Raw genomic sequence first — 144,179 nt, forward strand, 5'->3', positions numbered from 1 at the left:
TCTTCCTTCTCACTTGAAGTGCGTTGAGTTTTCGCTTTGCTATTTCGATCTTTCTTTTCAAAGTATCTTCGAGGTGATCGGAACTATTGTAGAGTGTTCTTGCTTGATCTATCAGTTGAAAGTTTCCTCTGATTATTTGTAGGTCTATCTCATGTACCAATCTATCGTAGCCTGTTTTTATCCTAACTTTTCCTAATGTGAATGCTATTAGGCCATTGCTACTATTAGCGTCTTTGTATGTGTTCGCATTAACTAATGCTATGATAAGCAATCTGTAAGTGATTCGAGGGGAAAAAAAACCGTTATTAGTTTGTTAGTTATTAAGTGTTGGTAAATTATTTGGTTAATTATTAGTTCCTCGTGGTATTATGTTGGTTAATTTCAAAGTTAGTAAGTGTGATATTTCTTAATAACTATCCGCTAATCGTCTTTTTGATGCGGTTTTTGTGTATTTTGACGTTGTTTTCGTCTTTGAAGGTTAATATGTTATCTGTTTTAACCGTCGCGATTTTGAATGGATTTTTATCCTTTGTTAGTCTTTGTGAGTTTTTGATGATAACGTTCTCTCCTATTTGCAGTTGAACGGGATCGTTTCTACTTTGGTTAGATTTCTCAAGTTTAGCTTGCCTCTTGCTGAGTTCAACTTTAATAGCTGATTGCAACTTTCTGCTTTTCTCCTGTATTTCTTCTGTATTAGTGCTGTTAGTGGTGTTAAATACAATTTCTCTTGGTTTTGCTCTTGTTGCCTCATGGAACGTATTGTTATAGATGTCAATAGCGACATTGACATGTTCCTCTAGGGTTAGTTCGCTGTACTTGGGTTTAGTTGTTCTAAAAATCTCGATTAGGGTCGAGTGAAAGCGTTCAATGATTCCATTAGAGCTGGAGCTGCTTGCAAAATGTATTGCTATTCCAAGATCGTCGAGGAATCCGATGAAATCTATCGATCTGAATGAAGGTTCCTGGTCGCATATTATTGTTTCTGGTCGTCCAAATTGACGTATATGCTCGGAAAATGCTTGTTTAATGTCGATTATTGTTCTAGTTTCCAATGGGATTGCATTGGCAAATTTAGAAAAAGAATCGATTACGGTTAGCCATTTTTTTCCTTGGAGAAAGAAAATGTCGATATGGACTCTATTGAATGGTTTATCTCCCGTTGTGCTTTTCTGAATTAACCTTGGGGGTTTTCTGTTGTATTTTGCCTTTTTGCAGATTTCGCATGAATTAACGAAAATTTTAACTTTCCGGTCTATCTGTGGGAAGAAATAACTTTGTAAAATTTGCAATTTATTCTCCTTCGTTCCTCGGTGTCCATGGTTGTGCGTTTCTCTGACCACATCATCTTGCTCGTTGTCCATTCTCAGGTCTGTTAAAAGGATCTCTGAAATAAATACTTTGAACAATCTATTGGATGAGAAGTGTTTCCGGAACGTTTCTTGAACCAGTTGCGTTAAAGAAATAGGTAGTAGAAGGCAGTTAGTTCCTTTTGGGTTAAGAAATCGTTTAAACAGGTCTACTATTGCTTCTTCAGTGTATGTTGCTTTGATTATTGTATGTCTGTGGTATTTAGGGAAGATTTGCTCGTAGGCTTCCATTTCAATATGACTGATTTTGAGAATGATTTGATTTCTGAAAACATTTAAGGGTTTTTCGGTACATGGAATGAAATAATCATCGCTAGTGTCTGCGGAATGTACAGTCATATCGTCTGACTCTGATTCCGAAGGTTCAGCGTGTACTGAAAGAGGGTTGAGATTTATCTCCTCTGTTCTTATACGTGAGAGTGCGTCGGCAATTACGTTTTGTTTGCCTGGTTTGTAGATGATTTCATAATCAAACTCTTCTAACATTAGCCGCCATCTGATGATTTTGTTGTTTGCGTTCGTAAGACTGAACGTTAAAGGTTGGTGGTCGGTGTACAATTTAAATTTTCTTCCGTAAAGGTAGGGTCTAAAGTGTTTCACTGCCCAAATGATTGCCAATAGTTCTTTCTCGGTTGTTGAGTATCGTTCTTCTGTTTTATTGAGTGTACGTGATGCGTATGCTACGGGTCTGTCTTGGCCTATTGATCCTTGGGATAAGACTGCTCCAATAGCGAAATCGCTTGCATCTGTGGTGAGGATAAATTCCTTTGAAAAATCTGGGTATATTAGAATTGGGTCGAGGGTAAGAATCTTCTTACATTTCTCGAAACATTTGACTATTTCGGGGGTCATTTCGATTTCTACTTCTTTTCTGAGAAGGTTTGTTAGCGGTTTGACGAGTTTTGCAAAATCTTTTATGAATCTTCTATAGTATCCGAGGATGCCCAAAAATTGTCGGATATCCTTTTCTGTTTTTGGTATTGGCCATGACCTGATTACCTCAATTTTGTCGTTGTTCGGTTTCACGCCATGTTCCGTGACGGTGTGACCTAGAAATTGGACTTCTTTTCTAAAAAATTCGCATTTTTCGTGTTGTATTTTTAAGTTGGCTTCTTTGAGTTTACGGAAAATTTGTGAAATATGGACTTTGTGTTCTTGGAATGAGGGTGAGAAAATTATTATATCGTCCATATAGACGAGGCAGAATTTCCCTAAGTGTTCTCTAAGAATGCAGTCCATTACCCGTTGAAACGTGGCTGGAGCGTTCTTGAGACCGAAAGGCATCCGAGTGAACTCGTATTTTCCGGAATTCACAGAAAATGCGGTTTTCTCCATGTCTTCGTTCGCGAGTTGAATTTGGTGGAATCCTGAAACCAAATCTACTGTTGAGAAATAGCATGCTCTTCCTAGTTTGTCCAAGATGTCTGTAATATCTGGAATCGGATATTTGTCATTTATTGTTTTTTCGTTTAGTTTCCTATAATCTATTACTAAGCGAAACTTCTTTTTCCCTGATGAGTCGGTCTTTTTTGGTACGACCCATACTGGAGAGGTGTAAGGTGAGATTGATTCTCTGATGATTCCGTCATTTAGCATTTTTTTCACTTGTTGTTTGACTTCCTCTTCAAAAATTTGGGGGTACTTGTACGACTTCGTGTGGATTGGAATGTTATCTACCGTCCTGATGTTGTGTTTAATTTTGTGTGTGAAAGATAGTTTAGAATTTTCATCGTATAGTATCTCTTTGTACTCTCTCATGAGTTGCTTTAGTGCCTGTTCCTCTTCTTTATTCATGTGATCTTTCCTGAAATTTGCATCAAAGGGTAGGTTTTCTGGAGTATTTGCGTTCTTCATTACGCTACATTCGGTGGTTTCGATATTGATTTCGTTCAGGTTGATTTCGAGTGAATTTTCTGAGGTTTTATTTCTAATGGCTACAACTGCTTCTCCCGATTGAGCTCTGTAAAGTCCCGGTAGAATTGAGAAATTTTGAAAGTTTTGTTCGTTCTCCACTAAAAAGTCTTTGTTTGTCCTGACCTTGATTTTGATAAATTGTGATTCATGCTCGTTGAAATTTATTTTTTGAATTTCTGGATATCTTTTGTTAAGGTTAAATGTTTTCCTTCCAACCTTTAGATTGTTCTTGGCGATGTCCAGTTTTGCATTTAATTCCCTAAGTGTTTCGTATCCTATTAAGCCATCGAAAAAATTGTGGAATTTGAAAACAAAAAATTTTACTTTCTTTCGCACGCCGAAAACGTCGAATGAAGCTGATTTATTTATGCTGTGTGTACCTTTGATATTTGTAACTTTTATCCCTTCTTCGTCTTTGCAGTTTTCTATATTTACGTGGTCTGGAGAGATATAGTTTTTGTTTGCGCCAGTGTCGACGAGAAATTTTAAAGCTCCTTTTGTTGTATTGATTTGAAGGTATGGAATGAAATTATTATTTTTTAGGTTTTTTGTGGTTTTTCCTCGGCCTGCCGAAAATTTAGCTCGTCCGATATAAAATAATCATCGTCTTCAGAGTCGATTTCCGGTGGAGGTTCCTGATCTTCTTCTATTCCTTCGTGGTTGTTCACGACAACTTTTGACCTATGAGTTCTCATGGAGACATCCTCGTCTGGGATGTTTTTGTATACCTCGGTGGGTTTGGCTTTAAATCTGTCTGACCTGTTTGCCGGTGGGTACATATTTGTTTTTATTGGTTGATTCGGATATTGTTTCTTTTGTTCTGGTTGCCTGATGCTATTTTTCTCTAACTTTTGGCGGTACGCTGCGTTTGAATATTGCATAGCGTAGGTATGTGCTTCCTCTAATGATTCGGGCTTGTGGCTCCTGACAATCATCGAAAGGTTGTCCCCTAAGCCGTCCACGTAGCGTGTGGTGCTTATCAATCCAATAAAAGCGTTGATCTGCTTCGTGGCACCTTTGAATTCGTCAGTCGAATTCGCTGTGCTCTTGATTGCTGTGTCTATCTGTTTAAGTTTGTTGAAGTATTCGGTAATTGTTTTCTTACCGAGTGTTATATAAAAAAGGGATTGGATGTGAGATGCTAGATCCCTCTTATCCCCGTAGGAGTGCAGTAACACATCCTTAATGTCGATCCAGTCGCTGGGATTTCCCGCTGCGATCAAGATTTCTCTAGCCTCTCCCGTGATTTTGCTTTTAACAGCCCTGATCAACTGAGGGTAGATCGGTTCTTCTTTGCATTCTTTAAAGAGATCGAGAGTGTCTTCCACTTCTTCAATCCATGCGAGTGTTTCTCTTCTGTTCCCTGAGAAAAGGGAAATATTTTTGATGGGGTCCGGAGTCTTGTAGTAAGTAAACGGATCCACCACCGGTCTGCTTTTAATGAAGTTCAGTTGTTCCAAGAGGGAACGCTGGTTTTCGGAAAGTTGGGCAATATGTGCCATCAACTCCTCGTTGGTTGCCATTATACCTCTGTTTTTGAGAAAAATGGTCTCTCTACTGCTGTTTCCGGTTTTACCTATGGTCAGCGTTTTCTTTGTTGTTAACACTGCGAATCACCCACTAAGGCGAATTATTTTATGCACAAATAATTCCCACTTATTTTTATGCGCAAAATAAGGTGCTTGTTCCGCAGGGGTTAGCGTTTGAAAATTTATTCACAATTTTCGTTACACTTGGTAGAATTTTTAAACAATTATTTTATTCGCAAATAGTCGTCTCTACCGGTTTTGGGGTTTGTATCAGTGTTGGAGGAATTTATGCACAATTCTCACTTCACTAAATACTTACAGGATGATTATCATCGTCCCGGAGTCTGCTGGATTGTCCGACGGGTTCGGTTCAGGGTTCCTTAGCTGCTTCTTCCTGGTGTGCTTAGATGGCGGGGGGTCCTCTACTCGGGGTGTTTTACTCCGATGCTTTCGCGGGGCCACTGACGATAAGAGTTTTTTTTCAATTATCTTCCACTGTTCACTTTCACTTCACAGGATTTTTCACGCTAAGCCGTACGACTGCGCCAGTTATGATCGTTGCCTCAAGATTATTATAAAAAAATATAATTTTTATTTAAGTATAATTACTGATTCACGACTATTACAATTTTTATTTGGGATTGAACCTGTTCTGTCTGTTCCTAGCTAGAGACTGAGGTTTAACTTGTTATGAAGCCCTTTTATAGCGCTGCCGTGGCTGCTCCGGGTGGTCTTCTGTTTCGACGTGTTGCTCTGCGATTGGTGACGAAGTCTTTCTCACAGTCGTTGTTCTGCACAATTCATGTCTCAACTCGTTCGCGATCGTCGTCAGGTTTCTGCGTCGAGTGGTCATGTCCTGTCGCGAGGGTTCGCGCTAGTGTCTGCGTTGAGTGGTTGCATCCGTAGCGAGGGTTCTCATAGAATGCGGTGACATCCTGTCGCGAGGGTGGAATATGATACGTTGGCTGGTTTCCTGTCGTAACGTATATATTGGGCCTTTAGCACACCGTTCTCAACAAAGAGCGACGGTCTTGCGGTAGGTGAGCAGAGACCGGAGTGGAAATAACGCGATTCAATTCCGCGTAACAGCTCGAGACATGAAAATGTGTAGAAGGAAGAGAAGAAAAAAAGAGGGAGGGCCCCGAAAGGGGCCTCCATTTTTCGTTTTTGTCGTGGCAACTTCGGTTTTTATCTTCGGCTTTCGCTGCATATTCTTCGGCTTTCGCTGCATATTCTCCGGCATATGCATACGAGTATGCGGGTTAACATGCAGCGGCAGCCCCGAAGAGCTGCGTTCCAGGGGCAGAACACACTACCGTTTCTCTGGAAAAAAAACGCCCGATAGCTCCAAGTATCGCGATCGGTAAACAAATCAGTATGTTTGAACCAAATTTACGCGTTCCACAACTTTTCAAAACGTTCCACCTGCAACACTCCCGTTTTCTTGGCAAGTACGAGCGTCCACCTGCACTTCCAGATCGAACACACTACCGTTTCTCTGGAAAAACGCATGATAGCTCCAAGTATCGCGATCGGTAAACAAATCAGTATGTTTGAACCAAATTTACGCGTTCCACAACTTTTCAAAACGTTCCACCTGCAATACTCCCGTTTTCTTGGCAAGTACGAGCGTCCACCTGCACTTCCGGACCGAACACACCACTGTTTTTCTGGAAAACGCATGATAGCTCCAAGTATCGCGATCTTTAAAAATCAGTATGCTTGAACCAGCTTTACGCGTTCCGTACCTTCTCAAACGTTCCCCTTGCAATACTTCGCAAGTACGAGCAACCACCTGCACTTCCAGACAGAACTCACTACCGTTTCTCTGTACAAAAAACGCCTGATTGCTCCAAGTATCGCGATCGGTAAACAAATCAGTATGTTTGAACCAAATTTACGCGTTCCACAACTTTTCAAAACGTTCCACCTGCAATACTCCCATTTTTTTGGAAAGTACGAGCGTCCACCTGCTTTTCCAGACCGAACACACTACCGTTTCTCTGGAAAAACGCCTGATAGCGCCAAGTATCGCGATCGGTAAACAAATCAGTATGTTTGAACCAAATTTACGCGTTCCACAACTTTCCAAAACGTTCCACCTGCAATACTCCCGTTTTCTTGGCAAGTACGAGCGTCCACCTGCTTTTCCAGACCGAACACACTACCGTTTCTCTGGAAAAACGCCTGATAGCGCCAAGTATCGCGATCGGTAAACAAATCAGTATGTTTGAACCAAATTTACGCGTTCCACAACTTTTCAAAACGTTCCACCTGCAATACTCCCGTTTTCTTGGCAAGTACGAGCGTCCACCTGCACTTCCAGACCGAACACACTACCGTTTCTCTGGAAAAACGCATGATAGCTCCAAGTATCGCGATCGGTAAACAAATCAGTATGTTTGAACCAAATTTACGCGTTCCACAACTTTTCAAAACGTTCCACCTGCAATACTCCCGTTTTCTTGGCAAGTACGAGCGTCCATCTGCGCTTCCAGACCGAACACACCGCCGTTTCTCTGGAAAAACGCATGATAGCTCCAAGTATCGCGATCGGTAAAAATCAGTATGCTTGAACCAGTTTTACGCGTTCCGTAACTTCTCAAACGTTCCCTTTGCAATACTTCGCAAGTACGAGCAACCACCTGCACTTCCAGACAGAACTCACTACCGTTTCTCTGTACAAAAAACGCCTGATTGCTCCAAGTATCGCGATCGGTAAACAAATCAGTATGTTTGAACCAAATTTACGCGTTCCACAACTTTTCAAAACGTTCCACCTGCAATACTCCCATTTTTTTGGAAAGTACGAGCGTCCACCTGCTTTTCCAGATCGAACACACTACCGTTTCTCTGGAAAAACGCATGATAGCTCCAAGTATCGCGATCGGTAAACAAATCAGTATGTTTGAACCAAATTTACGCGTTCCACAACTTTCCAAAACGTTCCACCTGCAATACTCCCATTTTCTTGGAAAGTACGAGCGTCCACCTGCATTTCCAGACAAAACACACCCCCGTTTCTGCGTTCCACCACTTTTCAAAACGTTTCACCTGCAATACTCTCAACAGAAATCACATTCACTTGCTACCTCTTCCATTGTCCTACCTCTTCCATATTTCTCAACTTCTGGTACCCTCACGGGGGACTTATTTTACCCTCACAGGGGGCTTCTTTTACCCTCACAGGGGACTTCTTTTACCCTCACAGGGGACTTATTTTACCCTCACAGGGGGCTTCTTTTGCCCTCACAGGGGACTTCTTTTCTTTTACCCTCACAGGGGACTTATTTGACCCTCACAGGGGACTTCTTTTACCCTCACAGGGGAATTATGACTTTTAATTGTGCACTTACCGACATGCGCCATTGTCGTGATCGCTTGCCATTATTTCTTTTATTTTAACTCTTTATCTGTTCCTTTTATTGCTTTTGCACAACTGTACTCTTCAAAGCTAACCACAAGACTGACGAGCCCAAGTGGGGCTCGCGTGTTCCTAATCTCTCTCTTTCTTTCTCACTTCTCTCGCTAATTCGCCTGATTCGCATTTTCTGTCACCCTGCTTTTCGCCTGATTTCGTTTGCGATCTTGCCTGATATGCATGCCGTTGGGTATACTATAATTCCATTACGCTCTTCTTTCTTTTTACTTTAACTATTCCTTATGTTTCTGTTACCCTATACTCGATCCCTACAATGGGTAGATGTTCTTCCTTGTTTTAGGTTTTTCGAATCCCAGTTTATTTGATTTTTCCTCACTCATGTTTTCTATTGGTGTCCTAACGTTTATTTCTTTCGTTTTATTATGCGATGCTTCCAATGTGAGTGCTGTGTCATACGCCTCTTTGAACGTTTTTGGGCTATGATATTATCACAGAAATGCTGTGCCTCCAATCCAGGTAAGAATTGCTCAACGCGCATGCGACCTAAGAATTCTCCGTATTCTCAGTACGCGGCACTCTACTTTAGACGCAGTTCGTATTGCGCAATAGACTCATTGCACTTCTGGATGGTTGCCGGAATTTTATGCTTTCCACGAATTTATTTCTGGTGCGGTCGAAGTGATTGCTCAGAGTTGCGCGTAGGTCGGCGAATGAAACTTCAGTCGGGTTCACGGTGCTGGAAAGAATTCCGTTAACAAGCACTATAACACACCCCTAACAGGAGTATTTTTGTTAAGGGAATTTGTTTGGTTGTGTGCGTTGTTGAGTGACTTTTTCCCCTTTTTCAAGCTTTCCCTCTCCGCTTCCATACCCTCTCAACCATACACCCTTCCTCTGGCCACCCAATGCCCGTAGTTGAAATGTCATCAAACAAACAAAACGCCGACACAATATATTTTGTTAATTTTCACACAATTCATTTATTCACACCATTCACTTTGTTTATGTCTATCACCCCTGCGGGACAGACATGACTGAATAAATGACTGAACAAATGACTGAATACGAGTAGTTTTATTGCGTCAAAACGAGAGCGATTTTGAGCGACCCTCCCCTGAATTGAGTGATTCCGCTCTTCACACCACTCTCTCCTCTCCCCTTCCCCAACCATTCGTCTGTACCCACCCAGTCATCATGCCGTATATCAATACAACACGCAAAGTTTCCTTACATTTTAATAACTTTATTTTCCTTGTTTGTTACATACCTTCTGGAAAGAAAAGAACAGACAAGCAATCACCTTCCATTAGAACATTTGAATGGACAATTACAATTCTACTCCACTTACCCTGAATGCTGTGTTGAAAGTAAGTCTTTTGGTTTCTGTGGAAATACTCCACCCTTGGATCAAACACCGAAACTATAGGGGAAAGCAGCAAGAAAACGCGTGTTGTTCCTTTGGAAGTCCAGCAACAAGAGAATGAGTTTATTCCATACAGTTCGTGTCTCGTTGACAGCCAAAACCAGTGCTGCCAACTTTAGTTCTTTTCTGGCCAAGGTTATTATATATGCAGAGGTATTCACCCATTTCCTACACTCCTCCTGGGTGAGTACCAACCTTACTGCTTTACAAGTCCTACTTTCGTTATGAATATATACATTAGGAGTGCCCCATATACAAAACACAGGCATCAAAGATTGCTAAGCATTCCCAATAGCAGAGATTGCTGGGGATAGGACAGCGATATGACATCAGGTATTGCAATGTCGCTGGCCTATCGTCAAGCTATGTTCTGTTACGCGACTCTGTAGAAAGGATGCAACCCGCGTTGGTCCTTCTATCTGAGACGCATATAACGGAGTGTGAAGCATTTGATCAGTTTAGTATACCGGGGTACAGGGCCGTGTCCTGTATGTCCCACTCACGACACACAGAGGGGGGTTGCAGTTTATGCTGGAAACTCGGTTGTCTTGGTTTCTTTTCAACCAATAGACATGAGCAAGCTTAGGCAGATATGTTTTGACCTGACCAAAACGGCAGGAATAGGAAATGTAAATGCAAAAACATTGCAGGATTGCTTTCATGTGGCTGAGGAGACGCTCCTGGACTTGATTAACCAATCTATGGAGAGGGGTGTTTTTCCGGATACATGGAAGGAGTCATTGGTTGTACCTATTCCAAAGTTGACTGGAGCTATCAAGGCGGAGGAGTTCCGCCCCATCAACATGCTTCATACTGTCGAGAAGGTCCTGGAGGTTGTGATCAAGGACCATTTGGTGCAATATCTGGACCAGAACGGCCTGCTCGCCCGGGAGCAGTCGGGATATCGGGAAGGACATTCCCGTGAAACCGCACTGAACCTGGTGCTTGCGAAGTGGAAGGGGTTGATGGATAGTGGGCAACCGATACTTGCCGTCTTCTTGGATCTAAAACGGGCATTTGAAACAATATTGAGACCCTTGTTGCTCACAACATTTAGACGATTCGGTATTGAGGAGAGGGAACTCAGTTGGTTCAGCGATTATCTGACAGGTAGAATCCAGAGAACAATTTCCAAAAAATCTGTTTCAAATCCCATTGAGAACACCCTTGGGGTTCCACAAGGAAGTGTGCTTGAACCAATTTTGTTTATCATGTATATAAATGACATGAAGCAGGTCTTACGTTCCTGCGAGATAAATCTTTTTGCTGATGACACAGTAATATTTAATATCGCGAAAGGACGTCAAACATGTAGTTCTTTTTGAATGAAGACTTGGTGGCTCTGGATGGCTGGTTGAAATACAAGAAACTCGCATTAAACGTTGGTAAAACACACTATATGGTAATGTCAAGGAGGGAGTGGATCGGCCAGCTTTCTATTGCCATCAACACGGAACCAATTTCCCGAGTCTCCCAGGTTAAATATCTGGGAGTCACTCTGGGCGACAGGCTTACATTTAGTGCACACATTGATGGGGTCATCGCTAAGGTGGCAAAGAAGTGTGGGATGATGAGTAGACTGGGGAACAACCTAAATTTTTTTTGGAAAGTTCACCTCTACAAATCAATTATCTCACCGCATTTTGATTTTTGGCCATCAATATTGTTCCTCGGCAATCGGACACAGCTCAAGAGGTTGCAAAAAGTGCAAAATAGGGTAATGAGGTTAGTGCTGTGTTGTAGTCGGTACACGCTGTCTGCTGTTATGCTGGATGACCTGCAATGGATGTCGGTAGAACAGCGGATCGTGTACCAGACTATGATACTAATATTCAAACTCTTGAGGGGCTTTTTACCGGGGTACTTTGGAGAAAGAGTAGTTAGAGGTTCTGACGTTCACCGGTACAACACTCGAAGGGCTCATGATCCTAGAACGTCGAACTTTTCGACAGTATTTGCTAAAAATTCTTTGTTTTGTAAAGGTATACAATGGTATAACAGCATGCCTAGAGAGATTGCCGAGGCTGCAAACGTTCGCGAGTTCAAGCGCTTGTGTGCCGTGTACGTTACGCAGGTTGTTAAGTAGAACCCAGTAGAATGTGTAATGTCTCGTAGATGTGTATTGTGAAAATTTGATGTTTTTAAGCATTGCACTTGTCATCACGATCTCACAGATGATGATGATGAGATTTTTGTTTTGCAAATTTAAATGTAAATAAAAAAAATGGAACGACATATCTTTGAGACACGCGCGCGTAAAAGTGTTATCAAATATCTTATGATAACTCCGCCATTCTCAAACCTGTGTTGGGGTAAGAGGTGGGACTCATCATCATCATCATCATCATCATGTAGACGTAGACCTCATAATTGTAGACGAAACATTAATATTAAATTCATTGATTTTAACAACTTTCATCGTTGCTCCCAGTGTTTTCCATGTAATCCAACTTTGTGGTCTCGTTATCGCTTACTTCATCGTAGTCCATTTAAAATTCAGATGTACTATCCTCGTTCTCTTCTGTGATTTCTGTTTCATTTAAGGTCGCTATTTTCTTGATTCCACTTGATCTATTTGGTCGACACGTCGACTTCCGTAATTGATAGCTTAAGGCTCGCTGTTTGCTATATCGTAAATTTTTTTTTTTTACAATTTTAAAGTTTTTTGTTCGTATATTATGGGTCGCCATTACGAACAACTTCTAACATTCTTCTATACTCGTTTTGACCGAAGTAAGCAGATCTATTTTAAATGTTGCGAAAGCTGCCTCAAACTTATTTGAATTTTCTACTTGTACGGCATCGAGTATATCTTTTTTCATATTAATAATTGAAGAGTTTAGATTGGAAATCTCGTTCTTTACATCCACTACATCCGTATTGTTCCATTGCATTGTTCGTTTTTTTAAAAGTAAGAAATAGGAATGATATGGCATAAAAGTTGATTGAAATTTAGTTATCCCATTTTGCGTCTTACGGGTGTTGGCTTTCTCGTGACTTGGCATAGTTGATGAAATATTTTTAGATAATGTTGAAGAAGTGCCAGTGATTTCTAGAAAATTCAGAATAATAATAAAATTTTGGTTACCGAAACTTTTACATTTATATTACCTTCGAACCGGTAATTGTAATCCTCTGAGTTATTCGTTGGAGGATTCCGGCGCTTCAATAACTGGCGTTTTGCTTCTACATCTGAGATGTCCCGATGCTGCATCTGTCAGAGTCGTGTTGACAAGTGCAGTTTAGTTTTAAGTGGGCTGCACAAAATTGTGTAATTATCGCATGAAAAGAAAGGATATTGCCCGATCTGGTCATTGATAATTGTGTCTTTATTTATTTAGTGTTTGTAAAAGTCTTTATTTTTTTGTGAATGTCGACGACCACGCCAGATAACGGGTTTTCTTAGAACCGTGGTTTGGCGGGCAGTCAACGGCGTCACCTGTCTTTCGTGTAACACAGGTAAGTACGGTGTCGGTGACTGTTTTATGTGTATGTGCGCGGGCGGCTCTTGACTTTGAGGCTTTGGCCCGGAAATTTAGTGACGGTCATGGAACAGCAAAATTGTGTGAAATGTTCCAAGACCGTAGATGGAAATGAGGACCCTGATTTTTTGTAAGGGAGTGTGTGATGGTGCGTTTCATCGTCGCTGCACCTCCTTAAAAAAAAGTGTATTAAGATTGTTGAAAGACAATCAAAATTTGTGTTTTCGTTGTGACGCTTGCGTTGCAAAAGAAATGCCGGGAAAGAATGTGGACGAGACCTCGGGTGTATTTGTACCATCGAGCGTTTGAACGAAATGTTCGAGCAAAAACTTGGTCAGAGATTGGAAAAGTATTTGCAACCCTTTAGAGAGGAGTTAGAGCGAGACAATAGGTTGCACGTATCATCGCTCGGTAACGGTGTTGACAAGCGTCGGCCCAGTGAGCCGGATTTGCAGGTGGCAATTGTTGACAAGCCGGGCGGGGTCGTGCAACCAAAGCTTGTAAATAATAACGTCCCAGTCTCGACTTTGCAACCCGAAAAACCTTTAGCAAATGAAACCAGTAATTCTGGGACTTGGTCTAATTTGGTCAAAAAAACATTGCCGAATGGTGGTAACAGTTCTGTTTCGACCATAGTAAAACATTTTGACGCAGGTAATTTTGTTAAAGTACTACCAGCACCAGCACCCGTTAGTAGTCAGTTGGACAAAAAGCAGCAGAGAAGATTGGTGATCATTCCGAAAACTAGTCAGTCTTGCGCTGTGACTAGGACCGACATACGGACTAAGATTGATCCGAAGCGCCATCAGCTTTCGGACTTCCACAACGGTGGAGAGGGCCAAATTTCGGTTAAAGTTCCTCTTGGAGAGAACTTGAATGCCGTGAAAGTTAGATTAGGCTTAGCTCTTGGTGAGGCATACACGATTTCACTACCTCTGGCAAGGATGAAATTAGTTGGTATGACCGAAGACTATTCTGAAACGGAATTGGTTGACTACCTCAAAACTCAAAATTCCGTGGTCTCATGTCAAGGTATTAAAGAAATACGAAAATAATATGCTTAAATTTGAAAAGTTCAAAGCTATTATGGACATTGATGAGGATTCAGCTCGGTGTCTTGAGGGACGGAACCTGGTTAAGATTGGATTCGATTCGTGTCGTATACATCGAGCGGTCAGGGTTTTGCATTGCTTCAAGTGTGCAAAGTTTGGACATATAACCAATGACTGCAAAATTGAGTTGGTCCGTTCAAAATGCGGTGACAAACATAAAACAGCAACCTGTAAGTAGTCGTGTAAGACACGAACCATGCTGCAAATAGTAGTGTGTGTCCAATGTTGCAGAAGGAGTTGAACAAAAAAAAGAAGTCTACGCAATAGTCGGTTGGGATATTGTTCGGCAGTATGAAATATTGTATATTAATATTGCTGGGCTGCCAACCAACTATTCAATGTTGCGTACGACAGTAGAAAAAGTTAAACCATTGATGGTTCTAGTTGCCGAAACGCATGTCACGGAATTGAAGCTTTTGATCAGTTTCACATACCAGGATACCGAGTCGAATCTTGTTTGTCTAACTCGCGACATACTGGAGGAGTTGCAATATATGCCAGAGACTCGGTTGTATTAAAAGTTTTGTTAAATGAAATGAAAGAAGGCAACTGGTTTTTGGGTATTGCGGTTGCTCGCGGTGTGACAGCGGCGAACAATGGAGTTGTTTATCATTCACCTAGTTCTAGTGACTCTGGGTTCGTGGGTGTTTTGGAGGGGTGGCTGGACAGATTCATCGATTTCAATAAACGTAATATTGTGGTTGGTGACTTTAATATCGATTGGTTGAACACTGAAAAGTCGGTTCCCTTAAAAAGAGCAATGGAAGCAGTCAACTTGAAACAACTGGTTAACCAGCCGACTCGCATCACGAGGCTGAGTAGAACCCCGATTGATCATGTATACTGCAATTTCTGCAGTCAACAGCTCACTGTCAAGACGGTTGGACGCTCCTAACTGCGCGGTTCGCTTAAGCCACTTCTATCCCGGCTCAGTCCTTCACTATTCTCGGTGCGATTTCGCGTTATTAACGTTACACTCCGCGAGTCGACGTGCCGTTTTTCGCCCAAACCCGTTTGCTGTCCTGTGTTTTTGGCTGCTGTTTTGTACGTGCCGTCTAGAATGTCTTGCCGTTGGTGCGCTTTGGAGATTGGTGACAGCCCAGTGGTGTGTGCCGGGGGCTGTGAGGGGAGCTTTCACCGTAAATGTACGGGGCTTTCGAACGCTGTGTTAAAGGAGTTAGCGAAAAACGATGGATTGTTTTGGCTTTGCCAGTCTTGTTTGCCATCATTGAAGGATCGGTTGGCCCAGGAAAAGTGTCCCACATCCAGCCGGCTCGAAATGGTTGAGGACGCCATAAACAAACTGGCGCTCTCGGTTGCCGATATGCGTAAGGACGTAAGCTCTCTCACTTTGGGTCGCGTCCTCACTGATGCGCCCTCACAACTCAGGTCTCGCGCTCTCACAAATACTGACGCGAGCAATGATGCCTCAAATCGCAGCTCACTGGCACATGTACATAAAACTTCCGAACGCCCCGTGCACGTAGACATCACCAAACCTTCCGGCGTTCAGCTGTCATCACCGCCTCCCCTCCGTCGCGGCACTGGAGCCCCGGATGCACATGATCCTAAAAGCGTTCCACTGAACGTGCAAATGTTCTGGCTGTTTATCACCCGGCTAGGGCCGTTCGTCACGGAAGATGACATTTCAGCCATGGTTTGTAGCCGATTATCACTAAAGGCAGATAACATTATAGGGCGCAAACTGATTAAGCGTGACACCAACTGCAGCACTCTCAACTTTGTATCCTTCAAAGTTGGGCTGCCTGCATCAATGCAGCGTACCGCCCTATCACCAAGCACTTGGCCGCCTACGCTGATCTTTCGTGAATTCATCGACGTCTCGAACAGCGTGAATTTACCCCGGTATCCACTCCAGTGGAAGATATAACGCTCACCACGCCGCCTGCGGATTTGATGGCTGTTCTTCCTGCCACACCGGCCTCACCGAGAAAGCGGACACGAAACGACTGCCGATTGGCAAATAGTCCGGTATCACCTTCGGCCAAAAGCGCGTAGCTTAATTTCCGCACTCCAACCGTTGCCGCCCTCTCGCCGGATGGTATCCTATCATCCGCTATTATCAGCTCGTCATTTGATGCTCCGGTTTACACCCGCCCCCTCGCCGCTTCCTGGTCTACTGCTATCACCCAATCGCCATCCGTCGCCTGCTCACCTGCAGCTTCCCGCTCTCCTGCATCCACCCGCTCACCATCCGTCGCCCGGTCAATCGTTGGATCACGTTCGCTTGATGCCTTGCGCTTGCCCGATGCTGCTGTCCTGCTCACCTCCTCTGCTCCGGCCGATTTATCAAAACATGAGAGGGCTACGAACCAAATCCTGCGACTTTCGTCTGGCAGTCTCCGGCTCGCTGTATGACGTCATCATCGCTACGGAGACTTGGCTGGACGACTCGTTGCCTTCTGCGTTGTTTTACGAGGACAACTTCGTGGTCTATCGCTGCGATCAAAGTGCACTCAACAGCACCCACTGCCGTGGTGGTGGCGTCCTCGTCGCTTGCGCTAGCCAACTGGTGTCGTCCCGTATGCCGCACACATTCCTGTCGTTGCAGCTCCTGTGGATTCGTGTACAATGTGTACGGTCCTCGATCTACATCGGTGTGTGCTACGTGCCCCCGGATCGTAGCTCATCGTTGCCATTTCTGGAAGAGGTGATTGAGAGCGTCTCTTGTATATCTGAGCGGATGGGACCCGGCGACGATCTAATGCTCTTCGGGGACTTCAATCTTCCCGGATTGTCGTGGCGCCCAGAACCCCCAGCGTCGCCTTATTACTTCGTCCCAGCTCACACTACGGGAGTTCCTCTGGCTGCCATCTCCTTCGCCGATGGTATGGCGCTTAATGATATGCGTCAGATATCAGGGGTCGTCCACTCGCTAAATCGGCAGCTGGATCTAGTCTTCATTAATTCTGCCGCACTGGATTCGTGCTCACAGGTATCCAGTGCGCCGTTACCGCTTGTGCCTGCTGATCCTTACCATCCTCCACTCGAGCTCACCCTAACGATTACGGTTTCGAGGGTTCAGCCCCCGGAGGGTGTTAGAGACACGTCGCGGCAGCAGAAGTTAAACTTCAAAAAAATGGACTATGTGAAGCTAGATACAGTCGACTCTCGATAATTCGAAGTTGGAGGGACCCAGAAAAAAGTTCGATTTATCGAGAGTTCGAATTATCAAGAGTGGTAGGAAATAAGCAGCAACGGTTGCTGAGTTATGAACTGGAAATAAGTATGCGTGTATTGATTTACGCTATGCCTTTACCCACCTTTTTTTTCTTTGTGCACCTTCCTACAAAGCAGATATCCTCTTATATCTTCCTTTCCTTTCCTTAACATCGCGCGTACAAGTTCGCAACGTCTCCGGCTTGCTTTACAGGGCACTCGCAATGTGACGCATTCTATTACGTTTCAACATGCTCAGAACTTCGAATTATTGCGAGTTGAGTGGGTACAGCTTCGAATTATCGCGTGAAGAGAGCAACCTAGCTTCGAATTTTACTTCGCTTTATCGAGTGTACCAAATCGTATTGTTTTTATTCGAATTAGTGAGAGTTTTCCAAGGGACTACTGATATACTTCGAATTATCGAGAGTTTCGAATTATCGAACGTTTGAATTATCGAGAGTCGACTGTAGATTAATTGCCGAGTACGACTGGTCGGTGCTAGATATGGAGGATTCATGTAACGCGGCTAGTCTTAAGTTCACTAATGTATTATGTTCAATGTTCCCCTCATGTTGTCCTCCTGCTCGCCCTCCTCCTAACCCCGTTTGGTCAGACAGGCATCTCCGTGTGTTGAAGGCAGACATGAAACGCGCAATTCGTATGGTCGGTATCGCTCTCCTTTCTGGAGGCATATCTATAAGCTCGCAGCCTCTGCCTACAGAGGCTACCATCGGGCTCGTTACCAGGCACACGTACTACGTATTCAGTCTCGACTGTCTACTAATCCAAGATCTTTTTGGCGATTGATGAACGCCCGGCGCGGTTCCTCACGCATTCCCCATTCCATGTCTCTCAATGCAGAGACCGCTTCCACTCCTCATGGCGTCTGCAAACTTTTCGCAAAGCACTTCTCGAGCGTTTTCGTTGACCCGGCTCAGTCGGCTGCTCCTGGCACCGCGGGCCTTGCTCATACCCCCCTTGACGTCCTCACTTGCGACCTGGTGGAGATCAGCGAGGGTGATGTTTGTGGTGCACTAGCTAGGTTAAAGCCTTCCTTCTCTCCTGGCCCTGACGGCATTCCTGCGTCTGTTTTACGCGGTTGCGGGGCTTCCCTAGCTCCTATCCTGGCGCGTCTTTTTTCGCTCAGGCTCCACGAAGGAGAGGTTCCTGGGCTGTGGAAATCGGCCTGGGTTGTACCGATCCACAAGAAAGGATGCTGCTCATCCCCCGACAACTATCGAGGTGTCTCCCTCCTCTGTGCCTCTTCCAAAGTCCTCGAATCCATCCTACACTCTTCCATCCTCCCCTGCGTGCGCCCGTATATTTCTCCGAATCAACACGGTTTCATGCCTCGCCGTTCGACTGTGACCAATTTGATGACCTTACTGTCCGTGGTTTACCCCAATCTGGACTCTGGGCGTCAGGTTGACGTCATTTACACTGATCTGAAGGCCGCATTTGACAGCCTGCCTCATGGCTTACTGCTGGCAAAAATCGAGCGGCTGGGGATTGGGGAGCCTCTTTACTCGTGGATCAGATCGTTCCTTAGCGGACGGTCTTACTCTGTGCGAGTGGAGGGTACCTTCTCTGACCCGTACATCGGGGTGTCTGGTGTGCCGCAGGGTAGCATCCTCAGCCCTCTCCTGTTCTCTCTATTCCTTAATGACTGTGTCAGTGTATTGCCCCCTAACGGGCACTTACTGTATGCTGACGATGTCAAATTATTTCGCCCCATATCCTCTCCTTCCGACTTCTTACTCCTTCAAGAATCCCTCCAAGGCTTCTCCGACTGGTGCTCCGCGAATGGATTGACTCTCTGTACATCCAAGTGTTGTGTCATATCCTTCAGTCGCTCCGCTGGGATGACCCACTACGACTACTGTATTAGTAGTGTTGCTTTGTCGCGGGTGTCGGTTGTCGAGGGCCTAGGGGTGTGGCTTGACGCCGCCTTGTCCTTCAGTGTGCAGATTGACAAGGTGGTATCCAAGGCCAACAGTATGTTGGGGCTTATGTCTCGCCTGGCATCGGAGGTGCGGAACCCGCGCAGCCTAACAGCGCTGTACTGTTGCTGGGTCAGACCGATCCTCGAGTATGCTTCCGTGGTATGGACCCCAACAGGTGTCACCGCCTTGGGAAGGTTGGAGGGGGTTCAGAGACGCTTCACGCGCCTGGCGGTGAGGCGTCTTCTCGGCTACAATGCCTCCTCCCTCCCGCCTTACGAGTCGCGGTGTCAATTGTTGGGGCTATCCACGATTCAGACTCGCCACCGGAACGCTCAGGCTATTTTCATCGCCCAACTTCTCCTACACTCCATTGACGCTCCGGATCTCCTCTCTCATATCCCTCTATATGTCCCTTCTCATAACCTTCGAGAAAGGCCTCCTCTCCTTATTCCCACGCGCCGTACGCGTTTCTCCCAGAATGATCCATTTATCCGCGCCATGTCTTCTTTCAATAGTGTTAGCCACCTATTTGACTACAACGTCTCCATCCCTGCCTTTCGTTCGCGTCTTAACAACTCTCTTTTGTAATCTATCCCTCTCCTCCTCTCGTGTTCTGTCTTGTTGTTTTAAGTTTAACTATAGATTTAAGATACTTTGTATAGCCCGCGTGGCAAACATTGTGTAAAATAAATGTAATGTAATGTAATGTAATGTTATGTAATTTCTTTGTCTTTGTCAGTTGCTACGGTGTCGGCTCTCAAGATAACTTACCACGAGACTCTAGGGTTGAGCCTTCGTAATGAGCATTCCAACATTGTCCAAAAACGTATTTCTTGTTTGACCGGATACTCCAAACCATCTCTTTGTAATTTCGTTAGAGAGGGTTTGCAGAGTACAATTTCTGGTTTTAACGAAACGGCTAAAGTATTGTGGGATACTCTGGAGAACGCCATGAAAACCTTTACAGTGAACCGAACTATTGCCGCAGATCTAGCAAGACTTAAGAGCAGGAGGGATTGTGCCTATGCAAAGTTCTTTAGGACAAACATTTCTCAGCGGTGGTGGGAATACACCGCTTTGAGGAATGAATATACACAACGTCTGAAAGAAACAAGGCAACAGTTTTTTAGCAACCAGATCAGGGACCACCAAGGTAATAGCAGGGAACTGTGGAAAGTCCTCAAGTCTATGCTAAAGCCAGAGGATAAGCCTGGTTTGAGTGTAACATTTGAAGGATGCGCCATTTTTGAGGAAAGCACAATTGCTGAAAGATTTAACACTTTTTTTGTTGATAGTGTCAACTCTATTCATCAAAGTATTCCTTCCGTGGCTGAACCTTTGGCATTGAGACCAAATAGTAACCCAAGACAACAATTCAGGTTCGAACCAATATCGATTGAAAAGCTCAAATCGATTTGTTTTAGCTTAGAGAACAAGGCTGGAATTAGCAAAGTAAATGCTCAGGTACTGCGTGACTGTTTCCATGTAGTTGGGGGGGTCCTTATTTCACTGATCAACCAATCATTGGAGGAGGGTATTTTTCCTGACTCGTGGAGGGAGTCTCTAGTAGTGCCAATTCCTAAAGTGTCAGGAGCCACCAATGCGGAGGAGTTTCGTCAAATTAACATGCTTCATATACTTGAAAAGGTGTTGGAACTTGTTGTCAAACAACAACTTGTCCAGTATCTTGACAGGAATAACTTGCTGGTGGAGGAACAGTCGGGCTATAGAGAAGGACATTCTTGTGAATCTGCGCTGAACCTTTTATTAGCTAAGGGGAAGGAGTTGATTGAGCGAAAACAACCGATTGTTGCAGTGTTCTTGGATTTGAAACGGGCGTTTGAAACGATATCGCGGCCTTTGTTATTGGAAACAATCAAAAGGTGCGGTATCGATGGAGTTGAGTTCGAATGGTTCGCATCTTATCTCAGTGGAAGAACGCAACGAACAATTTTCATGAACTGTTGTTCAAACCCTATCGAAAACACCCTTGGGGTTCCACAAGGAAGTGTTCTTGGTCCAGTGTTGTTTATTATGTATATAAACGACATGAAAAAGGTTTTACAGTCATGTGAAATCAATCTTTTTGCGGACGATACAGTCTTGTTTGTCTCGCGGAAATATTTAAAACAGACCAAGGAGCTTTTGAATGTCGATTTAGATGCCTTAGATGGTTGGTTAAAATACAAGAAATTGGCCTTAAACATCAAGAAGACCAAATTCATGGTATTGTCTTCCAGACAAATTACTGACCAATCAGCTATTGTCATCAATCAGGAACCAATCGACAGAGTCTCCCAGATAAAATATCTGGGAGTTATATTAGACGAAAAACTGTCTTTTGGGCCTCATATTGACAATGTCACCTCAAAAGTGGAAAAAAAGTGTGGTGTGATTAGTAGATTGGGCAACAATCAGAATTTTTTCGGAAAAGTTCAGCTCTACAAATCGTTAATAGCACCGCACTTTGATTTCTGTGCATCAATTTTATTTCTCGGCAATCAAACACAGTTACAGAGACTGCAGAGGTTGCAAAACAGAGTCATGCGAAAGATTTTGTGTTGCGGCTGGTATACTCCTTCGGTTGTTATGCTCGACGTCTTACAGTGGATGTCGGTCAAGCAGCGGATAGTGTTTCAAACTGCAGTCATTGTGTACAAAATTTTGAAAGGCCTGGTACCAACGTATTTGGGGGAAAGGATAGTGGTTGGGTCTGACGTGCATCGGTATAACACTCGTAGTGCCGGTGAGCCGAGACTTCCCAGCTATCTGTCCGGAAACGCCCGAAATTCGTTGTTTTTTAAAGGAGTACAATGGTACAACAGGATGCCGAGAGAGATTAAACAAGCGCGAAATCTAAGGGAGTTCAAACGCCTATGCGCCGTATACGTGAAGCAGGTGGTCTGACGCTGTGCTTGTAATGTATTTGGTAAATGTTGTAGTTTTTGAGCCCCGTAGTATTGCATTTGTCAACACGGTCTTTGACTATGGTGATGATGAGTAAAAAAATGAACAGGGACTTTTTATTTTTATTATTTAATTTAACTTAATAGAATGAATGAGTCTACATAGTTTTGAGACACGCGCGCGTAAATGAGGACAATTGGTGGACATGGCTGTACGAAAAGAACTAGTAGTATCTACACATCTCGCTGTAGTTGGGTCCCTTTCTGTTCTTGATAGTGGCACCACATTATCAACCAATGGTAATTGGCGGTGTGAACTACAAACAGAGCAGAAATACCCTTTTACACTCCGGAAGGTGGTGCCTCGTTACCTTGGGGGACTCGGCGATTTGCCTTTCGAGGTGATTGCTCGGGACCGTTGTATGCAAGGAACAAGATCAGGTCCCAACTGGTGGGTTTCACCACACTATCAACCATTGATAGCTGGCGGTGTTAACCAAATCTGTGCGAAAATACCTGCCCTACTCCGGAAAGTGGTCCCCTTTTGCTAGTTGGGAAATCTAAGATGTACCTCTTTGTGCAATTGATGGCGACCGTTGTATGAATGGAGAAGAGATGGATGCGATTGTTCTGGAGAGTAATGCCCCAATGCCCCCTCTCGTTTGATGATTAATATTCAATATCGCAAGATACTTTCGTCCCTCTCAAACCTATGTAGGGGTAAGCGGTGGGACTCATCATCATCATCATTTCAGAAAAATGAAATATGTTTTCTTAAACTACAAGATGAAACTAAGAAATGACCCAAAACCTAGAGCCTCTGTTCTTCCAGGTTCTGAGAAACAGTCCGTCAAAGTCAAGATTTGTGAAAATATCGCGTAAAAAATTGAAAAAAAATCATCAACTTTGAAGGTCTGTAACTCCTATAATAATGGCCGGAATCGAATTTCAAGCACAGTTTTGGAAAGGTATATTATCATTCTTTAAAATTGTTGACAGTTTAAGTAAATTGAAATTGAATATTACAAAATATTAAGCATTGTTTCGCAAAACTCTTGGAAAATTTTTCAATTTTCTGTTTTTAACCTTACGCCATCGCTAAGGATCGTAAAAGATTGTAATATGTTTCATACCCACTTATAGTCTAGAATGTTTTGTAACAATAAATGATGGTTTTTTTTGCATATACGCGCGAACTTTACCTGTTTTTTTGAACTTCGTATGTGAAGCTTATAGTTTATCACCTACTAGGCGTCTCCATCATGCCATATGCTGCATCATGTGTGGTAAGAAATATTTGAAATTCTCATTCAATGAAAAATGTGAAGCAAGGTAGTGGTTGAACATCACGTTAAAGGAGAAAGACAAGCCAAGTCAATGGCAAAGAATGAAATTTGGTTTGGTTTGCTTTGAATGTATCAGGTCGCTTTTTCTTATTCTACAGCTCACAAACCCATCTTTTTATACCCAAAATTGCTCGGAATAATGTACCCTACACTACCACTTTGTTCTGTTTGTACCCTTACCTGTAAAAGCTGTGAATTTTGGGTAGATATACCTGTCACTCTTTTTCTACCCCAATTTTAAGCACCGTCAATGGTGGGTGGACACAAATATTTGATAATATTTGCTTTTGAAAACAATATACCCTAACAATACGGTAACAGCTAAGGTAGACGTTAAAATTTTGACCTTCGAACGGTATACCATAGCGGTATGCATTTGAAAAGATACATATATAACCATCGTTTGTTTATAAAAACATCATTCAAGCTTTACCTTTAACTGCATAAACAGCAATTGTCAGTGAGCTTCTTGGAGAACAAACAACTTTTTACAGTTTTGAAGTTAATAATCTGCTTGAGATTGATTTAATAATCTCACGATGGTTTCCTTTAAAATCAACGATATCATAAACGTTTTGAAAAACAATGCTTCTTGCAAGGAAAACATTGGGTATGCGTAACAGTTCATTGAAAGTAAAGTAAGCATCAAACCGTGTGATAAATTGAAAGTGACTAATAAGTTAATGATACTGGAAAAAAGTTTCAAGGCTAGATTGAAGAAATGTTCTAGAAACTCGAAAATATTACAAAATGATTCGAAAATCTGGTTGAACAAACCATTTGACATTAGTGCCTATACGGAAAACAAAAGTCGTGGACGGCCAAAAAAAGAGTTCAATGATCTCTGCGTGCGGAATAAACGTCGAAGTGTGGCCAAAGAGACAGATATCAACGGCAATCTCGAAAAGGAATTATACTCAGTGAGGTTGTTAGCTTTTAAAGAAAAGCAGTTAAGGCTGATGAGTATGATAGACATGTTTTTGAAAAATCCTTCAAGTGTTATGCCAATGACAACCAAAAGTGATGTTTTAGTATCTGCCTAAGAAGCGTTGGCATGTTTTATAGACAATAGTTTCTCAAAATCCCAGTATAATGATTTGCATAAACAAAAGCTGAAGTTAATCTACAAGAGTTGGTTAATCACACTGCGTGTAGAATAATTGAAATGCAAAAAGTAGAAATCTTGCGACACCTTTCATCTTCTTTGTGTGATTCACTAAGCGTCGTATTATTGTGCTCGTGGGGCATTGACGGATCTAGTGGACACAGCATTTACAATCAACCGCTTCATGGTTCCGGAGAAAATACTGCATCAGACAGTGATTTATTAGTATCGGCATTAACGCCTATCCGTCTTTCGTTCATCAGTGACGATTCAGATATCATCTGGATAAACTTGATGCCTCAAAGTGTTAGGTTTTGCAGGCCAATTGTGATCGAGTTTGCGAAAGAGTCAAAAGAAAAAGTTTTACAAACAGTAGACGAAATCAAAAGCCAAATAACCAGGTTAGTTCCTTATACAATTCAGCTAAATGAAACAAGTAATGTGACGGTAAACTATTCATTTTACATGAGTTTAATTGATGGAAAAATTTTGGCATATTTAACCGACACTCTATCTATGCAAACATGTTGTATATGTGGTGCAAAACCAACCGAAATGAACAGTGTAGAGCACTTAGAAAATGGATTTGTTCCAACTCCTGAGAATTTATCTTATGGAATATCTCCACTGCACTGTTGGATCAGATTTTTCGAATGCTTGCTTCACATTTCGTACAGAATTGAATTTAAAAAATGGAAGGTTACTAAAAATTTTAAAAGCATGTACAATGATCGAAAAAAAATTGTATTGGAAAAGATGTACAAGGAATTTGGTGTAAAAGTAGATGAACCAAGGCAAATGGGTGGAAATAGTACGACGGGAAATGTTTGTCGTAGGGCTTTTTCAAACATTGAAAAATTGAGCGATATTTTGCAAATAGAAACAGAACTTATAGAAAGGTTTCGAAATATTTTAATAGCCATCACCTGTTCACAGCCTTTAAATCCAAAAACTATTACTCTATATTGCATAGACACATACATGTTTTACATACATCATTACAATTGGTATAAAATGCCTTCCACTGTCCATAAAGTTCTTGCGCATGTAGGTGAAATCATTGTAAATGCCCCAGCTCCATTGGGATCCTTAGGAGAGGAAGCAGCAGAAGGTAGAAATAAAATATACAGAAGGGATAGAAGAGAACACGCCCGTAAAATGTCACGAGAATTCAATATTAAAGACATTTTTATGAGAGCATTACAATCATCCGATCCATACATTTCAACAATATCTCTGGCTAAATCGTTGAAAAATAAAAAACAAATTCCATACCCAGACGCAGTAAAAACATTCTTCGTAGATTACAGCTCCTCAAATAGTAACAGTCCCTTGCCAATTCAAACCCAAGAAGATGATGGTACAAGTTCAGAATATTCAGATAGTAGCTCTTCGTTAGGAGACGTTATGTCCGCGTTAGATGCTTTGAATATCAATTATATTCCAGATGACAATATTTTGAATGGAAGTTTGTAGTAAATTTAGTTTGTTTTATATCAAACTTTAAAAAATCTTTAAGTTAGTATAAAAAAAAAAATTAAAAAATAATGCACCCATAGAAAATTCCAAAAATATGAGGTTTTTGCAGCGCCACCTGGCGGGATTGTCCCAAAACATCGTAATTTCGTGTAATATAATAGTATTACACGATATTACAATGAAAAAATTGCAAAACATTTGATTCTGAATTTTATCCCGGCAATTTGCTCTTTTCGCTCCATAGTGCGGCGGTGAGATGGGCGATGGCGTCGGCGGTGAGATGGGCGATGGCGTCGGCGGTGAGATGGGCGATGGCGTCGGGGCTGGCGTTGGTGATGATGTCGGGATTGGCGATGGCAACGGGGCTGGCGTTGGCGGTGGTGTCGGGGCTGGCGTTGGCACTTCGAAAGTTCTGCGATAACGGCGTAGGCACTTCGAAAGTTCTGCGATAACGGCGTATCTGCCGGAAACGAGTTGAACTACACAATCCTGAGATCACGTCGGGGTCACCAGTTTTAGCTTTAGCCGACCGGGGTCGGTGCTATTTTATATTTCGGGATCACAGGATTATCGTACAGTTAGTCGGTGCGGCGCGGTTCAGCGTGTATTTCGACGTCCGATCACTGGGGATGCTGCAGATGGAAGAAGCTGTACGATCCTTGCGACAATGGGGTCTGACCGGTGTCCTCGGGAGCGCTCGGGTGGACTCGCTCTTACGCGCTAGAGCGAGTCGGCTAGTTGGTTTGTTTTAGTACAGTTAGTAGCTCAGTTGCCCGAGGCTACTAACTTTACTAAGGTGCTCGCGCACCAAGGTCGCCACAAGCAACTATCAAATTAAAATAAAACTTTCGTGTGCAGGGTAAAAACTATAATTATTAACTCAAATCCTTCTTCGCCGAGCAACGCCGGGGCAACAAGCTAGTTTAATATATTTATACACCACGTTACAAACCGCTTATTCGCCAGGAGCCACCTGTACTGCAAAAATCAGCCATATCTCCGCACCTAACTTGCATTCCACCACGTGATGACACCGCGGTTGGGCTTCTGGTGCCTCTGCTGCTTGCGTTGAACTTTGGAAGAGAAAATGCACAAAAATTAGCACAGTTTTGGATTCTTTCTGATTCTTATTTATCTCAATAACGTTTACTTACCGAACATTAACGAAAACTGCTGCTTTTCACCTTTTACCACTGCTTAGCGCGATGGCCAAGGCGTTTAGTGACACCGTCCAAAACATTAATACGATCGCCGGAGCTATTAAGATAACGCAAGCGTCGTTTAGCGACTCCGTCCAAAGCATGACGAAGATGGCAGACCATTCTAAGATAATGGGAGCACCCTTTGCGCGTTGATCGCACCTTTTAGACCGTTCGCCGCACCTTTTAGCGGCAGTCATTTTTCCGAGCCTTTTGTGAGCGCTTTTGTTCAAAGAGTCGATTGTAGAGGTGGATGCTTCATTTCGTGGTTTGAATTACGTATCAAACCGTTACGTATCAATATTTACGAAAATTTTTTGTTTAGCTGGAAAGTTCTTTAAAATATCTCGGGGAATTCTTTCTGAAAATTGTAAATCAAAATATTAATTTCCATAAAGAGCTTTAATATTTATTTTCATAAAGGTCGCCTTTTCAAAAACATTCTCATTTACATATGTATGTTCCCCAATATGCTTAATGTGTCGTTATTCGCGTATACGCACGTACTTACGTACGAAACCTATTTAAGATATGTGAGTGTGTTTCTTGTTGGAGCAACCACAGCATCATGTATTTTCGCATTCTGGTCATAGCAATCTCCGAGTGCAGGCGCAAGTGCATTGAGCAGCAAGTGTTATGATCGTGCCATTAATACTGTTGAGGTAAGAAAAAACTAATAAACTTATGAAAATTATGGAAAACTAGGTAATTTAAATCAGTAACATTCTAACTTTTTTTACTTTTAGGTATTAAAAGCCAGCACCAGCTATAGAATGCGTCGAATGATGCATGAGCTGGATCACATATTCTAATGAAAATTGGATCTTTCTGAGAAAGCAAGTCTACTGCAGAGGCTGAATTTCTACACTGGTAAGTCAGAAAACAGTGTGATCGCAAATATCCGAATAATAAACATCCGATGACTTAATTCTCAAAAAGCAAATGTTTTAATTTCACCGCAGCATTCTGCGGGTAGAAGAAAATATCTCATTCATAGAATATACCATACACACACACCTACACGCGAGCTAGTCTCACCCACACCACCAAGCAAACCATTGCAAATGTGTGCGGCAAAACATGGGCGATCCGTCAAATTTTGACGTGCTGGGAGGTTGCTGGGACTCTTGCTGGAAGTAGATGACAGCAGCAAAAAAATTGAATTTCTGTCAACCGGGATTGATTCTATTTTGCGCAATATTTGGATCTGGTTCACTTACCCTGGTGGCAGCGGTAACTCAAAATTCCGTGTCACGTCTACGTCTCTCCCGTCTCCACCCGTTTCCACCCCTCATTGGCCCACACTTTTCAAACGATGTGCAACACCGTTGATAAACTCAGCAGGCCATCCTGCTCCAACCTTCGACCCCGGATCGAACCTTACTCGCTCTTTTGGGACTTCAATTTTTCAAACAGTTTTCATTTTTGCAAAACCTAAAGAAATAACGTCGATGTGATCAATGACCATCAAATTGGTTCAATTTCAAACATATTATAAAACTAATCAAATTAACTGTAGTTAAAAATTATGTCCATAATGCGCTTGAAATGATTTCAGCACATTTTACAACGGAAATAAACATAGAAAAGAGATTATGCTTTCGATTTCATCGTTTTCAATATGATTTCCATCCATGTATTTGAAAATAAACATTATAATCAAATTCACACTTCGACCAGATTTTCATTCACTCCATGCCAAGCCAAACAGTCTTCATTATTATGGGATTTGGTTGTTCCATGGACAAAATTATTGCGGGTGGACAAATTATTTTTGTCACCGATTTTTCATGCAATTGTTGAATAGGCGAAACCTCAACCACGTACAAAAAAACATTATCAAATTTAAAAAAAATTAGGGCAGATAAATTTTCGTCACACGCGTTTTTTGTTCAACGATCACACTTATTTTTGGCCACCATAGTCAAGCTGTCAGAGGAGCATTTAGTGAACCTGTGGTCACAGCTTTGCGTAACCGCATGCGGTTGCGTTTTTGATCTGTCAAACGAGCACAGCTTTTGGTCAAAAATAATACTTTAATGTTTGAATATACCATATAGTGGAGCATACAATCTCATTAAAGTCTACTAGGAACAATGTGTACTGTTGACATATAAAAACGCAAGAGTCTGTGGCAAGAATCAAACTCGTTTGATTTTTTAGTACAGAAACCTACCGATAACGTAACGCTATGATGTTCTTTGTGTGTGTTGTGTTCTGGTCAAAATTATTGACTATTGATTACAGCGAATGCGAAAAACCAAAACAATGGCTATACATCTCTCATATCATGATGACTTTCAGTCGAAGAAGTGGAGAATTAAAAAACACTTTTAAGTGACTGAAAGCGAAATACCCCGGTGGCAGAAAATGAGTTGCGTGACATAAAAATGTCGTATACCCCGCTGCCCGAGTAACAAAAATACGCATGTTGCACTATCAAAAGAGTGCTTTTTAAGGTATCATCAGAGTTCTGATGGAACTCGTGAAATATGTAGGTTGCGTGACAAAAACGACGTGACGCGATGTTTTTTATACAATGCGCGGTGTTTTTGTGTGGTATGCGATGTTTCATTCAAGTTGTGTACAATTCTCATTCAAGACAATTGAGGGTATTATGATCCAGTTCCGCGTTATTGCTCGAAAGTTTCCGCATATTTGCTCGAATAGCAACCTGGGTATTTATACAAGTATTTCAAGGTATATAAATATATAGTTTTTAACAAGTTTCGAGCACTTTGATTTTTAATCAATTTTCAAAACGATCGAGTTATTGGTGTGTTTTATACTATGGCATAATGGCTAAATAAATCAAAGTGACTTGTCTAAACACAACGTTGATATGAAAAGTGCATCCTGAATTATCATGTTCTTGGTAAATACCAAGATCCATAGAACCCACATATGCTTCGGACAGATACGGTCTATAGAGATCCATCGACCAGGAGGTGCTTGAAACTGCTCGACGATAACGACGCGCGTCGTTTCGTATCCGCGCATCGTCTCGACACGCAGGTGGCGTCGTTTTGGATCGTCGAGACGCCCAGCCATTTTTTCGCTTTTTTCAAAGTGTTGTTTACCTTTTGTATGGGCCAGCGTCGAGAAGTTTATCGTTTCCGCGCTCCCAATCATAATACCCTCAAATGTTTGGTTGTGTTAGTGGAAACGTCTCGTTTATTTCAGCCATAAACATACACAGTCAGACCGAGCAAGTAAGCGCCCAGCTGACGGTGACATGCAACATTGCCCCGTTTCCCCACATTCCAACCCCCTTAAGTCCAGTACTGTCAGCTTTCTCTTGCACACTTTATCTTCCCACTCGTTCTAATGATGAACCGGTGTGCTAGGGGGAAAGTCACATCTGCCCTTTCACATCTTCCCTTTCAGTCTGACACATTGCAATAGCCGAACCGATCGTGTAGCATTCCAATACTGCACAGTAACCCGTGTGTGTGTTGGGGCACTTCATGTCGGTCAATCATGTACAGAATAAAAAAGGGCGTTTGTATGAATGCCATCACGCACCGACTGTCAATCGCGACGCGGTAAAGCTTTCAGTCTTCAAAACATCTAGCGCCAGAACAGTCGTGTTGAAAAGTGTAAAGTGTTTTTCCAAAGTTCATGGTGCCCAATGGGAATCTTATAGGAGAAAAAGCGCATCCATCAACAAGTCCGCGACGGCGTCAGCTTATGGACGATCTACCGTAAAACGGATTAGAAGTTTGATCGTTTGGAAGGATCTTGGAATCGGTAAGTAAACAGTGTGATAGAGCAACATCATGACCGTTAAAACAGCGATTCGTTAATTCATTTCCTTTGTTGGTTTCGTTCAACAGAAATAACACCGGAGGACGAAGCCGCCCTTAGTGTTCCGGGAGAGGAGAGTGTAGAAGAAGAGTCCGACTTTAATGAAGAATAGAAATTTCCGCGTCGACGGATTGCGCAGAACACAACACTCTTTTCTCATTTGATATCCGAAACGCATTATATAAATGTGTGCATGCCAATATGGTGAAATAGCACGCTCACCTTCATAACCCCCTGTTTGACACTAACACCACCACAAAATAACCGATTGAATGTTGCACCCCACCCCCTTTTTTGGTGCAACACTTTGTCTTGTTATCCATAAAAAAAAATTAACTAACAACATGGTAACAATATGTTAACAAGATAAAATCCGCCAGTTGGGCGTACGCGTACAGCACCGGCATGAAGCGGGTAGAAAAACCAACGAGCCGGGTTAAATCATTCGGACTAAAATTCTTACTCAAGTGGTTGTATTTTAAACAAGTGAATAATAAAAACGATGAATTCTCGGGTGTTGAAAGAAAAGGGACAGATCCTGCCGTCGAAGTCCTCGAAAAGTGGTGCACCTCGTCCAGGTAGCTAAAATATGACGGATAAATCAGAAAAGAAAGTGTTATTGTGGTTTCATTCATAACCAACCGTAAATGACCCTTACTTTTATGACTTACCCAGGTAATCAGTGGGAAAAGGTACATTAATCTCTTTTGGTTATTCCAGCATCCGTTTCTTCGTCGGCTCACGTTTCATCTACTTCTCCGTATGTTAATTCTGCAGCAAAACAGACTAATGCGGATAATGCTACATCAACCAGCGGTAAGCTGAAACGTATATGGTCAATTGATTTAAGTTTGCTAATGAATTTAATTTTTTATCTAGTTGGCAAGCAAGGGCCTCACTTGGAGTTTCTGGTTAGAGCAGATGGTAGCACACCAGCTTCATTTATTGGTGAGTATTGTTAATATGCATTGGCATATGTCGGAGGATTCACGACTCTTTTGACACCTTCTAGCAGCCGTTCCTTCATTTTCGAGTCATACGAAGCCTTCCGCTGCCACCAAGATAACAACTCATCCGTCGGCATCCATCCATACCGTACCTGCAAAGAAACAACGTAAGTATAACGAGTCATGATTCAATTGATGTATCCGTAACGATGGATTCTTGGCTTTTTGTTTCACCTTCTAGTCGTTCCTTCAGTTTCTAGTCATACGATTCCTTCCGCTGCCACCAAAATATCAACTCATTTGTCGGCGTCCCAAAGTATTTATACCGCAACTTGCAAAGAAGCAACGTAATAAAACGATTACTTTTAGAATGAACAACGTGATATGTGAACAATTGTTTTTGTAGATACAGATGCAGCTAATTCAAACGGATGTACGAACCAACCATGCTGTTGTTCAACGTTAAGCAAAAAGATCGACACCATGCAAACCACATTGAACTATATATTGGACATCTTACGACCGGTTGAAAGGGCAAATCCTACAGCAGAAAGGCTTTTTGTGTTCCAAAAAATTACAGAAGTGGAGGAACTTGACAAATTAGAAAGAGATTTGGGAGATGAAAGTAATGCATACAGAAGAGAAACAGCAGGCGGAATTAAATCATTAATTGAGTGTGGCGAAATGTACTACCAAATTCACCAGGCCTTGGACGTCGTTTTCGACAAGCAATTTTTAGCTAAGTGCAGCTGAACAGGAAGGGCCAAGTATGGCAGAAAAAAAAATGCTTTGCACAATATAAAAATGTTATAGATTTGTTTGTAGAATTAGGGAAAACGGAATTTGTCATCCCAACCCTTCGAGAAGTCAGTGATTATTTAAAAAAAAAATACATCATGCGCCTGGCAAAAATAACTGGGAGGATCAAATCTACAGCACACAAGTTTACAAAAGATGGTTTTTGATGATCTCATTTCATTTTCTACTATCTACTTTTCTTATTTCCTTTTTTAAGTTAAGAGGTTATATGCAATATAATCAAATTCCAAATCTTGTGTTTAAAGTGCAATAAAAATAAACAATGTTTAATTATATTACAAGTGTTTATTTACACTTACGTTTTAAAAGTATGGACTAAAGGAATAAATACTAAATTTTCCAATAGATCTAAACGGATTGCGCAAAGCTTACATTTAATGCTAGATACAGTCTTCAATGTCTTCATTCAAATCATTACTATTCCCTATGGATATGTTCATAGCGAACGAACTAATTGGCTTATAAAATAATTCCCAACAAACTAAATCCTTCCTTCCTCCTATAACTATATCTTCGTTATTTATTACTCCCGTAGTCATTTGGACAACCCAGTTGTCGGTGGTCAGAAACCACCCGTCCCTGGTATTGTTTTTAAGATCAAATCCGGCAGTGTGATATTTCCCCCGCTTTTTTGCAAAACATGGGAATTTTGTCTTCGAGCTTGCTTTTCAGGTGTACAAATAGTCTAATTCAGATAGTCTATTTATGGCCTGTTCAAGTTGTGTTTTACACATCTGGCACATTTCTTCATAGCACTTCAACTATCAAGAATTCGTAGTCGCAGGTACGTTTTACACATCAGGCACATTTCTTCATAGCACTTCAACGGTAGAGTTTTGACAGAAAATATGCCATCTTTTTTAAAAATAATTTATCTATCATGGACAGGATTATTTTACATAAAGTAATCCTTTCATATAATAACGGCTCGCACGAGAAAACAAGCGAAGCCATCTCTCTCTTAAAAACATATTTGACAATGGGTCAAGCCAATGGCATATTTATCGAACAATTTAACAATCTCTATTAAGCTAGGTTTCTATTCAAATGAGAATCACTTGCAATTTAACCTAAACTACTTTAACAGTGAGATTTTTAGAAGTAAAGATGAACGAAAACAGTTTTGAACATTTTCCATTCATACGTATAAGAAATTTCGGCTAACCCAATTGGTAAATGAAGTCCACATGCATTCGCTTTTGGAGCAAATAGCCATTATTGTTGTAATGTAAACAATCGTTATCGGCTGTAACGTTATTAGCAAAACAAACGATATTGTGCCAGGCCATCTTACAACCTTACGTCTATGAACATGTAATTTAATATAGGCATATATGGTTTGTGTACAATCGTTAAAATCAACAAACTGCACTGCATATCAATCGTCCCTACAAGATAGCTGTAGAGTAATGAGGGAAAATTTGAATAGCATTTGTATGTATAGCGAAATCACACAATAGCACTCAATACAGCAAATAGAACGACAACATGATAGAAAAAATGCCATATTGCATTGGCATAGATAAACGTGCGCGGAGAACATCGTAGTGGGGATTAAAAACGATTAACTGATGTACACTCTCGCATATATAGGCTTAGATAGAACATACAATAGCATATAGTCCGGGGGTCCGCGACAGCCGAGCGGTAGCGCCGGTTAGAAAAACGGCCCATGAGCGCCGGGGCTCACCACCTCGACGGCGTGGGTTCGAATCCCAACAGAGACCGGACCCTCCCCTGTACGAGAGGACTGACAATCCACGTGCAACAGGGAATCAAGTCTCGTAAGCCCTTAACGGGCAGGCATGACCAAGAGGTCGTTACGCCAAGAAGAAGAATAGTATATAGTGAAAACACTTAGTCAAAAAACTAGATCTATAATATGATAATTATGATGGCAAATTTTAAAATCGCTTACCTATGTAATTAATATTCACACATCATGCCGATAAACAATTCGTTGGCACGTTTACTGCGATCGACACCGATGGTGTCTTCTTCACATTGGTCGTTATTTTGTACAGCACGATGATATAAGAACAGCACATCAGCTTCAGATCAGGCACATCAGCTTCAGATACCTTATACCTAGTAGCTACTATACCACAACAGCTTTCCGCAACCGCATGCGGTTGCGTTTTTGATCTGTCAAACGAGCACAGCTTTTTGCCAAAAATAATACTTTAATGTTTGAATGTACCACTTATATGAGCATACAATCTCATTAAAGTCTACTAGGAACAATATTTACTGTTGACATATAAAAACGCAAGAGTCTGCGGCAAGAATCAAACTCGTTTGATTTTTTAGTACAGAAACCGCAAGGTCTTGCGTCTGCGGTGACAGCCCATGACAGCTCCTATCTCTCCCATGGGAAAAAACGCAACCGCATGCGGTTGCGGAAAGCTGTGACCAGGGGTTCAGGCTGCAGCGCGGCACGATGATTTTTTAAACACAACGGCCTGTTGCTCGCACGCTCGCTGTCGTGTGTGAAGTTGTTGCCAGCAAGTATGGGTCCTCCTAAACTCGCCGTCGCGCAACTTTGTTCGTCGGGTGGTTTGGCGTTGGTTGTGACACGCAACCAGCGGGTCTGAGATACCCTCGTGGGCGATTTTGCGCATGCGCACCCCGGTGTACAAAAACTTGCATGCAATCACTGAACGCCATACATTAGAATTACTGAACGCTATATACTTGAATCACTGAACGCCAAGCAATAGGAGTCTTTTTGATATATGGCGTTCAGTAATTCGAAAAATGAGGGGAAGAATCTCACTTCCCTTCTGTTATGGGTTACCCCTCCTCGTTCCTCGCTTCTCACATTTTTCCCCATACCCTCCGGGTCTTCCAACGCCCACGAGGGAAATGTCATCCGAAAATGTAAACAACAACTATTTTGGAATTTACCTTTAGGTTACGTTACTGTTTTATTAATTTAATTTCTCTTTTTACACTTCACTGGCACTACTCCTAGGTCAACTTCTGTTAAAACCTGCAAAAGAAGAAAGACTATATCACTTATTATGTACAATTATGCACAATATAAAGATGAAATACTTATCTTCTTTCCATTGCCAGTAACAAGTGGAAGAGCGTTGACAATACTGAAGCACGACCGATTTTCATCTGCTTTACATGTTTAAATGAACACACACACTTTATTAATCAATCTTATCCATGTAACTAGGTTTTTTAGGCCAGGTACCTGGCCCGTCGACAGTCCCTGGCTCCCCTACCGCCCCATTACAGGTGACATGCCGTCTCCGTTACAATTTGTAGGTCTTTCTGAAGAAGGTCTATTGAGTCGGCAATTGCCAAGCGTTATAAGCGGTTTAAAAAAAAAAATACGGATAGCGTATTAAAAAATTGGATACGAAACAATCTAACCCTCTACCTGTTCGACAATTACCTGATCTTGGCGCACAGGATGTCTTCATTTAACGGAAGCTCCCATCGATATAAATGCAAAAGCACTGTTATATCACAAAAAGTTACCAAAAACCAAACCAAACGCGTGTTTAAAGTGTCGGGTTGTTATGCATACATGAAGCACAAAGCAACCTTTGCAAACGGTAAAATGTTGTCAGTTAGTCAATCAGCTGTCAAAATCTGCGAAAATTTGTTTTCCGGTCGTCGAGTGAAAAAAAAGAGTATGCAAAAATGTGTGCACCTGGTATTGATTGCAAGCGGATGGAAAATAATTGTTTGTGATGATGTTTAATGTTTGTTGATAAGATTTCGGTGGACACATTACCTCTCTGCTATTGTTTTACAGTCAAGCACTCAAATCAACACTAAATGCGCTTTCATGTGGATCGGCTCACGAATAGTAGCGTCGACACGGAATGACAAAAAAATGACAGCAAAACTGACATTTACGCGTGTTTTATCAGGCTTTTGCGTCTCGTGTAAACTTAGCATAACACTCCTGCTACGCATGATAATCCATATTATTTTGATGCGAATTCGGCATGGCTTGGACCAATAATAAAAATCAACTCAAACACGATTACTCGTTACCTGACCTTATCGAAAAACGAATATTGCCGGGGCACATCCTTCTCTCTCTGTGCCATCAGTGCCGCATACGCTGCACAGTCTTCGGCTCACTATTCAATACGTGTCGATTTTTTCTTTCTTTCGTTTGTAATGGAGAATCCTTCCATATGTGTGATGATTTAAAAAAGGCGCAGTATCGGCTCGACAGCCTGTACACTCTGCCGCTTACTATGCCCCACCTTCTGTGTTTTGCGGAAGGAATTATCCCCCATCTCTTGCCTTGTTCGTTTCGCGGAAGGTAAAGTTACGTGCTCACACAATTGCAGTCTCGGATCGGTCCACCGTATGCTCTGCCGCGGATAGCGATCCCCACTTCTCACGTTCTTGTTTTGTTTTGTTGTAGTGGCAGATCCGTTAACACATGCATAGAGATGCGAGTTCGAATCGACTGGATGCGTTGTAAGCTAATCCAGTATGCGAGCGCCATTGTTCTCACTCCCTCTCACATAATCGCTAAGTCAGCTCAGACATACCGTCCTATGCCGTTCATTTTCTGTCTCTCTCTTTCTTTTACCTATCTCTCATTCTCTCTCTCGCTCTCTCAATTTTGCCCTCTTTATCTTTTTCTCTTTCTCAACATTGTTCTCTTCTCTCTCTTTCCCATCTCCCATCTCCCATCTCCCATCTCCCATCTCCCATCTCCCATCTCCCATCTCCCATCTCCCATCTCCCATCTACCATCTCCCATTCTCCATCCCCCATCATCAATCACTCTTCTCCCCATTGTACTCTTTCTTACTTTGCCTGCCAAATCTCCCATCGCATTCACACATTCTCTCTCTCTCATTATCTCTCTTTCTCTCCCTTCTCTCTCTCTCTCTCTCTCTCTCTCTCTCTCTCTCTCTCGCTCTCTGGCTATATCTTTCCCTATTCCTATGCCTCACCTTGTCATACTTTCCATTTTTGTCTCTCTTTTTCCCACTATGACTGCCTCTATCTTTACTGTATGTCTATCTCTTTCTCTCTCACTTTCTCGTTCTACCTTTCCCTATTTCTTTCTCTCACTCTTACACACACTAACAACACAAAATTCCAACAATTACGCACAGAAGGGTCGGTTTTGTTTAGCAAGCCCAGTTTTCTGATTTTGAATTAGTAACGACATCGAATCAGACTTCGATCGAATAAGGGTTACTTTTCGCGCGCGTGTTTGTTGGGCCATGGTCGACCCTCGGAAGGAAAATTATTATATAGGATGAGCTTGGTAAGATTGAAAACAACTATTTTTCACACTTATATTTTCACTGCACTCGACGCACGCCAAGTGCTGCTGGCAGCTATCAACACTGAACTAGAGTTGGAACGTTGGAGCTGGATCGTATGTATTCATTTGCTCCATATAAGAAATTTTTCATTCCAACCGTAAATTAAGTTTTATTGGCTCCTCATATTGCATTATGAAGATTCATTGTGCTTAAAGATTGACCCACTCGTTGGTAAGTGGCAAATGACTGGCATGCAGACAATTTGATGAAAGCTGTTCGCTCCGGAGCAATCATTTACCGGTAACAAATTGTTTGAAAGTTTGTAATTACAGAAGCTGTGAAATAATATAGGCACCTAATGACCAGCTCCTTGCTCACACGGGACAGGTAGACTAGTATTAATCAATTGCCTATTTCAGGCCTTAATGCGTACTTGCCTGAGCGATCAATTTATCTTTCCGACGCACGAGTCAACTATAAAAAGTAGTATTTGATCGAGCAGCGAATATAATTCTAATATTCGTTTTGTCCGTGACTTAATAAGCAGCATAAAATAATGAATAAATGAATAAAGATTATGGTGTTATAATACCATATTTTTTTATCGACGAAAGGACTCACTCCTTTGCTGGATCGGATGCGAATATGTCATCCTTTTTTTGAGCTATCCCATCACTACACTGATTTGTCTTTAGACAGCAGGAATGCTGACGGATACTATGGAAAAATACGATGGTCAAAAATAAATCTAATTGGTGAGCAAAAAACGTGTTTGCGAAGAAATAAACCATAAAAAAATATTTTTGATTGGATACTATTTATTTGTAAGTGCGTCCGGTTGTATATACTAATCAATCGCACTAAAAATCGGCAGTAACATTGTCAAAAAATATCCGGAATAAAACTTTGACCAGATGTTAATCAAACCTTCCTACTGTGGTAAATGTAGTTAGGATTCCAGGGAGTGAGAGATATTTGAACCATGGATGCCATAGGGGGTGAAGCAGGAAGACGGTGGGTGAAGAGTAGCTAGCAGTTGTGTGCAAGCAGCAGTTTGTTGGGTAGGGTGGGTAAAACAGTCAGTGCCCAGGAGGCAGAAAATGTCACGTGTGACATAAAAATGTTGTAAACCCCGCTGGTTTGGCGCTGGTTTGGCGCTGGTTGTGACACGCAACCAGCGGGTCTGAGATACCCTCGAGGGCGATTTTGCGCATGCGCATGGGTCAGTAATGGCGGCCCCCGAGTACCCTGTATAGTGATGGTCATCATGCAAACATAAGTCCGCCAGTTCCGAAATATTTTTATCAACATAAGGTAAGGTGGGGCATGACGCGCCCCTTAAGCGAAAAACATTATTTCCTTCTATTCCTTTCATTAAAAAGTCTCTTATTTTCATAGCTAGATAAATAAACATCTTGTTTATATATGAAAAATATCAAACACTATATTAAACTAATCAATTTCATATTAAGTAAGATTTTCGAAGGGCCTTTCAATTTTTAGCTCCAGTGACAATAGAGGGGCAAGATGGCCCAGCCGTTGGGGCAGGACGCACCACTACGTAAACATAGGGCAAGATGGCCTAAAACAGACAGGAGATGGACCAAGGTTGCTCGTTGAAAGGTTAGTCTATGCAGAGGCACTAGTGAACAGTCCGATACTGAGCCCATGTAACCCACATTGGATTGAATTTTGTGGTGTACCATTCAATAGACAGTTTGGGTATAAATTCGTTGCTGAATTCCGAACAATTATTGAATATTTTCACGGATCTGTTTTTGGCCTTTTATACAAACCGCCTTAGTACAACCTTTACAATTACATCAACCTTGCAGGTTCTTCTGACCAAAGACAATTAACAGACAGGTCGCAGCATACCATGTAACGAGCCGAAAACCGTGGGAAAAATTTTGACAGTTGGTTAAAATTTTGTTTACTTCTCACGAACAGCGAAGAAAGTGGGGTAAAACTGCAAATTTGGTATGTTTCTTCAACAGAACAAAGAGTTGAGGCGTTCGAAATATGTTTTGGAGGAAGACTGGGTATAAAGCAGACCAACACACTTAATTTCGGCAATCACAGCGAGCAAAAGGATCCATATCCCATGATTTCACACAGACGAGCAGTTTCTATCCGCAAAACCATGGATACTGTGATCTAGAATTAACAACTACGTGTTTCGCGAAGATTTTGGCGGAGATCTCCCACAAGTAAGCTGGAATTTTATGAAAACACTTTTTTAACCAACTGTCACAACAATGGCGGAGCAAAAAACAGCTTTGACCCGACCTGTCTGTTAACTGTCTTTGCTTCTGACAGAGTCAAAATTTGACGTTTTGTAATCCAGATGATCTGTGGTTTGAAAACACAGGTGAACATCATAAAAAATTAACACAAATTTCATATGAAGAACTAAAACCTATTCGTTTCTATGAAACTCACATGACATGTAAAATGTAAGACTTATTTAAATCAACACTGCGTGGATAATAGAGGCACCGTGCGACTGGCTCTTGTTTTAATTGTGCGTCCTGCCCCATTGTTTACATTTGGAATGCTAGGGCGTCTTACCCCACCTCGGCCGGTGCATCTTGCCCCACTCTGAGGATCGTCCGTTTTATGTAATTTATTCAAAATTTTTAGAATTTTAAAACAGTTTCTCTTCGGTATTCGTTAAATACCATTATCAGGTAGTAAAAGAAGGCCTCGATGTTTAAAAAATATAATATCAAAGCGTTACATAAAAGTGACAAAATATTAGATCATTTAGAGTCAATTTGGTTTTTTCTCGTTTTCTTTTTGAAATGGTTATTTCGTGCAGTGAAATTTACATAGGCTGTAGTAGATACGTTGATGAACATATTGTATTACGTAAATTATTTTTAAATGGCTTAATTCAGCATAAAACAGGCCGAGGAATCTTGCCGCACCGGGGCGTCTTGCCCCACCTTCCCCTATATATTTATTTCGATTTATCTTTCATTACCTACACCGCTTAGGACTATTCTTAGTAATAAATTTCACTAGATTTCACTGCACTACACATAAAGGCCGATTCGCACGTCGGCAAGTGCAAGTGGCAAGTAAGCAGGCAAGTGTCAAGTAGCCGTTCGCACGGTGGCAAGTACTTACCGGTAAGTTGACTCACGCACACCATTACCCAACGTAAGGTATGAACTCAAATTAACCGTTTCTTTGTTCTTTAATTATTAAAAAGATCGATCATTTTTACAATTCAATAAAAGAAAAAATACACCTGGGTTGTTTTTTAGTCTTGCTTAAGTTGTCCATCAGCGAACAAGGAAGTTAGTTAAAATGCCGAAAATCGTTCTAAATACAAGATCGAATTGTGGGCACTTTAGTGGAAGAGCTTGAGAAAAAATATTGTGAAGTCGTCCCAACGGAAGAAAAAGATTTGGACCAGGCCTTTCATTTTACGCCGCAATAATCTTGGTGCATCTCAATGTTTAATGGAAGAGCTGGCTCAAGAGGACATTCTAGAGTTTAAAAGTGTGATGCGCATGTCTCCAATCCAATTTGATAATTTACTCGCTGGAGTCTCGGAAAGGATCAACGACAACGAACCTATTAGAATTCACCAATCTCGTGCACACCTCAATTGATGCCGGAATGCAGATGGATGCAATCTACACCGACATCAAAGCAGCATTCGACAGCATCCCACATTCCATCCTTCTCAGAAAGCTTGACACCCTCGGGCTTCCCAATCTGATGATGGACTGGTTAAGATCCTATCTTTGTGATCGCGCATACTTGGTAAAATTAGGAGCTAGCCTATCTCGCTGTATTAAAGTTACATCAGGTGTACCACAGGGCAGCAACCTAGGGCCGTTGCTGTTCATCCTGTACATGAATGATTTGTCGTTTGTCCTTCCCGCTAAATGTCACCTGCTTTACGCTGATGATGCAAAATTATTCATTCCTGTAAAAGATACAACCGATCAAGTTCGGCTCCAAAGAATCTTGGATACTTTTTCTTCCTGGTGCTCCAGAAACTGCCTCCATCTCAGCACAGAGAAATGCGTCACCATAACCTTCAGCCGATCTCGTGAACCTCGTCTCTACGACTACACATTGAACGGTACAACCCTGACCCGTAAAGATTGCGTGTGCGATCTTGGAGTTCTTCTCGACCAAAAACTTAATTATGACAAACAATTGAACAACGTCGTTTCTAGAGGAAACCAGCTGGTTGGTCTGCTTGCTAAGCTTACTCGAGAACTTCGTGACCCAACCACTGTGAAAATGATTTACTGTTCCTTGGTCAGACCGGTGCTTGAGTATGCATCTGAGGTTTGGTGGCCAAATGCTACCCAACCAGTAGCGCGGATCGAATCCATACAACGTAAAGCCACCCGTTATGCATTACGCCACTGGAACGCAATGGACTATACCACCCGGTGCGCCTTACTTGGCCTTGATACCCTAGACGAGCGACATCGCACGGCACAATGCATCTTCATTGCGAACCTGTTGAACAACAACATCGATTCTCCTGAGCTGCTTTCTGCTATCAACCTATACGCCCCCACCAGAGCACTTCGTTCACGCGACATAATCACCTTAGCTGATCATCGTACACGTTTTGGAGGTTTGTCCCCGCTTATCACTATGTGTCGCCAATTTAACTCAATATGTGATCTCTTCGAGCCGGGCATCACACGTGCTCAGTTTGTCAACCGTCTCCGCAACTCCCGCAGCCATTAATAATCCCTTATCTGTGACGTGAAACGTGTAACTATACCGTAATTGTAATCAACCGTGTACCAAAATTCGAGGGGGCTATACAGTCTGTCGAATAAATGAATAAAATAAAAATAAATAAAAAATAAAAAAGGATACGTTGATGAGAGAAGCCATCCTATATAATAATTTTCCTTCCGAGGGTCGACCATGGCCCAACAAACACGCGCGCGAAAAGTAACCCTTATTCGATCGAAGTCTGATTCGATGTCGTTACTAATTCAAAATCAGAAAACTGGGCTTGCTAAACAAAACCGACCCTTCTGTGCGTAATTGTTGGAATTTTGTGTTGTTAGTGTGTGTAAGAGTGAGAGAAAGAAATAGGGAAAGGTAGAACGAGAAAGTGAGAGAGAAAGAGATAGACATACAGTAAAGATAGAGGCAGTCATAGTGGGAAAAAGAGAGACAAAAATGGAAAGTATGACAAGGTGAGGCATAGGGATAGGGAAAGATATAGCCAGAGAGCGAGAGAGAGAGAGAGAGAGAGAGAGAGAGAGAGAGAGAGAGAGAGAGAGAAGGGAGAGAAAGAGAGATAATGAGAGAGAGAGAATGTGTGAATGCGATGGGAGATTTGGCAGGCAAAGTAAGAAAGAGTACAATGGGGAGAAGAGTGATTGATGATGGGGGATGGAGAATGGGAGATGGGAGATGGGAGATGGGAGATGGGAGATGGGAGATGGGAGATGGGAGATGGGAGATGGGAGATGGGAGATGGGAGATGGGAAAGAGAGAGAAGAGAACGATGTTGAGAAAGAGAAAAAGATAAAGAGGGCAAAATTGAGAGAGCGAGAGAGAGAATGAGAGATAGGTAAAAGAAAGAGAGAGACAGAAAATGAACGGCATAGGACGGTATGTCTGAGCTGACTTAGCGATTATGTGAGAGGGAGTGAGAACAATGGCGCTCGCATACTGGATTAGCTTACAACGCATCCAGTCGATTCGAACTCGCATCTCTATGCATGTGTTAACGGATCTGCCACTACAACAAAACAAAACAAGAACGTGAGAAGTGGGGATCGCTATCCGCGGCAGAGCATACGGTGGACCGATCCGAGACTGCAATTGTGTGAGCACGTAACTTTACCTTCCGCGAAACGAACAAGGCAAGAGATGGGGGATAATTCCTTCCGCAAAACACAGAAGGTGGGGCATAGTAAGCGGCAGAGTGTACAGGCTGTCGAGCCGATACTGCGCCTTTTTTAAATCATCACACATATGGAAGGATTCTCCATTACAAACGAAAGAAAGAAAAAATCGACACGTATTGAATAGTGAGCCGAAGACTGTGCAGCGTATGCGGCACTGATGGCACAGAGAGAGAAGGATGTGCCCCGGCAATATTCGTTTTTCGATAAGGTCAGGTAACGAGTAATCGTGTTTGAGTTGATTTTTATTATTGGTCCAAGCCATGCCGAATTCGCATCAAAATAATATGGATTATCATGCGTAGCAGGAGTGTTATGCTAAGTTTACACGAGACGCAAAAGCCTGATAAAACACGCGTAAATGTCAGTTTTGCTGTCATTTTTTTGTCATTCCGTGTCGACGCTACTATTCGTGAGCCGATCCACATGAAAGCGCATTTAGTGTTGATTTGAGTGCTTGACTGTAAAACAATAGCAGAGAGGTAATGTGTCCACCGAAATCTTATCAACAAACATTAAACATCATCACAAACAATTATTTTCCATCCGCTTGCAATCAATACCAGGTGCACACATTTTTGCATACTCCTTTTTTCACTCGACGACCGGAAAACAAATTTTCGCAGATTTTGACAGCTGATTGACTAACTGACAACATTTTACCGTTTGCAAAGGTTGCTTTGTGCTTCATGTATGCATAACAACCCGACACTTTAAACACGCGTTTGGTTTGGTTTTTGGTAACTTTTTGTGATATAACAGTGCTTTTGCATTTATATCGATGGGAGCTTCCGTTAAATGAAGACATCCTGTGCGCCAAGATCAGGTAATTGTCGAACAGGTAGAGGGTTAGATTGTTTCGTATCCAATTTTTTAATACGCTATCCGTATTTTTTTTTTAAACCGCTTATAACGCTTGGCAATTGCCGACTCAATAGACCTTCTTCAGAAAGACCTACAAATTGTAACGGAGACGGCATGTCACCTGTAATGGGGCGGTAGGGGAGCCAGGGACTGTCGACGGGCCAGGTACCTGGCCTAAAAAACCTAGTTAGCCCGAGAATAAAATTGCAAGTTTGTTTATGTTTTTTGGCCACCGGCATGCCACTAAGATCGCTGTCGCATGTCTTCCGCGTTGGTGCATCGACTATAACCGAGTTTATTCCTGAAGTGCTGGATGCAATATATATTCATTTGAAAGCATACATCACGGTAAGTTATACACAAATAAAGCATCTATTAATTATTTATTATTGCTATTTTATGTGTATTAAACCAAACCAATTCAACCATTAGTGTGAACAAAAAATTTCATTATTCCTTATTGTTGCAAGCTAATCCTAATGCAAAAAAAACCTAGTGCTAACAACTTAATGCTTAAAAACTAATAGTAGATTCATGTTTAGTATTACTTAAAATTATTTGAATATAGGAGAAGTATGACGATCTGTTGAAAAAATCCATGAGTTTTCCCCTGAATAGTTAGACGATTGGCCTATTATTTTAAGTAATTATGAATGATACCATAATCGAAGATATTAGATAATGGTATTAAATCATTCATCATAGGCGAATCGTCTAAATGTTCAGTGGATAACTCGTTGAATTTTTTTAAGAGATCGTCATACTTCTCTTGTAGGAGTGCATGCTCTGTTTTAATTTTTTCTAACTTATTTACTAGCTCTAACTTACTAGCTACGCAATCTTGCTTACATTCTACATTTTTCCTACGTCCTAATTCTATCTTTTTCTGATAAACAATATCTAAAATTTTTTGTTTTCACTCTAATTGATCCAGAGCGTCTAGATCAGACACTTCTGTTCCAATTAGTGACCCAAATGCGTCGCTGGAAGATGGCTCGGCATTTATTATTTCTTTTAGAGAACTAATTTGCTCCAATGCCGCATCAATATTGGAACTTTTTCTCTTTTTTGCTGCTTTTTCGATTCGGGCGAAGAATTCTGGTTCGTCCAACTAAAATAAGAAATCAAAAAAAAACAATCAATTATATATTTTAATATGTTTATTGAGTAAAATTTGTTATTATGTGGTTTTTTATTTCAGGTTCCGACTACACAACAAGAGTGGGAGGAAATTGAAAGAGGTTTTCGGACAAGATGGAATTTCCCTGGGTGCTACGAGTGCAGGAAGTGAATACTACAATTACAAAAAATATAATAGTTTAGTTCTGTTAGCCATAGTAGACCATAACTATTGCTTTAGGTACATTAATGTAGGAGCTACGGGAAGACATTCTGATGGTGGAGTGTTTAGGGCGTCCCAGATCTATGAGAAGCTCGAAAACAACCTTTTACCGAATAATGGGTTTATTGTTGGAGATGATGCATTCCCTCTAAAAAATATCTATTAAAGCCGTACTCGACAACTAACTTAACAAGAAAGCAAAAGATATTTAATTATCGCATATCGCGCGCCAGAAGTGACGAACAAAATAATTCGAACAGCTTGTGCCTTACACAATTGGTTGAGAATGACCAGCAGTGGAAGTTATCTAAGTGATACTATCGATATCGAGGATATCGATTCAGGCATCACAACACCAGGGTCGTGGAGAAATGATATCCGACTAAATAATATTAGTCGTCAATACCAAGGAAACCACTCCTCTGCTGAAGTCAGGCAATTTTGAGACCAAATTGGATTATTTTTGTGGGGAAGGAGCTGTTCCCTAACAGGATAGAATTATATGCTAATGTACATCTATAGTATTAGATCTTTTGTCTTATTAATTAATATAAAATAAAAATGTGTTTAAACTATACATACATTTTCGTGGAAATCCTCGCGTTGGCAGCTTCGTACGAGTGGCTCGAACTACTTAAGCCACGGGATATTTGATATATATGACTGCGCTGATGATCCGGATGGAGCTTCCATTTTTTTTCTGCTCTGCAGTGTACGTGGCTCGCAGGCTCTTTATTTTTTTCTTGGCATCCTCCACGCCGAATCCCGGTATCTCTAAACCAGACACCATCTGCTCCCAAGCCTTGTTTCTGGATAGCCTATTTTGATACAACGGTGATTTCGCGTTGTAGAGGCACGGGTGTTTCGAGAGTTCCTCTATATAGCGGACAGTTTGTTCCGAGGTGAATTTAACTCCGTATTGCTCTTTAATTATACATGAAAACATGTGTTAGAAATGTATTATAGTTTACAAAGTTACTTTAAACATATAAATACCTTTAATAATACTCACCCAAACGATGCAGAACGTTGATTGAAAACTGGAAAATTTTCTGCCGGAAGCTGGTGACACAACGAGTACGATGATGGCCGCAGAACGATGAGACTCGGAATGAAATGAAATGGAATATAGATATATTCAGCCGGGGTTAACAATAGATTGAAAAACTACAAACTACTGACCTGCAAACGATTGATAACAGCCAATCAATCCTTGGTATAGTTGGTTCCGCATCATTCGGACATACATTAACCCTTAACACTATTTTACACTTCACAATACACTCCTACCGGCTGGAGCTGCTGATTCCTCCTTACCGGCTAAGAAAACATCGACAGCTGCCACACAAAATATCCCCGGCGGCCAAAGTGTACTGTTAAGCCAGTTGTCAAAACGAGCAGCCTATGTTTCCCATGTGTGGATATGTGCGTCACACTGAGTGTATGTGTCAAGAAGCTTGGAATGCGATGTTTCCCATGTGTGGTTTTGTGCCTAGCGTTGTGTTGTTTTGTTATTGTACGGAGGCGCGAAATCTGAAGACAACATTTGATTCATTCTTGCTAGTTTGTTACCAGCAGTGCTTGTGCTTAGCATATTCTTTTTTAAAATTAAACGAAACTGTTCACATTTCCGTGCTACGGGGCAACTATATAAAATGTCTGCTCGGCGGGTAGCCCTTGAGAGCCTTGCAGAGCATCCTGCATCGGAAAATGCTGAATCTGTTTGGGAAACCCAACATTTTCCTATGTGTAAGAATTTATATGATTAGAAACTTTCTCATTTCCGCGTGTAAAACGATATTTTGTAATTACTTGGCTTTCTATTTATTGATTGAAACAGTTAGTCCAAGCGAAGGAGGTCCGACTGTTGAATCGCAGGAAGGTGATGATTACTATTGAGAAGAAGTATCTGATGTCGAAGACGAAGAAAATGAACGACTGAACATGGACGAAGTTGCTTCTAATGAGGTAATATCATCCGGCCGAGTGTCCCAGTTTCGGAACATGGAGCTTAAAGAAGCTCTTCAATATTGGGCGGTCACAATGCTACAATCGCGTGCATCAGTAAACATGATCCTGGAAATCTTTCATGAGCTAACAATTTACAAACATTTACCAAAACATGCACGAGCAGTATTGCAGACGCCAAGACAGCCTTTAAATATTATGAATATTGAAGGAGGCCGATTTTTCTACAATGGAGTGCTTGATAAATCGCCTCGAGTGAGTATTTTATGGAAATAGTTTTTATGTAATGAAACTTAGTATACTGCTGACACGTATCAATTCTACTCTTTTGCAGACATGTGGTAGTTCCAGAAATTATAAACTTCAATGTATCAATTGATGGATTGCCACTTTATAAAGGATCTCCTTCTTCCTTTTGGCCGATACTAGTGAACGTTCATGAAATTCCGATATTTTCCCCTATGATGGTGGGTGTGTTTCATGGAATCACGAAACCCCCACAGCTGAAGGAATATCTTGGGCCATTTGTTGAAGAGATGAATGATGTTATCGAAAATGGTATCCCAATAAACAACAGAGTTCGTGTAAGATTACGGGCATTCATCTGTGATGCTCCGGCAAGGGCTTATATAAAAGGTATGTTTTTGGTTATTTTTATTTAATGTTAATGTAATTTAATTGGAATTATGGGCTTGTTTCGTTTTTCATTTAGGTGTCGTCTATTTCAATGCTAAACATGGCTGCATGAAGTGTTGTACTGTCGGAGAGCATAGCACGCATGCACGAACAGTGTTCTTCAGGGACAGCGACGCACCAGAGCGTACCGATGAACTATTTCGCAAGATGGCATATTCAGATCACTACAGGGAGTAAACTCCTCTTCTGCAACTTAAAAAATTCGATGTGATTCAAGACGGTAGTAGCAGATCGCCTACATCTGATCGACCTGGGTGTGATGAGACGATTGCTACGAGGCTGGTTGTATGGAGCATATGGGGCAGCTAAGTGGTCAACAACTCAGTCCAGTCGGATATCAAGAGCATTGGAAAATATGGAATTGCCCTCGGAAATTCATCGACCCATGGGTAGTCTGCAACATTTAAAATATTGGAAAGGGACTGAATATAGCAGTTTTCTCCATTACGCTAGCCTTGCCGTACTAAAAGATAACATTAGTAAGCAAGCTTACGAACATTTTTTACTTCTGTTCAGTGCAATAACAATTTTATCCTCGAGGGTGTATGAAGAAAGTTGGGGATATGCTGATCAATTGTTGCAAAAGTTTGTTACGCAGTTCGATTCTGTGTACGGCGTTGATTATGTGACCAGCAACACAACTTACTCCACGTTTTCAATGATGTTAGAAGATTTGGGCCTTTATTTTCAATATCTTCTTATCCATTCGAAAACGAATTCCAACAGGTAAAAAAATTACAAAGAAGTGGGTACAAATGTTTAGAACAAGTGGCAAGGCGATTGATGGAAGCTGAAATGCACATATTGTGAAGCTTCGGGTGGAGCCTAATAGTCAAATCTACCTCGATGAAACTCGAACAGGAGTAAGAGTGGTTTTTCCAGATTTTATGTTAAGTAAGGGACATCGAGACGGATGGTTTCTTACTAAAAATTTTGAAGTAGTACAATATTCGACAGCATGCGGTATAGAGTCTTCCATCAAAATAAAAGGAAAACCCTTAAAAAAAAACAAATAATTACTTTGATAATGAATTCCAGTCTACTGGAATAAATATTTGTACCGCCAATTTAAGTACACTATACAGTGAGGATAAAGAATACGATCCAAACGATATAAAATGTAAATATGTTAGTTTAAAGCTGTTGGAATATGGACAAATGCTATTTGTTACTCTGATGCATACTTTGAAGCATGATTCAAATAAATAAGAGGAATATAAGCTTGTAGCATAGTTATACTGGTACGTAAATATCTTTAACAATATTTGAATAAACAACTAGATGAGTGAATGAAAATCGTTTTATTTATTCATGTCGTCATTTTTGTCAACCAATATTCGGTTATATTTGGCCTTATGAATTTGCTCATTTGAAAACACCGGGTTTGACCGTTTCATTTTGGATGAAGCACGTATCTAAAAATGGGGAAATAATCATCAATTGATCGATAGAAGCGGTGGCTTCATGCAGAGAATGTACCTACTCTACCTCCAACGACTACGGTTCGAAATCACACAACGCAAACCACCTCTGGTAAGTAAAAATATAATTGATATTGTTCTTCTTCTCTCTTCCACAAATCCACAGGTAACATCGAAAGCACAGACGCAAGAGCAGGACAACCGTGTGAAGCAAGCTCGACCGACGAAGACTGCTCAGATAGATGCAAACAGCAAAGAAAAAAACAACCAAACTCGAGATGCGCACAACATAGATGAGAACCAAATTGACATAAGGTCTATAGAACCTTAGCTTCGTTTTTTAAAAAATTTAATACCTTGAAATTGCCTTTCTTTATTTACTTTTACAATACAAATGTTGGTTTTCATTCGTTTTTGACAGAAGAAAAAGCCTTCGTATAGGCCTTCTTGTCAGAAGCCTTAACCGTACACCTTGTATTTGTCCTAAGCGGTGTACTTTTAACGATTTTGCGCCGCCGGGGATTAAAATTGTAACCTCATTCCAAACGCACTTTATTTGCAAAGGCTCATTTGCCCATCCAAAACAAATCACGCAATTGACACTGTATATGTTTGACAAACCGTCATTACACGAGCTGTCAACCAATGCATCCACCTACTTGTCTGAAAAATAGACTCGGTTCTATTCCAGTGCACGATGGAGCGAAGCCGGGATAAAAATCAAAAATTCATTTTTGGATTTAAGAAAAATGACATATGTTTTCTTAAACTACAAGATGAAACTAAGAAATGACCCAAAAACTAGAGCCCCTGTTCTTCCAGGTTCTGAGAAACAGCCCGTCAAAGTCAAGATTTGTGAAAATATTGCGTGAAAAATTGAAAAAAATCCATCAACTTTGAAGGTTTGTAACTCCTATAATAATGGTCGGAATCGAATTTCAAGTACAGTTTTGGAAAGCTATATTATCAAGCTTTAAAATTGTTGACAGTTTAAGTAATTTGAAATTGAAAGTCACAAAATATTGAGCATTGTTTCGCAAAACTCCTGGAAATTTTTTCAATTTTCTGTCTTTAACCTTACGCCATCGCTAAGGATTGTGAAAGATTGTAATATGATGCATACCCACTTATAGTCTAGAATGTTTTGTAACAATAAATGATAGTTTTTTTTGCGCATACGCGCGCATCTTTACGTTATTCTGTACTTTATATGTGAAGCTTATAGTTTATCACCTACTAGGCGTCTCCATCATGCCATATGCAACATCATGTGTGGTAAGAAATATATGAAATTCTCATTCAATCAAATATAGGTCGATGATCGTATCGTAAACATGTGAAGCAGGGTAGTGGTTGAACATCACGTGAAAGGGAAAAGACAAGCCAAGTCAATGGCAAAGAATGAAATTTGGTTTGGTTTGCTTTGAATGTATTAGGTCGCTTTTTCTTGTTCTACAGCTCACAAACCCATCTTTTTATACCCACAATTCCTATTAATAATGTACCCTACACTAACATTTTGTTCTGTTTGTACCCTTACCTGTAAAAGTTGAAGTTAATCTTCAAGAGTTGGTGAATCACACTGCGTGTAGAATAATTGAAATGCAAAAAGTAGAAATCTTGCGGCACTTTTCATCTTCTTTGTGTGATTCACTAAGCGTCGTATTATTGCGCTCGTGGGGCATTGACGGATCTAGTGGACACAGCATTTACAATCAACTGATTCATGGTTCCGGAGAAAATACTGCATCAGACAGTGATTTACTAGTATATCTAGTACTAGTAACTCCTATCCGTCTTTCATTTATTAGTGACAATTCAGATATCATCTGGATAAACTTGATGCCCCAAAGTGTTAGGTTTTGCAGGCTAATTGTGATCAAGTTTGCGAAAGATTCAAAAGAAAAAGTTATACAAACAGTAGATGAAATCAAACGCCAAGTAACCAGGTTAGTTCCTTTTACAATTCAGCTAAATGAAACAAGTTATGTGACGGTAAATTATTCATTTTACATGAGTTGAATTGAAGGAAAAATTTTGGCATATTTAACCGACACTATGTATACGCAAACATGTTGTATATATGGTGCAAAACCAACAGAAATGAGCAGTGTAAAGCACTTATAAAATGGATTTAATCAAAATCCTGAGAATTTATCTTATGACTTATATTCTACTACACTGCACTGTTGGATGAGATTTTTCGAATGCTTGCCTCATACTTCGTACAGAATTGAATTTAAAAAACGGAAGGTAACTTAAAAATTATAAAAACATGCACAATCATCGAAAAAAATTGTATTGGAAAAGATGTACAAGGAATTTGGTGTTAAAGTAGATGAACCAAATATTTGTCGTCGGGCTTTTTCAAACATAGAAAAATTGAGCGATATTTTGCAAATAGAAACAGAACTTATAGAAAGGTTTCTAAATATTTTAATAGCCATCAACTGTTCACAGCCTTCAAATCCAAAAACTATTAGTATATATTACAAAGACACATACATGTTTTACATACATCATTACAGTTGGTACAAAATGCCTTCTACTGTCCACAAAGTTCTTGCGCATGTAAATGTCCCAGCAAAATTGGGATCCTTAGGAGAGGAAGCAGCAGAAGGTAGAAATAAATAATGAAGAAGGTATAGAAGAGAACACATCCGTCAAATGTAACGAGAATTCAATATTAAAGACATTTTTATGAGAGCATTACAATCATCCGATCCATACATTTCAACAATATCTCTGGCTAAATCGTTAAAAAATTAAAAATAAATCCCATACCCAGACGCAGTAAAACCCTTTTTCGTAGATTACAGCTCCTCAAATAGTAATAGTCCCTTGCCAATTCAAAACCAAGAAGATAATGGTACAAGTTCAGAAAATTCAAATAGTAGCTCTTCGTTAGGAGACGTTATGTCCACGTTAGATGCTTTGAATATCAATTATATTCCAAATGACAATATTTTGAATGAAAGTTTTTAGTAAATTTAGTTTGTTTTGTATCAAACTTAAAAAAATCTTTAAGTTAATATAAAAAAGAAAATTGAAAAAAAAATGCACCCAAAGAAAATTCCAAAAATTTGTGGTTTTTGCAGCGCCACCTGGCGGGATTGTCCTGAAACATCATAATTTCGTGTAATATAATAGTATTACACGATATTACAATGAAAAAATTGCAAAACATTTGATTCCGAATTTTATCCCGGCAATTTGCTCTTTTTGCTCCATAGTGAAGTGGCAAGTAGCTACTTGCCACTTGCCACTTGCTAGCTCCTGATTCGCACGGGGTAGGTACCCGGCAACTTGCCACTTGCACTTGCCACTTGCCGACGTGCGAATCAGCCTTAACACTTGCACACTAGAGAATATCTTCGGATGTGGATCCGAGCAGCGGGATCCAAAACAAGCTTCCAACGAAAGATGTTCTAGGAATGAAAATAGATAGGAAATCAATTACTTGTAACGTCCGGATCGAACGCCGGCCGTCAAGTATTGTTTAAACCTTATGATTTGCCTATATGAACCATGTAAATCGCGTATCCGTATATCGTATTCATTACCATGGTAATGAATTGTCACTTGAATAAAGCTCTCTTCTGCATTGACCGCCGACGAGGTCGGACGTGCCATAGTAATCCTTCGTTCATCTCTATAATTGTTGGCTTTGTCATTGTGGTGTGCCTTTAAGCTTCGTATGTGAAGCCTTCTTTGATTAACGTACTTCTGATGTGCCTTTAACCTTCATACGTGAAGTCTTCCATAATAATCTACTTCTGTTTGTTCCGTAAGCTTCGTGCGTGAAGCCTTCCGTGTTATTCTCTTCCGCCCCTTAATGCTTCGCACGTGAAGCCCTTCAATTATTATCGTTCTTCCATGAGCTTCGTATGAGCCATTAGTGGCCGTTAGCCTTCCGGCCTCTAAATACTATTGATTTTTATACACAATCAATTGAGGGTATTACAATTGGGAGGACGGAAACGATAGGAACTGTCAGATTTCTCGTCGCGGTCTCATACAAAAGGTAAACAACACATTTGAAAAAAAGCGAAAAAATGGATAGCCGCGTCGTTTCGTTTCCGCGTATCGTCTCGACACGTAAGTGGCGTCGTTTTGAAGGGTGTGCACACGTCGTCTGCGCGTTCTTCGGGCGCGGCTAACGCGCATACGAAGTGTGCGTATTAGCTTCGGCAAAATCCGAAAAAAACTCCTGCAGCGAGAGTGAGCAGCAATATACTGCTTTCCTTTGCAACCGTGCAGGAAGCAAGGTAAATGTGGGATGTTTACGTATACTACCTTACAATTAACGTACATCCCCAGATGCGCATCTTTGGTTTTTCTTTAATTGTTTTACCATGAAGGAAATTTTATCATTTTGGCTGCTGTTTTCTCGTGAAGAACTCGGACACAAGTTGTATACGACATCCATTGCTCATTTTTGAGCATCTGAATTTCCTTTTGCTCGGTTTATCGTGCATATCTCATCAAATTTCGTCAAAGCCGCTTAGCTAAAGGTAAAAGTAAAGGTCCTACACCCTAACCCGTGAAACAGCTTCGACTGTGGGTAGAAAGAACCTGCTTGATCCGGCAACCTCTGACCGATGTCCTCAGTGACGGACAACTGCAGTTCCATTATGACTCGCGCAGTCGAGTGGTTCCGTTCTATGATCAATGCTGTCACTGCGTAGGGGTTCAAGAAATGTAAATTTTATGTCATGTAAATCTTTTGTCCAAAACTGTTGCAGACCTAAGAACAGACGTTTTGTGGATAGGACATTTTAAGAAGCCAAGGAAAACAGGCGCTCCTATAAACTCATAGCAGCAAAATAATAGCCGCGGTGCTATAACACAACGGTTCCAATACACCACGTGCCAACTGCAAGGTCGCACATCGAATTAAGACCCCTTGGTGTACAAAAGGCTGACTACGGTATCTTTCTAAGGAACTTTCTAAGGAAGGGACATACTAGGAGACCCATAATTTGGCGACATATCATAGGAAACAATTATAATACTCTTTCCTTTCCTGCTCCTCCAACAGTAACAGAAAAAACTGCCAGCAGCGGGAATGGGAATCATTCGCATGACTCTGTTTTGCTAACGTTGTAGTCTCTGTGAGCCACGCAAACTCAAAAACTTTGCGGCGCAAAGAGGGGAACAGCCGAAAAGTTTACGTCAGAAACTTTTCAGCTCCGTGAGCTGAAAACTGCACCCGCACAGTTTTTTGCAGCTAACCGCAAACTCAAATGCGCCAGAAGAAGGAGATGAAGAAGAAAGAAATATAAACATAATAAATCTCAAAAACAAAATAAACGAACATATGGTGATAAATGTACGTGTTATTTTGCAGCTACAGTAATATTTTGTCATTTTATAGCTAGAATATCAATTGTAAATTCGCTATTCAGGGGTCGGCAAAGTCCGGCCCACCAACTGATTTTATCCAAAAGTTTCAAAAAGTTTAATGATAAAGATTAAAACATTTTATCCTACCACTTTTTATGTAACTTGAGAACATCAAAATCTTCCTTCTTCATGCGAAGAAAGTTAATTATAGTTTCATTTGCTTGCTCTGCTACAGTATTGTCCAGCAAACGATTGCCATCTTCTTGCCTACGCACAATACGCCTGTTGCGTTGCCTGTTGCGTTGTTGCAAGTTTTGGGTACTCAACTCGATGACCCGCGATAGGGTAGTTAGCCACACTTCAGTCATCAACAGATTATCCATCTTTTACTTTTTGTGTGAATTGAAATAAGATCTTGTTTGCTTTGAAGGAAGATTTTTGAGTTAACTGAAAAATCAAAAACAAAAACTTCTTTGCGCCGCAAAGTTTTTGAGTTTGCGGCTCGTGTAGCATGGCTCACAGAATTGGTACCGCAAAACGCGGCTACACGAACCGCAAAGATTTTGACGTAAACTTATACGGTTTTTGAGTTTCCGGCTCGTGTAGCAGGCCGGTGTAACTGTGTTTGATTGCCGAGAAATAAAATTGATGCACAGAAATCAAAGTGTGGTGATAGGGTAACGGTAGTGGTGCACTTTTCACCGTAACAGCTATTTTCACCGTAAACCATAAAAAATACACAAAAAAAGCGTTTTTCCTAGTCGGTTGCTCCTATTATGTTTGTATGGTTCTTATAGTTGTGGTATCGTGTTCCTATAGTGGTGGTAGTACGAAAAACTTGAATATATTTTGACTATAACTTATTTTTGAAGCATATTTCAAACAGAACGGTAAAATACTCTTCTACCAATGCATTGTCATTGAAAAGACTGTATTGTTTTATCGAAATATGTTCAATTTTAATTCAGAAAAAATGCGTTGAATATTACAGCTAAAACTATAGTATATGCTTTATAGTAGTTAACGCACTGCTGCTGGTGTTTGAGTTTTAAAAAAAACTTAAACTTTATTTCCAACATATGTGCGGGTTAATACCCAACTATCGGTTTCGGATGCTGGATACCAACTGATGGTCGGTTCGCGATCTGGATCGTTGGCTCGTTGTCAAACTGCAACTCTGCAAAATGCGGGCGGTCCGCGTTGCTATGGGAAGCTGCAACTCAGCATAATGTGGTGGTCCAGGGTCCGCGTCGCGATGATCGAATGCTGACTCACAATGTATGCTCTGGCGTTGTCCACAATGTATGCGATGGCGTTGTACACAATGTATGCGCTGACGTTGTCTTGACTTAGTGTATCCTTCGCCCGCTTTCTCTTTTCTTTCCTCTTGTTCTTCTGCTGAGCCTCCTCCTGTTTTCGCCGTCTAAGTCTTGCTTTTTCGATTCTCTCCAGTTCCGCTTCCTGCCTTCTTTGGTTACGGATTTCTGCCTTCTCATTTTTAAGTTGCTCAGTTTTAATTTTTACAAGCTCCTCCGCTTAGGCTTTCTTCCTTGCTATTTCTTTTTCCTCGTTTGCCCGGTAAATTTCTGTGCGTGCTGCTCCTCTGAGGATCTGGAGGTGTTTGTAGTAATTCAAAAATGTTAATTTTTTGACCTGCAGCATTGTTTCCATTTTTTTCGCTCAATACGTTCGGAGATATTTCGCTGTGCACTTCTATTAGAAAATCCTCATAATGTATCTCTTCCACGAAAGCCGAATCATCGCAAGGGTTTCGATTTCGGTGAGTCTATTGGGTTTGATTCCTCCAGAAGTACGCTAGCTGCATTCATTTTGGACGTATCGAACGGTAGTAGCATCATTTCATAGAGTTGTTTAATGATTTCGCCTTCTTCCGAACCTGCAAGACCGTCACTGAATCTTGTAATTTGCTCCTTTCCGATGCAGGTGATTGCTGCCTGGATTGTTACCTTTGGAATAACGACTGAATCTCCCAGAATAACGGCACCAGGATCGAGTTGAGCGATCAATTCAGAAGGTATCTCAGCTGATACAGATGTTGGATCCTTCTCAGCAATTGCCAATTGCCTTACCGACTGATTCTACTGGATTGACACTTTCCTTCCCCGATTTTGCAACACATGTCTCATCCAGGGAAGAGTTTTACCAGAAGGTTTTCACCATCATGATCCATCCGGCAGTTCGATACAGCACTTATCCAGGCACTCTTTAGTGGCTCAATTATAGCAACTTCTGCTGGCTGAGTGATACGAGTGGTATTTGGATACAACGCAATCTAAACAATAGCCAAATCTAAACATAATTCGGCAACCTCCGTCGCTGTGTGTGAAGAGTGGCCGTTCACGAAAAATAAAACTCGAAATTTCACCTTTTTTCCAAAAGATGAGACTAGAAAAGATCCTGGATGAACGATTTAAAACCGGGAGTGTCCTTCCATACTTTTTCGCTTTTGCCGACGCCCCAGGTAGCAGGAAACTTTTGTAAAAGATCAGCAGGTATGCGCTGCATAGGGAGTATCTTACATGGGTCAACGACATCCCTATCGGCCCCGAATGTGAACATAACTGTAATGTTTTTGTGACCATCAGCGTGTTCGCATTCGTACAAATTTTTGCTGCCACGATTACCGAAAACTACTTTTGTCTTGGGATGTAAAAAGAATAATGTCTCATCCCCATTGTAAACTCTCTTTGGATCCAGTGCTGCTTCCATCAGGCTATTATCCTCTAAATACGATGTTAGGTTTACACACCATCCACGAATGTCGGCCTCTGATGCCGATGAAGAAACCCCGACAAGCATTTGCGACCTGTAACCGATCATACCGCTTTGTAAAATATCTTTGTTAATTATGTACCTAACGTACCTGCAACATTATTCGAGAATGGATTAGGCCGCGAGTTAGAAACAAAGAAAGTTTTTCCTTTGTGCAACAGAAACTCTTTCACGACCGGAAAACCCTTTTTCCCCACGACAATCAAGTAACCAGTTTTTTCTCCTCATCATTTGTAAGGACGGTGGGCGGTCCTTTCCGAACATTTTTGGTCCACTGCCGGTAGAATACCGTACCGTTTTTATAATTAACTAACTATATGCAGCGAGAGATAGCCGCTTCATCATATTTTGACGCTTTTTTAGTGCAAGATTCCATTCCAAAATGAATTTACTTGTGTCAGTTTTGTAGAAACAAAATAAAACTAAAATATACTCGTTCTTTTCTTCTGTGTGTTAGTTGTGAAAATATCTATGGCTACTATGGGAACAACTCTCGTTTTTGTGCCTATAGTGGCACTATGGTAAAAACTATAAAAATTTAATAAAAGTATGCTAAAATGCACTAAGTTTGCGTAAATCAATTATATTGGTGTACTAGCTTGTCGCCCCGGCGTTGCTCGGCGAAGAAGGATTTGAGAAAAGAATTATAGTTTTTACCCTCCACTCGAAAGTTTTATTTTAATTTGATAGTTGCTATAACGTAATATTTAAAATTGTTGATATTTCATCAATACCCCGTGTTGTATAAACCTTTTTTGATGAATGTACCTTGGCATCTGGTACTGTCACTTTCATTACAGTAGTGGTCAGCGATGCATATACCCTTGGGCTGATGTTTATTTTCATTACGGTACTAATGAGCCATAAATTAGAATAATGTTAATGAAAACCCTTAAATTCCTGCGATTAATTATTGTTCTTTGTAAAAACTACCGAAAACTGTAGATAATGTTTGTTTTGTGCAACAAAAATACATATTTTGTGCATTTTTGCTATGTTTTGTTTTTATGTGAAGCAGTGTAGATTACATACGTGTTTGTTTTGTTTGTGTTAGTAAAACTGAGTTTCAATTGTAAAATTTAGATGATTTTATCACATAAAAGTGATCAAACGAATCTTCAACAACATCTGCAGTGCTTAAACTATATGTGTGGAAAGTTTCATTAGCGACGGTTCAGTATTGGTCGAGTTTTTAGTGTACACAAAACTCCATACATAAAAAAAAGCTAAAATATGTAGTAGATGTAACTAGCAAAATCATATGGTTTTAATGATTTTGTAGTGAGTTATAACCTTAAGATAATTGTTAAAACCTAGTCTTACTTATAAAGCTTAGAATATTAAAAAACTAAGTCTTATTTATAATGCTAAAGATTTAACTAATTTATTTTACTGACGCAAATATTGAACACTCGTAGCTTAGCGTAGTGTTAAAATTTATGTCGTCTTCCTCGGCGGTGGCACAATCCAAAAAGAAAGACTGTCTCCGCGGCACCGCCGAGGAAGGTTTCCTTACGCATCTTTTGTCGTCTCGATAATTCTTGGGTCGGTCGACCGACGGGTCAACGTTCCCCGATCGCTTATCAGCTACGATCTTATCGATTATTCATCGATCAGCTGATACCTCTCGTTTTCGATCCTCTCCTTCCTACACCCCAAGCACCTGTTTTTTCGCTGTCCGTCAAGCTATCCGTCTTGCTAACAGACACAGCCGGAGTCGGATAGAAAGATTCTCACTATGGCGGTGAGTCTGTTGGTTTAACGGAAAGCAGCAACTAACCGTCTGCCGACTAAAGTCGATATACCGGTTGAAAAAAAATGGCCGTCCAAGCTGTCGAAACGTGTGGAGGTGGGCACATACGCGCACCTAGGTTCGGACTCGCATCAGAACGGATCTGAACCCAGACCAATCGGGTTTTTGCCACTATCATGTGGGTTTATTTTGGCTGCAATGTTGGTTCGTTCATAACCATATGATTTTGGACTTATGTATTTTTGGTGTCCATCTCTATCGTCCCAAATTTGCGTCGTGTTTATGATGTGTTGTGCTTTCGTGATGTTTCTCTGTCTGTGTCATGGAGTATGTGAAAATTTATTGAACAAGTTATGTCGTGGTTTCGAACTACCGAGGTTATGGGGTACTTACGTGACAGCTGCAGAAGACCGGTCAACCATATAGGCCACGGCGGGTGCCTTGATTGACCTGTCTATTGCAGAAATATGAATGCAAGCATCTCGACACCAAGATGCCTCAATATTTATACAACTGCGCGTAATAAGTTTTTTACATGGTAATTGCGCCAATTATGATTTTATTGTTAGTTTCACCAGTCTAATTTATAACAACCAAACAATATTTTTTTGTAAATGTGCATGTTTTCCCAGTCCATACCAAGAATTCAATCATTAGCACCCCATAACCATTGTGTAGTTTGCTGCGATCAACAAATTGCTGCATTTCATTGTAAAAAGTTTAGTTCAGCGAGATTCGTCGATTGCTCAACGATGGGTATCCACGACGCGCGGGTGGGCAACGGCGGGCGTGTGAACGGTTCAAACACAAACACATTCACATTCTCTATAGTGAGAAGAATTGCTCGAGTCGGATAAGCGTCTCACCAAGTGCTTGGGTCCTGTCTCATTTCTCATTTCGCTCACTGGCCCTACCTCACTCGTCCTCACGTTCACGTGTGTGTTTTGACAACAGAAATCATTGTTAAGGGGACGGGAAACGAAGCGTAATCGCTAGCGTAATCGTGTTATTCTGCTGGTCCATCTGTCAAAAAGAATTTTGGCTCACCTACCCTATAATCGCATGCGTAATCTTGTCAGTACGTAAACAAACGAATCAATAGTTCATTCATCCGTAATTATTTATCAAATTTCTATGATTATTTAGCGTAGTTTTTGTATTTTTAACAATAAACAACAAAATAATAGCAGTAGCTTCAAGAAATGTTGCCATTTTTAACAAATTGCAAAACATAAACAAAGCAAAGATGACGCTTGGCCTGAATATCGACGATACACGAGAGACCAGCGATTACGCTTCGTTTACCGTGCCCTTAAAGGGCATGTTTCGTTGCGATTGAACTTTATTCATTTACGTTTGGACCATGCACAGATAGGCAACAGTATTTTACTTGGACGTCAAATGTTTACTTACGGTTGAACAGTGATACAGAAGCAGTTGAACGATGCTTACCTGGGCTCGAAAACGGTGCATGTACTTTGGGCGAAGTTGGGATTCGGAAGGATTGTCGTTGAGTTGCAGCATGCCAGGGAAATGATCACTGCCATGCGTGTCGGTTTCTACGTCTGTTTGTAGTTGTTGTGTTAGTTAGGAGGATAGTATTGCCAAGTCGAGTGTGCTTTGATGTCCGTTGTGTGATGAGATTCTGGTGGGTTTGTTTGGATTGGTAATTATGAGGTCATTTCTGATGGAAAAATCAACTATCACCCTTCCCCGTGGCGTGATATGGCTACCACCCCAAATGGGAGGATGACTGTTGAAATCTCCAAGAAAGACGACTGGTTTGGGAACTTTGTCTATTAGGTCTTGTAGTTTTGAGTTGAGATTAGGAATGTTTTGGTTTTGGAGATAGATGCTGATGAAGGTGGCTTTGATTGGGCATTTTAGTTGTACTGCTACGGCAGGGAGGATTGTGTTGGTGTTGAGTGTTTTGTGAGGATAGTCTTTGTGTATGCCTAGGCAGACATTGTGATGGGATGGGTTGGATTCTTTGAAATACCAATTGTAGTTGTTATTTATGTGTCTTCGGGGGTATGCTTCTTGTCATGATATAACTATCGGTGAGTGTTTGTCAATTAAAAGTAGGAGGTTGTTAATATTCGTGTGTATGCTACGTATGTTCCATTGTAGTGCTAGTTTGTTTGTCATTTTTAAAAAGGGGTTGGTTTCTTAATCAGATAGTTTGTTCAAGAGCGTAGGTCCGTTGGAATGTGTCTTGGGGTTTGCTAGGGTCGTCTCTTTGAGTCTAACTCGTGTGTTAGCCGTTCCGCTTTTTGTTCTTTTTGGTGTCTTTCTTGGGAGTGTTTTGGGTGTCGCTTTATTTGGGTGCAAGTTTCTGTGATTTTTTGTTGGTTAAGCGGAGGTCTTCTTCGGATGAGTTTGGTCGGGTGTTTCTGGGTTTTTGGGTTGTTTTCGTTTCGTGTTCCTGTATTTTGTTCGAGGTAGAGTTTGAAGTTTCGCAGTCAGATGCCGTGGTGGACATCTCTTCGTCGGATTCTTCAGTGTCTTCAGTTTCGGTGGTTGTGTTGTTTTGCTCGAGTTTTTCCGTAAGTGTTTTTATTTGCAGTTAGAAGGCTGCAACCAAGGAAGTGAGTTCGGAGATTTGCTTGTCTCGTGGGTCGATTGTCTTTGATGCGTCAAGTCGGTTGTTTATAGATTTTTGTTTTTGTTCTTCGTGTATTTTCCTTGCTTCGAAATAAGTAATTCCACGGTCAATTTTAATGTTGATGATGCTTTGTTCGTTTATATAATGCGTACAGGAGCGACTCAGAGAGTTGTGCTCTCCTCCGCAGTTTTTACATTATGGGGCAGCGTTACAATTGCCGTGCTCGTCCTGGTTACAGTTTTTGCAAACTGGAACAGGCGACGGGCATTTCACTTTGCTGTGGCCAAATTTGGCGCAGTTGAAGCATTGCATTGGTCTTGGATAGTAGGTCCGTGTTTTGACTTGTAGGAGTCCAATACGAATGATCGTGGGAACAACTACTGAGTCTACCGTCAGTAAAAATGAGTTAGTTTTTGTCGTTTCCGTATTGTTTCGTCGTAGGAATCGTCGTACTGCTGTCACTTTTTGTTCTTTGAGGTTTTCTAGGATTTCCTTGTCTTCTAGTCGGCACAGTTCCGGGCATGTGATGACACATTGCACGCGGTTTAAAAAAGGATGTTCTATTATTTGTACCGGGGTCTTGTCCGTCAGTTCCGTGATATTTCTCAGTTTCTCGAATTGCGTCTTAGATCTTGTTTTTAATAGATACCTGGTTTCTTTGTTGATGGGAGCGCAGGGTTCCATATCGCCTACAATGCTGGTCAAACTTTTGCTGTTGAGGAACGGGTTTTTCGGCAGCTGGAGTCCTTCTGGTGCTTGTAGGATCAAGTAGAGGAGTTCGCCATTTACTCCTTCCGGGTCCATCCATTCCGGTGCTAGGCATCCACGATGATTTTCTTGGGGAGAAGGATCTCCCCAAGGCGGTGTATGACCCGCCATATCCTGGGCGGGTGTCAGTAAATAGGAATAAATTTTCTTTTCACAACACCAATGTTCAAGTCCGTCCGAAATTCCACCCTCAGAGATTTCACTTCCGTGACTCTCACAGTCACTTTAACAGGTACTTGAAGCTGGATGCTCGAGGCAGGAGGCTGAAAACACGACTGATCTGCAGGATCGGCTTGTCGGAGTGACAAGGATAGCAATTACTGTCACTTTCTCAAGCACTTTCACTGCACTGGATGCTGTAGGTAGGCTGCTGTAAACACGTTTTCACTGCTCGGTGGTTGAAACAAGAGTGGTCTATTTCGCTACTACCCGATTGAGACCCTGCCTTTCCCTTTTATACGGTGCAGGATCCCAATCGGGTAGGAACACTCACTCCTGGGGTGTCGAACGATCGTCGCAACAGTAAAATTATACGGTTTTTGGAATTTGCGGCTCGTGTAGCGGAGATTATAGATTCTTAAGGAATGCAGCATGTTAGTACAACCTGTTTAGAAAACATTTGGAGGAATTTTGGAGCTTCTATGTTACGGAATGGGATGGTTCATCTTTTGAACACTCCGCAGAAGATCAAAGAACATATCATAGAAGAACAAATAACTCCATTGTATAGTCGTAGAGCTAGGATTTTATTTCACTACAACTGTTCCGTCGGGCACGGACTCTTGGTGCGCCCTACTTGTGATTTTATTTTTCTTCTTCTTCTTCTTCTTCATCACACTCGTGCCTGCCTGTTGTAGAATACAGCTGGTACAGCAGCGCGTCGGTCGGTTGCGGCTCCACAGGATGCTGGGAAGAAGCGCCCTCTAACCTCTTCCTTGGAGCGGTGAAGGACTTTCCCCTCGCTGGTTACGTCTCTCTCTCTCACTCGCCTACTTACGGGGGATCCCGCTCCTTTCGCTGCTTACAAGGATGCTGCACGTGTCGCAATTCTTTTTGTAAAAGCCGAATCACAGGTGGCGGCGTGATTCGGGTTAACGAATGTTTAGTTCTGAAAAGAACTATTGCTTCGGGTCTGCTGGTCGCTGTGGTCTTCCTTCCTTCTAGGTTGGTGGTTCAGGTGCAAGAGGCCGATTTCGCGGAAATCCACTCCTTTTATAGCCGCGGGCGGTGGTTGATTCGCGGTTTATACAGCATTTTCCGGCTTTCTATTCCAAAGTCCCATCAAAACCCTAACAAGTGCCAGGTTCCATCTGACAAGTTGCACTCTATAATGGCAACAACGCATCAGTCGATGGCATGGCAACATTACCGTTCTACAAAGCCACATTCAATATCTTACATGTTTCATTTCGCTTGACGATTTGACAGCTCTCAAACCTTGATTTTGGTCTTCGTCGCCTACTGGACGCAAATCGACAGCGAGATGAAACATGTTAGATATTGAATGAGGGTTTGTAGAACGGTAATGTTACCATGCCATCGATGATGCGTTGTTGCTATTATGGAGCGCAACTTGTCAGATGAAACCTGAAACTTTTTAGTGTTTTGATGGGACTTTGGAATAAAAAGCCGGGAAATGCTGTAAAAAACGCGGTCGATCCGGGTATAAAAAGGCGATTTCATACGTAGCGAGTGTCACTTGGAGATGGCAAACGTAGTCCATCGAAACCACCTGGTTCGAACCACTGATCGAGTCAAACGTGATTTGAGGAGCGCCAAAAAATACACCGTTATTTTTGCGAAGTGCTGTGCTGTGTGTGAAGTAAGAAAAGTGAGGATAACGGGTTTCTGTTCGTAGGAATTAAAAAACTAATTTACCGGAGTAAACTGTCTATTGTGAGCACGAGAGTGTGTGCCCTGTGTTTTTAGTGGAAGACGGAAGTGGTAGTTTTAGTGGTAACGGAAGTGAAGCATAAAAAACAATCTCTGGAAACCAAAAAAGTGTTAGCTCAACCGAAGTGGGGCGACGTCATGTCGGACCCACATTTTCCCGGAAGGGACCGGCCTGCGCCGGACATTCCACCTTCTCTAAAGATTGTCCTCATTATAAACTGGAAGACCAAATAATCCACACAAAAACCAACTTGAACTGCTCCTACATTGAAGCAAAAAATGTAGTTTTCAAATCTGGACAATACGAAAACACAAAATGGGTACAAAATCGGATCACCAAAGCGCAGAATTCCTCCGACTCCGAAAAGGACAAAATTATTGAATGTCTCCAAACGGCTCTCAATAATGCTCAAAAAAAACAATCGAAAAATTAAACAATTTACTCAAAAAAGCAAACAAACAGAAAGAGAAACAAGAAATTGCATTTAACCAGATTCTCGAATCAAATCCAACAAAGAAAAACCCAGAAAACAGCTCCACGGTAGAAGATTCGGACAACTCCATGATCTCGGTAACCTCAAACATCACTCGTAAACGGACAATCAGTAGCCCTTCCTCAGAAGAAGATCATACCGCTGTGAACAAGGCCAACCCCTCGATATACATGAAAAGCCCGACCGCCACATCGTCCCGGAAATCCAAAGCACCCAAGAAAAAAAACAAAAAACACTCCAAGTAAACCCACTGATATAACGGAATAACACAACTTACCAAACCCTTTTTCTCCAAATGGATCCCACTACACCCACACCAAACACAACTGCAACCTTTTTACTTTCTTGGAATATCCGCAGCCTGAAAAGCAACATTGATAACCTTAAACTCCTGATTACCAAACACAACCCTACATCTCCCTCCAGGAAACGCTTTCTCCATCTATTCCTCAATCTTTTCCGCTGAACAATTATAATTGGTACACCTCCTTTTCCACTTCAAATTCATACCAAAGCACAGCTATCGGAATTTCGAAAGACATACCGTACTCTCCTTGCCAATTTCAATCCCCACTACCCTTCTCCGCAGCCAACATTAGCACCCCTTTTCCTGCCGCCTTCGTCTCCATCTACCTTCCTCCAACTTCCCTTTCTAATGCAGACGTCCAACAACACCTACCCAACCTTCTCTCTCAACTCCCTACCCCAACCTTCCTTACCGGAGACTTAAATGCTTCCCACTTGGATTGGGGAAATAGGAACACTAACTCCCGTGGGAGAATCATCAATGAAATTATTACAACAGCTAGCTACTCAACCTTCCAACACCCAATTGCCACACGGTTCTGCTCCCGGACCGGCTCTGGCTCCACACTGGACCATTTCATTCTCCCCTCCGACACATATAATAATTTCCAACTTACCATAGACTCCGACTCACATGGCAGTGACCATTACCCTCTCCTCATCTCCTCTTATTCTGTAACTCCACCACCACGTTTTAGGACGAGATGGAAGTACGACACCGCAAACTGGGAAATTTTCCAGACCGAATTTATAAAACTACTTCCTCGAAATAATCCGATCAACGAAGAGCAGCTCTGTGAGACTATTCTGGAGGCAGCCAAACGGTCCATAAAGCTCACGAAGGGAACCCCGGGTCGTCGGAATGTGCCATGGTGGAACCAGGAGGTAGCGCTTGCAATTAAAAACCGTCGTAAGGCACTCAGAACGCTCCGCAGAGCTAGCCAAAGAAGTAACAATATTGATGAGTTAAGTGAAAGGTACAAAACCTTAAATACAATAGCCAAAGATTTAGTAAAAGTTGCGAAAGACAAGTGCTGGGCAAACTTTGTTGAGAAGATTAACCCAGCCATGTCTAGTGCTGAGCTATGGAGAAGAGTAAGTATTCTATCGGGTAAGTATAGAAATCCTCCTACTATACTTATTAAATCCAATGATTCTTTCATCCCGGCGGAGGATACCCCGGAAGCTTTCGCCTCCCATTTTGCCGATATTTCTGCTTCTGAAAATTACCCAACCAACTTCATAAAACATTTGATTTATGTTTATTGTTTATTGTACCAAAATTATTCCCCTACATTTCAACAGTGATCCAAACCTTCCGTACAACAAACCTTTCACTCTCTCCGAACTTCACTGGGCACTTAACAAGTGCAAAGGTAAGTCGGCCGGCCCCGATAACATTGGGTACCCCCTTTTAAAACATTTACCTCCTATTGGTAAGTCATCCCTTCTTTCCATCTACAATGACATCTGGTCATCTGAAACTATACCCCCTCACTGGAAAAACAGTTTTATTGTACCGATCCCAAAGCCCGATAAACCGCTCCATTCCATAGACAGCTATAGGCCCATCTCTCTACTAAACTGCATAGGAAAGATCATGGAGAGGACGGTAAACCGTAGGCTGACCCAGGAGTTGGAAGATCGTGGGCTTTTAAACCTCAACCAGCATGCTTTCCGAAGTAGTTCCGAAGTGGAACACCTATCGAAAATTAGAAGTGAACAACATGTTGATCGTGCTATCGTAGATCTAGCAAAAGCTTTCGACCGACCCTGGAGATACTCTACCCTGGAGCAACTACAAAGATGGAGTTTTGGAGGTAACTTAACAAACTATCTCCAATCCTTCCTGTCAGAACGAACCTTCCAGGTTGTCATTGGGTCCAACTCCTCGGAAAAGCATACCCTCGAAAACGGGGTCCCACAGGGAGCCATTTTATCTCCTACTCTGTTCCTCATCAGCTTGGAATCCCTTTTTTTATCCATCCCTACAAACATTACTCCACTGGTCTATGCCGACGACACCCTAGTGGCAAAATCAGCATGCTTTCTCGTTCTGTCCAGTTGACAATTGATACCGCCAGAATGCTGATTTTGCCACCGGGACATTATCCTCATTTCCAACCACTCCTCTCAATCCATATCCAGAAAAAACCTTCAAGGGGGAATTGACAAAGTAAAACAATGGGCCAGATGGACAGGCTTTGAGATATCGCACGAAAAATGCAAAATACTGTACATCTGCAATAGTTTTTCCCATCGCAAATCACCCATTCACTTTGGAACCAATACCATCCCTGACGTCCCCCAAGCTAAGATCCTAGGAGTTACTTTTGATAAAAAAAAAACTATCCTTTAACAGGTTGGCTGTTAAAGTCCCCGGTCTAACAAAGAAAAACACATTTTGTTGTCAAAATTCCGCTTGATCCGCTGATCGATGGCTTTATTGCACGTACCGGATACGCACGGAAGTTATCCGGGTTTCACGAAGAATCACGTTGAAAAGCTTACCGAAAGCAGACGAAAGCAGAAAGAGCCCGTCGATCCGTTGATCGACAGTTTTATCGTATGAACGCTCTCCTCTACTTCCCTACGCGTGGGAGAGTTGCCCGTAGCGAAAGCTCTTCCACGCACTCTCTCCTGTGACGTACCAGCACGCGGTGATAAGCTGACATTCCAGCACGCGGTCTGGCACGTCACACGATCTTCCGGGTCGTGGAGTGGATTTGCATATTTGATGGTCGCACGGAGGACATCATCAATATGCGCTTATCGCTTGATCGCGCGGAGGACAACAACCACCTCACACTAAAAGTTTAGCAAAAAATGCTAAATCTAAAATAAATCTTTTCATAATGCTAGGCTCGGGAACCCATAGAGCTTCCTGAGCTACACTAATTAAAATCATTAACAACTGGCTGTCGCCCAAACTTTTATATGGCATCGAAATTGTATCGTTAGAATCAGAATCTGGTCTGTGCAGTGGTCTGTGAATGGGGTAGGATCCGACGCCTCCTGAAGGCTACATAGGCTCTCTTTACCCAACTCCTATTCTGGTATGTCCAAGCCATACAGACCGTGTACATGTAGCCCCGCATATCCGAGCTTGGGTAAACGGGTCCAATCCCACCCCCTGGGAGGATGGGGTTGCATGGCTAAGGCAGAAGGGGGGTGAGCAGTCCGGGTTGCCGGGCTGCTTGAACGCCTGGGGGGCAACCAGGCGCAACCAAAGCTGCCACTGGGTCGCAGGGCCAGTCACCCGCCCCAGTATCACAGACTACAGAAAGACGAAGAAATATACGGAACGGATTCAACGGTAACGGACCTTTGCAACGCCTCCGGACAACGATTAAAATGGGCTCATGGAACGTACGCACAATGTATAGAACCGGAGCCTTGAAACAATTGGACGACGAACTAACCAAGCTAAACATGGACCTCGTCGCACTACAAGAAATACGCTGGCTAGGTAGTGGTGTGCAGAATAGGCGTGGCAGTAGCTACGACATCTACTATAGCTGCCACGACCGCCACCACATGCTCGGCACGGGCTTCGCCGTAGGTCAACGCGCGAAGTCCGCAGTCATTGATTTCAAGGCTATAAACGATAGGCTATGCTACCTGCGCATGCGAGGCAAATTTTATAATATAAGCCTCATTAACGTTCATGCCCCTACCGAAGACAAAGACGAAGAGGAGAAGGACCTGTTCTACGGCCGCCTCGCGAAACTCTATGATAGTTGCCCCAGGTATGACCTCAAAATCATCCTGGGGGACTTCAATGCAAAAGTCAGTAGGGAGTCGAAGTACCGCCAGTACATCGGAAGCCACAGTCTACACGAGCACAGTAACGAAAACGGTAGTAGATTGGTCCAGTTCGCAGCAGCGAGCAATCTGGTCGTCGGAAGTACCAAGTTTGCGCGACGGGACATCCATAAAACCACGTGGGTGTCCCCGGATGGAGCCACTTCCAACCAGATCGACCACGTGTTGATAAACCGCCGCCATCAATCGAGTCTGTTAAACGTCAGAACTTATAGGGGGGCCAACATTGATTCTGATCATTACCTGGTTGGCTTAATGATAAGATGCAGGATCGCCTGCCCACGAACCAGTGTGGGTAGAAGCAACACGCAGACACGATACAACACGGACTCTCTTAAGGACAGTCGAGTCCAACTCTCCTACCAGGGAGCCATAGATGAGTCTCTACTACTGCAACAAGGAGAAACAGATACGAGCGGGAGATGGGATGCTCTAAAAACAACGATCACGAACTGTGCAAAAAACGTTTTAGGAGAACGTCGTGGCAACACCAGATCTGGCTGGTACGACGAGGAGTGTAGACTTGTGAATGAACGCAAAAACTGCGCATACCGAGCAATGCAGCAGAAACAAAGAACACGGGCATGCGCAGAAGAATATCACCGGTTCAGACGAGAAGAGAAACGGGTTTTCAAGCGAAAGAAGCAATTGTGGGAGGACGCCAAAATGCGAAAACTCGAGGAAACCAGAGTGCGCTACGGACCCACAAGACAGTTTTACCAAGCGATAGCAGGCCACCGAAGCACCTTTACTCCGAAGGTGACCTGCTGTCGCAGCTAGGATGGAGATCTGGTCAGCAACCAGCCAGAAGTCCTCTCGCGGTGGGCTCAGTACTTCGATGAATTACTAAATGATCAGTTTAACGAGCAGCTGGAGGCTCCACCAGTAGATGAAATCACGCTTCAGCCACCTAGCATTGAAGAAACACGAAAGGCTATCCGTCGGCTAACCAGCATTATTAAAAATTCATGGCAAAGAACATGGACCCAACAGCAAACCACCTTCCTGCGATACATAAAAACCGAGATCTCACCTTGGAGAGACAACCAATGCAGTAAAATGCAAAGGACTCTCACTCGGCTGAGGATCGGCCATACTAGGCTTACCCACTCGTATTTAATAGAAAAATCTCCTCCTCCTCTCTGTCCATTCTGCGGAGTTACAATCACCACTATACATCTACTTACAGACTGCCACGGCTACTCTACACAGATGATTGCCTGCAACCTTTCTAACAACATAGATACCATTTTGTCCCCTGCATCGCAAAACGAATTGAAACTAATCCAATTTCTAAAAACGTCTAATTTACTGGAGGAAATATAGTTCTTTTTACAGAAAAGAGGTGAAAGAAGCCACCCGGCTCAAAGCCTCTATAAAATATATATATTACTACTACTTGGAGATGGCAATTCAATGAAAACGCACTAATACGCCTTTCGTCCAAATGATAGTAGTTGGACGAACGTACCGTCCCCCCTTGAAAAATCCAATTTTTCGAAATTAGACGCATTCAAGTGGGCAGATTTTATATACTACCTTCTTTGTGATCCCCGTTGGTGTGTTCAGAGAGGCTACTCGAACAATGCCATCCAGTCCAGGGTGCAGCGAGATCATACGAGCGAGTGGCCATCGAGCAGGAGGAAGCTGGTCATCCTTCATTATAACCAATTCACCTTCTGCTATTTGGCCAGCTTGTCTATTGGCGTGATGTTGGATGTTCAGGGTTTTGAGATACTTGTTCCTCCAACGATGCCAGATATCCTGCGAGTATCTTTGCAGTCTTTGATACTGGTTTAGCCGGTTGTTTGGTACATGCTGCAGGTCAGCTTCAGGTAGAGGCTGTAGTGATCCTTTCACCAGGAAATGTGCTGGAGTGATAGAGTCGGATAGAGGCATCAGCGGACGAGAGTTCATACAACCCTCCACTTTGGTAAGAACAGTCGATAGTTCTTCGTACGAGAGAAACGAAGAACCGAGTTGTTGAACTAGGTGAGTCTTCGAATCTTGGACTGCTGCATCCCACAATCCTCCGAAGTTTGGTGCACGCGGTGGTATGAGGTGCCATTGGATGTCTTCTTTGGTAAGGTGCGTTGCGATTTCGTCGTTGTCGTCTTTCAAAATTTTGTAGATGTTGTGCAGCTCATTCTTGGCACTGATGAAATTTGTGCCATTAATCGAGTAAATATGCTGGGGTTTATTTTTTCTTCAAATGAAGCGATCCAAAGCCATTAGAAACGCTTGGGTACGAAGGTCGGAGACTAGCTCTAGGTGTACTGGCTTAGTACTCATGCAAACGAAAACACAAATGTAACATTTGCGGGATGCTGCTTTGCGGTGTATTGGCTTGAGGTATACGGGTCCGCAATAATCAACACCAGTGCAGGCGAAGACTTCGTTGGCGGTTACTCGGGAAATAGGTAGTTGTCCCATTGGTTGCTGCATAGGTGTAGGATTAGCTTTAATGCAGCCAACACAACTGTGCAGTGCGCTGCGTACTGCCTTCTTTCCGTTAATGGGCCAAAACTCGTCACGGGTAACGGACAAAGTAAGCGATAACCCGCCATTAACCACCCTCAGGTGATGATGCAGAATTAATAGACGAGTGAATGGATGAAATCCCGGATTAACAAGCTGGTGTTTTGCTCCATATGGAATGTCGGAGCGGAGTAGTCGACCACCAACTCGTATTAACCCATCATCGTCTAGGAATGGATTCAGCAATCGGAGTGAAGCTGGGTTATCTCCTTGGCAAAGCATTCGGTTTGGACTAGCTTTACTAGCGCAATTTTTGCTCGTTGCAGTTCATCCACGTGTAGGTAAGCGCAATTCCGGTTGGTTCGACTGTGAGCGTTGTTGAAAAAGCGGAAGCAAAATCCGATTACTCTCAGCATAGTCTGGTATGAGGAGTATCTGGTGAAGATGTCATTTGGGTGAGTTGTCTGCATAAGTAATACGACGTCCTTTTTGACTTCTAACTCTTCGTCAGTTAGATTGGAACAAGCAGGAGAAGAGATAGGCCACGACGATTTTTCTTCTCGAAGCCATGACGGACCATATTTCCATACTTCGCTATGGCCAAATATGTCGGCGGGAATTACACGGGATATTAAATCAGCAGGGTTTTGCTTTCCGGATACGTGATGCCAGCAGGAAGCGTGGGTTGCACTCTGAATCTCAGGATTTTTCGGCATACGGACGATGTATCTGCCTGATGGGTCACAGGAGACTGTCTGCTGGTAATAATTTTCTTCATTGATTAGTGCGCTGTCTTGCAGTTCTTCGATGTCCCAAAATCGTTGTAGCAGCTCATCGACGGTAGGAGCGATAGCTGCGGTGTGGCATCTAACAGTAATCGGTGGATTAATATTCGGCATTGATCCTGTTACGATCCAGCTGAAGACACTTTCCACCAACACATTTCCTACTTCCGGAAGAGGATGGCGTCCTTCCATTAGCAGGGAGTAGAAATGCTCCGCGCCAATTATAATGTCGATCTAGCCGGATTAGCTAAACTCTGGGTCCGCGAGAGGATAGCCTGGAGGTATGTGCCAATGGTGAATTGGGATGGTGGTAGTTGGTGTTTCACTAGCTACTTTCCTTAGTACCAGGAAAGTTATACTGCGCTTGTAATTAGTTGTGCGGGATTTTATTTCAGCAATAACCAGATGTTTGGCAGTTGTAGTGGTTTTATCGATACCAGTAATGGCCATATTGGTTTTTTGCCTAGGAAGCCGCAGTAGTTGACACAACCGTTCACTGATGGCATTCGGTTGGGAGCCATTGTCCAACAATGCTCTTGCCATATGCGGTTGGCCATACGCATCTCGTATTTTAATTACCAGTGTAGAGAGAAGAATGTTTTTGGTAATATTTCCTTGCGCAGCGGTAGCCATCATTGTCGTTGATACACTTTCGGAAGATGGATTTGCTTCATTGTCGGGATGCAGCATGGAGTGACGCCTTTTTCCGCACTGCCGGCAGCTGTACTTCGATGTGCAATCACGGGTATAGTGAGTACCTCCGAAACAGTTAAAGCAAAGTCTGTTTTCCTTAATGATTTCGTTCCGGGCGATCGAGCAAAGCGCGGACAACGAATTAGCTGATGGTGCTGGTTTTTACATACAGGGCATTTTGGTGGTTCCTTTGTAGCGGACACAGCAGGATGTGCACTCATTTTTGGTAGTGTGGGTCTTTTACTTGGCTTTGGATCTAAACCTTTGGACATGGCGATCGTTTCTAGCACACGGGCTCGGCGTTGCAGAAAGACAAGCATGTCTGCAAATGTAGGTTCGCGGTCGCCTTGCGCTTCTTCCCATGCGGCTAACGAAGCTTTATCCAGCTTGGATCCTAGGAGCTCGACTAGGAAAATGGAGCAATCCTGTTGAACATTTTCTCCCAATTGTTGAAGAAGTTGGGTGTGACGCTGGAAAGCGTCCACGGTGGTTTGTATTGCCTCTACACTGCTGTTTGGCATTTTTGGAAAATTAAGCAGCTCTCTAAAGTGCTTCTTTTTTAAGAGAGGTTTGTTGGAGTAGCGTCCCAATAAAGTGTTTCAGGCTACCTTATAATTTATTTATTTATTTATTTATTTATTTATTTGTACATATTTTAAGCTGCTAGGGTTACACAATGCTTTAATATTATGAATAGACTTATAACTAACGGGATAGAAAAGGAGAGGAGGCACGAAGGTGTGAGCGGAAGTGGGACGTGAAAAGATTGTAGTCAAACAGGTGGTACGAGCTGTTGAAAGCGGAAAGCGCACGAAGAAACGGGTCGTTAGATCCAAAACGCGTAACTCGGGGTCCACACTGCATCGCGACGTTCCGTTTCAAAAGTAGCCCAGTTTCGGCAGAACAATTGCGCAAGTCAAGCGCGACAGAGGTAGGGGAGTATGAGGAAATATGTATCACATTGGGGCGCAAACTCAGCTAAAATTTTTTGTTGAATTTTGACGTAGTAATGCATGATATTTGTTTAGCTACGTATTTTATGCACCCTGAGTGAGTTTGGCGCTTCTACATTTGAAATTCACTGAGAAAACAACCTAAAACAAGTAACGACGATATTTTGGCCCGCCGTAGGAGGTATATATTTTCCTGTCATCTCCTACTTGTTGAAGAGCAGTTTGTTTACGTTTTGGAAAGCGCCAAAAGGAAGGACACGCAGGAACCATTTTAGTTTTTCTGAATTTCACTTCACATCTTCCACTGAGTTTCATTTCAGAAGAGTTCGATCAAATTAGTAAACGGATTATCATAAAATGGAGTACAACAAATCGGCCAAAAGGAGAGTAAGTATACATGACAAACAATGCAAAAACACCATGTAAAAAAGCGCGCGGATCTGAGTTCACGACGCAAGCTGCTAGCCGGATAGATAACCAATTACTGCGATAAGAAACATCAAATGAATCAAGACGGTACAAATCTGTTTGTTAAAATATCTATAATGTAATATAGATTATTTATACTTACTGCTTGATGCTGATTTAATTCATTGTTTTGTTTAGCTTGGTTACGCATCGTGTTGGGTCCGGTGTAGCGTAGTTTCAGCATAGTGAAAAGTGAATGTGATATGCCTTGCTATGTAAAGAAAATTTTTTACACAATGCTTAAGCATTTCATGAAGAGGTCATGCATGATGGTTTATTATATTAATAAATGATTTGCACGCTTCTATAATTAAAGTACTGATGCATTTTTTAATATGCTAGACTAGAAATAGAACCATTCACTGTTTTTCACATTTTCCCTACAGACTATGTACATGCCTGATGAGGAAACACTTGCCTTCATAAGTAGGGTAGAGGCGTACGAGTGTTTGTGGAACCGACAAAACAAGTTGTACCGAAACACAAATGCTGCGGTCGATGCTTGGAAGGCCATCGCGGATGAGTTCGGTGTTTCGGATGACTTGTTGAGGGATAAGTGGAAATCACTACAAAGTTCTTTTCGACACTACCGACGCATCTATGAAGTGTCGGTAACAGGATCTGGTAAGATTTTTATTTAAGTAATAATGAAATCCTTTTTCGGCAACCTCACTCAAACTAATCATTTTGAAATTATAAACTCTTATTTAAGCTGCTAGTGAGAGAAAAAAATGCACATGGTTCGCATACGATGCCATGCAATTCGTAGCAGGAGCGGTGGAGTGCGGTTCAACGTTGGATACGGTAAGTGATATAATTTTATTAGTGATATAAATTTATGGTTAGAGCTAACTGTAGAGCATAGTATTAGCATTTTTACTTCGACTAAATCTTTTAAGACATATATTCGGTAAATGAAAAGATCCAGTAGTATAGACACATGAAACATAATTTTATTAGACACTTTTATACAAAGATAAGTCAAATTATGATAAGTTTATCATTTCATTCGCTAAATATGACCGGATTTGAAGTAACTGCTCATTGGTCCGAGTTGATACATCACGAAGCCTAGGCAAAGCTTCTGAATTCTGAATTAGATTGCTTGCTCTGCTTTCTTCCTCACGCGATTCGTTTCTTCTTATAAAATTGTGTAAATAAACAGTAGCAAGAACAACTTTGCTTGTAGTTTCTGGTTGAAGTTCAATAGCTTTTTTAAGTACCCGAAATCTACTGGACAGATAACCGAATGCCATCTCCACTGTACGGCGAGCTTTGGAATGTCGTTCGTTAAAATTGCGTTCTAGAGAACCTGTTTCGGTTACACCGCCGTAAGGTCTTATACAATAATCCGTAAAAGCAAATGGTTTATCACCCAGTAAAAAATATGGCACTTTTAAAGCAGACGGATCACATCCGGGCAGTACCTGGGGCTCAGGAATGTTTAACAACTTATTTTCTAACATGTTGCACAACCGGGAATGCCGTAAAACACCGCCGTCCGAAATTCGTCCTTTTGCTCCTACGTCGGCGAACATAAAATTGCAATTGGCGTCAACAATAGCCAGCAAAACGATACTGTGAAATTGTTTATAATTGAAATAATCACTTCCACTGTTGGATGGAGCTTTTATCCTTATATGTTTCCCATCTATCGCGCCTATCGCGTGTGGAAAATTACATACCGTTTGAAAATCTTGAGATACTTTAAGCCATTGTTGCTTAGAGGATGGAAGCTGCAAAAGTGAAGTTAGAAAAAAAAACAATTTGAGATGATAGCTTTTATTATAAACGTCCTGTATAGACGCATGATTAACATTGAAATGTGGAATGTCATGAATCTAAAAACCAGTTTCTAACTACATTGTACCACTTATTTTAGCTGCACACGAAACATCTGGCACCGGCTAGAGCAATAAAACACCGTCATTCACCGGACCCTCCAAGAAAAGACGAATGACACCACCACCCTCCACCAGTAGGTCAGTGACGCCGCTACTTGGATCCGCTGAACCTTCCGCCAGGTCAATACCATCTCATAACCTCACATCACCACACAGGTTAGTAACACGAGGCGAATTCATGAGAACACCTGTATCTTCTACAGTTTTTTTTTCGAAAACCAGGTTGCCATCACCACCACCGCCCGGTACGCCACCACGCCAGCAAGCACGTGCCTTAAAAAAACGCTGGGATACGGCAAATTTGCAATATAATGAAGAAGTTTTAAAGATACTGGACAAAGTATCTACGGCGACGGACGCATTACTCTCGAAAAAAAATACGGCACAAACAGATGGAACTAAATTCGGAAACTACCTTGGCGGCTTGCTTGACGAGTGGTCGCTGGAAAGAAGGCAGGCAGCGAAGGTTGCCGTCTTAAACATAGTATCGAAAGTGGAAGCTGCACGATTCCGAGAAAAGACGGGAATCGATATCGTGACATATTTTTAAGGCCGACGATTTTTTATACGAATAATTGTAATGTAATGATAAGAATGTAATACAGCTTTTTATAAACCATTTTGTAAACCCATGACATGCAATAGTCTTGCATCGTTTGACGCCATAAGAACACTGCTGGGTTTACAAAATGGTTAATAAAAAGCTGTAAGATAAGAAAATTGTGATTTACATGTCTAGTTAGACAATTTAAATAATTTAATAAAAAACAACAAAAAAGAATGCTGTTATGAAACAACACCGGCCTTTTGATTAACAATATTATTTATCAAAAACATAGGACACCGAAATTTTGTTCTGTAAAGGGTTGGATCCGACGCCTCCTGAAGGCTACTATAGGCTCTCCTCCCCAACTCCTACTCAATACGTCCGCGACGTACAGAACGGTAACTTGTCGCCTAAATATCCAAGCTTGGGTACACGGGGAAACCCACCCCCTTGGGCGGATGGGCGGCAAGGCTGAATTGAGAGGGGGAATGGACTGCTACTTCCCCACCAACATTTCGCTATGGAAAATGACCGCTGCTTTTCTGTGAAGTTATCGGCTACTTTTCCTATTAAAGCAGCTCCGTTCATTTCAGATGCAGCACCGGAGTTCATGAAATAATTGAAGCGTATGAAATAATTAATGAAATAATTCAACAAATTTAAACTTTGTTTTGAACCTTTGCAAAAAAATTTGAAAAAATTCAAAAAACATTTCAGAACTCTTTTTCCGTTTTTTTCTTTGTCTTCTGTTCTGTTCTGCCTTTCTCGTTCTGCTGCCTCGCTCCCCTCTGCGGTCCTCTTGTAACCTCCTGATGTGTTCTGCTCGCCTGGTAGCAGGTGTTCCGCCGTTCCTTCGGCTTTGGGAGTTGATATGTTGCCTGAGGGTGAAAGATGTATATGTTTGTCTTTGTTATTAAAGTTTTTACTTACCATTTGATTCTGCCAGTCCGAAGCGTGTGGGGTGTTAATCTCGAATTGTTCCAGTAGTCCACCGAGATTCTTGTACACCCTCGGGTTTAACTAGGGTTTTCTTTAATCGCTTTGGTGTTTGCGTGACAGTACACGCACGCGTCGCTTGATACACACATGTGTATAACGCACGCGCGTTGACCTTGTAAATAGAACCGCTAACAAGAACCAGCTGATTCTTGTTTTGCCACACTGGTGTGGCGACAACCGATCGCACTGTATGATTATCTTTGTTATATTTTCGCGCAGCATTAAATATACATATGCGCATGGAATTTCTTTGTGTTATCATTACAGTTGTTCGTCACATTTTTAACATGTAATAAAAGGTACTAAAATATGACCGCAAAATGTTTGATTTAAATTTCAATACAAACTACAGCTAGGCGCAGTGTACTGCCGGCGTCATTAACAGTGACCAAGCGACTAAGTTGCATGTTTTTTGTGTAACATGTGCTTTATACGTTAAGAACATGCAAAACGAAAGTGGATGCGGAGCAAAGAACAATACGAATGATCAAAGATGTACTTTTTCCTCCACGAACTTTGGTTCATACCTAGCTTGCAATATGTTACAGATAAGAAATTACTTTTACAAAGATAGGCCATGCCAAAATCTGGTTAAAAACTAATTGCACAGCTTACCCACATCCACTACATCCAACTGCAAGTTGCAATGATTTTTTTTTTTCAGATTTCGATGTCGCATCGCATTTTTCATTGCTTAACATTTGATTGTTGCATGAGATTACGTCTTTTGGAAACTAGTAAAGATCTACACACAGATCTATAAACCAATTGGAGGCAGCATTCGGAATTAACGGATAAAAATCTAGCTCTTATCAAAAGCTACTTTTGTGTGCAAAATGCGCTCCAACATTTTCTTCTGCCGGAGACATAATCGTTTCCCAGCATAAGGTGAAATCATGTATTGACAGTTTAAAAGAGAGCAGGTTGATGGCACTCCTTAGTCAAAATGCATTCGAATTTTACTGCTGGTAACCCTAATATAAATACTAACTCGTGTAGCAACTGCTCAGGTGGATGATGATGATGAGTCCCACCTCTTACCGCAACACAGGTTTGAGAATGGCGGAGTTATCATAAGATATTTGTTTAACCTTTAAAGCAAATCACGAAGTGGTGGGATCAAAGTGACCCTTCACGAAAAAGACCGGTCAGCTCTCTTTTCCTTGCGTACAGCGGTTAGCACAACTTCCATAAGACAGGAGTCGTGGAACCGCTCTCCGGAGTGCACGGCCAAAAAATGCTCTCTCCTATTCGTGTAGCCGGTATCTCCCTTATCCAACATATGGAGGGGAGTTACCACTTTCCAGGATTGGCAAATTAAGCAAACCTTATCCGTGTAACAATAGGTCACGTCGAAAAACTCATCAATGGATGAATTCGAGGCGCCTGCCACGTGATTGCACAAGAGCGACCGATACAGTTCCTACAGAAAGATCAACTTCAAATTTCCACTTTTACGCGCGCGTGTCTCAAAGATATGTTGTTCCATTTTTTTTTTTTATTTACATTTAAATTTGCAAAACAAAAATCTCATCATCATCATCTGTGAGATCGTGATGACAAGTGCAATGCTTACAAACATTAAATTTTGACAATACACATCTACGAGACATTACACATTCTACAGGGTTCTACTTTACTACCTGCTTTACGTACACGGCACACAAGCGCCTGAACTCGCGAACGTTTGCAGCCTCGGCAATCTCTCTTGGCATGCTGTTGTACCATTGTATACCTTTACAAAATAGTGAATTCCTGGCAAATACTGTAGAAAAGTTCGACGTCCTGGGATCATGAGCCCTACGAGTGTTGTACCGGTGAACGTCAGAACCCCTAACTACTCTCTCTCCAAGGTACCCCGGTAACAAGCCCCTCAGGAGTTTGAATATTAGTATCATAGTCTGATACACTATCCGCTGCTCTACCGACATCCATTGCAGAACATCCAGCATAACAGCAGACGGCGTGTACCGACTACAACACAACACTAACCTCATTACCCTATTTTGCACTTTTTGCAATCTTTTGAGCTGTGTCCGATTGCCGAGGAACAATATTGATGGACAAAAATCAAAATGCGGTGAGATAATTGATTTGTAGAGGTGAACTTTCCCAAAAAAATTTAGGTTGTTCCCCAGTCTACTTATCACCCCACACTTCTTTGCCACCTTAGCGATGACCCCATCAATATGTGCACTGAATGTAAGCCCATCGTCAAGAATTACTCCCAGATATTTGACCTGGGAGACTCGGTCAATTGGTTCCGTGTTGATGGCGATGGAAAGCTGGCCGATCCACTCCCTCCTCGACATTACCATGTAGTGTGTTTTACTAACATTCTAACACTAACATGGATAGAAAATTAACCACTACCGGACAAAGATTACCGTTACTTTGTAATTAACCTTTGAACTGAGAAACACGGCCACGACTTTTGCATTAAAAAATAGACAAATTTTCGTCGGCGATAAGAAAAAAGTCAACCAAGTATTTTGAATAAAGTAAATTTTGTTGTAAGATTACATATTTTTAAAACTTTCAAAATAACTCCTGACGGCCAGTTGGCCTTGGCCGAAACGTTTGCCATAGCCAACCAAACCAACCATGTGGGAATGTTTTCAGTTGTTGTAAATGTTTTTTTCGATTGGTTGTAATTGATACGAATGAGCAAGGTTAGCAGTGGGGGATATTTCTATTATATTTAACCCGATCAACTCCTCCAATCCTCTTTACGCATGATTTACTGTGGCTAGGTATATCCAAACCACTGAATCGTACTCTTTATCGTATTTTCTGATTAAATTTGATTTATTCCGGAAGACACTGCACACTATACACTTCTCCATGCTCCGGAAGTCTTGACAGGAAGAACAACGACTTTGGGCAAATCCTTCTCGCTGATTTTCGGCCACGATATGCCGTTCTATGGGAGTTTAGGGACCACAGAACACTTTAAATATACTGTAACAAGCTTCAAAAGTAATATAAAATACTAGGCTTTTTTTACCACTTGTCGCCATCTGGTTTTAAATAATCGTTGGTCGCGTGGTCCGCTATTAAGCTGGATGTTTAACACACAATCAACGTAGATGGTTGATGTCAAACTTATTCTAAATTTAAACGAAATGCAACTCTTGAATTTGCATTTAACAGAAAGTTGCTAACGTATTCCGTTTTCCCATGAATAGTCGTTAAACTTTGTCTAATCTTTTAAATGCAAACGTTGTTGTAATATTCCCGAAATGCAAACGTTCGTCACTAATCAAGATTTGATCGGTGTAAGGACAGTCTATGTCGATTATTTTAAATATTAAACGCCCCACTTTTGGACATCTTTCACGCCCGAAGATAAAACTCGAAATATCAAATGGCGAACATGAATCCTTAACATCAAACACCTCGCAATAATTGGCGTTCGAGATTATTGATTCAAATGATCAATGTATCGCTGGGATATATTTTGGATGTTTTGAATATAATGGACACACTTTGTGAATACCCGATCATATGTTAGTTTGATATGCATTCGTTTATTCACAGGTGTAAAACGTACACCGGTAGCAATGGTAGCAACTGCGGGAGAAGAGTAAAAATTGATTGCGGGAGAAAAAAATATCGCATCCACCCTTCTTTGAACATAACTTGAGCCAGCAACTAGCAAACTTGTAATTTGTTTTTCCAACGCTGTAATTGCTGATATGCATGTGCATGTGCATGCGCAAACAGATCGTTCCGAGCTAACAGATAAATATCATCAATAAATTGAATAATATTTGTCTATTTTCTCGTTGTCATTATAGGTATGTAACACTTATACGATTTTGTAATAACGTAAATGAAAACATACCAACATATAGAAATTCTGTCGAAGGATTCTTTATTCTATCGAGTGTTGCTTTGAAGAGACCGCACGAGAATGCTTCGAATGCTTTTGAAATCATACATTTTGGATCATCTAAAACACAATCATTTCTGAGGCGATTGAGATGATATAAATATTATTGCATAGGTATTTAGTGGAACTATCTTTTGTCTGAATGATGCACTTGGCTAGGAATAACCATTAAGGAGCAATTTTGTTTTATTTCTTCTCTTTATTGTGCATCGATAATAGATTTGAAAGCGTCAATGTTGTTTACATTGGAAAATGTTCTACCGTTGGTGGCAGCGCTGGTGCCGGTAAATAAACTTTCTGTTCAAACTGTAACGGTTTATGCTTTGCATCCGTCGCTTTATTTCATTTTTCATGCAAAGTTTCACTCAAGAGCGGGTTGAAAAATTTCGGCGCTGCAGCGCGAATGCGACGGAGCATAAGTCAGTCGCTGCATCTCGCTCCGATCCACGGGGATAGGCCTGAGTTCATTCAAAATTGGTAGTAGGGTTGCTAGTAGTTCATCCCCGAGCGTCTGTTCTCCATGTTAGGAGCGGCTCGAACCAGCGTCTGTTCCCCATGTTAGGGGCGGCTGTACACCCTGTCCTGGCATCCTACGGGACGTAAAACAGCTAGGATGCGTTGTTCCACCGACGAGATAGGAGGCGGGGGGAGAGGCCTTGCAAGCCACCCCCTGTACATTTGCAACGAACAGTCATCAAAAAGAAAACTGATGTGAAGATCGTCATCGGAGACCTAAACGCTCAGGTCGGGCGAGAGGAGGCCTATAAACCTACGATTGGTAGCTTTAGTGTCCACCAGCTAACCAACGACAACGGCCTCCGGCTCATAAATTTCGCATCCTCGAGGCACATGAACATCCGTAGCACCTTCTTCCAGCACAAACCTCGTTTCAGCTACACCTGGAGATCACCACAGTAGACATATTCCCAAATAGACCACGTTCTCATAGATGGAAGGCACTTCTCGGACATCATCGACGTACGTACGTACAGGGGCGCAAACGTCGACTCGGACCACTTCCTGGTTATGGTGAAGCTACGGCAGAAGCTCTGCGCTGTCAACACACTGCGTCACCGGCCTACCCCACGCTCAAACACGGATCGGCTGCGAACACCTGCTGTTGCCGAGGGCTACGCGACAGCGCTTGGGGAAGCGCTACCGGACAACATCGCGACCGCCACAATGTCCCTAGATGACAACTGGCGTATGGTGGAGCGAGTCATCAGCAGCACAGCCGAGCAGACACTGGGCCATAAGCCACGTAACCAGAGGAAAGAGTGGTTCGATGACGAGGGCAGGCGGGCACTATTCGAGAAGAACGCAGCGCGCGCCCGAATGCTGCAGCGCGAAACCCGTCAGAACGTGGAACACTACAAACGACTGAGGACACAGCAAACCCGGCTCTTCGAGAGCAAGAAGCGCCGCTTCGAGGAGTCGGATGAACAACTGATGCAGCAGCTGACTCAGTCGGGGGAAACTCGCCAGTTCTACAGGATGTTGAAGAAGACACGAGGCGGCTACACGCCAAACGTCGCAATGTGTCGTGACGAGGAGGGCAACATTCTTACGGACGAGCGAGAGGTGATCGAAAGGTGGAAGTGCTACTTCAACGGACACCTGAACGGAGCGGAATTAGGGGAGTCTAGCAGCGGCGCAGGCAGAATTGAGCAGCACATTAGCCAGGAGGTAGATGACGATGTGCTCCCACCATTCTTGGACGAAGTCACTAGTGCCATCAAGCAGCTGAAACAGAACAAAGCAGCTGGCAGCGATGGGCTGGTGGCAGAACTATTCAAGATGGGTTCGGTAGAGCTTGCCGTCAGTATGCACCAGCTAATTGTGAAAATCTGGGAGCAGGAAAGGATACCGGAGGACTGGAAGCTGGGTGTCATCCACCCAGTGTACAAGAAGGGTGACAGAATGGACTGTGCCAACTTTCGAGCCATCACAGTTCTCAATGCTGCCTACAAAATCCTATCCCAGATACTCTTCTGCAGACTCGCGCCCCTTGCTACAGATTTCGTCGGAAGCTACCAAGCTGGGTTTGTTGGAGACAAATCCACCACCGACCAGATCTTCACTCTACGGCAGATCCTCCAGAAGTGCCGAGAGCACCAGATCCCGACGCACCACCTCTTCATCGACTTCAAGGCGGCCTACGACACCATAGACAGGAAGGAGCTATGGAAGACCATGCGGCAGTACAGCTTTCCCGAGAAGCTGGTTCGGCTGTTAGAGGCCACAATTTTTTTTTTTTTTTGACGAGGGTTCACATTGGCTGTGGCCTCCCAAGACCACAACCAACATTACTCCCTCCTCTTGCCTTTCACCTTCCGTCACGCTATGCACCTACACGGTAGAAGCAATGACGGAAGAGGCATCTGTCCCTAGGTTAAAATCTCAGTTAACGGACGCTGTGGCACGCAACTAACTCCTGAAGGGTGAAAGCGCGTGTCTCCAAAGGTCTAACAGGTACTACCCTGACTACCAGGGGCTATTTCCCAAGCCTAAGGCGACGGACTCGGTGCAGTGCAACTTAAGCGGCTCAGAAGATCGATCCGACAGCTGACTTACCTGACACCAATACCTCCTAAAAACCCGTAAATGGGATTTGCACGCAGGTTCATGTACCATACGGATCGTCAGAACGCAAAACCAGGCTCCTGCCTAGTCTACGTCTGGGTTTCCGGTACATTACACCTCTGATCAGATGTTGTGATCGCTGGCCCGCAAAACCGAGCTCCTGCTCGGTCTACGAGCCGTCCTCGTACTGCACCCGCTGGTGCTATCCCTTGGTCTGGCTGGTCAGGCCAGGCCCTTGGCGGGTCTTGTTTCTGGTTTGCCCTGGTCGTAGTTAGACGGGTATCACCTTGGTGCGCCAGTTCACCGGTGTAACCCTTGCCAACATCAAACAGGTCGCCCCATAGACAAGACCCACCGCCTTCCTCCTTCTGCACCTGATGGTGCTCTCTTTTGGCCCGGCTGCTGTTCTGCCGGGCCCCTTGCAAATCTGGTTCTAGTTTGATCTGGTCGTAGTCAGACGGGTACCACCTTGGTGGGCAGCTCACCGGTGCATCCCTAACCAACAATTAACAGGTCGCCCCATGGCCAGGCTCGCCCTCTTCCTTGCCACGAGCAACCCCAGCGCCCTGCTTACCGGTCAAAAGGGGATTTTCAAATTCTAAGCACATTCTACACATCTGTAACCGGTCGCCCCCGGAAACAAATCAACAGTTCCTTCGTAACCAGGGTCACTCGTGACCTTCGTGAATCTTCCAGGAGAGTGCATCCCTTCCGAAACACTCCCTACGTCTTCGCAGTCCTGTCCACTGACATAGGGTCAATCCAAACCTCCGGAGAGGCTAAACAGACCAGAGGGCTAGATACCTAAAACCAGGATTAAAGATACCTTACAAGGCCCGTTCCGTCTGCGGCACACTACCAAACTCAATCCAGGTAGATTGATCATCCAGGTCCCGGCGGGAAAGGACGGGAATCTCGCTCAAATCCTTCGAGAGTTTCACTCTGATAGTGTACGAGAGGGCGGATATCCCTCCCACCCAGATCTCTGTTCGTCACCCCTGTTTCCAGGGGGTCCAGTGGCGCCACGAGGAGGCCAGTATTCCAGGCGTTCACGCCGTCACACCGTTTGACCGGAATGACCCCGCAATGACTGCGAGCCCGTTAGAGGCCACAATGGAGGGGGTGCTGTGTACGGTGAGAATTTAGAACATGCTGTCGGATTCGTTCGAATCTTATCGGGGTCTGAGGCAAGGTGATGGACTCTCCTGCCTTCTATTCAACATCGCTCTGGAAGGTGTCATGAGAAGCGCGGGCTTTGACATCCGTGGCACGATTTTCACCCGCTCTCTCCAATTCCTCGGCATCGCGGATGCCATCGACATCATCGGGCGGAACACAAGGACGGTGTGCGAGGCGTACACCCGACTGAAACGCGAGGCCGCAAGGATTGAATTGATGATCAATGCGACGAAAACAAAGTACTTGCTCATCGGAGGCTCTGACAGTGACAGAGTCAGGCTGGGGAGCAGTGTATTAGTGGACGGCGACGAACTTGAGGTAGTAGAGGAGTTTTGCTACCTCGGCACTGTCGTAACTCCGGACAACAACGTGAGCTGCGAAATCCGGAGGCGCATTGTTCAGGGGAATCGTGCCTACTATGGACTCCACAAACTCCTACGGTCCAGATGGCTTCTCCCACGCACGAAATGTGTCATATACCGCACGCTGATTAGACCGGTCGTTCTCTTTGGGCATGAATCCTGGACTCTGCTCACGGAGGACGCCAACGCCCTCGCAGTCTTCGAGAGGCGCGTGCTCCGGTCTATCTTTGGCGGTGTGTGTGAGCAGGGCGTGTGGAGGAGAAGGATGAACCACGAGTTAGCTGAGCTGTATGGCGAGCCGGACATCCTGACGGTGGCGAAGGCCGGCAGGATTCGTTGGTTGGGGCATGTCATGAGGATGCCGGACTCATGCCCCACCAAGAAGGTGCTCACCAGCGACCCGCCCGGCACAAGACGACGAGGAGCTCAGCGAGCTCGGTGGATGGACCAAGTGGAGCAGAACCTGCGAGACATCGGATGCGACCGGGGTTGGAGGGCTGCAGCCATGGACCGAGCAACCTGGAAAACGATTGGTGACCAGGCCATGTCAGCACGACGTGCTCAACTGTGAGCGGGCCAGAAAAGAAGAAGAAATTGAAATAATTGCTAGTAACGAACCAGTTTCCATTATTACCGCCTACCACCCCGGGTCAAATACGGACGTTCGGAATTTCATAAGCGATATACGTAACCTCACTAAGCTGCGCACTAGTTTTTTCATCTGTGGGGACTTCAATGCACGCCACAGACTGTGGAACTGTATATCATCAAACCAAGCTGGTAAATCCCTCTTTGAAGAAATGCAAAAAGGACAATTTTCCATATATTATCCGGATTCCCCTACATATTTTCCTGTAGACGCAAACCGTAACGCGTCAACGATTGATATTATCCTCCCAATAATCAATTGGATATGGGAAACCCAGAAACACTGACAGAGCTCACCTCTGATCACTTACCAGTTATTTTAAATATTAAAAACTCTCCGGTTAATCAAAAACCGACAAACCAGATATGGGACTACAACAACACAAACTGGAACATTTTTAAAACAAGTCTAAATAATGCTATAAACACATCGGATTTGGACCTCAGCCAAATAAATCATACATCACAAATTAACGAAATGGTATCCAAGTTAACATCAGCAATAATAGAAGCTCAGGACAGAGCTGTTCCCCGAATAACTCCAAGGAAATATAACATCATAATTACTGAGGAGGATCGTTGATAAAAGTGCAGAACGTCTATAGGAAGAAATGGCAAAGGAACAGGCGCAACCCGGAATTCAAGTACATTTATGATTGGCTTAAAGTAGTTATTGATGAAAAGCAAAACATCCTACGTAATACGGCTTGGTCTAAAAATCTAACAAGCATGAACGATTCTCAAAATAATGGCACCAATAAAATGTGGATATTTGTTAAAATAATAAAGAATCAACCTACAACAATACAAGCCTTGAAAGAGAATGGTAAATTACTACTCTCCCCACAAGAAAAATGCGAAGCTATTAAAACCCATTTTCAAAATGCTCATAAAATTACATATCATGCGCCAAGCCAAATGGATTACAATGTAAATGCAACACTTAGCAGTTATTTTCAATCAAACTAAAATCCAAATATTCTACCATCCGAGCTTATTAAATTTTCAGATATACACAAAGTAATTAAAAAGGTAGAGATGAAAAAATCAACCGGGTTCGATGACGTGAGTAATAAAATAATCAAAGGCCTGACCAACAAAGCCATAGTCTACTTAAACTTAATTTTCAATAGTGCGCTTAAAATAGGATATTTCCCAGAGAAATGGAAATTGGCTAAAGTAGTAGCGATTCCCAAACATGGGAAAGATCTTAGCCAGGCCTCAAACTACAGGCCTATAAGCCTATTAAGCTCTCTGGGAAAAATCTTCGAAAAAATTACAACCTTCAAACTTAGGCAACATGCGGAGAGACACAATATTATACCAGAAGTCCAATTTGGATTCCAGCCCGGAATGTCCACTACTCACCAGTTAAACAGACTAAAAACTGTCATTACCACAAACTCAATAACAAAAAATCTACAGGACTGGTTACGCTAGATTCCGAAAAGGCGTTTGACACGGTCTGGTATGATGGTCTAGTTTACAAACTTATTTGGTGGAAATTCCCAAACTTCCTTATTCACATTATGCAAAGCATCATCAATGACAGACAGTATATCGCTATCGCTATACAAATTGCAGCAACTAGGTGGTTCCATTAGATAGCACGATCGAGCGAAGCGAGCACCTAAGCGAGATGCACTGTTCGGACGCTTTCTGACGCTAAGCTTAGATAGCAATATACGTAGCAGCGAATGCGAAAGCGAGATACACTGTTTTGACACTTTTCTTACGCTTAGATAGCAACGAACGAGCGAAGCGAGCGAGAAAGCGAGATGCACTGCAGCATACCAGTTTTCCCACGCGTTCTGCTTTTGCTAAGGATACTAAGGATGAAGGGGAAATTTTTGTTGCGCTTCGATCCGGTGAACGATTTGATGAGCGAGTTTTTGGTAATCGATGGTTACTTTGCCGGAAAATAAAACAAAGCAAAGCGGAAATCTGCAGACACAGTTTCATTCAAAATTTGTAATAGAAGGGTAATGAAATGTTTTCATGATTATGGAAACATTTTTTTCGAACATTGCATTTAATCTTGGCAGAGGTGGTGCTTCAACGTGATGAAAATAACCAACGCAGAATAAAATTAATAATCAAACTACATCCGTAAGGTTAGGCCCTGTAGCAGGGCCCTGTAACCGGGATCTGTCAACGGACCGACTTTCCTGGCCCTGTAAACTGAGTCCTGTAAGTGGGCCGTGTAACCGGGCCCTGTAAATTGGCCGTGTTACCGGGCCCTGTAAACGGGCCGTGTAACCGGGACCTGTCAACGGGCCCTGTTACCGGGTCCTGTAAACGGGTCCTCTAAACGAGTCCTGAAACTGGGTCCTGTAAACTGGCCCTGTAAAAGTGCCGTGTTACCAGGCACTGTAAACGGGTCCTGTTATCGGGCCATGTTACAGGGCCCTGTAAACGGGCTCTGTCCTGTAACTGGACCGTGTAACCGGGCCGTTTTACCTAGTCGAGTATACAAATTGCAGCAACTAGGTGGTTCCATTAGATAGCACTATTGAGCGAAGCGAGCACCTAAGCGAGATGCACTGTTCGGACGCTTTCTGACGCTAAGCTTAGATAGCAATATACGTAGCAGCGAATGCGAAAGCGAGATACACTGTTCTGACACTTTTCTTACGCTTAGATAGCAATATAGCAACGAACGAGCGAAGCGAGCGAGAAAGCGAGATGCACTGCAGCATACCGGTTTTCCCACGCGTTCTGCTTTTGCTAAGGATACTAAGGATGAAGGGGAAATTTTTGTTGCGCTCTGATCGGGTGAACGATTGATGAGCGAGTTTTTGGTAATCGATGGTTACATTGGTTATCGATGGTTACTATGCCGGAAATATGGAAACAATTTTTTCGAACATTGCATTTAATCTTGGAAAAGGTAGTGCTTCAACGTGATGAAAATAACCAACGTAAAATAAAATTAAATTAATAAAAATAAAGCTACATCCATAAGGTTGGGCCCTGTAGCCGGGACCTGTAAACGGGCCCTGTAATCGGGTCCTGTAAACGGGCTCTGTAAGCGGGTCGTATAAACGGTCTATGTAAACGGGCAATGTTACCGGGCCGTGTTACCGGGCCATGTAAACGGGTCCTGTAAACTGATAATGTAACCAGGTCCTAAAACTGGCCTCTGTAACCGGAACCTGTCAATGGGCCGTGTTACCAGGCCATGTAAACGGGTCCTGCAACCGGGTCTTGTAACCGGGAACTGTTAACGGGCCAACTTACCAGGCCCTGTAAAAGGGTCCTGTAAATGGGCCCTGTAACTGGATCCTATAACTGGGTCCTGTAACTGGGACCTGTAAACGGACCGTGTTACCGGGCCCCGTAAACGTGCCGTGTTACCGGGTCCATGTAAACGGGTCCTGTAAAATGGGTCCTGTAACTGGGCCGTGTAACCGGGCCGTTTTACCTAGTTGTATTTATAAATGGTTGTAAATCTCACACCTACGTTCCTTGCTCAGGTGTCCCGCAAGGGAGCGTTATACATATTGTATAATTTTTTTTTTAAATTTGAGATTTCAAAAAAGTTTCACCCTCCACTGTGTAGCTCCAACATTTTAGAAAGGAGTTTGCATTTTCTGTATTTCAGTAGGCATATCTTTGATCATTGAAACTGAATTGCTTGAAATTTTCAGAAATTTATTCAGATATTTTCCCAAAAATGTTGTAGAAATGTTAATTGTTCAAATAGGACTGTTTTATTCAGAAACACGAATCATTTAATTTAAGTAATTATGCCTTACGTTTAGATCTTAAAATGTTAATCTAATATTAATTACAAGTATGCAAGACATCATTTTGTTCAGAAAATGTGCGCCACAAACACGTTTATTAACCCCTTCACAGTCCAGCCTGGTTGAGAAAATGGCTCAAAAAATTGTCACACTGTTTTTTGGCGTTTTTGAATAGTTTTTGATCTAGAAACGAAGAAAAAATTATATTTTACAAAAAATGTTGGCAAGTTTTTTATTAAATGATGGGCAGTTTGCATATGCATTATTTGTTATTGTGATCAGCAATAAACTATCGATAATAAGCAAACTTTGGTTCAATTGCATCGATTAGTGTCAAATTTATGAATACAAGTTTACTAACACATAAGAACGCGTTTTCGAAGCAGGAACACTCGAAATAAACGACGCGCAACGAAAGTAGAAACAAAACGTGCGACAAAAAAACTGCCCAAGCCAGTCTCGGGCAAGCAGTACAATTTCCATCCGCCAGGCTCGGGCAAAACTGTGAAAAGGTTAATCCGCTTCTATTCGACTATGTGTGATATTCGCGGTACAATAAAAGCTAAGTAAAAGTGAGAGTTATGGAAAAACTCAATCCTTATAATAGAAAAAAAAACCGAATAGACACATAGAAGAATTAATAGGAATTGCATTTCCGACGGAAAAAGAATAAAGTAACGGGCAAAACTCTGTTAACGAATGTAGCATGAAGATAGCACGTAGCGATTGAAAATTTATTAGTTTTTACAATATTTTAGGTATGTTTCGCAAAAATTTCAAGTAGTTTGAGTATCTACGACCAAAGATATCAGTACTAAAATACAGAAAATACAAAATTGTATGTAAAATGTATGAACTACACCGATAAATTGTTGTAGATGTGAAGGGTGAAATTTCTTGGAACCTCACTAAATGATTTTTTTAAATTTTTAACATCTACTACATATTTTAGCTTTTTTTTATGTATGGAGTTTGGTGTACACTAAAAACTCGACCAATACTGAACCGTCGCTTCTGAAACTTTCCACACATATAGTTTAAGTACTGCAGATGTTGTTTAAGGTTTGTTTGATCACTATTTTTTGATTAAATTATCTAAATTTTACGATTTAAACTCAGTTTTACTAAAGGATGATTCGCACGTCGGCAAGTGCAAGTGGCAAGTAAGCAGGCAAGTGGCAAGTAGCTGTTCGCACTGCAGGCAAGTACTTGCCGGTAACTAAACCACTAACACAAGTAAACAGAAAGTTATGAAATTTAATTTATCATGATTTGATCTTCAATAAATAAAAAGATCGATCATTGATGCAATAAAATATTATTTCTGTAACATAAGTCGTAAGTTATCCTCTAAAAATGACGAAAATGAAACAGTTTTTGTTTGACAACTTGTATTTACACGAGATGTCAACTAATACATCCACCTACTTGCCTGAAAAATAGACTCGGTTCTATTCCAGTGGCAAGTAGCTACTTGCCACTTGCTACTTGCTAGGTCCTGATTCGCACGGGGTAGGTACCCGGCAACTTGCCACTTGCGCTTGCCACTTGCCGACGTGCGAATCAGCCTTAACACAAACAAAACAAGCATGTAAACAAATGTCAAGGCGTATCCAACATAGTTACCCTAAGGTTTATACATCACGGGGAAATTCATGAAATTTCATACATTTAAATATGCCGTTATTGTAACTAATAAATTCAAACTTTCAAATAAAGAGTAAAACCATAAATCTTTTCTCAACCTTTTCTTCACCGAGCAACGCCGGGGCGTCAAGCTAGTTATACAATATTTTGGAAAACATCCTCAAGTATCTTCACTGAAAACTTCAAATCAATCCGACATCTCAATAAAAAGATAGTCTGAAGTACAGGAAAACGAAATCTCCGAGCCACGCTACAGCCACGGAACAGCCGAAAAGTTTACGTCAGAAACTTTTCAGCTCCGTGAGCTGAAAACTGCACCCGCAAAGTTGGCAGCTTTGCAGCTAACCGCAAACTCAAATGCGTCAAAAGAAGAAGATGAAGAAGAAACAAATGTTAACTTAACAAATCTCAAAAACAAAATTAACGAACATATGGTGATAAATTTACGTGTTCATTTTGCAGCTACAGTAAAATTTTGTCATTTTATAGCTAGAATATCAATTATAAATTCATTCATTTTTTATTACATCAGGGGTCGGCTAAGTCCGGCCCACCAACTGATTTTATCCAAAAGTTTCAAAAAGTTAAATGATAAAGATTGAAATATTTTATCCTACCACTTTTCATATAACTTGAGAACATCAAAATCTTCCTTCTTCATGCGAAGAAAGTTGATTATAGTTTCATTTGCTTGCTTTGCTACAGTTTTGTCCAGCAAACGGTTGCCATCTTCTTGCCGCCGGCAAAAATTGGACGCATCCACTACCTACGCACAATAAGCCTGTTGCGTTGCCTGTTGCGTTGTTGCAAGTTTTGGGTACTCAATTCGATGACCCGCGATAGGGTAGTTAGCCAGACTTCACTCATCAACAGATTATCCATCTTTTACTTTTTGTGTGAATTGAATTAAGATCTTGTTTGCTTTGAAGGAAGATTTTTGAGTTAACTGAAATATGAATAACAAAAACAGCAGAGAATGACGAGTGCATAGACTGTCAAGAACTTTGCGCTTGCAATGACTGGCGACAGAATTGGTACCGCAAAACGCGGCTACACGAACCGCAAAGATTTTGACGTAAACTTATAAGGTTTTTGAGTTTGCGGTTGGAGTTTGCGGCTCGTGTAGCAGGCCGGTCCCATACAAAAAGTTTGGACTACCCGGGTAGTCCGGTTGAACGTCTCCCGGTTGACAAAAATTGACATTGTTGCTGGTACTATGTAGTTCCAGCTAGAGTCCCAGCAATCTGCCATGGAAAAACTTGCTGGTACAACATGACAGCTGCAAAAAATTTAAATTTTTGTCAACCGGGCTATGTACAGTGTGCCAATCGGTAAGTGGGACGGTCGAATAAAGAACACTTGCGATCAAATTTAGGGTACTTAGAATTGATAGCAATGAATTTCGCTTACACATCTTCTTTGTCTATCTTTCTACGAAGCATGAGCAAAACGAGAGAGTAGAAATCGGTCAGCAAGCGGCACAATGATCGAAAAAGTGCAAAAAGTCAAAATTTTGCCAGAAAAAACATTAAGTTTGACACTGAAAAGCTATACACGAGCATAGAAAACAGTATTCGTGCATGCGATACCTGCAGTTAGACGCTAAAAATGTTTCAGAGACTTCATCAAAATGTCTCCAGCGGTATTCAGCCTAATGTGTCGAGAATGCTGCCCTTTTTTCAAAAAGAGATGTCCTACGGGAAGCCGGTTACAACGGCCGAACATCTAGTAGCCACAATGCGCTACCCTCATAAATAAGTAAGTATAAATTTTAAATGTGTGAACGTTAGTGTAGGCCATATTCGTCGATATAATATAAACGTACTTTTTTCAGATTCCTAGCAGCCACGAGGAGTGGAGTGGTTTGGCAAACGGCTTTAAAGAAAACTGGGGTTTTCAGTTTTGCATTGGAGCTATAGACGAGATGCATGTCCATGTGCGACCCCCAACGAAAGAAAAAGAGCATTTTACAAACTACGGACTATTTCCCAGTGTTACTAGGCTGGTATTAGCCAATGCAGACTGCGAGGTTTTATACTCAGACACTGGGGCTCCAGGGGGGATGGAGGTTAGTTGGATTTTTGATACCAGTGACTTAGCTAGCGTGTTGGACCATTTACCAAATTTCAACTTGCAAACATCAGAAGGCATTACCAAATATGTCATTGTGGGGGACAATGCGTTCCCACTGTCGGATACTCTTCTTGTTCCGTTTGAGAAAGAAACTACGCCAGAAATGCGAATGGTTAACCAAAGGCTTTCACGGGCTCGGCCAGTTGTACGGCATAATGAGTAATAGATTTCATATCATTAAAAAAAACATTCATTTAACGAGCGATCAAATGGGGCCCGTTCTGAAGGCATGTGCTATTTTGCATAATTTCATTTCTGCTGTTGAGTTCCGCAACAACGTTGAGCAGCTGGAGCAACGTATACTAGCAAACAAGGCGGTTGCCCTGGGTCAACAGCGGAACTTCGTTGTTGATGTTCTTACAGAGAACGAACGGTTGCAACGAGGAATCACAACTAGAGAAAAGTTCAATAGACTGTTGTCACAGGCAATACTAGTTCTTTTTCCTCCATCTGAAAGGCAATACTAGTTCTTTTTCCTCGTTGCCATGTGGGAACATCAATGATGCTGTAGTGATACCGGCACCGATATGCGGTAAGCCGATACGCTGCACGGACACTCTAGTGTCCTTTGGTTTGACATTTGGCGTAGCTGGTGCTAGCAGGATAGCACAGATAGGCTAAGACACACACACACTCACAGTTCAGGGAGAAATTTCAGCGGCTTCTAGAAGCGGGAGAGTTCCCGGCAGTATGGAAGTCGCAGAAGTTAGTCCTACCGAAGCCAAGGAAGGGTCCGGGGGATCGTCCCTCGTTCAGACCTCTGGGGCTGCTGGACACAACCGGTAAGCTGCTGGAGAGGGTCATACTGAACCACCTCAACGTCTTCACGGAGGGTCAAGCTGGACTCTTCGATCGGCAGGTCGGCTTCCGCAAGGGGAGATCTGCAGTGGACGCAATCCGCGCAGTACTGGGAAAGGCGAAAGCAGCATACGAGAGGAAGAGGGCTGGGGATCGTTGCTGCGGAATACCCGAGTACCTGTGCAGGATCCTCGCGAGTTACCTCAGCCAGCGTCGCCTAGTCTACGACTCAGAGCGAGGCCCGGCCATAACTGCAGGTGTTCCACAGGGCTCCACTCTAGGGCCTACACTCTGGAACATTATGTACGACGGGCTGCTGGAACTCGACCTACCCAAAGGTGCAGAACTCATCGGCTTTGCCGATGACATCGCCTTGACTGTACCTTGCGGCCGAGGCCTGCAGTAGGATTGAGTCGTGGATGAGGCAGCACAGGCTCGGGATTGCTCACCATAAAACCGAGAACCTACTGGTGAGCAGCCACAAGCAGAGACAGGCTTCCTCCATCTGGATGGGTGATTCCCAGATCAGCGCTCACTGGCAGCTGAAGTATCTGGGAGTGATTCTTTACGACTGGCTTTCCTTCAAAGCGCATGTCGAATATGCGTGTGAGAGGGCAACGCGGACTACAGCAGCTATCTCGCGCATCATGCCGAACACTGCAGGACCCAGAAGCAGTAAACGCTGCCGTCTAGCGACGGTGGTTACGTCAGCGTTACGGTACGCGACACCAGTGTGGGCCGATGCCCTGAGCACCACGTACCAGGAGAGGATTGGAAGGGTGCTGTAATATACATTATATAATAAATCGTAATAGAATTTATTTTAGAATTATAGAAAATATAAAACAATCAAAACTATTCGAAATTATTTATAGCTAGAAATTAATTATGGCAAAGGATAAGGTATATAGATTAATGGTGTAAGATTAATAGTTTCGTTAAGTTAAGGATAGAAGTTAAATTGAACTAGGCAGTCTAGATAAGATAGAACTATAACATATTAGAAAGAGACAGATAGTTGTTTCACCGTAGATAATAAATAAATTATCCATAAATTTCGATTTAAATATTATATTAATTAAATAGGAAATACTCTCACCAGATAGGTTATTTGAATTAGGTTAGTTTGAGATATGATTTACGTAGGATAGGGTTATTATTAAAATGTAAAGGTAAAAGAAAGGATCAAATTGTGCAGCATTATCAAGCGGTCACCTTGCGCGCAATTACGCGGTGCTACCATGCCTTTGTTCAAATTAATATAAAAGCGCGCTACGAACGATGTAAAATTTATTGGCAATAAAGTTATCGGTGAAGCTGGTACAAGCTTCGAAGTTCGAATTATAAAAGTATCCGAGTTTCTCCTATCCGAGTGATAAAACATTGCAGTGCAAAGGCTACTTGCTATACGGGTAACCTGTGCATACCGGACGATATCCTTGGATGCAGTCGCGGTGATTGCAGGGATGGTGCCCACGTGCTTGTTGGTGGAGGAAGACGCTGAGTGCTATCCAGCAGGAGACGATGCGGAAGTGGCAAAGCAGATGGGACAGTTCTGGCAGGGGACGATGGACATATACCCTTATCCCAGACCTCGCGTCGTGGACAAGGAAACAAGGAGAGATCGACTACTGTATCACGCAATTTCTCTCCGGCCATGGGTGTTTTAAGTCCTACCTGCATCGGTCCAAGCGTGTCAGCGTCCCGTGGTGTTCCTGGTGCAGCAAGATGGTGGAGGACGCAGAACATGTCCTGTTTGTTTGTCCGCGTTTCCGCGAGGAACGCGTCGAGATGATGCAGAGCTGCGGAGTGGTGCTGACGGCGAGAAACCTCACGCAAATGATGTGTGCTTCAGAGGAAAAGTGGGAGGCAGTTGGTACTGGAATGCGAGCGATTGCAACGAAGCTGGAGACCAGGTTGGACATTGACGACGGGTTGGAGCCACTAACTAATCGCTAACCGTGTGCGGGAGCGCAACCCCCCTGGAAGTAAAGCCTGTTTTAGTTTTGTGAGAGGTTTTAGTGGGTAAAAGCCCCACACTACCCTGTGTTACTATTTCCTCTTCGGGTAACAAATTTAAAAAAAACACACACGTACTGACAGCCGAAAACCTTGAAGAGTTCGAGACCGAATGGAACTACTGGCAAAGTCAAAAAAGAAACTATGGCACATGCATTCAATGGTGGATTGAATATGTGAAGCCTAAAATAAAATCTTCACGATCACGACATTCTGTACAGATTGCTGAAAAACGCCCACGGACGCTACCTGGCGGACCCCAATGAGATAGCCAACATAAATCGCATCAAAGGGAAAATGCTAAGCCTCCAAAGGCAATTCTCAGAGAATTTTGCGCGAGTTATAGGACGGCTACCTACCACCGTCGCCATCCTTCACCGACTACCCAACACGGCTCCAGACGCACGGGTTATTCCAGCACGGGCTACAGGACGGCTACCCGTCACCGTCGCCATCCTACACCGGCTAGGCGACATGGTTCCGGACGCTCGGGTTATTCCAGCACGGGATGGTTACCTGTCACCGTCGCCATCCTGCACCGTCCAGGCGACACGGCTCCAGACACTTGGGTATTGGAATATCCTGCCTACAAGAATACCTGAGATGCATCCGGCACCCAAGACACATAGCAGTGTACCTGAAGATGAACCCTTCCTTTTCCCTCGTTACTCCGTTCCCGATAGAATGTAACTTATAAATAGGACATAAATTGTAAGCGACGGCACTCTCAGTACATCAGTCGAATAATAAACGTCGTAAAGACGCAGAACTCAAAGAACCTGGTCGTGATTGATTTCACCCCCGAAATCCAGGAACGTTAACTGGCGCCCGAATAGGTTGGACATTCGGACAGTGAAGTGGCAGTAAAGTAAAAAACAGTGAAAGTTTAGTTAAATCTATCCTGCGCTTTGTCACCGCCGCCTGCACTTCAGCGATTACATCGAGAAGGACGCCGAGGACCATTAGTAGAATCATCGAACGGGACCACTCCAACGCGTCGGCAGTATCACACCGAATCCACGAGGCCAGATTATAAATGCTGGTCTATCTCCTCTGGTTACTGTGAGTCGATTAATTTAAGCAATCCGAAATTATTTTAAGCATACAAGGAAAAGGAACGTACTTTGATTATTACGAGTTATCCCTCGCATATGAAAACAAGTCGGTACTTGAGACAGGAGCTTTTTAATTCCAATAGAATGAATCAAAATAACGATAAGCCCATGACTAGAAGCGAGTTTTTGGAAGCCGGAAGGGTGCCTGAATTCGTTCAGAGCATTCCAACCTTCAATGGAACCAGTAATGTTATCATATGGGTATGCCAGGTTGAAGAGGTTATGAAAATTTTTTCGCGATTGGAAAAGAGTTCAATCGAGTATAATATTTTAACAAGATCAATAGCAAGGAAAATTGTAGGAGAAGCGGCAAAACTTTTGGGTACCAGCGTTGTGCTAAGCGACTGGGAAACAATCAAATCTAATCTGCTTCTTCATTATAAGGATAGGAGAAGTTTAGAAATTTTATGCCGGGATCTGCAGGCCATATATCGTAACAAGAACGAATCAATGCATAGCTTCTTCGTGAGGATTCACGAGGTTTACGAAGCAATCCGAATATTATTACAAACGGATACAGCTTATGCCCTTTCTGGACCGCATTTATTAGCACTATATGAAGATCAAGCTATAATGGCATTATGTAAAGGCCTAGATGCAACATTTTTTAATAACTTTCTTTTGAATAACGATAAGCCAAAGAGCTTGGCAGATGCGTTCCAAAGGTGCTGCGTGTATGAAGCTCACTGCATTTTACCTAACCAAGCCTCGTACAGCCACGGTAACCAAAACAACATGGTACCACCCCAGCAGTACACACGAAATAATTTTCACAAAGGGCAATCTAGACAAGGTCGTTTTCCCCAAAACAGAAACAATGGGTATAATATGTATCCACAGGCGGGAAATTTTTCAAGTCAAGGATATGTTTTTCCTCCAAATAACTTGGCTCAAAATTATTATACGCAGCCTTATAATAACACCAATCATAGAAATTACGATCCTTCTCGAAATTTACAATACCCAGAACCAATGGAGGTTGATCCATCCTTAAGGACAAATTTCACTAATCAACCGGATCAGAAAAGAGCTAGGCCTGCTTCTTCACAGCAAAGATCAGCTTATCCGATAGATTTAGGTTCAAATACGGGTCCACCAGCAAGGCCCGAAGCTGACTATAATCAGCAATATCAGCCGCAACGGGCCAATATGCAACCACCAAGGGACGAAGCGTATACCCAGGGATATGCTGAAACGAATTTTTTTAGACCATTCCGCAAAGTGGTAAAGCCATTCCTCCCATACATCATTTTGCGGACAGCGTCGGGAGAATTTCCATTTTTAATAGATAGTGGATCTAATATTAATTTAATATCATCAGAATTTGCATTTCGAGCTAAAAACATAAAACCATATGACATTGTTATGGATAATATTAAAAGTGCCAATGGTAAATTCAATGTGTCAGCAGCCATTGATTATGCATTTTTTGAGCCAAAATCAATGACGAAATTTCAATTTTTGGTGAAAGACTTTCATCCATTTTTCTGCGGTATAATCGGCACAAACGTTTTAAAAACTCTGAACGCTAGTATCTGCTTTTCAGCTAATACTCTAACAATTATGACCGATCAGGGCAAACCATTTATAATACCTTTTCAATCATATGCTGCCCACGAAGATAGCAATCCTATAGAATTTCGTTTGGATCATTTAAACATCAACAAAAAACAGATACTGAATGGAGTACTGCTGAAAAATAAAAACGTATTTTATGAGCCAAATGAAAAGTTAACGTGTGCCACGAATGTTGAATGTTCTATCAACACTGTTGATAATATACCTGTGTACCAAAAATTTTACCCACAAAAGGCAGAATACACAGAAGAAATAAATAGACAAGTAAAGGCACTTTTGGATAACGGAATTATAAGGCCATCGAGATCGGCATGGTCCTCTCCCATTTTAATTGTCGATAAAAAAGAAGATGCGTCAGGAATACAAAAGTTTAGGATGGTCGTAGACTATAAAAAATTAAACGATAAGACCATTAGTGATAAATACCCAATACCTCCTATTAATTATGTTCTGGAACAACTCAATGGGCAAAAATATTTTTCTACCCTCGATCTTGCCTCAGGATTTCATCAGATAAAAATGAAAGAGGCAGATATTGAAAAAACTGCGTTTTCCGTCAATCATGGCAAATATGAGTTTTTGAGAATGCCATTTGGATTCAAAAATTCACCCGCCATCTTTCAGCGAGTAATTGATGATGTTCTTCGAGAATATATAGGAAAAATTTGCTACATTTATATGGATGATGTGATCGTCTTTAGCAAAACATTTGAGGAACATATGCAAAACCTTGACAAGATTCTCACTACATTAAATGCTGCTAACTTGAAAATTCAGTTAGACAAGTCTGAGTTCTTGCACGAAGAAGTCGAATACCTCGGACACATTATTGGAAAAGAAGGCGTAAAGCCCAATCCAAAGAAGGTAGAAAGAATCAAGGATTATCCTCAGCCATCAACACTCGAAGAATTAAGAAAGTTTTTAGGGTTAGCAAACTACTATAGAAGGTTTATCAAGGATTTTTCTAAACGGATAAAACCGTTAACAAAAATTTTAAGAGGTGAAAGCAAATCTTCGAAAAAGAAGAAAATAACAATGAATTCAGAACAACTGGAATGTTTTAAGAAAATTAAAGCTATTCTCACGTCGTCCGATGTTTTGACTCACCCAGATTATACCAAACCATTCATACTGACCACAGATGCTTCAAATTATGCTCTTGGTGCAGTTTTATCACAAGGTGAGATTGGGAAGGATAAACCAATCCACTTTGCATCTCGCACCCTTACTAAGACAGAAGAGTCATACTCAGTCCCAGAAAAAGAAATGCTAGCCATAGTTTGGGCAATCAAGTCTTTGCAAAACTATCTGTATGGAGCAAAATTCAAAATTCTAACAGATCATCAACCACTTGTATATAAGTTATCAGAGAAAAACTGCAATTCGAAATTGAAAAGATGGAAAGCTTTCTTAGAAGAGCACGATTACGAATTAATATATAAGCCTGGAAAAACGAACGTTGTTGCAGATGCCTTAAGTCGAGCAGTATATTCAATGACTGCTACGCAACATTCTGCAGAAGAGAGCGATACCTTTTATATTCCTTCAACAGAGGCTCCTTTAAATGCCTTTAGACACCAAGTCATTTTAAAAGAAGGACAAGATAAGGTAGAAATATCTCACCCATTCCCAAATTTTAAACGGATATCAGTAAAAATACAAAACACAAATGAAGAAAATATACTTAAACTATTAAAAGAACATTTTGATCCATCGAAGTTGAACGGATTGTTCACTTCAGAATCCTTAATGGGTAAAATACAGGAAGTATACAAGAAAAACTTCAGCCAACAAAATATTTTGAAAATACGTTTCACTCAAAGAATACTAGAGGATGTAGAATCTAGTACCGGACAGATGGATATTATAAACGATGAACATAATAAAGCCCATCGCGGATTGGAGGAAAACAAAGCAAAAATTTTAAGGAAATTTTACTTTCCCCAAATTACTAGTAAAGTGAAACAATTTATAAAGAACTGTCGCTTATGTAATGAATGTAAATATGACAGAAACCCTTTAAAACAACCAATTCAAAAAACCCCTTTACCCAAGGAACCTTTAGAAATAATGCACATAGACATTCTTTTCTTAGAGAATCACTACTTCCTCACGTGCATAGATAAATTTTCAAAGTATGCTCAGGCAAGGAAAATAGAATCAAGAGCCACAGTGGATATCATTCCCGCTTTGAAAGACATGATACTGAAAATAAAACCACCCAAGATGTTGGTAATGGACGGCGAAAAATCATTTAATTCTGGGGAAATGACAAACCTGTTAAACATTTACAATATAGAATCTTATGTAACAGCAACAGGCAGAAGTGAGATGAATGGCATTGTTGAGCGATTCCATTCAACCCTTTTGGAGATTTATCGGATCACAAAATCCGAGAATCCAAGCATAACTACAATCGAAATCATGGAGCTAGCGTTATTCAAATATAACAGTTCAATTCATTCTTGCACGAAGTTTACACCATTTGAAATTATAACACCAACAAATAATACTCCTAAAATATTAGAAAAAGTTTTAGAGAACATTAAGATAAAACAAGAAAAAGATGTGGAATATTACAATAGGGATAAAAAAGAATCTATTATACCAGACCAAGCGATGGCTTATGTGAAAACGAAAAGAAGATTAAAACATGCGAAACCGTATAAGAAAATTGATATTGATAGGATAAATAGAACCACGGTTACAACAAAGCAAGGAAGAAGAGTACACAAGAATGATATTAAAATTAAAAAGGTTTAATTATTTTTTTTCGCAGGATCCTGCCTAGCGGCAACGGACAGAACATAAGTATAGCAAGTTTAGACAATGTACCGTTGATAGCGTTTGATAGAGGTGAAGCAAGAATTGAAGTGGGTAACAACTTTTATATTCATCACTTTAATGTGTCAGGCATTCAACGCGAAATAAAAATACTAGCTATGGAATTTAGTTCCCTAATTGAAACACAATTCACAACGATTATCGAAGAAGAATTTACGAACGCGTACGAAATGTTAAAAAACACGTTCCCTATACGAAGAACTAAAAGATGGGAAACACTAGGTACGGTATGGAAATTTATAGCAGGTACACCGGATGCGAATGACTTAAGATTAATAAATTCTTCCATCAATGAACTCATAGACAATAACAATGCACAAGTTAAAATTAATAAGGACCTCTCACAGCAGCTAACGGACACCTTAGATCGTATTCGAGTCACGTTGAGATCCACTAGAGATACCTCAGTAGAATTTTTCTCTCTAAATATTCTGTTAAATTTAAAAATCCTGTCCGAAAAATTAAGTTTAATTACAGATAGCATTGTCTTAGCGAAGTTGGGAGTAACAAACCCTCGTATTTTGAATAGAAAAGAAATGGATATGATTGTAAGAGACGTACGAAAACAGAATCTAACTATTCATACTACAACCGAGGCGCTTTCATTTACAAACACGAAGATAGCGACGGATAATAACGAAATTCTGTTCATAATTAGCAGTCCGAAGCTAAGCATAGAATCATACAAAAAAATTCAAGTTTATGCGGTTACGAATAGAGATAAGAAAATACATGTTCCACACTCCCTCTACCTATCCTCCGGTAAGAAAGCATTCATGGTAACAACATTGGAAAAAACGATTTATAAGACGGAAGACCTAGAGGAAGACAACTTGTCATGTGTGCCAAAAATCATTTACGGCGGGAATCCAGCATGTAATTTCTTCGTCGATACCGCCGAAAAAGAGTTAATCAACTTAGATGCTACACACATCCTAATCAACTCGGCCGTTGATTTCATACTGGACTCCACATGTGGAATTGAAAGGAGGAACCTAACTGGATCATTTCTCGTCTCTTACACGTCGTGCGACGTTTATTACAATGGAGAGAGAATTTCAACTAATCGTACGGAGTTCCCGGGATCGCCATTGAACTTGCCAATCTACGGCGTACACATCGAGCCACAGAAGAAGATGTTAAACCTGAGCCTAGAACATCTTCACTCCCTACATCTCGAGCTACGCAGCGAGATGAAGCAGATACGGCTGGAGACAGACAGCATCACATGGACGACATGGTCGCTTCCAAGCCTAATAGGTACGCCACTTCTGTGCATCATCATCATGTCAGTATGCTACCTGATTTGGATTCGGAACAACAAGAAAACCGAATTGATCGTCAACACTCATCAAGTACAGCCAACATCGCCAGCGTCCAGCGAATCCAAGAGTTCATCTCACCAGCCGCTGACAATGATGGAACTTTTTCGTACGGAGCCTCAAATTTTAGAGGGGGGCAAGTTATAGGACGGCTACCTACCACCGTCGCCATCCTTCACCGACTACCCAACACGGCTCCAGACGCACGGGTTATTCCAGCACGGGCTACAGGACGGCTACCCGTCACCGTCGCCATCCTACACCGGCTAGGCGACATGGTTCCGGACGCTCGGGTTATTCCAGCACGGGATGGTTACCTGTCACCGTCGCCATCCTGCACCGTCCAGGCGACACGGCTCCAGACACTTGGGTATTGGAATATCCTGCCTACAAGAATACCTGAGATGCATCCGGCACCCAAGACACATAGCAGTGTACCTGAAGATGAACCCTTCCTTTTCCCTCGTTACTCCGTTCCCGATAGAATGTAACTTATAAATAGGACATAAATTGTAAGCGACGGCACTCTCAGTACATCAGTCGAATAATAAACGTCGTAAAGACGCAGAACTCAAAGAACCTGGTCGTGATTGATTTCACCCCCGAAATCCAGGAACGTTAACTCGCGCATAAATGAGACACGCGTTTGTGGTGAAAACGTCTCAACCTTCCAGCCTGCCGAACGAAGAAAGAGACGAACCGTAATAGACCGTATAACGACAGAAGAGGGTAGAGTAGTCGAGGACAGGGAATACATACTATTCTCATACACGCTCCATCCCAGTGGATTGCGACAAAAACAACGACGCATGATAGAGATTTCCACGACGGAAATAAAGCATGCTGTCAATAAATCAAAAAAACAAAGATCCCCTGGCCCGGATGGAATACCAATCGAATTTTACCAAAAGGCATTTGGGGTGATTGAGAGGGAACTCACAACCATCTTGAACGAAGCCTTGAACGGTAACATACCGGGGGCCTTCTTGGACGGGGTTATTGTCCCGGTGGAGAAGCGAGGAGGTAGCTCAGCGTTGTCCTCTTTTCGCCATATATCTCTCCTGAACACAGACTACAAGCTTCTGTCGAGAATTCTGAAGCTGCGAGGGTATCCTCGAGACGACGCCGACGATTTCGAAGGCACAAAAATGCTGAAACAAACCTCAGAACATATTCCAGGCTGTACTCTCTGTGAAGGAGAGAATACTCGATTTGAGGAGGAATATTCGTGGTAAACTAGTCTCTTTTGACCTTTCTCACACCTTTGATCGGGTGAGGAGAGACTTCTTGATGAGCACAATGACTTCGATGGGTTTTCATTCGGGGCTGATTGAACTGCTGCAGACGATTGGAAACAGATCAAATCAATCCTCAAAGACTCTCATAAACGGTAACATTTCCCCTCCTTTTCCCATCCAACGCTCGGTACGACTGGGTGACCCTCTATCGATGCACCTTTTCACCATATACATGCAACCCCCCATATCCAGACTGGAAAGGGTTTCCTGCGGCCAGGACGACCTGGTAGTAGCATACGCGGACTACGTCTCACTCGGTGGCGACTAGCTCATCCCAAAATATCGAAAGCGTGAGAGGAGTCTTCAATGCGCTTGGTGTCGTGTCCGGAGGGCGGCTAAATGTCGCAAAGTGTATCGCGTTGGATATAGGATCTACAGTTAATCTAATCAGAGTCCCGTGGCTTCGCAACGAGGAGAGGCTCCGACTCCTCGGTATTATGTTCTCCAACAACATACGCGAGGCAATGTCACACAACTGGGACGTGGCGCTCGAGCGCTGGACATAGCGAAGGTGTCTCATCCGATGGGTCCCCTTTTTCCCTCGGCGCGGAGGACTGGGGCTACTCATACCCGACTTTCATCACGAACAGATACGTCACCGAAGCAAGTTGCCCGCGGCTGGGGGAGCGGCACATCTTGAGCGCTGGAAACCCCCCGGATTGGGTGAATGCTCCGTCCAACTATCCATGCCTCAGGATCGTGCTGCAGCAGCTAGCGTACGTTTCTCTGACGCCCCATCGCTACGTCGGTTACTGGTTAATTGCCTACCGGAGCCAAAGGTGTCCCCCACACCTGGAGTCGAATGGAAGACTGTCCCTGTGTCCAAGAGTCACCGCGGCCTGGGACCTGCTGCGAAATGTGACTCACAATGTGTCTCAATGGCCAGTACTCTCCGGAATGAGTCCCAGCACGCGCCTCACGGTACTTTATCATTTCGCCAACTGCGTCATCCACATCATTGGAAACAACGATCGTGTGATTGACCTTAATGTTCTCGCGTGTTCCTTGTCCTTATAAGAGGACAGTAATCATTGTGCTGTCATTTGTCGGCTCCAGTCGTGTTTTCGTTCAGCTCCTCTAAAACAGACAGATTATTCGTGTTAAACTTCGCGCTTTTCGTTCAAATTTGGTATTTAAGTTTATACAAACCGTGGTGCTGTTTTGCCGTTTCGTCTGGTTGAGCTTACCGCTTCGATCGCCGCTGTTTTCCATCACATCCCGCGATCTGTAGTTTTCCCCGACCCGCTTCATACGCCCCGCTTAACTATGGCGTCTGTGTTTTGCTTGCGCTGGCGACCTTACGCCGGGCCCCGAAGAGACGCAGTGCGCCATCTGTGACGCTTGGTTTCACGACGCCTGCACCAAGATTTCGGATTCCATCCTGGCTAGTGTCAAGCAACTCACAAACCTGCACTGGAGCTGCCCGGGATGCACGAAAGCCCTCTCCAACCCCCGCAGTAAGGCTCTGAAGGAGATCGGATTGCAGGCAGGTTTCCATTCTGCGCTTGGTGCACTAGTTGAGTCGTTGAAGGAAGCCATCATTCCTCCGCTCACCAATGAGATGCACGCTTTGGTGAAAGTAAGCTCCTCCTGTTGTCCCGTCCTTTACCCCCCTCCCCTCCCGTTGTGGTCCGACGGTCATCTTCGCGCGCTCAAGTCCGACTTTAAGCGAACGCTCCGCGCGTACCGCATCTCCCGATCCCAGTACCATCTGCGCGTATTTAAATACGCCGCGTCCGCCTATCGCAGTTATAACCGCGTGCGGCTTAGGACCCACATCTGGCGCATCCCAGGGAGACTTTACACCAACCCTCGGTCGTTCTGGCGGTTTGTCAATCAGCGCAGAGGCCAATCCCGTATCCCTTCCACCATGTCCCTGGGCAATCGCTCGGCATCCTCTCCACAGGCGATCAGCAACTTGTTTGCTGAGTATTTTGCCGGTCTTTTTGTCGACCCAGCTCATTCTACGGCGTCTCTCTCGTCGGGGATGGCGAATGTCCCGCGCGATGTAGTCAGCATCGACTCCGTAGCCATTGACGTACCCACCGTAATCGCCGCACTCAGCCAGCTGAAATGCTCCTATTCCCCTGGTCCCGATGGCATTCCTTCCTCTGTGCTGATCCAGGCCAAGGAGGCGTTCGCCCCTGTCCTTGCTCGGTTGTTCGCTCGATCGCTCAGGGATGGGAGCTTCCCCGCCTTGTGGGCGTCAGCTTGGCTGGTCCCGGTACATAAGAGAGGAAGTTGCTCATCCGCTTCCAACTATCGAGGCATCTCCCTCCTTTGTGCAGTCTCAAAAGTCCTCGAATCTATCATCCACTCTGCCATATCTCCTCTTGTACACACCATTATCCCATCCTCTCAGTATGGATTCAAGTCCAAACGCTCCACCGTTACCAACCTGATGTCTTTAGTACTCGATCTGTACCCGAACATGGTGGCTGGTGGGCAGGTCGATGTTATCTACACCGACTTTAAGGCAGCATTTGACTGCTTGTCTTACTAGTTACTTTTGGCCAAACTCGAGCGGATGGGTTTCGGGGGTGCGCTTCTGCACTGGCTCCAGTCCTTCCTTACGGATCGGACTTATAGGGTCAGGGTAGAGGGGTCCCTCTCCGATCCGCTCATCGGCCAATCCGGTGTACCTCAGGGGAGCGTCCTGAGTCCCCTCCTTTTCTCGCTTTTCATCTCTGACTGCGTCTGCACCCTCCCCCCGGAGGGCTGTCTGATGTACGCCGATGATGTCAAGTTTTACCTTCCTGTGTCCTCGTCAAATGATCCTCTCGTCTTGCAGAACTTTGCGGACGCTTTCTCGGCTTGGTGTGTGGCGAACGGTCTTGTCCTTTGCGTTGATAAATGTTGTGTAATCTCGTTTGGTCGTTCTCCCGACAAACTGTTACACAACTACCGTCTTAGCGGCCTGCCGCTCCCGCGCGTGACTGTTGTCAGGGACCTTGGAGTATGGTTGGACGATCGGCTGACTTTCAGGGCCCACCTAGACTCAGTCGTCGAACGCGCTAGTAAGCTGCTGGGACTCATCAGCCGCATGGCGTCGAAGATTCGTGACCCCCTATGCCTGAAGGCACTGTACTGTTGCTGGGTACGACCCATCATTGATTATGTGAGCGTTATCTGGTCACCTGCCGGCGTCACCGCGATGGATAGACTGAAGGGGGTGCAGAGGAAATTCACGCGTCTTGCCGTCCGGCGATTCTTGAATGACCCCTCTGCCACCCTGCCTCCCTATCCGGTCCGGTGCCGTCTGCTGGGGCTGGTTAGCGTGAAGGACCGTCACAGTCATGCACGCTCTTTGTTGATCGCCAACATCCTCAATGGCAACATTGACTCTTCTACCCTTCTTGCAGCCATCCCTTTCTACGTCCCATCATACAGGCTGCGTGTCCGCCCTCCACTCCACATCCCGACTACCCGGTCTCTGTTCGCTCACCCTTGGCTGCGTGCACTGTCTGACTTCAACGCCGTTGGTCACTTGTTTGACCACAACATATCCTCTGTCAGTTTTCGTTCTCGTCTCTTGTCCTCCATTTCCTAATCCTCGTCACCTGTGCTCTCATGTTCTCTCTGTTAGGTTTAAGTTATGGACTTTGTATAGCCTACAGGGCAAACAATTTTAAAATAAAATAACAATAAACTACGAACAATTTCCCAGTGTTACTCAATGCGGAATCGTCACACAGGAGACCTGTGATCTACAGGATTTGTATGTTGAGCCCAAAATAAGTAACCCTGTGGCGCGATTTCTGATAATTTATATGGCCCTTAAACTCTTATCGTTTCATTTAAAAATGTGCATTGTGATTTAGAGTATCTAAAAATAGATTGCTTTGGATGCTTATAGATAATTCATCGAAAAGCTCCAGAGTGTTAGAACTTTGCGCTATGTGTAGAGAGGCCCTATCGCAACATGCTGTTTGCATATTAGCTGGATGCTGTAATTTTCCACGTTAAAGATTCCACGGTAAAATGTATTGCTCTTTTGATTTCACGCTTGTATGTCTCATAGAATACATTAATCTCTTTAGTACGCACGCCTGTTCTTTATTGAGGTTCGTCCACGACTGCCTCTCCGTTTTACAGATTCGTACCATAAGATTTTCAATGATAATGACATAACTTATAACGATTAAATAAGTAAATCTTATATGTGTTATATTATCTGTTTTTCCATCTAGGAATACAAAGCTGTATACGGGCATAGAGAACAGTATTTGCACATGCGATACCTGCAGTTAGCCGCTAAAAATGTTCCAGCATTCAGAGACTTCATCAAAATGTCTCCAGCGGTATTCAGCCTAATGTGTCGAGTATGCTGCTCTTTCATAAAAAAAAAAGAATGTCCTACGGGAAGCCGGTTACAACGGCCGAACATCTAGTAGCCACAATGTACTACCTCATAACTGACACATAATCAACGATACTTGCAAAGCTACTGATGAGGCTCTTGGTCCGACATGTATGCGAGTAAGTATGAATTTTAAATGTGTGGACGTTAGTGTCGGCCATATTCGTCGATATAATATAAACGTACTTTTTTCAGATTCCTAGCAGCCACGAGGAGTGGAGTGATGCAGCAAACGGCTTTAAAGAAAACTAGGGTTTTCAGTTTTGCATTGGAGCTATAGACGGGAAGCATGTCCGTGTGCAACCCCCAAAGGTAGAAAAAGAGCACCTAATAAACTACGAACAATTTCCCAGTGTTACTCAATGCGGAATCGTCATACAGGACACCTCTGTTCTACAGGATTTGTATGTTGAGCCCAAAATGAGTGTGGCGCGATTTCTGATAATTTATATGGCCCTTAAACTCTTATCGTTTCATTTAAAAATGTGCATGGTGATTTAGAGTATCTAAAAATAGATTGCTTTGATTGGATGCTTATAGATAATTCATCGAAAAGCTCCAGAGTGTTAGAACTTTGCGCTATGTGTAGAGAGGCCCTATCGCAACATGCTGTTTGCATATTAGCTGGATGCTGTAATTTTCCACGTTAAAGATTCCACGGTAAAATGTATTGCTCTTTTGATTTCACGCTTGTATGTCTCATAGAATACATTAATCTCTTTAGTACGCACGCCTGTTCTTTATTGAGGTTCGTCCACGACTGCCTCTCCGTTTTACAGATTCGTACCATAAGATTTTCAATGATAATGACATATTCTTATAACTGATCCTAATTTCAAGTCGATTAAATAAGTAAATCTTATATGTGTTATATTATCTGTTTTTCCATCTAGGAATACAAAGCTGTATACGGGCATAGAGAACAGTATTTGCACATGCGATACCTGCAGTTAGTCGCTAAAAATGTTCCAGCATTCAGAGACTTCATCAAAATGTCTCCAGCGGTATTCAGCCTAATGTGTCGAGTATGCTGCCCTTTCATAAAAAAAAAGAATGTCCTACGGGAAGCCGGTTACAACGGCCGAACATCTAGTAGCCACAATGTACTACCTCATAACTGACACATAATCAACGATACTTGCAAAGCTACTGATGAGGCTCTTGGTCCGACATGTATGCGAGTAAGTATGAATTTTAAATGTGTGGACGTTAGTGTCGGCCATATTCGTCGATATAATATAAACGTACTTTTTTCAGATTCCTAGCAGCCACGAGGAGTGGAGTGATGCAGCAAACGGCTTTAAAGAAAACTAGGGTTTTCAGTTTTGCATTGGAGCTATAGACGGGAAGCATGTCCGTGTGCAACCCCCAAAGGTAGAAAAAGAGCACCTAATAAACTACGAACAATTTCCCAGTGTTACTCAATGCGGAATCGTCATACAGGACACCTCTGTTCTACAGGATTTGTATGTTGAGCCCAAAATGAGTAACCCTGTGGCGCGATTTCTGATAATTTATATGGCCCTTAAACTCTTATCGTTTCATTTAAAAATGTGCATGGTGATTTAGAGTATCTAAAAATAGATTGCTTTGATTGGATGCTTATAGATAATTCATCGAAAAGCTCCAGAGTGTTAGAACTTTGCGCTATGTGTAGAGAGGCCCTATCGCAACATGCTGTTTGCATATTAGCTGGATGCTGTAATTTTCCACGTTAAAGATTCCACGGTAAAATGTATTGCTTTTTTGATTTCACGCTTGTATGTCTCATAGAATACATTAATCTCTTTAGTACGCACGCCTGTTCTTTATTGAGGTTCGTCCACGACTGCCTCTCCGTTTTACAGATTCGTACCATAAGATTTTCAATGATAATGACATATTCTTATAACTGATCCTAGTTTCAAGTCGATTAAATAAGTAAATCTTATATGTTTTATATTATCTGTTTTTCCATCTAGGAATACAAAGCTGTATACGAGCATAGAGAACAGTATTCGCACATGCGATACCTGCAGTTAGTCGCTAAAAATGTTCCAGCATTCAGAGACTTCATCAAAATATCTCCAGCGGTATTCAGCCTAATGTGTCGAGTATGCTGCCCTTTCATCAAAAAGAGAATGTCCTACGGGAAGCCGGTTACAACGGCCGAACATCTAGTAGCCACAATGCGCTACCTCATAACTGGTCAGACGATCGCTGAGTTGTCAGTTGCTTGTCGTTCAAAAGCAAATCTAAGACACATAATCAACGATACTTGCAAAGCTACTGATGAGGCTCTAGGTCCAACATGTATGCGAGTAAGTATAAATTTTAAATGTGTGAACGTTTAGTTTAGGCCATATTCGTCGATATAATATAAACGTACTTTTTTCATATTCCTAGCAGCCACGAGGAGTGGTTTGGCAAACGGCTTTAAAGAAAACTGGGGTTTTCAGTTTTGCATTGGAGCTATAGACGAGATGCATGGCCATGTGCGACCCCCAACGAAAGAAGAAGAGCATTTTACAAACTACGAACAATTTTCCAGTGTTACTAGGCTGGTATTAGCCAATGCAGACTGTGAGGTTTTATACTCAGACACTGGGGCTCCAGGGGGGATGGAGGTTAGTTGGATTTTTGATACCAGTGACTTAGCTAGCGTGTTGGACCATTTACCAAATTTCAACTTGCAAACATCAGAAGGCATTACCAAATATGTCATTGTGGGGGACAATGCGTTCCCACTGTCGGATACTCTTCTTGTTCCGTTTGAGAAAGAAACTACGCCAGAAATGCGAATAGTTAACCAAAGGCTTTCACGGGCTCGGCCAGTTGTACGGCATAATGAGTAATAGATTTCATATCATTAAAAAAACATTCATTTAACGAGCGATCAGATGGGGCCCGTTCTGAAGGCATGTACTATTTTGCATAATTTCATTTCTGCTGTTGACAAGTTCCGCAACAACGTTGAGCAACTGGAGCAACGTATACTAGCAAACAAGGCGGTTGTCCTGGGTCAACAGCGGAACTTCGTTGTTGATGTTCCTACAGAGAACGAACGGTTGCAACGAGGAATCAGAACTAGAGAAAAGTTCATTAGACTGTTGTCACAGGCTCCATCTGAAAGGCAATACTAGTTCCATGTGGGAACATCAATGATGCTGACGTGCGGACATTTTGCGTCGAGTGAAGTGCGACCCTGAGCTGAAAAGCTTAGGGGAGAACGTGTACCGGGTGAGGCGCACCCATAAAAATGAGCTTCTCATTGAGCTGAAGAGAGGGGTGCATGCGTCGGACCTTAAGTGCCAGGAAGCGCTGCAAAAGTCGGTGGGGGACGCTGGGCAGGTAAAGATGCTAAGCCAATCAGAAACCATCGAGTGTCGCAACATTGATGAGGTGACTTCGGCCGAAGATATTGTGGAGGCCCTAAAAACCCAAGTAGGCATCGAGGAGGCTCAGCTACAAGTGAAGATGCGGATGGCATTTGGATGAATGCAAAAGGCAACCATCAAAGTGGCATCTAGCACTGCGGTCAAAATCTTGGCCGTTGGCAAGATTAGGGTAGGTTGGACGGTATGCCCACTACGCTTGGTCGCAAGGCCAAAAGAGTGTTTTAAATGCTGAGACACTGGTCATCAACAGTGGAACTGCAAGGGGGCTGACCGGTCGAACACCTGCATGCGGTGTGGAGAAGTTGGACATCGAGCAGGGGGTTGCAGCAAGGAGCCGAAATGTGTACTATGCCCGGCAGATAGGCGCAACCATCGCATGAGAGGACCGGACTGTAAGGCGCGCCTGTAATGGCTAAGCACATGGAGATGATCCAGCTTAACCTCAACCACTGCGAGGTTGCTCAGCAGGTACTATGGCAGACGATGGTAGATGAGAAGGTGGACGTGGCGCTACTTTCTGAGCCGTATCAGGTGCCTGTTGGGGACGGAGCTTGGGTCGTGGACAAGACCGGAAGAGCAACGATTCTGGCCGGGGGTAGGTACCCTATTTTCTTTTATGTGGCACGACATCCCCAAGTGGGACAAGACCTCTCTCCGAGGAGAGTTTTCGGTGACCGAAAGACGGTATATTATAGATCGGTGGCCAGCCGTTCGTAATACCGGAGGGTGCCAGACTCGAGTCTCGATCCCACGCCTGTGGCGTGGTGTTTCCTCGCGCTACCGCTGCGCCATGGGCACCCTATACAGGAGGTAATTTGAGGTGACCAAGAAGGGTTTGTCGTTGCTATGATATATTCGGTGGTGTGCTGCAGCGTTTACGCTCCCCCCAGTTGGTCGCTGGAAAGGTTCGAGGACCTCCTCAACGCACTGTCGCTGGAGTTGGCAGAAAGAAGGGCAGTGATAGTCGGGGGCGACATCAACGCTTGGTCGGTGGAGTGGGGCAGCAAGTCCACAAGTCAGCGAGGAACGAGTGTTGCTGAATGCTTCGCGATGATGGACCTTCAGCTGCTCAACGACGGCGTGACAAGCACTTTCCGGCGGAATGGCAGATCATCGGTGGTAGACGTAACCTTCTGCAGCCAGCGGTTCGCAGCAGGAGCAGATTGGAGAGTGCTGGAGGACGATACCCTCAGTGACCACCAAGCCATTCGCTTCTCGGTGGGGCATGCACGTGGTCCACCAGAAAACGGATATGGAGTCGCTGGAGGATGAAGGACGCAGTGCTTCCACTCTGACACTTTCCTGGCGGCTCTAAGCCTAGGTAGCTTTGGCAACACACCAACCAGTGCCGCTAAACTGGTCAGCGTCTTATCAGACGCGTGTGATGCCACAATGCCTAGGAGGAAGTCACCAAACTCAAAGCATCGGCCGAAATACTGGTGGAACCAAGCCATCAAGCAGCTATGGACGGCGTGCACCACGGCCCGCAGGAAGGTGCTGAGAGCCCGCTCCGAAGCTCGTCGGGAGGAACTAAAGCTGGCCTATAAAGTTGCCAGATCGGCCCTGAAAAGGGAGATTAAGGACAGCAAGAGGCGTTGCTTCCTTGACCTCTGTCGCGAAGCCGAGAGAAACGTGTGGGGTAACGCGTACAGAGTCGTCATGGACAAGCTGAAGGCGCAGCAATCCTCGCCGGAAAGATGCCCAACTAGGCTTCGTAGCATCATCGAGGAGCTGTTCCCGCAGCACGACCCCTCGACCCGGGTCCCATCGTCACCATCAGTCCGAGAGCTGTCAGGGGAAGTAGTAGTGCCTGTGACCAACGAAGAGGTGCTGGACGCGGTTAGGCTGATGAAGCTGGAGAAAGCTCCGGGAGAAGACGGGATCCCAAATGTGGCACTGAAGGCTGATACGGGAGAGTTCCGCGATATGGAAGAGGCAGAAGCTGGTTCTCCTGCCGAAGCCAGGGAAAGATGTGAGAGGGCCTTCCTCATTCAGACCTCTGGGGCTATTGGACACTACCGGTAAGCTGCTGGAAAGGATAATTTTGAGCCGCCTTAGCGCTTTCACGGAGTGCGAAGGTGGGCTCTCTGATCGGCAGTTTGGCTTCCGCAAGGGGAGATCTACGGTGGACGGGCAATTCTGGCGGTAGTGGCGAAGGCGAGAGCAGCATACGACAGGAAGAGGGCTGGAGATCGTTGCTGCGGAATCATCACGATCGACGTGAAGAATGCTTTCAACAGCTGGGAGGCGATCGGCTTAGCTCTGCGCAGGCACAACGTTCCCGAGTACCTGTGCAGGATCCTCGCGAGTTACCTCAGAAAGCGTCGCCTAGTCTACGACACAGAGCGGGACCAGGAGTCCATGGCCATAACTGCAGGTGTTCCACAGGGCTCCATTCTGGGGCCAAGCCTCTGGAACATTATGTATGACGGGCTGCTGGATCTCGACCTAAAGGCACAGAACTGCTGGATCTCGACCTAAAGGGTTGAACATCACGTTAAAGGAGAAAGACAAGCCAAGTCAATGGCAAAGAATGAAATTTGGTTTGGTTTGCTTTGAATGAATGCTTTTTCTTATTCTACAGCTCACAAACCCATCTTTTTATACCCAAAATTGCTCGGAATAATGTACCCTACACTACCACTTTGTTCTGTTTGTACCCTTACCTGTAAAAGCTATGAATTTTGGGTAGATATACCTGTCACTCTTTTTCTACCCTAATTTTAAACACCGTCAATTGTGGGTGGGCACAAATATTTGATAATATTTGCTTTTGAAAACAATATACCCTAACAATACGGTAACAGCTAAGGTAGACGTTAAAATTTTGACCTTCGAACGGTATACCATAGCGGTATGCATTTGAAAAGATACATATATAACCATCGTTTGTTTATAAAAACATCATTCAAGCTTTACCTTTAACTGCATAAACAGCAATTGTCAGTGAGCTTCTTGGAGAACAAACAACTTTTTACAGTTTTGAAGTTAATAATCTGCTTGAGATTGATTTAATAATCTGGTTTCCTTTAAAATCAACGATATCATAAACGTTTTGAAAAACAATGCTTCTTGCAAGGAAACCATTGGGTATGCGTTACAGTTCATTGAAAGTAAAGTAAGCATCAAACCGTGTGATAAATTGAAAGTGACTAATAAGTTAATGATACTGGAAAAAAGTTTCAAGGCTAGATTGAAGAAATGTTCTAGAAACTCGAAAATATTACAAAATGATTCGAAAATCTGGTTGAACAAACCATTTGACATTAGTGGCTATACGGAAAACAAAAGTCGTGGACGGCCAAAAAAAGAGTTTAATGGTCTCTGCGTGCGGAATAAACGTCGAAGTGTGGCCAAAGAGACAGATATCAACGGCAATCTCGAAAAGGAATTATACTCAGTGAGGTTGTTAACTTTTAAAGAAAAGCAGTTAAGAGTGATGAGTATGATAGACATGTTTTTGAAAAATCCTTCAAGTGTTATGCCAATGACAACCAAAAGTGATGTTTTAGTATCTGCCTAAGAAGCGTTGGCATGTTTTATAGACAATAGTTTCTCAAAATCACAGTATAATGATTTGCATAAACAAAAGCTGAAGTTAATCTACAAGAGTTGGTTAATCACACTGCGTGTAGAATAATTGAAATACAAAAAGCAGAAATCTTGCGGCACCTTTCATCTGCTTTGTGTGATTCACTAAGCGTCTTATTATTGTGCTCGTGGGGCATTGACGGATCTAGTGGACACAGCATTTACAATCAACCGTTTCATGGTTCCGGAGAAAAAACTGCATCAGACAGTGATTTACTAGTATCGGCATTAACGCCTATCCGTCTTTCGTTCGTTAGTGACGATATCATCTGGATAAACTTGATGCCCCAAAGAGTTAGGTTTTGCAGGCCAATTGTGATCGAGTTTGCGAAAGAGTCAAAAGAAAAAGTTATACAAACAGTAGACGAAATCAAAAGCCAAATAACCAGGTTAGTTCCTTATACAATTCAGCTTAATGAAACAAGTTAAGTGACGGTAAACTATTCATTTTACATGAGTTTAATTGATGGAAAAATTTTGGCATATTTAACCGAAACTCTGTCTATGCAAACATGTTGTATATGTGGTGCAAAACCAACAGAAATGAACAGTGTAGAGCACTTAGAAAATGGATTTATTCCAAATCATGAGAATTTATCTTATGGAATATCTCCACTGCACTATTGGATGAGATTTTTCGAATGCTTGCCTCACATTTCGTACAGAATTGAATTTAAAAAACGGAAGGTTACTAAAAATTATAAAAACATGTACAATGATCGAAAAAAAAATTGTATTGGAAAAGATGTACAAGGAATTTGGTGTTAAAGTAGATGAACCAAGGTAAATGGGTGGAAATAGTACGACGGGAAATGTTTGTCGTAGGGCTTTTTCAAACATTGAAAAATTGAGCGATATTTTGCAAATAGAAACAGAACTTATAGAAAGGTTTCGAAATATTTTAATAGCCATCACCTGTTCACAGCCTTTAAATCCAAAAACTATTACTCTATATTGCATAGACACATACATGTTTTACATACATCATTACAATTGGTACAAAATGCCTTCTACTGTCCATAAAGTTCTTGCGCATGTAGATGAAATAATTGTAAATGCCCCAGCTCCATTGGGATCCTTAGGAGAGGAAGCAGCAGAATGTAGAAATAAAATGTACAGAAGGGATAGCATTGCAATCATCAGAATAGTTCAGAAGTTATGTCCGCGTTGGATGCTTTAAATATCAATTATTTTCCAGATAACAATATTTTGAATGAAATTTTTTTGTAAATTTAGTTTGTTTTATAACAAACTAAAAAAAAATTTTAAGTCAATGTAAAAAAAAAGATTGAAAAGTTAATGCACCCATAGAAAAGTCCAAAAAGATGAGGTTTTTGCAGCGCCACCTGGCGGGATTGTCAGAAACATCATAATTTCGTGTAATTTAATAGTACTACACGATATTACAATGAAAAAATTGCAAAACATTTGATTCCGAATTTTATCCCGGCAATTTGCTCTTTTCGCTCCATAGTGCACGGGAGTGACTTTTGTGTTCGATGTTTAGCTTCAGATAACCTTCATCACACAATTCGCTAGATGGAAGATTTGCCATCTTCAATACTCCCCTACGTCCACTGCGCCACACGACCATACTACGAGTTCCTTATAGTAGAACAGCATATCCAACTCTTCTTTGCAAGTGATGGCCTCGACATCAAATAATTTTGCTGAACATTTAGACTATAGCCAATCAGCTTCACATTTTAAGGATAAGATATTGTCGCTTCGACCGTAGCACGTCTAACGTCCCAACCAGGAATTTTCGTAAGATAAATGAACTGAGCGTATATGAAACTCAAACGATCCGACCGCGCCACGCTTCATCTGTTCAGATGTATTGGCCGTGTCCATCGTTCTAGTATCGACGAATGATCCACCAGCATCCGAAGCGCGAATCGTTTGTTTGTGTGCCAATATTCATCGCACCGATTGCAAGCTCCGTTTTTCCTTGTGGGGAATTCACTTTGCACGAAAGAAATCAAAGCATCGCAATCTATTTTTAGATACTTCATCTGGAGAGAGATGTTCATCCAGCATCGTTCCAGAGGACTCTCCTTATTTATATTTTTGTTTTAGCGCCCCGCTCTTATCAATAGCCGATGGCCCTATCTGATGGCAGGATAGGATAATTGATCCATCAAGCTGGGGATCAATGCGGGTTCGGTACTACCCGAGAGGCATCTTTTTATTTTTTCGATAGCCGAAGCTATCTGACGAGAATTGTCGTCCTCTCGTTGGTCGTCTCGCGATATAATTCGTTGGCGAGGTATCTCACGATGTTTCCTACGAGAATCGTATAAATTGCTGGTTGGGGTATGTTATTTTTGTTTTTCCTAAGTTCTTTACTAGTTACAAAATGTGTAAAGCATAATCTGTGGTATAATAAATTTAGTAATCATGTGGGAGTGTGAGTGAGTGAAACAAATGCATTACGCTTGTAATACGTATGCTGCTTCATAGAGATAAGCAACTAAACAAGACCAAAATAAGCGTGGCAGTAAACAACGTATTAATAAAAAATATCGATCATTCATGCATTGATGCTAATAAATAAAGCTCCCAGTTTCATCTCTGCACGAAGTCGTGCATGTGATGCGGAAGCTTGAAGGAAGTCAGAAGCTCAGCGGGTTGGATAATAATAATAATAATAATAATAATAATATACCCCAGATACCTTTCCCTGTATCACCATGGATGACGACACGACACACTGCAGGAGGTGCGTTCCTTCGTATACCTTGGATCCCAAATCACATGCGACTCTGACACATCCTTGGAAATTCGGAGGCGCATCCTAGCTGGAAATCGCACCTTCTGTAGTCTACGTAAATGATCTCAGAAATTTCAAATTTCAGAAGAGAAGGTAAGGGAAGATTAGATCATGCACAGCGCTTCCTGATTTGAAACGACCTAGCGTTCAACAAATTCTACAGTTTATTTTTATTTTTATGTTTAAGTTTTCGCTTTGAAAACTCCATACCTCTTATCCAATGAACGGTTAGTACGAATATTTATGCCAATATCCACGAAACTTTTAAAATGTCTACCAATTTATAGAACTATGTTAATCAAAAAATAAATAAATAAACTTACCAGCTTCCAACGGAGGACGAGCGAACGTAGATTTAGGAAATGTAATTAAAAGTCAATAAAAATTACATGTCCCTATGACGGGGATTTTGAAATACATGTTAACATCTAACGAGCACTGTTTCACATTTCGAGCATGATGCCTATGCATACGGAAACAATTCCGACCCAAATCAATTACCATCATTGCACATACAAACGAACAGTTTTATCCAAATCCTACTATCGATCCAACCACTCTATCACATTATTCACTTTTTGATCAGAAACACGAAAGTTGAATTAGATAAAACATAATGCACATTGTGGCGATACTACTTAATTTAGAATTCACATTCGATTTCCTGGAACCGTCTTACTCCGTGGAGACAAAACAGACTATCCAGACTTCAACAAAAGGAAAAAATATAACAAATATAAAAAAAAAGTTTGAATACACTGCACTGATTTGGTACGCACTCTACACTTATCAACTAGTTTCTTTGAATCGTCTTTTTCCGTGGCGAGACAAAAGAAGCAATTAAATCAAAGACAAAAAGTAAATAAATACTATAGAAATACAAAATCGTGATGACATAGACAATTTTTAACAAGCCTGGATAAATTTAAAATAATGCAATGTCCCATTTGAAAGTTATTTACTTCATAGCAAGTACCACTGTTCAACAGTCTAATACGGAAAATAGCGTTTAGCTAAACAATAAGAAAACAAACATTTTTTACATCAAGGTTATGCAATACAAATTTGAATGCATTCCAAACAAGGATAAGCGTTGGTAATTGTGGACTTGAAAGAATTACTAATCCATGATAGATATTGTAGTACGCTATGTTATTGGATATTATATAAGTCGGACGTGCATTAGTCATTAGTCTGTACATTAGTCATTCATAATCCAGAAGAAATTCGATCGGTTAAAAAGTATCAAAAATTGCACACATCACAAATTACATAAAACTTCACATCTGTTTGGTTTTCTCCAGAGAACTTTCAAGAAATGTATGCAACATTCTATTATATGATTGCCAATTTCCAAAGTGGGCTGGTTCTATTTCAGTACTGGTTTGAAACGTTCCATCAACTGATTGAAGTATTCTGTGATTCGAATATGATTCGAAATCCTGTATGATTCAAGTAAACGCATTAAAACTAGATGAAATTATTTGAAATGCGAGCACTTATGAACATGTTTTTATTTTTATTTAAAAAATGGCTAGCTTACGAAATACAAAACATGATACCATGTTCTTAACTCACAAAAATGTTTTTTGTTTTTAAATGGAGTGGATGTTCAATTAAATATAGAAAATAGAATGCAATGAAGTATTCTTTAACAATATGCATGAAAATAAATTGCAACTAATAATGCCAGGATCAAGACACATACGGGATATCGCTAATGAATGTGCCAACTTACTTCTTTTAGCAAGAGTTTCAAAGATTTCAACGACGAAATTTAAATAAATTTGCTGTTCATTTGCTTGATAAAAAACCATATAAAATTAATAAAGAACTAATTAATTTCACTTACCGACCGCTTCCGAATGAAGTATGAAGTACATCTAGATGCAAAAAATACACATGAAACACTCAGTTTTTCAATTCTTAACCGCAATAAAAAACCAACATTGTTTCCATTACTCACCTCAAATAAATTCGCTCAATTTCGGAAACTCAATCACGGAAACCACTATAGCAATATTATTCGAAATAATTAGTAGATTAACTCGAACCAACCCGCTTTTATAACTCCGTAACCCATCTTTAAAAATGAAAATAAAAAAATAAAAAAGGACATATTACATTATAAGCAGTACTATAATTATATGAATACTTACATCATTCAAAATCTTGGTGGCGTTGAGTCATAGAACCGCTTGATAGTTTGTGTCTGTACGAAAGAAAGAAAAATATGCAAGAATAATGCGGTGAAAATAGAACCATAAAATAAGTGCAACTCTCATTTCACACTGCTTTCGATTCTGCCAATGAAACCGCGTCTCTAACGGTCCAAGCGAAGCGACACCTGTATAACGGATACAACGTTCTTGGTCCCATGGGACCTACGCAGGGCTGAACGAGTTAATTATTTTTCAGTTACTTAATTACTAAACGATTGCTGTTTACCGTTGGTTGCCGTTCCACTCCCTCTAACTATCGAAGCATCTCCCTCATTTGTGCAGTTTCTGAAGTCCTCGAATCTATTGTTCATTCCTCCCTTATGTCCTCTGTTCACTCCCTGATCTTATCTTCCCAGCATGGTTTCATGCCTAGGCGCTGTTTCGAACCTTATATGTCCCTGATGCACGACCTGTATCCGCACATTGCTGCCGGGAAGCAGGTAGATGTTATCTACATCGACTTCAAGGCAGCCCTTCGACTGCTTGTCACATAGGCTGCTCCTTGCCTCGGTGCTACTTAGTGCACCGCCAATGGCCTTGTTCTGTGTGTTCCGAAATGTTGTGTTACCTCGTTTAGTCGTTCTTCGAATAAACTGATACACAACTATTCCCTGAATGGCTTGCCGCTTCCGCGCGTGTCGTTTGTTGCTGGGGGTGTGGCTTGATGACCGACTGTCTTTAACGCCACACCTCGACTCTGTAATCGAGCGCGCAAATAGGATCTTAGGCCTGATTACCCCTATGGCTTGCGAGATTCGAGATCCCTTGTGCCTGCGGGCACTGTATTGCTGCTGGGTACGTCCCATCCTGGATTACGGTTGCGTCATCTGGTCGCCCGCTGGCGTCACGGCGCTGCAAAGACTGGAGAGGAAATTCACTCGGCTCGCCGTGAGGCGTCTTTTGAATGACCCCAGCGCTGCCATTCCCCCCTATCCTGTGCGGTGCCAACTTCTTGGGCTAGATAAGCCGGGTGATCGTCAAAACAACGCTCGCTCTTTGCCAACATCCTTCTCTCCAATATTGGCTCCCCTTTATGTGCCGACCCTTATTCATTCCTACCCGCCGTTCAGTGTTTGCTCAGAACGACCCATGGCTGTATGACCACAACTTGTCCATTGCCAGTTTTCGTTCTCATCTATTGTCTCCTTCATTGTAACCGTTTCTCTTTTCCCTCCTCCTTATTGTTAGCCTTCCATTTCCTAACATATGCGTTCTGTGTGATTGTGTTTCGGCGGTAAAGCCCTAGTGGCAAACATTGTGCATAAATAAATAATAAAATAAAATAAAAATAACAACACTCTAAAGCTAGTACGGTTTTAAGCCAGGGACCAGTATTGGTGAGGACGTTTGTAGTGGAGAGAAAAAGTCCGCATTCACGGGCAAAAAGACGAAGGATAAGCACTAATCAAAACGGTGCATCCAATTTGTCTGTGGGAGGGAACGAGCTTCGATCTCCTGCTATGTACTTTGGTTAATATCGTGCCGCCCGTGCAGCACCATTTGCATCCCAATAAAGTTGTTTCACTTGTTTGTCTAAAGAACCGCTTCTGCGTGAATTTTGAATTCTCCGCAATGAACAAATGCCTCATGCTTGCATGCAAATTGAAAGACGAGTCCGACGCTGACGTGCGTACGAGGCACAGGTTTTAAGATGACACAGGCTAGGCAATTTAGCCATTAGAACGAAGGTTATGATTTTTCACGTTGTATCACCGGATATGCAGCTGCTATGCAGGACCGATTTGATCGAAAAGTTTCAGCTCGGGTCGCTACCATTGGACCATGGCTATCAAGCCCGACCAAACTCTGCCGCTAAGGAGTCCGTTTGGTGGTGCAATTACACGAGCTTCATAGGGATTAGCACCATTTTTGTGATAAAAAAAACTAGTATTGTAAGGAAATAAATGGTGCCAACCCAACGCGGCTATCAAGGCAGCACATGAAACAAGATGCAGAATGCGCTGCGTCCGCAAAGTAAGCATATGCATATGAAAAAGAGCTGGCAGGCTTTTTCCAGAAGGGCGAACGCTAATTCACGTTTCATGGCCGTTTTCTGATCGGGGAGAGGGTAGTTACACGAAGGCAATTAAACGAAGGACATCCGGGTACCCAATGGTTGAAGGCGGTGGCTAGGAGTTACATTTATTGGCCAGCTACAGACAAGCACGATGCCGAGAACGTCAAAATCGATTATGCCAGTAAAATCGATGGTGATGTTTGTTGGTGATCGAAGATGAGCACACAAAATGGCCAGAGGTAATAAGGACGCGTAGCACTACACTACTATCGCGAAATTCGGATTCCCTGAAACATTGGTAATTGATGATGGATCACAATACATATTAGAATAGAGTGATGAATATTGTTGTAGAAACGGCATACAACACCGTTTCATCCACCGAAATCCCTTGACATTTTCCTAGCAACCTATCTGATGACACCAAAGTCGCTTGTAGATCATGTTTAAACCCCGGCGAAAGCTATATTTGGTTAAAAGACGCATCGCCAAATCAACACCGGGAGCCGTTATCAGTTGATGTGGGTGCGTACTATTTATCGGGGCCAAACTAGAGATCTCGGCGACCACACATTTGGCTTTGGTCCGTTTGGAAAGAGGAAAGCTAGTAAGGTTTTAAGCCAGAAACAAGTCATTCCATCTGGATGTGTTTGTCCCGAAAATATAGTCACAAGAAGCTGAACAAATATGTTATCAAAAACTATCATTATTCTGGTACGTGAAAAAACATAGAAACAAACAATCCAAATGGCGGATGTGCTTTTTCCTCTAAATAAATTCTTACCGTAGGTAGTGCAAGCATACACACATTTAACTGTCCTATTCACTGACAAGTTTAGGTTATCTAACGTTCTACCTTCAATCCATTTTAGTCTATGATCAGATCAACTGGAGTATAACTTCGATTTGAACGCAATGGCACTGCACACTATTTCTCATAAATCAATTCATTGGCACGGCAGTTCACAATTTTACTTTTCTGACAAAGTGTGCTATCTTGTATGACTTTCGCAAATAAAATGGCGGAATTTCGAAGCGTGCCTTATTTTGACAAACGAATCGCGGTGGCAAGCTGTTGCTCAATTGGTTGTTTATTTGCCCGCCTAGCATCAAGCTGCCCGCCTACTCTTTTCGCAAACGATTACACAAGATCAAGATTACTAGAACTACCCTGGTGGCAAAATCATCATGCTTTCTCGTTCTGGTGGTATTAAATGTCAATTGGACAGAATGAGAAAGCATGCTGATTTTGCCACCGGGGTAGAGGTTGGGCCATCACAGCTTTTCATGCCTCTTTACCTTGTTGGTACTGATGACCAAAATGAACCAACTTTGAGGTTAGAATTGCCGGGTGCTGTAGATACACAGATAGGTGTTTGCCTTAAAGTTTCAATAAAATAGATTTTCTGCACCGCACATATTTTTTTTGAAAAATATAAAATGCCTATTTATGTATGTGTACACAATTTGCATCTATGAAATCCACAACACACAATACACAAACATGGCACTGAACAGCGGTAGTAACCAAAGAATAATTTGCAAATAATCAAAAACTTGGTTCAATTGGATGGATAAGAGTCAGAAAGACTCGGGCAAAACTGTGAAAGGGTTAAGTACATAGTCAGGTGTACAAAAGATTCGTACAGTCTGCTGCAAGTAAAATCGGACGCTCGAAAAATGAGACGGTCTGCTGTCTTTCCGCAAGCCTACAGCATTCCCGGAACCGAATGTTGACCTTCAACGTATACATTTCTTTTCATTAACTCTTCCACTATGTTAGTAAATTGAAAACGAAATCAAAATCGATTGTTTCTCTGAGATACAGCCCAAAATGTACGCGAAGACCCGAAAAGCGGACACGCAAGTAAAATCGGACAGGTAGGTTTCTTTGCCGTTTGATCCACTTTAAGTGGCCGCATGTCGTTCTAGCACCACATTCATGAGTTGGCCACTATTGTTTTTTGTATTTATTTTATAGGTACCAACATTATCATCAAAAAACCACACAAAAAATAACAATAAGTTGGTGTGTATGCAAATAAAAAATGTTACTATTTGACTGTGGAGTATTTGCAATGTTTTTTGTTAAAACTTAACTGACAATGATATTTTATCATAATTTACTGACACAATTTACTTTATGTAATGCAAATAATCAAAACAGGTGATTAAAATCCAGTATTTTCTTAAGTTTTCACTTGTAGCGATAAAAATTTGTAGCCATTTTGGCTCGCTTCCGACTTAATTTTTGTAATTTTTTTTACATAAACTCTGCAGTTCACGTCTTTAAAATTTCTCAAGAAGTTTTAAATTGGTTTGTAGTCATACAACCACCATCACAAGTTCCTACAACTGCTTTGTTACCCACAAGAGTATTGTTATTTGATAGCGGTATTGAGCAGTTTGGCCAGTTGAATAATACCCATAATCTAGCATCCAGAAATGTGTGTTTTGAATTATAATCTTGATAGAATACAAAAAATTACCTCAAATGTTAGTTTTAGGTGCTAGGTTTTGACTTAATTTTGAAAATATTGATGTGATACACCTTGTTCATGATGCCGTGTATGACATGCAGCTTCCCAGGAACTTCGACGGAGTTACGATACCATATGATTGATCAATCATGTCCAAACTTCAAGATTTTTTTAACTGATATGAAAGCTAATGGTTAATACCTTTGACTATGTACACTGTGCCAATCGGTAAGTGGGACGGTCAAAAAAAGCACACTTGTCTGACTTTGCGATCAAATTTAGGGTACTTAGAATTGATAACAATGAATTTCGCTTATCACATATTCTTTGTCTATCTTTCTACAAAGCATGTGCAAAAAGAGAGAGTAAAAATCAGTCACCAAGCGGCGCAATGATCGAAAAAGTGCAAAAAGTCATAATTTTGCCAGCCAAACGTAAAGTTGGACACTTGGGATTACCAAGAATTTCTGCGGCTTAAGTGTTGTGCAAGCTAGTTTAGGCACGTCAAATCATTTTCTAATGATTTATGATATACTTAACCATTGTTATATGTACACAAAAAATGAATTTTGATAAATTATTTACACTTTGTGGTTGAAATATGTTACACCACTGAAAGGAATGAAATATTATCTTTTTTATCATATAAATCGATTAAAAATGCCGAAAGTTATCGAGTTTCATCAATTTTACCTAAGTTCCTGATTTGCGATACACTAACAATCGATAAAAAAGCCCATATTGACAAAAATATAACATGAAATGGGTCATCTTACAATAAACTTTTATCAAAAAACCGATGTGAGATTCATCAAAAAACCAACTGAATTGAAGACTTTTCCTCTATTATAGATGTTTAAGAATTTAATAAAACAATGAAAGCATTTAGAAGGTTCCAAACTATTTCCAGAACATACCCAGAAACTGCAGAACCCGCAAACAACGCCTTTACTTTTCAAAACCTTATATAGACGATGATTTTAGATTATGTTGAAAGGTACTCTTCCTATCTCGTACAAATGCATTAATTTAATGTGGTAATTGTCGTCACAGTAAGTATGACTTACATATGAAGCAAACATATATACTTTTGGTTAGAAATGCAGGCAGTTTTCGAACGTAAAACGGAGCTGACGAGTTTTAAAAAAATTGTTGTTTTAACTTCTATTCCTTGGAGGTCATTTGTTAATGTTGTAGGTGTTTATGTGATCAGAATGAACTGAAAAACTTGTTTTTAATTAAAGTACGATAGGTACACATCACAACGTTCATATGATGAAGAAAATTATGACAGATGTTGTTGATATAGTTTGACTATTCCAAGATTAAGAGTTCCGCAAGGTAAACTATACTCACTGTAAGCTACGAATAACACAAAAGTTGCTTCTCTAAATCTGTCTCAAAGTTCTGAAGAATCTTTCTGAGTCTCCAGCTTGAAATCCAATAGCCGATCTGAGCAAAATTGTACAGTATACTATGTTACAAACACTGTATAGTATAAATTGGTAACAAAACAGCAATAGGAAGAAATTTAAGTAGAAATGTCCAATAAAGTTAGAAAAAAACTGTTGTCAAGCATCAACAAACAGTCATAGACTACAACAGAAATAACATTAAATACCAAAAACTTCTGGAAATAGTTCAACAAACCACGTATTAAACCTGAAAAGCAAGTGTCCAACTTTACGTTTGGCTGGCAAAATTATGACTTTTTGCACTTTTTCGATCATTGCGCCGCTTGGTGATCGATTTTTACTCTCTTTTTTTGCACATGCTTCGTAGAAAGATAGACAAAGAAGATGTGTTAAGCGAAATTGATTGTTATCAATTCTAAGTACCCTAAAATTGTTCGCAAAGTCAGACAAGTGTTCTTTTTTTGACCGTCCCACTTACCGATTGGCACAGTGTAAATATGTTTGATGATTTTTGTTCATTTAATCGTTGTTTTCTTCTTTTATTAACTCTTCTTTTCATGTTTCCAAGTGGGTTATTGGGTTATGCTTCATTGATTTGGTTAAACCCAGGGCTTGAAGTAATGAAATTAACAAACATTCATTTCATAAGATTATCCAATTCTATTCTGCGTTCATCGCAGCTAGTTTACCTTCATGTTTGGGCCATCTTATTGATCATAATCTGGGCATAAGCCCATCTGATACTAATGAAGTTAAGTACGTTGCTTCTGATTAAAATTTGAGTATTTTTATTTCATAATTTTGTTGTCTACCTTGCAACTACAAAGAACAATAGTGGCCAACTCATAAATGTGGTGCTAGAACGACATGCGGCCACTTAAAGTGGATCAAACGGCAAAGAAACCTACCTGTCCGATTTTACTTGCGTGTCCGCCTTTCGGGTCTTCGCGTACATTTTGGGCCGTATCTCAGTAAAACAATAGATTTTGATTCCGCTTTCAACTTTCTTACATAGAGGAAGAGTTGATGAAAAGAAATGTATACGTTGAAGGTCAATATTCGGTTCCGGGAATGCTGTAGGCTTGCGGAAAGACAGCAGATCGTCTCTTTTTTCGAGCGTCCGATTTTACTTGCAGCAGACTGTATGTAAACCAGTAAACAAACTGAAAGATTTCACTTCAAAACGATCGGGTTAAAAATCAATACAGGGTTTGACAGGCCAACATACAACTGGGGCAACGTTCCTTCTAAATCGCACCTTCTTTCAAAACAATAACAAAATTGAAGTTCTAACGTCAACTGGGTTATCGATCAGCATCACGCTGTAACTTGACACGGAGGGCGTAACCGATCAGTGTCAAAAAGGAACTTGTCAATGAAATGAGCGTTCTAGACACGGCAGAAAATCATCACGCTTCTGATGTTTCATATTGTTGTACTTTTTTCATTGGAGTTTACCGCTGTAAATATTTTAAAAATCGCGGGCTTTTTTGTACGTCTGGTTTCACATACCTGGTGAATTTTATATATCAAGGAACTCGTTGAATTCGTTCTCACCCTCCATTGTTCAATACACAAAGTAATTTCTCACTTGAATCTTCAAAAGACACTTTTGCTACACTTTGTAATTCACCAGGTATGTGAAACCAAACGTACAAAAAAGCGCGCGATTTTTAAAATATTTACAGCGGTAAACTCCAATGAAAAAAGTACAACAATATGAAACATCAGAAGCGTGATGATTTTCTGCCGTGTCTAGAACGCTCATTTCATTGACAAGTTCCTTTTTGACACTGATCGGTTACGCCCTCCTTGTCAAGTTACAGCGTGATGCTGATCCAAGGTTACTAAACACTAGACAGGTTGCGACAGAGCAGTTTTGCTCGGAACCATTTTGAATATCTTGTTTACAATTTGTCTGTCAAAATAACGGTGGTGTTGTTGCGGTTTGCAGGATCGATGGAGATTATTTAGTGGCTCGCATAAAAATGCTTCTCTTTTAATATTCTTTTGGTTTGCTTGGACCATGGCCGTATAGGTTGTGATATGCGTAAGATGTGAGAAACAACATTGCTCTAAATCGTAGAATCGGAGGAAGGATGTAATGTGTACAATGAGTTGATCTTGAAGAATGAAATGAACTTCAAAATCGTTTACGAAGTTTATCGAGGATTTAGCCCGGCTACAGGCACACCGGTACTCAAAGATTGTGTTCAATAAATTTCGAGTTCTGTTAACGCCTGCTCTCGTGGAACTGTGAATATGTCCCTCCGCTAACTTCAATAATCTGGTTATAGCCTTCTTTGATTGAAAATAGCAGCGCAACAAACCATTCCAACTTGTTTGTCAAATTTTTCTTTCATTTTTTTATCGTCAAGCGGTAAAAATGTTCTGCTTGTCGCAACCTGTCTAGTGTTTAGTAATCTTGTGCTGATCGATAACCCAGTTGACGTTAGAACTTCAATTTTGTTATTGTTTTGAAAGAAGGTGCGATTTAGAAGGAACGTTGCCCCAGTTGTATGTTGGCCTGTCAAACCCTGTAAGTCTCTGGTTTTATCGAAGATGCTTCGGTCAAACACAGTTCCGATACGGGTGGGAAAAATTGCGATTTTGCTGAACGAAGTGGATCGCATGCTGGCGCTGCTGGAATTACCTCGAAACAGTCCCTTCGCAGACCTACCCAACCAAACGCATTGCAAAAATGTCGAGCGAGTTGCATGCCATAAGCCTAAATGTATCTAACCAGCCCAAAGTAAACATTCTTCAATGTATCTTATCGGTGTAGGACGAACTCGGCAAGAAGAATGTCAGGTATCCGAAGATGATAGATTTTGCAACACCAACGATCGAACCTAGATAGGACTGAAGTGGCAAATCTACTTTACGTTATACAGACTAATGTTAACTCGCATTAATGATGCAAAGAACCGATGTCGACGGCAAAGAAGCCGCAACGAAAAATATGAACGAATTGAATTTCATGTGATTGAAACTAAACCCTATTGAGCTGATATGGATTCCACATTTCACGTTTTATTGCCGAACATGATCTTCCACCTTTTCAAGGGGGATCCACCATCAGAATACATTATCTCACAATAAGCGATAAAAATATTTATCGTGGGACATGATTCGTTTCTTCTATCCGAGTGCGCAATCGATGTTCACTGTTTTGCTGCAGCCTTGCGCTTCGCTACCTGACCTTAAGGAAGTCCGTTGCGGAAACGACGGAATACCACTTTAAGGTAGCGCATCCGGCCGGTGCCAGTAGTCTTCCTGCCCATGGCCTTCTCTGACCATTTATCTGTAAAATTGAAACAAATACCACCATTAATTCGAATTCTTGCATAATAAACCATCGTGTGGATCAAAGAAGCAGTTATTGTATTATATATATTATTGTTACTACAATAAGCATTGGCAATGCGTTATTGGATACTGTTTCAAGATTATACTCTATAACCTCTGCCGCTTGGAAAGAAAAGGATAGTAATACCTGAATGAGTGATATTAAAAGACATCTTTTCTTGGAGTAGTTGATTATTTCCAACGATTGTGGTCACATTTCGCCACGCTTGGAAAGGATACTTACAAGATCGGATTTTTGCTGCCGGATAGCCGCATCGCGAACAAGTATGCTTCTGAATATGGTATGACGATTTACCACAGCGACGGCACAACGTGTGGGACTTGTTGTAGCGCTTACCAAAGCTAGAAGTACCTTTGGTCTAGAAAAGAAAGTGTTTACAATTAGTTGGCTAAATAATAATTGATATAAAGATAAAACACAGCCCGATGGTAAAGCGTGGTTGAATCCTGAGATAATCGAGGATTGTGATGTGTGTTATGAACTTCAAATCAATTCGCAGCCTGATTGTGCATGTTTCTTCTACGTTTATTGTGCATCTAAATAATGTGGTCCTAACGGATTTAGGACGTAGCGTTGGAGAATAACGTTGAATTTCCGTTTAGTGTGCACGTAATTTTTATGACATAAACTTGATACATACCATTTTGAAGAGTTATCTCCGTAGTAGAACTACTTTGATTATGCGATCTCATCAGCAACCAATGAAATTAGTGTTGGCAGAATCGGGACTCGGAAGATTCGAAGATTCGATCCCTAGACGGATTCCAAAGATTCGAATCCCATCTGACAGAATCTAACCGCGTGACTACATTAGGCGTACCATACCAAAAAACTGGTACGCTCCAAGTGTCAAAAACCGATTTTTCTATCAGAATCGAGCGATGCAAGTGTAGTCACAAAACCTCTCACTCTAACCCTATGCTTTGTCCCGCTCACCTTATGTATTCAAACTGAATCCAGCAGTTTACGGTTACAGATGGTAATTACAGGCAAATAAAATCAATAAGATTCGTTTTACTACAGTGTTTCACGACTTAGAAAAGATTAGAATAATTTTATCAACGGATTGAATGCTGTATAACTTCTTTCGGCTAAACCTCAAACGGTGGCAAACCGAAAAAGAGAGTTTGTTATTATTTTTAAAAATAAGGGGGGCCCTAGGGCCCCCCTCATACCGCACCCCTAGATTGATTGCGTAGCCGAAATTAACGGCTGGCTCACGCTCACCACTGCGACCACCAAACGAAATAGTTGATGCTCTCCACAAATTAACTGATAACTGCTCGACAAGTTCTCACTAATATGAAAAGTCGAGCACTTCATCGAGCTCTTTCGAGCACACCATCGTCAGCCAACCCAGAAGTGCTGGGTTGCATTTGGTATGGTGCGCTGGAGCTAGACCGTACCAAGTTTTTGGTATGGTACGCCTAATGTAGTCACGCGGTAAGGCCGAAAATAAACGGCGCGCGTCCGACGCGTCCGTGTCCCGAATGTTAGGCTGATAATAGACGGCGCGCGTCCGACGCGTCCGTGTCCCGAATGTTATCTACAATCTGTCAAACTGACATCTTTTAGGTCACTTTCGGCACGCGCTAGCCGACGCGCCTGCCTGGACGCAGAGTTGCTTCGAGCAAGCAACTCTGCGTTCCACGCGCTAGCGCGTCCGTTGACGTTTCAATATAAATGTTCAGTTATAATTAGTTCGTTGAGTGGATGTTGTATAAAAACACACATCACACCTGCCACGCTAAGAAAGAATGAGTTTTTCTTCTTAAATTCTTAAAATAAAATATTTTTAAGCTGGCGACGCGCGTTCAAAATGGCGGGTGGTTAGCTAGACGATGCGCGTCCCTCGCGGGTAAATGACAATTCGTTAAACGTCAATTAGACCCCATTTTGACTGATGTTCGATAACATTCGGGACGCGGACGCTTCGGACGCGCGCCGTCTATTAGCGGCCTTATCTACAATCTGTCAAACTGACATCTTCTAGGACACTTTCGGCACGCGCTAGCCGACGCGCCTGCCTGGACGCAGAGTTGCTTCGAGCAAGCAACTCTGCGTTCCACGCGCTAGCGCGTCCGTTGACGTTTCAATATAAATGTTCCGTTATGGTTAATTCGTCGAGTGGATGTTGTATGAAAACACACATTACACCCGCCACGCTAAGAAAGAATGAGTTTTTCTTCTTAAATAGCTAAACTAAAGATTCTTTAACCGTCACCTGTTCAACCAAACTTACCTACGTAGCCGTTCAACCGGACTACCCATAGTCCATATATTTTGTATGGGAGATTCCGTTTTCCTGTACTTCAGACCAAATATCTCTTTATTGAGATGTCGGATCGATTTGAAATTTTCAGTGAACATACTTCAGGGTGTTTTCCAAAATATTGTGTATCTTTAATAATTTTAAAAATTCATTAAATATGTTAATTTGAGGTTCCAAAAAATTTCTCCCTTCACATTTATAACCATTCAACATATCTGTGTAGTTCATACATTTTGGATAGAAGTTAGTATTTTCTGTATTTTTGAACTGATATATTTGGTCGTAGATACTCAACTACTTGAAATTTTAGCGAAAGTTACATAAAATATTGTAAAAAACTAATAAACTTTCAATCGCTTAATTCAATCTCCATGCTTCATCTGTTAGTAGAGTTTTGCCCTTTACTTTATTTTTTTTCGTCAGAAATGAAATTCCTAGGAATTCTTCTATATGCCTGTCCAGTTTTATCTTTTATGAGGATTGAGTTTTTCCATAACTCTCACTTTTACTTAGCTTTCGTTGTACCTCGAATCACACGCATAGTCGAATGGAAGCGGATCAATAAACGTGTTTGTGGCGCACATTTCCTGAATAAAATGATGTGTAGCATACTTGTATTTAATATTAGATTAAGATTTTCAGACCTAAACGTAAGGTATAATCGCTTAAATTAAAGGATTCGTGTTTCCGAATCCCGGGGTCAATAATATCCAAACACAGCCAGAACACTCAAATACAGTGAACCACATAACGGATGCCAATCCGCCACAACAGTTCGAAAACGGTAACGCCGCGAACAACACAATAGATAACAACACACTACAATCGTTCGAGAGATACCTCCGAACCATTAAAAAACAAGAAGGATGCAACTTCAGTGACACTGTCGAAGTCGCAGAACTTAATTTTTTAGACTAAACTCGGCATTGCCTTACTTTCTTTTTTATGGTAACGCCTCGGAGCCATTAAAAATGCTCATTGATACCGGTTCTAATAAAAACTATATCCACCCGAAACATGCTAAAATTTTCCATAAAATCGATAAACCATTTTATGTATCTTCTGTAGCAGGAGACATAAAAATCGAAGCTTATTCACAAGCCCGTTTATTCCAACCATTTTCAGATAAAATGTTAAAATTTTATCATCTCGAAAACTTGAAATCATTTGATGCCATAATAGGGCACGATTCACTGAAAGAAATCAAAGCAGTCATTGATACAGCCAATGATGAATTAATCATTGACGGCACAAATGTAATACCCCTACAACAATATGAACTACAGGAAGTAAATAAAATAAACATCCGCGATAGTCATCTCAACCAAAACGAAAAAATACAGCTACATAACTTATTAAAGGAATATCAGGATCTTTTCCAACCACCTGATTCTAAATTACCTTTTACATCACAAGTAAAAGCTACCATAAGGACAAAAAATGAACCGCCAATCTACAGTAAAACTTATCCTTATCTCCAAGCACTTAAAGGTGAAATTAACAGGAAAAACTCCTAAATGATGGAATTATCAGACCTTCAAAATCCCCATACAATGCACCAGTGTGGATTGTTCCAAAAAAAAACTGGACGCTGTTAATGAAAAAAAAAAAATATAGACTTGTCGTAGACTACAGAAAATTAAATACACAAACAATAAGTGACAAATATCATTCTGCTTCCAACCATCGAGCTGAGAGGACGCAACTCCGATTTCGGATATCGCTATCTAACGGCTCGATCGTACGAGTTGATAAAGACAAAGCATTAGTAGAGAAGATAAAAGATACGATCGGTCACACACTACCAAGCTCAGGCCAGGCGCCAGGCGCATGTGAGACGAGCTCTCACACGCGGAGAGGGTAGAGGTTCATACCGTCGGTGTGCGATAAAGAACCCGTTTACTAAACGCGTCATTGTGTGTGGGTGTGAGGCTCTGTCCTCAACGCAGTTAAAGTGCTTGTGGTGTCGTTATAAGTGTTCCCCTGATTTCCCTCCTTCCCTGCTCCCTATAAAAGTGTGAGGCCGCCACTCCGAGCCTCGCCATGGAGGTGGAGGCGGAGAGACCTACTGGCTCTGAGGTTGAAAATGAGTCGTTCCCTAAACGGAAGGCCAGTGTGCCAGAGTGTGTAAAGGTCGACTACAAAAAGATGGCAGCACAAAAAACTACATCCGATAATACCTCGATTAGTATGGATGTAGCTGCGGACGAACTGCTGGACCAAGAACCCCGTTTAAGGATGTACCCACCTGGATGGGAGGGGAAACCGGTGGTATTCATCATGCCCAAAATCAAGCCCCTGGACTTGCGGGGTATCTCGGGGATTCTTTTTAAAAAGTATCCAGGAATACTGGACGTGGCCTGCGTCCGAACAAAGTTAAGGTCACCGCAAAAGACCGGATGCAAGCCAACGTAATTGCGTCTGATTCTGAACTGTCCGAATACTATCGTACATACATCCCAGGTAGCTCGGTTGAGGTAGCGGGAGTGATCGAGAAGCTGGATTACCCGGCCGAGGAGATACTTTTATACGGTATGGGTGCTTTCGATAACCCCGACAAGCAAAAGGTAAAGGTACTAGAGGTCAAAAGTTTGTTTGCTGGCACAACGGTTGACGGGAAAAAAGAATACACTCAAAAAACCTCGACGAAAGTCGTGTTTGAAGGTACTGTCCTACCAAAATTCCTCATTTTGGACGGACTAAGAGTACCTATTCGCCGCCCGTTCATGATTGCCAGGTGGCAATCTGCAACAAATGCAGCAGAATGGGACACTCGGAACCGTTCTGCTCTAATGACACATGTTGCGGTAAATGCAAAGGCGCCCACCGCACAGTGGATTGCTACTCGACGCTGCAAATATGATCGCACTGCCGGAACGAGTGGCACATTCCCTCCGAGTGCCCCGTCTACCGCAAGCTGCAAAAGGAGCAGAAAAAGACCGTCATTGAGAGGGCCCGTGGATCCTACGCTCAAGCGCTACAAGAGGCCCCTGACGCAATATCAGAGACCCTGCTAAACCAATTTAGCATCTTAGAACAGGATCTAGAGAACGACGTCCCTACCTCGCTCCCCCGGGCAGGTAATAACAGGAAACATTTAAGCTTTGCGGTACGATACAAGCTAGCGAAAAAAAAAGTAATTTCAATGAAGAAGGTAGCACAGAAGAAGCAAAACAATCCCCCAAAGCCCGTAGCTTCCAGACCTGCGCCAGCTCATCAGGCAGAAACTCGCACTCCCCGATCCACACCTAGTCAGACCATCCCCCCCCGGCTGCACCTAGCACCTCAGCGTATACCGGCAAACCTGGCTCCTCTGCTAGAGAGCCTGGCTCGTGCGCCAATATCCCTCCCCCATCCCTTTCTGACATCCTTCAGTCGTTGCTGGACGCTCTCAACCTCCCTCCTCCCCTGTCGAGTCTGGTAGCCTGCGCGTTGCCCTTCATACGAGGTGTGTTACATCGATGGCTGACACAATGGCCATGCATTAGCAAGATTGTACGGACCGATGTTTGATACGTCAAACATTGTCTAATGGAATTGCAGGAGCCTTCTGGGGAAGATAGACCTCTTCAAGGCCATGCTGAATGAACACCAGGTTGATGCATTCGCACTTTGCGAGACATGGCTAACCCCGGAGACTACACTCAGATTCCCAGGATACAACATTACATTCCTCACGGGGAGGAGGAGTACTGATAGGAATAAAATCAAACCAGTCTTTTTCCCGCATCCACTTTACAAACAGTGGAACAATAGAAGCAGTAGCCGCTAGAACTAGGATAGGAGAGCAAGACATTGCTATTGCCTCGGTCTATGTCCCTCCGTTTTCTACAGTTAGCCGAACCAGACTGGAATTAATAGAAAGAGAGCTTCTTAATCTGTCAAGACTCCTCCCCCCACCGTTTCTCATATTAGGGGATTTCAACTCACATAGCTATGATTGAGGGGGGAAATAGGGATGACGCCCTGTCTCACATCATTAGAGACTTTGTAGATAACATGGGATTGACAATTCTAAACACTGGAGAAGCGACTAAAATTCAAACACCCATGTTTAGTCCAAGCGCTCTAGACCTCTCGTTGTGCACGTCAACTTTGCAGCAAAACATCAAATGGAAGGTAATAGCCGACCCAATGGACAGCGATCATCTGCCTATCCTTGTTACACTCTCGAAACCAAGTGGAACCACGGCAAGAGGGGTTTTTAAAGGTGACCTTACCCTAAATATTGACTGGGGAAAATATGCAGAGCTTGTTACCTCTTGGCTCACCCGAGAATCTGATCATACGTCGTCTTTGGAGGAATTCTCAAACTTTGCGGTAGGTGTATACGAGTGTGCCCTTAAGGCACAAAAAGGTCACACACATATCCCGAAAGCCTTCAAGAGGACGCCTAATCCCCGGTGAGATAGGGAATGCCAAGCGGCTAGCATAGCAAAACGCAAAGCCTACAAATACTACTGCAACACTGGCTCCAGATCTCTATATGAGTACTATAAAGGTCTGGAGAAAAAGTGTAAAAATCTGTGTAAGGCTAAAAAAAGGGACACTGGCGAAGCTACGTGAATTCCCTTAATCCTGCAACAGCTCTCCGCTCGCTATGGAGGAAGGCTAAAAGGATGAGGTGGCACTGCCCAGGCAACGAAAGTGAACGCTTCACTGCGGACTGGCTGAAACCGTTTGCTCACCGGATTTGTCCAGACTTCGTCCCTGAGCAGTGCTTCAAACAGTTGGAGACTGAAGGAGACCCATCACTGGATAAATCATTCACAATGGTGGAGTTCTCCTTAGCCCTGCTCTCGAGCAAAGATTCCGCCCCAGGATTAGACAATATAAAAATAAAGCTTATCCAACAGCTCCCGGACCTAGCCAAGAAACGGTTACTATGCATATTAAATAATCTTTTCACGCTAAACATCGTTCCCCCCTCCTGGCGCGAAGTGAGGGTAGTGGCCAGTTTGAAAAATGGTAAACCTCCCTCAGAGCATACTTCGTATCGGCCCATTGCAATGCTGTCATGCTTACGCAAATTATTAGAACGAATGATTCTATTCCGCCTGGAGGGATGGCTGGAAGCAAATAACCTTCTATCCAACACCCAGTTCGGCTTCCGGAAAGGCAAAAGCCCCCAAGACTGTCTGGCTCTTCTCACCACAGAGATCGAGATAGCCCACTGCAAGAAGAAGAACATGACGTCAGTTTTTTTAGACATTCAAGGAGCATTCGATTCAGTATCGCCACATAAGCTCTGCAAGAAGTTGCAACTCGCAGGAATTGGTCCCAGAATGAACAACTTTCTGTTCAACCTGCTCGCTGAGAAAACGATGCTGTTCGACAATGGGCATCATCGGGAGAGAAGGGTAAGCTTCTTCGGTCTACCACAAGGCTCATGCCTAAGTCCTATCCTTTATAACTTTTATGTGAACGGCATTGACGCCTGCCTTGAACCGAGTTGTACCCTGAGGCAGTTCGCAGACGATGTAGTACTCTCAGTTGCCTGTAGGGACCCCGCCGAAGCAAAAACATTCCTACAAGCTACGATCAATAAGCTGGAAAATTGGTCTAACGACATGAGAATAAGGTTCTCCCCAGAAAAAACTGATCAAATAACTTTCTGTTTCTTCAGCAACACGGCGGGAAATAAACAAAAAGGCCTATACGAACCCGAAATTAATTTGTTCCTCCAGGGGAAACAGTTTAAAAAAGTTGACACAGTGAAATATCTGGGAATTTGGTTCGACAGAAAACTCAAGTGGAGCAAACATGTGGCAGAACAATCACGAAAATGCTCTCGCGTATTAACTTCCTCCGCACAATAACAGGCTTCTGGTGGGGATCTCACCCTACGGACGTACTGCGACTCTATAAGACTACGGTTCTCTCGGTATTGGAGTACGGCAGCTTTTGTTTCCACTGGGCAGCAAAGGTTCCTTTGCTGGTACTAGAGAGAATCCAATACCGATGCCTGCGAATTGCCTTAGGGTGCATGAAGTCAACGCACAACATGTCACTAGAAGTTATGGCCGGTGTAATGCCTCTTAGACTGCGCCTGAAACAACTAGCACTACGGTACATCATTCGGACCTCAAACTCGAATCCGCAAGTGATAAACAATTTTGAAATGCTGCAAGCATTAGGGTGCAGCAGCAGAATTATGCAAATTTATCAGGACTACTTGTCTTTACATATTATTGCTGACAAAGTCCCGAGATTCAACCTTGCTGCGCTTCCAGGCAAGTTGGATAAAATTCTAAAGATTGACACATCCTTCAAAAAGGAGCTAAACTCCATCTCCAAGGAAGGGCGGAGTCGACACGACAGTCCCTGCCATCTTTAGGAAAAAGTTTGGACATATAAAGCCGGAGAAACAGTTTTATACGGACGGATCTGCTTCCGCCGAGGGCACTGGTTTCGGTTGCTTTAACACCATCGCGGAAACGTTCCATAAGTTAGAACAACCATGTAGTATCTACGTTGCAGAACTTGCAGCTATCTTTTGTGCGCTAGCTTTGATAGACACCCGGCCCCCAGGGGAGTTCTTTATATTTACGGACAGCTTGAGCGCTGTTCAAGCCCTCCAAAATGTGAATGTGGTTAATAGCAAAGATTTTTTTGTTATTAAAATATTAGAACTGCTATGTGCTCTTTTTGATAAAGCCTTCCGAATCTCGCTCGTGTGGGTTCCCGCTCACTGCGGAATCCCCGGGAATGAAAAGGCTGATGCCTTGGCGAAAAAAGGGGTGTCTTCGGGCGCCTTATATGACCGTATTATTCCTCCACACGAATTCCTCCGATACCCAGAGCAGCTCTGCCTGTCCCACTGGCAGAAGTTATGGGAGGCGGATGAATTTGGCCGCTTCCTCTTCTCGATCACTCCTCAAGTATCACTACGACCCTGGTTTAATGGACTGACGGTGAACCGTGCGTTCATCCGAATGATGTGCAGGTTGCGCTCGAACCACTTTGCGTTAGGGGCGCACCTACATCGGATAGATCTGGCTCAGACGAAATTATGTAGCTGTGGCTCTGGATTCCACGACGTGGATCACCTTCTGTGGTCCTGTGTGGATTACGGAGCCGCACGACCTGCTTTGATCGACGCAGTAGAGGCGTTGGGCAAAACACCGGCCGTCCCGATACGTGACATCCTAGCGGAGAACGATATGCAGTACCTCAAAGTAATTTTCCATTTTGCTCGGAACAACGGACTCACACTTTAATTCCCACTCCCTCTCCCATTCCATCCCCCTCTCTTTTCAGTTCACGTTCCCCCTTTCCCCATTCTGTTCCTTCTTCCATCTTTACGTACCCTCTCCCACTCCTATGAACCTCCTGATGCGTCCTTGTTAAAGCACCTAGCTCGTCCGACCAAAATAGACCCAAATCACATCTACAAGCAAGAGTTGGAAGCAGAAGATCCCTGTCAAGGACGGTTCCGGACAGCGTGATTTCCCACATAGAGCGCCCTGATAGCCTCGACGTGACCCAAATAGGATAAGGAGATATCAGTTCTCTAGGATATAGTATATAGTTTAATATGTACAATACGGCCCGCACCGTGAAAATAGAAATAAAAAAAAAAAAAAAAGTGACAAATATCCTATTCCGGATCCATCTACTGTTTTAGCCAATTTAGGCTCAAATAAATTTTTCACTACCCTTGATCTAGCATCAGGATTTCATCACGTACCCATGTCGGAGAACGACATCGAAAAAACTGCATTTTCGATAAACAATGGAAAATATGAATTCGTACGCATGCCCTTTGGATTAAAAAATGCACTCTCCATATTCCAACGCGTCATGGACGACACTTTAAGAGAACATATAGGAAAAATATGTCACGTTTACATCGATGACATTATCATTTTATTTTATTCGGTGGCAGCAAGAACGAGAGCTGGTGGATGATCTCGGTCTTGTCGGGACACCCAATCCGTTGTGTATACAAATGACCGGGGAGACCACACGTGACGAGAAGGATTCGGTTCAGCTTTCCTTGAGGTTGTCGGGACTGGGAGAGCGCCAATCTTACCTGCTCCCGAAGGTACATACCCTGCGCAGTCTGGCGTTGCCCGAACAGAGTGTCCTGGTGCCAGAACTTTCGAAGCGATTCCAGCATCTCAAGGGACTGCCTTTGGCGTCCTACGAGAAAGCAAGGCCCAGGATACTGATCGGCATCGACAACTGTCACCTAGGGCAACCACTTCGCAGCGCGGAAGGCTGCGAGAACGAACCAGTGGCAACAAAGACGCGTCTTGGCTGGACCGTGTTCGGTCCGTGTCCGGGAAAGCGTACGCATACCAACGTGTACCACAGCTACCACATTTGCGCCTGCGGATCCGGAGGAGACGATGCTATCGCCTCCTTACATCAGAGCGTGCCTACACCGCCCAACTTCACATTTTTTGTGATGCGAGTGAATCTGCGATGGCGGCCGTCGCGTACATAAGGTTCAAAGAAGGTCAAGTAATCGAATGTGCTCTTGTTGGATCCAAAACACGCGTGGCAAACTTGAAACATACTTCGATTCCACGCCTGGAATTGCAGGCTGCAGTCATCGGATCAAGACTAGGCAACAGCATCAGACAGGCGCATAGACTGCGTATCGAACGAGTCATATACTGGACGGACTCTCGTAACGTTATTGCCTGGGTACGTTCCACCACCGGGACCACCGGCGGTACAGCCAATTCGTAGCTTGTCGTGTAGGAGAACTGATTGAGAACACCATGGTGAAAGACTGGCACTGGATATCAACCAAAATCAACGTCGCAGACCTCGGAACGAAATGGCATCGGGAACCAGACTTAAGCCCTTCCAGTCCGTGGTTTTGCGGTCCTGAATTTCTGTGGGAACCGATAAGTGAATGGCCCGTGCAGGAATCCGACCATGGGGATACGACCGAAGAAATGCGAGCCACGTTGTTACACCACGTCGTCAAGCAACAACTAATTTGCTTCGATCGTACCTCTTAAAATTTATCTTTAGGCTGGGGGCTAAAAAGACACTGAAAAATTTAGAGCCACTTACCCAGGAAGAATACCAGAGAGCAGAGCGAGTAATCTTTCGACTGGTACAGAGTGAAGGCTTTCCCGAAGAAGTGGCGCAACTTAGACATCACGGCGAAAATGGAGGCCTTAGACGAGTGGTACAGAAAGACAGCTCCATATACCAACTTTCCCCGGAGATGGACGAACACGATGTGATGAGATCACGGGGACGGTTAATGAACTGCCCGTGGATCAGTGAGGACACTAAGCGTCCCATTATCCTGCCGAGAGGACATCGGGTTACCACACTACTGCTGGAACGTTACCACCAACGATACCATCAACCAGGCAGCACTTAACGCGATTCGAGAGAGGTTCCAAATACCTCGCTTGCGTTCCGAATTCGATCGAATGCGCCGTTCGTGTCAGCTATGCAAGGTTCGTACTGCAATGCCCATGCCACCAGAAATGGCAAACATTCCAGAGGAATAGCAGCTCACCAACGTGCCTTCACGTTCACCGGAGTAGATTACTTCGGACCCATGGATGTAGCGGTGGGTCGGCGAGTCGAGAAAAGATGGGGTGTTCTCTTCACCTGCTTAACTACGCGCGCTATCCATCTTGAAGTGACGCACACGTTGTCCACATCATCCTGTATCCTCGCAGTCCGCAGATTCATCGCCAAGCGTGGAGCGCCAGTAGAAATACTGTCTGACTGCGGGACGAACTTTGTCGGAGCGGCTCGTGAGCTGAAAGAAGCGATGTTGAACGTTAGCCTCGACAAATTAGCGGAAGAGTTCACTTCGCCATCGCTTACATGGAAATTTAATCCACCCGCAGCACCGCACTTCGGAGGGTGTTGGGAACGGCTGGTGCAGTCGGTCAAGAAGAACATCTGCGAACTTCGTCTTCCACGGCATCCCACGGATGAGATACTAATCACGGCACTAGCAAAGATAGAAATGATCATCAACTCACGTCCACTAACGTACTTACCATTGGATGATTTTTCAGAGCCACCACTAACTCCCAACCACTTTCTACTCGGGAGCCCCACGGTAGACAAACCACCAACAAAGTACGATGACAACGCAGCCGCCCTGAAAGCATCCTGGAGAACGA

The 144,179-nt window shown here is 42.5% G+C and overlaps 4 protein-coding genes across 4 annotated transcripts; 3 read left to right on the forward strand and 1 right to left on the reverse strand.

Moving 5' to 3' along the window:
• The first annotated feature begins 19,254 nt into the window (after positions 1 to 19,254).
• On the forward strand, positions 19,255 to 26,592 carry LOC131285093 (keratin, type II cytoskeletal 60 kDa, component III-like). The gene is made up of 2 exons (XM_058313950.1): positions 19,255 to 19,494; positions 26,416 to 26,592. The coding sequence occupies exons 1-2, from the start codon at positions 19,255 to 19,257 to the stop codon at positions 26,590 to 26,592; spliced, it is 417 nt and encodes a 138-aa protein (XP_058169933.1).
• Positions 26,593 to 69,797: 43,205 nt separating this feature from the next.
• Positions 69,798 to 108,690, forward strand: LOC131285094 (uncharacterized). Its single transcript, XM_058313951.1, has 4 exons — positions 69,798 to 70,309; positions 103,503 to 104,679; positions 104,749 to 104,922; positions 108,550 to 108,690. The coding sequence occupies exons 1-4, from the start codon at positions 69,798 to 69,800 to the stop codon at positions 108,688 to 108,690; spliced, it is 2,004 nt and encodes a 667-aa protein (XP_058169934.1).
• Positions 108,691 to 114,332: 5,642 nt separating this feature from the next.
• Positions 114,333 to 116,405, forward strand: LOC131285095 (uncharacterized). Its single transcript, XM_058313953.1, has 3 exons — positions 114,333 to 114,519; positions 115,246 to 115,896; positions 116,038 to 116,405. The coding sequence occupies exons 1-3, from the start codon at positions 114,333 to 114,335 to the stop codon at positions 116,403 to 116,405; spliced, it is 1,206 nt and encodes a 401-aa protein (XP_058169936.1).
• A 15,181-nt stretch (positions 116,406 to 131,586) lies between these two features.
• Positions 131,587 to 135,979, reverse strand: LOC131285096 (large ribosomal subunit protein eL37A-like). The gene is given in 3 exon segments (XM_058313954.1): positions 131,587 to 131,726; positions 132,015 to 132,150; positions 135,968 to 135,979. Coding segments are annotated over 3 exon segments (288 nt in total).
• Positions 135,980 to 144,179: the final 8,200 nt, after the last annotated feature.

Source organism: Anopheles ziemanni, chromosome 3 (assembly GCF_943734765.1).
Source record: "Anopheles ziemanni chromosome 3, idAnoZiCoDA_A2_x.2, whole genome shotgun sequence".
Classification (NCBI taxonomy): Eukaryota; Metazoa; Arthropoda; class Insecta; order Diptera; family Culicidae; genus Anopheles; species Anopheles ziemanni.

Excerpts from the sequence above, each read along its gene's own strand:
- LOC131285094 (XM_058313951.1), top strand. The coding sequence starts at position 69,798 with ATGGACCTCGTCGCACTACAAGAAATACGCTGGCTAGGTAGTGGTGTG. Across the intron at positions 70,310-103,502 it reads CGGGACATCCATAAAACCAC|GATCCTGCCTAGCGGCAACG; the intron begins GTGGGTGTCCCC and ends TTTTTTTCGCAG. Across the intron at positions 104,923-108,549 it reads TGATCGTCAACACTCATCAA|TATGGATTCAAGTCCAAACG; the intron begins GTACAGCCAACA and ends CCATCCTCTCAG.
- LOC131285093 (XM_058313950.1), top strand. The coding sequence starts at position 19,255 with ATGACCCACTACGACTACTGTATTAGTAGTGTTGCTTTGTCGCGGGTG. Across the intron at positions 19,495-26,415 it reads TCCTCGAGTATGCTTCCGTG|TGCGGCGGTGAGATGGGCGA; the intron begins GTATGGACCCCA and ends TTCGCTCCATAG.
- LOC131285095 (XM_058313953.1), top strand. The coding sequence starts at position 114,333 with ATGGCTAAGCACATGGAGATGATCCAGCTTAACCTCAACCACTGCGAG. Across the intron at positions 114,520-115,245 it reads AGCAACGATTCTGGCCGGGG|GTAGCTTTGGCAACACACCA; the intron begins GTAGGTACCCTA and ends CTCTAAGCCTAG. Across the intron at positions 115,897-116,037 it reads TGCCGAAGCCAGGGAAAGAT|GGGAGATCTACGGTGGACGG; the intron begins GTGAGAGGGCCT and ends GGCTTCCGCAAG.